At 43.2% G+C, this 144,179-nt stretch overlaps 4 protein-coding genes across 5 annotated transcripts; 2 read left to right on the forward strand and 2 right to left on the reverse strand.

Annotated features, from left to right (window-relative positions):
* The first annotated feature begins 8,396 nt into the window (after positions 1 to 8,396).
* Positions 8,397 to 32,579, forward strand: LOC121573035 (protein TBATA). Of its 2 annotated transcripts, none has more exons than XM_045206331.1 (10): positions 8,397 to 8,464; positions 8,795 to 8,853; positions 28,217 to 28,440; positions 28,711 to 28,932; positions 29,844 to 29,915; positions 30,346 to 30,437; positions 30,766 to 30,847; positions 31,317 to 31,473; positions 31,978 to 32,015; positions 32,133 to 32,579. In XM_045206331.1, the coding sequence occupies exons 2-10, from the start codon at positions 8,813 to 8,815 to the stop codon at positions 32,366 to 32,368; spliced, it is 1,164 nt and encodes a 387-aa protein (XP_045062266.1). In that variant the 5' UTR covers positions 8,397 to 8,464; positions 8,795 to 8,812; the 3' UTR covers positions 32,369 to 32,579. The 2 variants fall into 2 exon arrangements, with proteins under 2 accessions (XP_045062266.1, XP_045062267.1); XM_045206332.1 differs by having other exon boundaries at positions 30,787 to 30,847.
* A 1,689-nt stretch (positions 32,580 to 34,268) lies between these two features.
* Positions 34,269 to 72,887, forward strand: LOC121572297 (microsomal triglyceride transfer protein). The gene is made up of 17 exons (XM_045206373.1): positions 34,269 to 34,553; positions 36,136 to 36,326; positions 37,457 to 37,600; positions 39,995 to 40,102; positions 40,683 to 40,939; positions 41,143 to 41,293; positions 41,703 to 41,860; positions 42,256 to 42,424; positions 43,288 to 43,395; positions 43,945 to 44,157; positions 53,753 to 53,964; positions 61,490 to 61,587; positions 61,784 to 61,905; positions 66,556 to 66,783; positions 67,180 to 67,304; positions 71,925 to 72,095; positions 72,242 to 72,887. Exons 1-17 carry the CDS (start codon positions 34,493 to 34,495, stop codon positions 72,387 to 72,389), a joined length of 2,664 nt encoding a protein of 887 aa, XP_045062308.1. The 5' UTR covers positions 34,269 to 34,492; the 3' UTR covers positions 72,390 to 72,887.
* Positions 72,888 to 81,331: 8,444 nt separating this feature from the next.
* LOC121572298 (uncharacterized protein C4orf54 homolog) lies at positions 81,332 to 112,878 on the reverse strand. Its single transcript, XM_041884327.2, has 2 exons — positions 110,641 to 112,878; positions 81,332 to 82,722 (listed from the first exon to the last, which is right to left on the reverse strand). Exon 1 carries the CDS (start codon positions 112,194 to 112,196, stop codon positions 110,661 to 110,663), a length of 1,536 nt encoding a protein of 511 aa, XP_041740261.2. The 5' UTR covers positions 112,197 to 112,878; the 3' UTR covers positions 81,332 to 82,722; positions 110,641 to 110,660.
* On the reverse strand, positions 112,837 to 115,621 carry LOC123481649 (uncharacterized protein C4orf54-like). Its single transcript, XM_045206374.1, has one exon. The coding sequence runs from the start codon at positions 115,264 to 115,266 to the stop codon at positions 112,837 to 112,839; it is 2,430 nt and encodes an 809-aa protein (XP_045062309.1). The 5' UTR covers positions 115,267 to 115,621.
* Positions 115,622 to 144,179: the final 28,558 nt, after the last annotated feature.

A 144,179-nucleotide genomic window follows, 5' to 3' on the forward strand; every position in this document is an offset into this window, starting at 1 on the left:
TTGCGCAAACAGTTGTTGCCTTCTCACCAAGCTGCTTGCTTATTGTCCTGTAGCCCATCCCAGCCTTGTGCAGGTCTACACTTTTATCCCTGATGTCCTTACACAGCTCTCTGGTCTTGGCCATTGTGGAGAGGTTGGAGTCTGTTTGATTGAGTGTGTGGACAGGTGTCTTTTATACAGGTAACGGGTTCAAACAGGTGCAGTTAATACAGGTAATGAGTGAAGAACAGGAGGGTTTCTTAAAGAAAAACTAACAGGTCTGTGAGAGCCGGAATTCTTACTGGTTGGTAGGTGATCAAATACTTGTGTCATGCAATAAAATGCAAATTAATTACTTAAAAATCATACAATGTGATTTTCTGGATTTTTGTTTTAGATTCCGTCTCTCACAGTTGAAGTGTACCTATGATAAAAATTACAGACCTCTACATGCTTTGTAAGTAGGAAAACCTGCCAAACCAGCAGTGTATCAAATACTTGTTCTCCCCACTGTATATCATGCTGTTTTGCTATACTATAATGGTCTACTAAGCATCTGAGGCACCACCAGCAGGGTAATTTCAAACTATACCTGCACTTCGAAGAGAAGATAATATAATAATAAATAATATGCCATTTAGCAGACGCTTTTATCCAAAGCGACTTACAGTCATGTGTGCATACATTTTTACATTTTTAAGATCTTGGGCCTGCTTCTCTCGGCTGGCGAAGCAAAGTTTTTTGTCCTTAAAGACTGCAATCCAGTTCTCAGTGAGTTTCCCCGAGCAGTCCAGGTTTAAAATGGAGAAGTTCGGAGCAATCTATTGTGACTTTTCCATTGCAGTTAATCATTAGTCTGGCTAACATCTAACTCTCAAAGTCCCCCTGACCCCAGTCTGGAATGGTTCTTTGATGTTGTTGACACAATGCGTCGATAATAGTGCCCACAAAGCTCATCACTAAGCTAAGGACCCTGGGACTAAACACCTCCCTCTGCAACTGGATCCTGGACTTCCTGACGGGCCGCCCTCAGGTGGTAAGGGTAGGCAACAACACATCTGCCACACTGACCCTCAACACTGGGGCCCCTCAGGGGTGCATGCTTAGTCCCCTACTTTACTCCCTGTTCACCCACGACTGCGTGGCCAAGCACAACTCCAACACTATCATTACATTTGCTGACAACACAACAGTGGTAGGCCTGATCACAGACAACGATGAGATAGCCTATAGGGAGGAGGTCAGAGACCTGGCAGTGTGGTGCCAGGACAACAACCTCTCCCTCAATATGAGCAAGACAAAGGAGCTGATCGTGGACTACAGGAAAAGGATGGCCGAACAGGCCCCTATTAACATCGATGGGGCGGGACGAGAGTTTCAAGTTCCTTGGTGTCCACATCATCAACAAACTATCATGGTCCAAACACACCAAGACAGTCGTGAAGTGGGCACGACAACACCGTTTCCCCCTCAGGAGACTGAAAAGATTTGGCATGGGTCCTCAGATTCTCAAAAGGTTCTACAGCTGCACCATCGAGAGCATCCTGACCGGTTGCATCACCACCTGGTATGGCAACTGCTCGTCATCCGACCATAAGGCGCTACAGAGGGTAGTGCATACGGCCCAATACATCACTGGGGCCAAGCTTCCTGCCATCCAGGACCTGGGTCAATGGCGGTGTCAGAGGAAGGCCCAAAAAATGGTCAAAGATTCCAGTCACCGAAGTCATAGAATGTTCTCTCTGCTACCGCACGGCAAGCGGTACAGGAGTGTCAAGTCTAGGTCCAAAAGGCTCCTGAACAGCTTCTACCCCCAGGCCATAAGACTGCTAAACAACTAATAAAATGGCCACCCGGACTATTTACATTGACCCCCCCTCAACTAACCTGTACCCCCGCACATTGACCCAGTACCGGTACCCCATAGCCTCATTATTGTTATTTTATTGTGATACTTTTTATTTACTTTTTTACTTTTTTTATTGAGTAAATATTTTCTTAACTCTATTTCATGAACTGCATTGTTGGTTAAGGGCTTGTAAGTAAGCATTTCACGGTAAGGTCTACACCTATTGTATTCAGCGCATGTGACAAATAATATTTGATTGGATTTTAATGAAGGGGGCTTTTACTGGTTGGCTGTCCTCTGTGTCTTTCTCACTCAAAACTCAAATGTTCAAATCCAATCAATGAGAGGTCCAAGGAAAAAGATCAACATTTGAAAATGGCTAGCTAGCTACAGTGAGGGAAAAAAGTATTTGATCCCCTGCTGATTTTGTACGTTTGCCCACTGACAAAGACATGATCAGTCTATAATTTTAATGGTAGGTTTATTTGAACAGTGAGAGACAGAATAACAACAACAAAAAATCCAGAAAAACGCATGTCAAAAATGTTATAAATTGATTTGCATTTTAATGAGGGAAATAAGTATTTGACCCCTCTGCAAAACATGACTTAGTACTTGGTGGTAAAACCCTTGTTGGCAATCACAGAGGTCAGACGTTTCTTGTAGTTGGCCACCGGATTTGTACACATCTCAGGAGGGATTTTGTCCCACTCCTCTTTGCAGATCTTCTCCAAGTCATTAAGGTTTCGAGGCTGATGTTTGGCAACTCGAACCTTCAGCTCCCTCCACATATTCTCTATGGGATTAAGGTCTGGAGACTGGCTAGGCCACTCCAGGACCTTAATGTGCTTCTTCTTGAGCCAGTCCTTTGTTGCCTTGACCGTGTGTTTTGGGTCATTGTCATGCTGGAATACCCATCCACAACCCATTTTCAATGCCCTGGCTGAGGGAAGGAGGTTCTTACCCATAATTTGACGGTACATGGCCCCGTCCATCGTCCCTTTGATGCGGTGCAGTTGTCCTCTCCCCTTAGCAGAAAAACACCCCCAAAGCATAATGTTTCCACCTCCATGTTTGACGGTGGGGATGGTGTTCTTGGGGTCATAGGCAGCATTCCTCCTCCTCCAAACACGGCGAGTTGAGTTGATGCCAAAGAGCTCCATTTTGGTCTCATCTGACCACAACACTTTCAACCAGTTCTCCTCTGAATCATTCAGATGTTCATTGGCAAACTTCAGATGGGCCTGTATATGTGCTTTCTTGAGCAGGGGAACCTTGCGGGCGCTGCAGGATTTCAGTCCTTCACGGCGTAGTGTGTTACCAATTGTTTTCTTGGTGACTATGGTCCCAGCTGCCTTGACATCATTGACAAGATCGTCCCGTGTAGTTCTGGGATGATTCCTCACCGTTCTCATGATCATTGCAACTCCACGAGGTGAGATCTTGCATGGAGCCCCAGGCCGAGGGAGATTGACAGTTATTTTGTGTGTATTCCATTTGCGAATAATCGCACCAACTGTTGTCACCTTCTCACCAAGCTGCTTGGCGATGGTCTTGTAGCCCATTCCAGCCTTGTGTAGGTCTACAATCTTGTCCCTGACATCCTTGGAGAGCTCTTTGGTCTTGGCCATGGTGGAGAGTTTGTAATCTGATTGATTGATTGCTTTTGTGGACAGGTGTCTTTTATACAGGTAACAAACTGATATTAGGAGCACTCCCTTTAAGAGTGTGCTCCTAATCTCAGCTCGTTACCTGTATAAAAGACACCTGGGAGCCAGAAATCTTTCTGATTGAGAGGGGGTCAAATACGTATTTCCCTCATTAAAATGCAAATCAATTTATAACATATTTGACATGCGTTTTTTTTGATTTTTGTTTTGTTATTCTGTCTCTCACTGTTCAAATAAACCTACCATTAAAATTATAGACTGATCATTTCTTTGTCAGTGGGCAAACGTACAAAATCAGCAGGGGATCAAATACTTTTTTCCCTCACTGTAACATTCAAGCCAATGTTAGCTAGCTACCTAATTATGATAGGACAACCTATTTAACCTGAATGACCATCAAATTCGTAAATCATAACGTTTGTTACTTACTGTTTTCACGGTTTTCAGTCTGCCAAAACACCCTTGGTCTGTCGAAATAACGTTAGCTGTTTTCCAGTCAGTCACTCAGTTGTACTTGAACTAGAAGAATTGCAGTTGCCACATCTCGACACTTGCTTACATTCTGGTGGACTTCACGCATGGGTGAAGGGAGAATTGACCCACTGGCTGGGTCAAATATCCATAACCCAATCTTAATAACCCAGCACCAACAACCCAACCTTGCTATTTTTACAGAAAACAGCCAAACTATTGACCCAATGCCTGCAACCCAGCAATTGGTTCATCCAAACAACCCAGCATTTTTTTTTTTTTAGCTTACATCTCAAAGCCATGCATGCAAGAAGCCTTGACCTGTCTGGTGCACACTTATTTCTCTGTCCTCAGTTTGAATGAAGGCCTCAATCTGTATGTTAACAAAAATATGATAGCTAACGTTAGCTAGCTAAGTGCTAGCCAGTCAGTCAGTGGCGCTGACAGATTGAAACTAGTATCAACAAAATGTGTTTCACTCTATCCCATAAAACATGACATTGCTAACTAGGCATTATTTAGGTAATAAAATGTCAAAGTTTATTAGGAAGTTTAATTAATAAGTTAGAAACTCACCATACAACTTTGGTAGATAGCTAGCTAGATAGCTTGGTTTACATTTTCCAACCGATTTTTCCGATCCCCCTGATTGGTCATCAACGGTTACTGTTCACGTGAAACGGCTTCTGGTAAACTGTTTGCCACTAGTGGCAATCAATGTTGTTGCTACAGGTTTGCCAGATTCAAATAGAATCTTGAGAGAATTGTCTGCCAGAATAAAAACTCTGGCGAACTCTTTGCCATTAGTGGCAATAAATATTATTGTTGCCAAAGGTTTGCCGCAGATTCACCACTAGTGGCAAACATTTGCAAACTTCTGTCAGCATTTTGTGGCACACAATTTAGCTTGCAGCAAATTTGCCACAAACTTGAGGAAAGTTTGTCGCATCAAACTCATTTTTGTAAGGGAACTGAGTGAGCTCGAAAAAAGTGCTGCACCCAAAAAAGGGTCAAGGTAAGCCAGTATGGATTTGGCTTCACTCATATCACATCACATCGGGATAAATACATCATTGACAGAAACAACTTCAATTGTTGCATCTCACTGAGTTGTCCTCCAATGCCTAGCTAGCCATCTAAAATTGTCCCTTTCCTAAATTAGCCATGGATGGAGATGGGGATTTTGACTTTTGGTTTGACTTAATTATCCGTACTGGCCAATGGTTATACCGGCGATTCTGATCCAACCATAAATTCATACATTGTGCCGATGGAAGTTCAACATGTAGCTAGATTTAGAAGGCTAATGTTAACTAGCTAATGTTGCCCATGAAAGGAAGTTAGACTAGCGAACAAGCATTTTAGCTAGGTAGCCTAGGACAACAAAAAATAAGATAGTGTACTGTATGACAGTAATAGACCATTTAGTCAACATGAAAGAGAGGAGGATGGCATTGGCGTTTCTCTACAAGTAGGGTGAGTCAACATGTTTTTTCTACTTGCACGAACACACACACACACACACACACACACACACACACACACACACACACACACACACACACACACACACACACACACACACACACACACACACACACACACACACACACACAAATCAGAACCATGGACAGCTACATCATATTTAGCTTACATTGATTGGACTAAATCGTTTTTTGGTATCTTTTAGTTGTCACTGTAATAGACTAAGCATAGGTAATTTGATGATGTTAAAATGTTGAAGTTGAAATGGTGCTGGAATAGTGGAGGCAGCTCCTGTTTTCTTTGCGACTTGCAGTAACTCTCCATGGTTCTAAATTACTTTTGATACTTAAGTATATTTAAACCAATACTTTTAGACTTTTACTCAAGTAGCATATTACTGGGTGACTTTTACTTGAGTCATTTTTTATTAAGGTATCTTTACTTTTATTCAAGTAGGACAATTGGGTACTTTTTCCACAACTGGGGACACCACACAGGAAGGTATGACCACTCTAACATGTTTGCCAAGGTAGCTCCATTACCACATGACCAAATGCCTATAGGCACAGTATCTGTATAGGCTGGGAATGACAATGAAAGATGAAAGGTGCACATTGTTATATTATCAGAACACTGCTTCTATAGTATTACGTAAAGGGTTGTTTATTCTACATTGACCTGTTAATACATTTGAAAGTTATCAAAACACATTCTTCTCATATTACACTGTAGGCTACTGAACTATTCAAAGCTTTCTCCAGCATCTCACCATACATCTGCCTGTAGTAATTAAACTCAACCTGTAGGAGGTTTGTTTATTGTGATTGAGTGGGGGGAAAGAGCTGCTGGCAAGGTTCTGACAGATGGGTGTGTCTTTGGTGGCAAGGACACACCCAAGAAACACCCACATCAAACCACACCCACAAGCCAACTCATGTTTGGCTTCTGTCATGGCCACCAGCATTTCTTGAGGAGCCAAAAAAAGGAGGCCAAATCAGCAGGTGCAGTTCCCCTTTAAACAGTCCATTAGGGAGCCACACTGATGAGGACCGTGTGCTTACATTCACATAGACCCCTTATCCAGAGCAACTTACAGTAGTGAGTGCATATATAGTATTTGTTCATACTGGTCCCCTGTGGGAATCAAACTCACAGCCTTGGCATTGCAAGTGCCATGCTCTACCAACTGAGCCACACGGGACATTTGGTGTGTACTGCAGGAAACTGGAAGAACTGATGAAGACTGGTGATTGGTTGAAATGTCAGGAGTGGGTGGGGACTTTTCTACAATGATAATAACTTCATCAATTTGTAGTAGACAAATATAAGTTGTTTTGTTTCCATCACATATTGAACTCTAGCTGTAACGAGTTAGGCGCAACTGGCCAAAAGGTGTTCAACTGTCTCTGGTCTCACCCTATATAACAGTATCTACAGTACCTTTCTATCTGTAATATTGGGAATACAGTATGTTACATTTTGCATTATGACCTTGAACTTCCTTGTCAGTTGGAATAAGACCACAGTGAGTTATGAATGACGGTAGGTATTTAAAGAGCCACTGAACAAGCTGATTCTCACGTGTGTTTTTCTGTTGCTCATTAGAAAAACTAGTTTTCAGTCTTGGAGGTGTGTTTCCTGACCAATTCCGTTAATGATGTTTGTCCCCCATGAGACAATTCCTCAAAATCCCCAGAATAAATCTATGATAACTCAAGAAATCTGTATTTAATTTTGACATTTTTGCCGAGGATGTTTTAGTTGTGATATTTTACATCTAAGTAAGGTGTTTGGTGCGGTATTTCTCAAGTAAAGAAATGCATGACATGTTGTTGTTGTCTTATGTAATAAATATATGTGTATCGGAACTGCTGGACAGGTCAGATGGCAAATGGACATTGTCAAATCAAAACCCAACCTTCATTTATTTACCCGTTGTGACACACGGATTTTCCAAACTCTGTTTTAGACTAGACTGACTTCATGACCAAAATTCTCCTTATTACACTTCGTAGTCAATTTTGACGCTAGAATAACTGTTTCTGACTGATATCGATGTCAAATAGGCAGTTTTCAAAGGGATGTATTGCTTTTGAAAGGCAGTCGCTCTTTATTAAAGGCAGCGCTGGTGCTTTTTGAAATAGGGGTGAACTGACTCTAGGCCCTTGGATAGGTTTAGTATTCTTGTTCTGGTTTGCATGTGTAATGATCTGACAGTGATGCTAAAGTGACGCTTTGCAATAGTATTCAATTCAATCTAACCTGCACTGCAGTATTTAAGCAGTATAATTTTTTTTCTTCTTCAGAAGTCAAATAAAATTACATTTCAAGTGTCCATTAAGCCACACTACTGCTTTTTATCAAAACAATGTAATTTCTGAACAAGAGAGCTGTAGGCTTGAGGGTCTGTTTTCAAATGCTACCTGGCCTTGGTAGGGATGTGGGTAGGGTTGTGATTAAACCTCCAAGTCATCGAATTTGCTAGGTAATTTGCAAGCTAAAGTTTGTGACAGTCTCTGCAGTCCTAAATATTATATTTAGAGAATCTCTCATGCTATACAATAATTCAATTCTACTAAAGGCTATGGCAATGTTTTTTTATAGATGCAGTCCACCCACTTTAAAAGTGCACATTTACTTCCATAACATTTTTTTGTACTAGCATGTAAGATCAACATATACACAATAATACATTAATAAATTATCAAATAAATTAAATATCCTGTCTTGTAAAGTTAGCTAACGTTAGCTAACGTTATAGCAATGTTTTAGAGATGGGCTGACGTTAAAAATGGAATAGCATGCACACAGTAAGAGCTGGGTAAAAGAGGACTCTGATACAGCAGATATGTTCAACATCATCAAGCCTTTATTAACGTCAAGCCTTTATTTCGCGCGCGTCACGTTTCCATGGCATCAATTCCAATGGAGCCAATGTATTCCAAGGATTTATGGAGCACTCCACATCTGAAGAGCGGCAGTAGATGGCTAATTCCTTGACTTTGAAAAGGTAGGGAACATTTCACTGATTAATTACGTAATTTGCCTATTGCATAACTATAAAACAATGGAGATACTGATTAATTAGGTTATCATGGGTTATATTTTGTGATCGAGTTGCATTGGGTCTGTAGGTTGTCAATGTGTGCTGGCTTTACTTACACATTACACATTGTCAGCTAGGCCACATTAATAAGGCACAACGGCAGGTGCAAGTGAGCATGCTTGTTGCATGTAGTGGCCTTTTCTTTGGTTGTGATTGTCATCTTAAAGGCTATAGGCTCAATGTGCTAATTTCTGTTGAAACTCATATAGACAATATTTTTATATTTCCCACTAGATCTTTTGATTCTTCAAAATGTCAGAGAGGCCAATTTTTGATCCTTTCGGGGAAAATAAGTGAGTCTTCTGTATATCTGTCATTCATGTAGCCTACTGGATTTTTTCTGACCTACTTTTAAAATGCCCTTTTGCCTCCCAACATTTTGTTACTTTTAGCTTTTTAAGGCTCATTGTTGTTATGAATATTCAAAACGTGATCTCAAGGCCATGTTACAGTAACATAATCATTTTCCTGTCGCACTCAAGATCAAATTCAAATATGTAGATGGTATAGGCCTATAGCATACTAAGTACATTTACATTTACGTCAAGTAGATGTATAAGCAATAACACAACCTCTTCACTTGTTGCTTTACTGCCAATTTAATCAAAACCCATCAGTCAATCCCATCAGTTAACAGTAGCTTATGTCGTATATGATGAATGTTGGTCGTCCTTGCTGATGAACAAAAGGGAGTCTGCTCATACTGAACATTGATCATAAGGTTTATTCAGATCACAAGCTTCAGCATGAGTAACAGGTGACATGACACCCGGAGAGCAGTGTCCTCCAATTCCAATGTCTGCTCTGTCCTATCTTCTTCGTGTACCCCTATTTATAACCAATGCAACAAGATGGCTCCCTCTGCTGGCCAGTTTACAATACACTTCCTGTCTATTATATGTTACATTATACTAACATAACCAACATTCCATTTCGTCATGAAAAACATTTAACAAAGACATAATCTTCAGATACGATATTCCCCCCTTTCGAGACGAAATAAACGTCTCGAAAACAAACAGAATAAGATTATGACTATTAACCATTTATCTCATTGAATATTCTTAACCTTAAACCCAAAAACATTCTCCTCTAGAGTGTAAATACCTTTCTATGAAATACCTGTTTATGGAGTGTAAATACATTACTATGACATATGAACAACTGTTTATGAAGTATGAACACATTACTATGAATTATGAATAAATCTCTATGGAGTGTGAGAGCGAAAAACTGTCCAGCAGCCATCCATCCATATCAATCAAGACAGTAAAATTATCTCACGGTCCCTCTGCCCCAGGCAACCACCGTCGGTACTCCAGATAACCTCATAACTCATGTAAATGCATTTGAAACTATGATGTAATTAAATACACATGTAAACAAAATCCTATCCATAAATATCCATTGTACGGCTGGTCCACCCATCGAATCGTACAATGAATCTCTCCCTTCCTAGACCTTCTGTCCCTACCCCCATCGAAATAAACAAAAGCCTCTAAGATCCTCATCTGCATTCAATAACATCAAACATCATTCTACTAAAATCAATACCTAAGAATATGACACAATTATGTATTACACATCAAATATGTCTATATTTCATTGCAGACACTGGAATGTAGTCCACTACACTTCCTCTTCCTGTAGTGTCCTCTTCCAATGGACTTGTTGATGATGGAATCAGCCACACCATCCTTGTTTCATCTCCTCCAGTCATATTGTCCCTTCATATTGTCTTTGTTTGAGTATTCCAATCTCCACATGTTCTCCCACATGCTTCTGGAATGACAAGAAAATAACCGACCAAACAGTATCCTTTGCAAAACAACCACTTTCAAATTAAACCTCCATTTCACCTAAGAATTTAAAAAATGATACATAAATGATGCATGAATCACATTATCCATTCCCCCCTTTGATTCATAAATCATACTAAAAATTATACTAATATTGAAAAAACAATTTGAAAAAATCATCAAATAATCCAAAATGATATTTATCCCTCAGTTCCACTTGTCCATCTTTATCCAGATCAGGAACAGTCCACACCGGCATCTGAGTGTTGTCTCCAGGCACCACTTCTCCAACCTATCTCAATCTCATAACTTTCTCAAAAGTCAGTACAAACATCACACAGTGTTATCAAAGCTTAAACTAGAATCTGACCCATCACTGCCCCTACTGGCCTAATTGATCTTGCAACCAAATCCTTTCAAATGCATCCCTTATAATGCATCTATAACCCCAGTGATATTATCTGAACTATCTGGACTCACAGTAATACACTAATATTTATCAATATTATCTTCCCAAATGTTACACCATACCATGAATGAAGTCCCCCCTTCTCCCTTAAACTTATTCTTCAATGATAGGCTTGAAGACTATGACATGTCGCCATGTGTCTGCTAAATGACTAAAATGTAAATGTAATGTCACCCTTTTAACCCTAGATTTAGCTGTGTCCAATGCTATCCCTCTTATAATGGTAAAACCTCATATGGAAGCTTAAACGTTGACCTGTAACAACATCCTATCCCCCATAGGGTAAGAATATACTCTATCATAATTTCCCCTTATCCTCTAAAATTCCCATAGTCACCTTGTCAGTCAAAAGCTAATCTTTTAACCATCAAAGTCCTGCTCTTCTTACTACCTGATATATAAAAAGTAACCTATTATTTGTCATTACTACCCTTAAGGTCATGCTTATCCAAATTTATCATACAACATCACCCTGATCTTCCCATAAACATACCCCTTACCTCATATGTTTTATTAGAGCAAAAACAACTTTTATCCCTCAATATTTCACCTGAATACTTCAGAGTTTGCAATTACCTGATTTTACTTTCCCTCTAACCAATGCTCATAGGGTAATCCCTTCACCCAAGAACACTTAAACCCTACTGTTTTGACAACAACATTATTTTATCTGTCAATGACTGTTGCCAATTCCACAGTCATGACAAAGCTCAAAACTGACCCACACCTGACAGAGGCTGCGCAACCGTCTAACAGGTCCGGGATGGAATTCTCAACAGACATGGACCCTCAAGATTCCTCACTGATTCTTACAGAATGAGTTAATCTATCTCTAATTTCCACAACAGAGGAACGAGCAGCACTGATCAGATGCCCCCCCCCTCTGTCATCAAAATCAAAAGACCCCATACTGCAGCTTCCATGATGAATCTCTATTCTCCATTTCAGATTAATCTATATTGTTTCTATCTGCTCTATTTTAATCCTATTCGTAATAACCTAAACCCCTGAGTCTCTCTTGCTGCCTCCTTTAATTTCAGAAAAGTTGTTGTCATCCTTCCTACATTTGCTATTACCATCGTATCATTAATCCCTTCCAAAGTTACCCTTAAAGTAGTTGATTTAGTTGATGAATTAAAACCCTTAATTCCTTCTAATGGAAAAGCTACCCATATCCTATGTGTATTATTCACTGTTGGAGTGACTACTGTAATAAACTTATCCTTAACTCCCTCTGTGGCTGTGGAAACTTCTACAGACTTCAAATCTTCCATTATAAGCGTTACTTTATGAATTACATAGCCCTTTAACCCATAATTCCTAACCGGAACAAATTCTAATGCTTCCCCTAAATAAGTACACATATATTCTCCCTGACCTTTCTCTGTAACATTACGCAACATCAGTGAACAGTCACTCCTAACCCTCTTCTAAACTATACCTCCTTTTACTCCTGGTCCTGATAACAATACTTATTCTCCATAATTATCTCTCCATATGGGAGAAACGTCCCCATCCTAAACCCTAATAAGTATTTTTCCCCCTAAAATTGGTGCTGTATTGGTTCCCTTATAATCAAATGCAATATGTTTATGACTTTAATACCTATCAATGTTGAAAGAGTTAAATTGCTTCTCCCTGTTGTTCTAATAGACTGAAGTGTTAATGTCCTTATTTACTCCTAGTTTTCCCATAAGACTTTGAACTCCTTCCTTGTACTTCCATCCATCCCCACTAGTGTCACTTTTTCCCCCTTTCAGTTCTACCTCTAAACTTTAAACCTCCTGATTATAACAAAATACACCTATAATGACCTTGATCTCCCTACTGGAAACTGTAAATATAGATACTCAATCACCCTCAAATCATTCAGCAACACATACTTTCTCAATGCATCTGCTCCTAACCGATTTAAACTCCTACCATATCTTCCCACTAAACTTTAAAATGTCCTTCCTCACTGTTCTCTCTCTGTCTTACTACTAACTTTGAAACTTAGCTTACTGTCTCAGAGTCCCTTCAACCTAGCCTACCCCTAACTTATTTTAATCTAATCTTTTCTCTCATAACATTTAAAACCTTTTCCCCTGATCTATTGACAAAATCTCTTACCACCAAATTTTTGGAATATGTGATTGGGAAAGTTCCCCACCTGCTTCTGACTCATTACACACAGACTTGGCAAAACCGACTAAACACCTTTTAGCCTAACCTCAAATCTCTTAGTGTAATAATGTAACCCAGAATAAACAGTCACCCCTATTAAGTTTTTTCCCAGACAGATTGTCTAACAGGCAATCTAATACATTATCATCCTTCCTATGATATTTATCTTTTAAGCAAATGATTCCCCAAAAAACCCTACTTCTTAAAATATGCTACCAGACAGTCAGTCGTCTAGTGTACATCTTTATTGTACGCTTCAATTCTCTTCCCAACACTACAATAACAGTATCTTCTAATATTAGTACTTTAAGAGTAAGTACTACCTCAAATCCCTATCCTAATTAGTTATCAATTAATGAGATGTTTAACCTCTTTAGGCTGAACACAGATAAGTTTTCCCCTATTCACTATCACTTCTAATTGTTGGTTGTTTCAACTGTTAACTATTTCCTCTTCTTCTCTAATTGATGCTCTCAGCAGTGCACCCCTTCCGGATATTCTCGGCACTCTAGAATATTTAGTGTTCACCTGAAGCACAGGTGATCTTCACTTGCTCCTTAATCTTCCTCTGTTTCTTCTTCTCCAATTCTGTGTCTGTCCAGAAACTGACAGTCGATATGGAACATCTGGTCCCCCCTTGGTTGGTACAATTGCCTTTGATATTGTTCAGTTAAAGCTGTAACAGTGATTGTTGATTTGATTCACTCTGATTCTTCATAACCAACACTTATTTTCTTCTTCTCCACCACCAGTTATAAGTTGTATTTGATAGAGTTTTCTTCGTCCTGTTCCTTCTCGTCATTGACATATCAGTATTCTTCAAACGGTTATCTTCTAAGTTCTGTTCTTGAAATATCATCTTCTTACCAGTGGCCTTTCCTTTAGCCTCACTGTATTATTATTTTCCTTCAATTCTTGAGGTCTTCATCCAGTCGTGTTACTTCTTCCATTTCTCCATTTCTTCTTTCCTCTCTTGTCACTTCCTTCTGATCACAGAGTCACCTCCACCCATGACCTCTCATCATCATCATCCTCTTCTCCTTAAGTTCCCAGACATCTCGGTTTTCTTCCGTCTTCTGGATTCATCTTCATCGTTGTTTCTGCTCGTATTCGTCTTCATCTCTGATGCCACAATCACCATGCTAGATAATCACTGAAAGCTTCCTTCTCGTAAGGTGGGTGTCTTTCTGCTGAATCCATATGTGAGAAAGGTGTACTAACTTCTGCCATTAGTCTCTCCTAACACTACTCTAACCCTACTTTGATTAAAAAAATGACTATTTTAATCAATTTTCCCCTATATCAAGCCCTTTATATTCCTTTATTGTGAACTATCTTATTTTAGACTATTTAAGTTATATAGGCTTCCCCCTGTAATTCTTACTATAACCCTAACAACTCCAAATAAATCCTGAATAATTAAACCCAATTTTTATTCCTATATCCTATGTCACCACCTTATCCATTAGTGTTGAGTATATTACCACAGCCCATCAACTGCCAGTAAATACAAGTTAGTCATCTTCAGACTAAAATACCCCTAAACAAAGCCTTTAACCCCTTGCTCTATAACCCCTAATTATCATAAATTTAAAGAATAATGTCAGTACCTGATTTCCAATCGAACTGCAATCCAGCCCAGTGATGCCCATAGCCTCCAAAATGTAACTTTTATTGAAATAGAATTTGCCAAGCCCCTTGTAAAATCGTCATAACATCACATATCCTGTTAGGGAAAGATTCTGTAACCCTAATCAGTACCAAAACCTTTTTTGACTTGATCCTCTGCCACGTGACATGATCACTTCCTGTATCTCCTCGCTCCCCTCGCTTAGCGTTCCTCTCATATGACAGAAGAACAAAGACACAACATAACATTTTAGTCGTTAATGCAGTCACTGAGTATTTCCAACCATTCAATATTCGTTTGTTCTACATGATTCACTGTAAGACTTTAACTCAGGACTAATTATAGATCGCCCAAAAACCTTTTGCTTTCAATCCGTCATTTAATTATTTAATTCAATCTATTATAATCCGTTATCCTATATTTAATTTATAAATTCAATAGGCTACAAAACAAGTTTCATCTTTAACCAATATTCGTGTTAAACTAGAATCATCGTGTTAAAATGTATCCTCTGTCTGTCTTCCCCTCCCTGCAGTTTAACCAATGTGTTGTTTTGCAGAATCCCACGCATGCGCAAATATCATTTTAAAATTAAACGCATCCCCATACATTTACTAAATAGATCGCTCCAAACCATTTCATTTAATTTTAATCGTCTTATTTTAATTAATTATACTCCGTCAACATATATTTGATCTATAAATGTACTACATCTCGCCAAATAGTTTCCCGTTCAAATAACAGTTACTTTAACGATTTTAAAAGATTCATGTCCAACTTTCCTCCTCGATAGCTATTACACCCCTGCAAAGAAACCCCAAAGACCTCTGACCTTAAGCCACCATTTTGTTTTGGAGGCTCAGCGCCACCTCATGTCGTAGTTTTTAGCCCCGTAAAATCACACGCACATGCGCACAACCCCTTAAGCCCATGCTGACCACACAATAGACCGATAGCATTACGCTACAGCGTCACTATTTTATACGTTATACTCCCACAATTACACATAACAGAGCTCACATTTGCGTAGAACTTTCAGTTCCATCACATACAAACAAGTTTAAGAGGCTTTAATCCATCGCAGTGGACCTCTAAGGTTCAGATTATCCTGTAGCACGCAACACAATTAGCCTTTAGCATTAGCCTTTCGCTAACTGCGGCCTACAACATGTAACAAAACCCAGCATTGCGTTCCTTTAATTGAGTACTGTTTCGTTTGCCCTAAATTTATTCTGCCGTGGATATGGCTATTTCAGTGAGCGATCCCCCCCAATGCAACTATCCCGTCGAACAGAAGTTGAGTAAGCCATCCCCAAGAAATGTCCCACCAACCCCCAGTCCCAGACTGAACCTGAACACTCCTAACGCATGTCCAGGATTTTGGCCCACCCTGTTGGTCGCCCCGTTCGTAACGAGGGCTTATCTAAACCTGCAATGCTCTAAAAATGTATACATATCTTGGCCCCGACTGTTCTTGACTTACTATTCAAGCAACACATCTCTATAAACAATTTTTAAAATTTGTATTATGATTAGCCAGACCCCAGTCATCAGCAAAAACACCACCTAAGGCACAGTCATAAGGGTACATTCCTCCAGTGTACACAAGCAGGAACAAAACCAACAACTTAGCTGTGTTTGGTCGGATCATGACTCCCAACCAAAGTTAGCTTGAGTTAGCTCGGCGACTCCAAATGCAGCAAAGAAGGATTGCATCATCCCTCCTGGCAAGCTCGCCATTATGTCGTATATGATGAATGTTGGTCGTCCTTGCTGATGAACAAAAGGGAGTCTGCTCATACTGAACATTGATCATAAGGTTTATTCAGATCACAAGCTTCAGCATGAGTAACAGGTGACATGACACCCGGAGAGCAGTGTCCTCCAATTCCAATGTCTGCTCTGTCCTATCTTCTTCGTGTACCCCTATTTATAACCAATGCAACAAGATGGCTCCCTCTGCTGGCCAGTTTACAATACACTTCCTGTCTATTATATGTTACATTATACTAACATAACCAACATTCCATTTCGTCATGAAAAACATTTAACAAAGACATAATCTTCAGATACGATACCTATATAACATATTTTGTTTTTAAATATCACGAGCAGCAAAACAGTCACCAGACATTCCCGTTCAGCTTCTGTGAAAAGTTTGGACTCATTAGCCCTATGTGCGATGCCCAATGAATGAAAGATGACAGTGACTGTAGGAAGTCTGTTTAGGAACACCAAGTTATAGACTTCTTATTGTGTTTCCTTTATCATAAAATAAATAAATAAATTGCATCTTTCACTTTCATCTGTTGGACCTAACTGTCAAATCGCGGGAATTCCGATGACTGTCCTTGGTGCTGAATCCACTTGTAGCCTAGGCTATTTTCTTATTCGTTTGTTTACCTTTTACATGGCAAAGTCACTAACAGGCAATATCAGGCGATGGTGGTAGGCTAATCTTATGATAACGTTTGTCCATGGCTCGAATATGCAGTGCATTTTGAAATGCGAATGCAGTGTGTGTCGACGAATATTTCCATGTTGAAGCCAATAAAAACTAGATGTTTGTTATAACTAGGCCTATTGTAGGGTTAGTGTATATTTAACTATATTCAATGGATAAGACAAACATCCATGTCTCCTTCTAAAGAGCCCTTAGGCCTACCTGTGCACACATTGCCTCATGCTCATGGAACAATATCATGCTTCTGACCAGATCCTATTTAGAAATATTGTTATTAGTTTAAAAAACTGTTTTTCGTTTAATTTGATTAAAAACCAAACATATTAGAAAGATTCATGATCCATGGGTTTATGGCAGTGGCCTGTATTCATGGATGCCCCAAAAAATTGACCAAGAAAAAAATAAATAAAAAATAATGTATCTTTTGTCTCTCTTTGTTTTATGATTTTCCTTCAATTCACAAGAGGCTGAATGCACTGTATCTCACCAGAGAAAGCATCCGCGTGAGTGAAACAGTGCCCCTCTGTCTCTGTATGTGTAGGCCATCTATCTGATTCTGTCTGTTCCAAAAGAGTATGACATTGTTGCCGCCCGTAGCATTGAATACAAGGGAAGCCAGCGAGCATTTGGCCTCCCTTGATTAAAAAAATGATAAAATAATAGTCAGTCAGCGTTAAGCTAAACTGAGTGAGATCAACTGTGAATGGTCTCTCCTTTCAAATCGCATTTAGAGCATACTTCATTGACAGAAACAACTTGAATGTTTGCATCTCGTTGTGTTGTTGTCCTCCGGTGGCTAGCTAGCTAAAATAGGCCCTTTCCTAAATTAGCCATGGATGGAGATGGGGATTTGGACTTGTGGTTTTACTTAATTCTCCGTACCGGCCAATGATTATAAAGGTGATCCAACCATTAAAGGGGAATGGAAACACTAGGATTTAGAACGCCAGCTAACTGTAACTGTAAATCCTCATATTGGCATTGTTGTGTCACTGGCAGGAGAGAACATTTTGGAACTCCCAAAAATGGCTGAATTTACCAAGAGTAGCTCTGAGTCTGAGAATTAGTTTATAACAGAGGATGAAATAATGTTAGTTAGGGAGCCAATAAACCTACTGAAGTCATTAATGTTTGAGCCGATCGTTGCCCAAGATCAAAGAGTTTTCGTAGCAGTAACAACACAGATATGTCGCCTGAAACACCTTAGCTACAGGGTCGGCGTAGCAGTGACACAGTCTAGTGTGAGTGCGGATGCTGCCAGATAATGGCTAGAGAGTATGAGTGTGTGTGTGTGTTGTAGAGAGATGGTGGCGATACAGCACAAAATCCCAGCGGATGGTGGCTGTATTACATTCAGTCAGAGGTTCCTGTCAGTCTGTCTGGATGGTGATGTATTGGACGTGTCACTAATCCTTATGAAGGACTTCCTGGCAGAAGAGGTTACTCGACCAGTCAGCAGCCGGTATGCCAGTTAAATAATTGCTGACATTTTGCTTGATTATAAATTGTTTAAAGCTAACATCAGTAGTGGGTAGGTGCTCAATATATATAATAAATAACCTATAACGATGTTTAGCACAAGCGCTGTTTGGCACGACGGTAACGCATTCACCTGTAGATTTGACGACCAGCATTCGAATTGCAGACAACATCATGATTCATGAAATCTCATTCTAACCAATAAATGGGCATGCTCATTATAAATACATTGTGATTTAGTTTCAGTATCAGACTTTTCTTATTTACATTTTAGTCATTTAGCAGACGCTTTTATCCAGACCGACTTACAGTTAGTGAATGCATACATGTTTTTTTTGTTTAGTTTTTTGTCATACTGGCCCCCTGTGGGAAACGAACCCACATCCCTGCCGGCCAAACCCTCCCCTACCTTGGACGACACTGGACCAATTGTGCGCCGCCCATGGGTCTCCCGGTCACAGCCGGCTGCGACAGAGCCTGGACTCGAACCAGGATCTCTAGTGGCACAGCTAGCACTGCGATGCAGTGCCTTAGACCACCGCGCCACTCGGCCACTTATGATTTTGTTTGCAGAGCATACAGGCTTGCAGTTTATCGCCAGTTCACCCTATGGGCACAAGGGAGAATTGGATGAGGTGTATGCTGTGTCATCCCTGCGTGTCTCATCTATTCCATAAGGTGCGCATACCCAGAAGCAAGTGGCATTTATGTAGGGTTTGAGTTTGAATAAAACCAGTTAATTTAGTAAATCTAGCCTGCTGTAATTTTTTTCAAACATAGGCCTAATGCCTGCGCCTTATGTAAAAATAGTATTAGTTAGCTTGTCCACTATAACAACAGGTTCAAGCGTAACCAGATAAACTTGCTTTGAAGATAAAACTACTTTCAACGGGCACTAACCCCGTGTCCCTGTTGCTAGAGTAGTGACTTCAACTAGCTTTGGCTGCCATCTATTGGAAATGAATGGTAACTACACTGGGCAGCTAGTTGGCAGAGTCAAAGTAGACTTTAATAATATATGCCATTTAGCAGACGCCTTTATCCAAAGCGACCTGGCTACATGGTAGTGGAAACAGATCATAGAAACAGAGGCATAATGGGACCCATCTCGTCCAAAAAGTTGACTCAAGTTTGCCAAAAAGCACCTGGATGATCATCAAGACTCTTGGAAGAACATTCTATGGACAGATGATTCAAAAGTATAACTTTTTGGACGACATGGTTCCAGTAATGCCTGGTGAAACCAAACTCCGCATTCCACAGTAAGAACATCATACCAAAGGTCAAGCATGGAGGTGGTGGTGTGATGGTTTGGGGATGCTTTGCTGCCTCAGGACCTGGACGACTTGCCTTAATAGAAGGTACCATGAATTCTGCTCTGTATCAGAGAATTCTACAGGAGAATGTCAGACCATCCGTCTGTGAGCTGAAGCTGAAGCGCAGCTGGGTCATGCAGCAAGACAATTATCCAAAACACACAATCAAGTCTATATGAAAATTGCTAAAAAGCAACACATTTGAAGTTTTGGAATGGCCTAGTCAAAGTCCAGACCTAATCCCAATTGAGATGTTGTGGCAGGACTTGAAACGAGCAGTTCATGCTTGAAAACCCACACGTCACTGAGTTAAAGCAGTTCTGCATGGAAGAGTGGGCCAAAATTCCTCCACAGTGACGTGAGAGACTGATCAACAACTACAGGAAGCATTTGGTTGGAGTCATTGCAGCTAAAGGTGGCACAACCAGTTATTGAGTGTAAGGGGGCAATTACTTTTTCACACAGGGGAATTGGGTGTTGCATAACTTTGTTTATGAAATAAATATGTAATTGTTGTGTTATTTGTTCACTTATGTTCCCTTTATCTAATATTAGGTTTTGGTTGAAGATCTGATAACATTCAGTATCACAAATATGCAAAAATAGAGAATATTAGAAAGGGGGCAAATACTTTTTCATAGCACTGTATAACCTTGTTTTACTCCAACATTTGTAAACAAAGCAAATGTAAACAAACACAATACAGCCTCAAAACATGGTTAAAACTATAATTGTGATATCATGGATGGTCAGTCCTTGCATCTATAGCTCTATGAGTTTGAGAGTGGTTACATTTCTCCAGCCCCATCCCTCAGCTTTTTACCGAAAGAGGAGCAGGGAGGACACTTTGTTATTGTTTCTATTGCTGATTGGCACTTTAAGAAGTTAAGTTGCAGATTAAATACACACCAAAATATGTTACAGATACTATAAAAATGTCACATCACTCAGACAGTTAGCATGCAGCACAGCAATCAATCAATCAATCAATCAAATGTATTTTACAAAGCCCATTGTCACACCCTGATCTGTTTCACCTGTCTTTGTGATTGTCTCTACCCCCTCCAGGTGTTGCCCATCTTCCCCATTATCCCCAGTGTATTTATACCTGTGTTCTCTTTTTGTCTGTTGACAGTTCGTTTTGTTTCGTCAGGCCTGAGACTGCCTGCCGTTCTGTACCTTTTGGACTCTGATCTGGATTACTGACCTCTGCCTGCCCTTGACCTTTCGTTTGCCTGCCCCCTGTTTTTGTAATACATTTTTGTTAGCTTTTTGTGAAAGCGGAGAAATGCGAATTTCTTTGCTCCAACATCCCCTTCCTGGGCTACATCATCGCTGCAGGGAGTGTACAGATGGATCCTGGGGAGCAGTGGTGGATTGCCTAGGTCCAGAGTCAGCTGCAACGTTTCCTGGCGTCTCCGCGTTTGTCGCTGCCTGCACGATCTGTGCGCAGAACAAGACTCCTCGGCAAGCTCTGGCTGGTCTCCTCCAACCTCTGCCTGTTCCTCACCGTCTCACATATCCCTGGACTTTGTCACGGGTCTTCCCCTGTCTGATGGTAACACCGCCATCCTGACAGTTGTGGACCGGTTTTCCAAAGCCGCCCACTTCATTCCTCTCCCTAAGCTACCCTCTGCCAAAGAGATGGCCCAGCTCATGGTGCAGCACTTCTTCCGGATCCATGGACTCCCAGTGGACATGGTCTACGACCGGGGTCCTCAGTTCTCGTCCCAGTTCTGGAAGGCGTTCTGCACACTCATTGGGTCGTTGGCCAGCTTGTCCAGTTTCCACACTCAGTCCAATGGCCATTCGGAGCGAGCCAACCAAGACCTGGAAACAACTCTGCGCTGCCTGGTCTCCGCCAACCCCACCACCTGGAGCCAGCAACTAGTGTGGGTCGAATACGCCCGCAACAGCCTTCCCTGTTCTGCCACGGGTCTTTCACCCTTTGAGTGTTCCCGGTGTTATCAGCCCCCGCTCTTCTCGGAGCAAGAGGAAGATGTCGGCATACCCTCGGCCCAGATGTTTGTCCGCCGCTGTCATCGTACCTACAGTCACACCCTGATCTGTTTCACCTGTCTTTGTGATTGTCTCCACCCTCCTCCAGGTGTTGCCCATCTTCCCCATTATCCCCAGTGTATTTATACCTGTGTTCTCTGTGTTTTCTTGTTGACAGTTTCGTCAAGCCTACCAGCGTTTTCCCCTTGCTCCTGGCTATCTCAAGTTCCTGTTTTCTAGTTTCCCCGGTTTTGACCATTCTGCCTGCCCTGACCCTGAGACTGCAGCCATTCTGTACCTTTTGGACTCTGATATGGATTACTGACCTCTGCCTGCCCTTGACCTGTCGTTTGCCTGCCCCCTGTTTTTGTTATAAACTTTTGTTACTTCGACACTGTCTGCATCTGGGTCTTCTCCTGAAACGTGATACCTTTTTACATCAAAATAATAACCACAGTGGTTGTAGAGGGTGCAACAGTTCAACACCTCATGAGCAAATGTCAGTTGGCTTTTCATAGCTGGTAGCGGATCCGGGAGGGAGCGAGTCAAAACAGCAGGTCCGGGACAAGGTAGCACGTCTGTTGAAATGGGTAAAAAAATCAGTGGAAAAACAATTCCACTCTGATTCCCTTTATGGATGTGTGTATCTTTGAATTCACTGTTGAATGGCCTGCTCCTTCTCCATTTTCGGAACACCAGCCCACTCCCCCAAAGTGACCGCCACTCTCTCTCTTTGGGCACTCAGGAGTGTCCGCTGGGATGGTCCTAGAGCCAGATATAAATTACTCAAATCCTAGTTCTGATTTTACTATAAAATATATGACAGTAACGCTGGCTTCCCGATGGCCACCAGCTGTTTCCTCAAACCATTGTCAATGTGTCACGGGTCATACTCATGGCAGATATTTTTTTATTTTATTTAACCTTTATTTAACTAGGCAAGTAATAATGGTTTTATTATTATTATCCTAAAGGTACCTACGTCCTCTTCATAAATCCACCAAATACACACTTACAACCCTTAGGCTAGCTACAAATATAGGTTAGGCTATAGCTTACCTCAATGTGTTGCAGGCATCTCTCTAATCCCTCAGTCTCCAACCAGTAACTGTTCTTCACTTCGGTCGCATGCACAGTCTCCTGGGTGAGGATCAGGTGGGAAGCAGTCCAGGATGGTGTAAGTGCCAAACCAGGCACAATGGCCTGGCTCAAGATACGATCAGTGGACTGTCACCAATTGTATCCAGAATGGCCTCTGTGTGCTGGGTCCACATGTTGTTAACCTCTGGCACAATGTAGATGCGCTGTTGGTTTGCGAACTGTCGCAGTGACATAGATACCAGGCTGAGGAGGTGACATGTTTCCACAAATATGGAGTGGGAGCCGCCAGTAAGGAAGACCAGTGATGGCACCAACAGATTCCCTGCAAACAACTTTCCCACTCTGGTCTGGGACTCCCACTTCCTCCTGTGGCCCACATCACACTGTTTCCATGGTGATGGCAAAACTATTTATTTTCAGGGATGAACTGATGACACCTGCTCGACATCGTGGCTCATTGCAGACATTGAACAACTCCTTCAGCTTGCTATCAAGGACTATGTATTTCGGATCTTGCACACACGCTTCGATAGTATCTCTTGGCTCGCACTGTAATGATTGTGGCTCCCGAGTGGCGCAGCGGTCTAAGGCACTGCATCTCAGTGCTTGAGGCGTCACTGCAGACTCCCTGGTTCGATTCCAGGCTGTATCGCAACGGCCGTGATTGGGAGTCCCATAGGGCGGAGCACAATTGGCCCAGCTTCGTCCGGGTTTGGCCGGTGTAGGCTGTCATTGTAAATAAGAATTTGTTCTTAACTGACTTGCCTAGTTAAATAAAGGTAAAATAAATTGTGATTCTGAGCTCTCAGGTTCATACAGCGAGTCCTGATCTTTGCGGATAGGGGCAGGACTCGGTTGTATAGTGATGGTCGTGAGCGCAATATAGCTGGGCCTCGAGCTCTTTAGTGATGGTCCCGGTGGATATCTTCTCCACCGCAGCACAGGAACCCAGGGGTCAGTTTGGCATGCTGTATTAACTGTTCTTTCCTGTTGGTAGAAAACAGTTAAGGCATCTATTAGGCTATAGTTATATTCAAGAATCACTGTATATTGTCCATTTTATATCCAAAATGGCCTCAGGGATGACAGATTGTGTCTTGAAATAAACAATAGCCTTAGAAGTAAGATTGTTCGTAAATTCAGAGCATTTCACTCTTGGAGCATTCAGAGCGCACACTGGACGCTTTGGCCAAGGGTTGACAAGCACCTAAGCTAAGTGGCTAAAGTTGGCTTGCTTGCTAGCTACCAGACACAAATGAGAGAACACCTAACTCTGTCCATTTTACTCGCCCTAGCAGAGCTGGTTAGGCTGTTTTCATGTTATCTAGAGTGTTAGTGACTGTAACTGTGCTGCTGGCAACAATTATTTAAATTTATTTTGCAGACGGTTACTGACACCGGTCATATTCAACAGGTGTTGCACATTTGGAAATGAATCACTTATTCTGCGCTCTGGCACACTCAGACAGAGTGCTCTGAAATCAGAGTAGATAGCCAGAGTGAATTTATGTTCCGGCCCCACAACCATCCGCTCCAGAAAAAATCGGCACGCGGCTGAATCTAGTTGATGATCCCTGCTGTAGGTCATGTAACTGTTTGTTACATGAAATATGCTTTGTGGACTTCACCAGACAGAGGTTGTTCTCCGGTTTTGTGATGAAACAAAGGTGTGGTTGAATTTATTCTGCCACTGCGTCTTCTTATTGTCTCAGCCTTTAGGCCTATATATCATGGTCGTAAGGCACATGAACTAACAGGTTACAGAGCAAACAACGCAATTATCACATACCTGAAGGTTGTAATATGGCTTTTGTTTCTGGCTTCCTGTCACGCCCTGACCTATAGAACTCTAGTTTGTTGAGTCAGGGTGTGGAAATCTATGTTAGATATTCTATGTTTATGTTCTAGTTTTCTATTTCTATGTCTGGCCGGGTATGATTCCCAATCAGAGGCAGCTGTCGCTCGTTGTCTCTGATTGGGGATCATACTTAGGTAGCCCATTGCCTACTGTGTATTGTGGGATCTTGTTCCGTTTAGGCGTGTATAGCCTGAGGACTTCACGTTACGTTGTTTCTTGTTTTGTTGTATGTTTATTGAGTAAATAAACATGTACGCTTTTCACGCTGCACCTTGGTCCGACCCGTCTCTAAACGATCGTGACAGAAGATCCCACCAAACGAGGACCAAGCAGCGTGGCCAGGAACAGACATCCTGGACATGGGAGGAGATCCTGGATGGTAAGGGATATTGGACATGGGAGGAGATCCAGGCTGGGATGGATCACCGTCCTTGGGAACATACAGAGGAAGCCCGGGTAGGAGAGGAGCAACGAGGAGGAGGCCCGAGAGGCAGCCCCAATATTTTTTTTTAGGGGGGCTAAAGGGGTGGTCAGGGATCGAGAGAGAAGAGCCCCGACTACTGCACCCGGTGAGGTTCCAGTTGGAGTCCCTACGACCATGGGAACAGGAATGGGAACAGTGTTACACTGAGGAGTCGGAGGATGACGACGACGATGAGTTTCTGTTCCCTAACCGGAGGAGTCCTCACTGGAGGAGGATTGGGCGTGGAGAGAGAAGGACTGGAACAGTCGTGGATCTCCAACGGCAGTTATCAGCCAGGTACGCCCCGTTGCCTGCTTCTCGCACCAAGCCAGTGGTGCGTGTTCCCAGTCCGGCATGGCCCGTGCCTGCTCCTCGCACCAAGCCAGTGGTGCGTGTTCCCAGTCCAGCATGGCCTGTGCCTGCTCCTCGCACCAAGACAGTGGTGCGTGTTCCCAGTCCGGCTCGGCCCGTGCCTGCTCCTCGCACCAAGCCAGTGGTGCGTGTTCCCAGTCCGGCACGGCCCGTTCCAGGACAGAAACACACACCTAAAATGGAGTCAGCAGGTACAGTCGGTCCGTCCGGATCGTTGGAGGAACGTATCCAAAGGCAGGCGAGCAGGATCAAGGCTCTCGGCAGCGCAATGGAGCGCGTGGTGAGTACATTGGAGCGATGGGAGAGAGGTGTGCGTTTCTACACCTCCTCCAACCACACAACTCACCCGACCTCCAGCGACGGTCCCCTGCAGGGAGCACTTTAGCGTGTCGGTGCCCAGTCTGGGGCCGGCAACCCAGCCCAACTACAGGGTTGGAAACCACCTCTGCGTCGGTGCCCAGGATGGGCACAACATGCAACCCCGTTTTGGAGCAGGAGCTCCTAAACGTGTCGGTGCCCAGTCTGGGGCCGGCAACCAGTCCTACTACAGGGCTGGAATTTTCCTCTGCGTCGGTGCCCAGGCTGGGCACAGCGTTTAGTCCTGCTCCAGAGATGGAGATGGATATGGGTCCGGAAGTTTGCTCTACTCCAGAGCCAGAGCAGTCCGCTCCACCGGTGTCCAGTTCAGCTCCGGTCAGTGGCTCCACTCCGGAGCTAGAGCAGTCCGCTCCACCGGGGTCCAGTTCAGCTCCGGTCAGCTGCTCCACTCCGGAGCCAGAGTAATCCGCTCCACCGGTGCCTGATCCAGCCCCGGTCGGTTGCTCCACTCCAGAGCCAGAGCAGCCCGCTCCACCGGTGCCCAGTCCAGCTCCGGTCAGCTGCTCCATTCCGGAGCCAGAGCAGTCCGCTCCACCGGTTTCCAGTCCAGCTCCGGTCAGCGGTTCCACTCCGGAGCCAGAGCAGTCCGCTCCACCGGGGTCCAGTTCAGCTCCGGTCAGCGGCTCCACTTCAGACCCAGAAGTCAGCCCCTCTCCAGGGTCGGGGCCTCCCACACCAGGGTCCAGACAGGGCTTGGTGCATCGCGGGAGGATTGCCGATCCAGGCCCAGACGTCAGCCCCTCTCCAGGTTCGGGGTCTCCCACACCAGGGTCCAGACAGGGCTTGGTGCATCGTGGGAGGAAGGAGAGGGGAAGCATCGCGCCGAGGTCCAGACCAGACCAGGGGCGCAACGGGGAGGCAGAGAGGGAGAGGTCGTCACGCCCGGAGCCGGATCCGCCTCCGAGGCTGAAAGCCCACCCGGACCCTCCCCTGTCATGTCAGGTTTGTGTGGCCGGAGTCCGCACCTTTGGGGGGGGGGGTACTGTCACGCCCTGACCTATAGATCTCTAGTTTGTTGAGTCAGGGTGTGGAAATCTATGTTAGATATTCTATGTTTATGTTCTAGTTTTCTATTTCTATGTCTGGCCGGGTATGATTCCCAATCAGAGGCAGCTGTCGCTCGTTGTCTCTGATTGGGGATCAGACTTAGGTAGCCCATTGCCTACTGTGTATTGTGGGATCTTGTTCCGTTTAGGCGTGTATAGCCTTAGGACTTCACGTTACGTTGTTTCTTGTTTTGTTGTATGTTTATTGAGTAAATAAACATGTACGCTTTTCACGCTGCACCTTGGTCCGACCCGTCTCTCAACGATCGTGACACTTCCCCAGTGATTTTACCCATGCACTGCTACTGTTTTATGGCGAGAACGTATCATTTTGTCTGCTACTTCTGGAGAAGTTTATAAAACATTACATTTGCGATTGCGAGCAGTATAACGGTGAGTGGACATTGCCCCTTTCTCTTTATCTGTATTATATGCCCACGAGGAACAGTTATGGTGCCTATAACTGTATTTAGACATAGCCTATTTAAAACAAGTTGTTATTTCGTTTTTATAAGAATTTGATTAGAATTATACACTGTCTTTTTAGGCCTTATCAATAGCCTAGTGAATTTAATCTTGCTTATTGACTGCAAGTCCAGACTGCAATTTACAGTAGGCCTAGCCCTTATATCAGTGCGACGCTGTAGCCTATGTTTAACAATATTTTTCCATATTGAAGAAATCCAATTTGAACAATGTGGACTGCAAACATGTAAAACAATATTTTGCAAATATGGGGCAGGCTATTTAACGAATTAGGCTATAACGGATTAACATTAGAGTTGGTGAAAACGCAATAGGATAAATGACCTTAAATACACTATTTGAAGCAACCACATATTTAGCCATGGAGCACGTTGGCCAGTGAGGGGCCAAGCCTTGACACACCCACAACTTGTTTATTCATAAAAACTGGTTGTGAAAATAGCCAAAATATTTCAGACTCAGCCCTGAATCTATAACACTACTGCCAGCGCTAAGATTCACCTTTGCATTACGTTTGTTAAAATAGAGCCCTCTGCAACTAGGCCTAATACTGCTACCATTAAAACTACAACCACTTCTACTGCTAGCCTACTGTACCTCCAGACCTTCACTGTGAGACCTTTCTACCCAGGCCAGAGCCCAGTGTGTCCAGGCATCCCCATGCCTCGCCCTTCTCTCTGGGCAATCGTGAGCTCACCACTGTGTCCCTGAAAGTGGCAGAGGATAGCCCGCTATGCCACAAGCCCAGAGTGACCCTCTCCACCCAGCGCAGCAGTGCCCGCTTCGGAGCACCCAGCCACAGCCCCTTCTTCTGTAGGAACAACCCCCACCCACAGAGGGTCAGGCACGTCAAGGGTAAGTTTGATGCACCCAGAGACACAAAGAGGCATGCATATTCGCACTCATGCAAACATACACATACATACATACATACACACACACACACACACACACACACACACACACAGTGTCTATTCATTTACTAATAGTTGAGTCACATTCCCACCTAGCAGACGAAGAATAGCATTGGTACAGTGCCTCAAGATTATTTAATTTACAGGTAATTAAACAATGCCTCCATCCTTCAGATAATACATTTTTAATCCATATCTGTTGTTTCCACAGGTATCAATGACAAACAAATCTGTGTTGTCAATGATGTCACCTTTGGCCAGATGCCCCAGTACTGCTTGGGCAGGGTCCTGACCCCTGAGAAGAATCTGGTGTTGCAGTCAAACATGCCAACGGCGGCCATCGGCACCAACAGCACTTACCTCCCTATTGACGTCCTCACGGGCCTCCAGTTCTTCCCCCTGAAGCAGATGGATTCCCCCTCTCTGAGGTTACGTACGTTCAGACAGTCTGTCAGTCTGGCCCCAGATCTGTTTGTGTCATGTCAATGGCCATAGGAGTTGGCAAGACTCCTTCAATACAGCAAGCCTCTGTCAATTTGACCCTTTCTCTCTTTTTTATGGTGATGTCATTTATGTACATACCAGCCCTATTGATCCTGTGATATGGTGTTGTGAGGAAGTAGTTCTCTTGTAAAATGGATGTGCTTTGGTTCATTCCCAGCTGCATCCAGCTGTATTCCCGTGGAGTAGCCTACTGTACATTGTTTTGTGTTTACAACTGAGGTACTTATGTACTGCTAAACAAAGTTACGATGACGTTCTGATTGAACTGTTAACGTTTTTGTGTGTTCAATTTCATTATATTGATGTTGCATTTTTGGAAATAATTCCTATAGCTGCATGTTATGCCTGTGTATTGTAGTGTTGCTGAAAGTAAAAACAGGCATGTAGAGTGAGAATGAAACTGTAGACCCTAGAGCATTCTGCTACAGGTAACCAGATATCAGTGTGATGGTTAAGCACTGTTACATGTTACAACTGCTGCCCAAAGCAGCTCATTCAATACAAACTATGGGATAAATTGGTAGGGACGATGAATGGGGAAACAACAATTATTTAAAACCACATTCATGGTGGTGACCTAAAGACACTCAGAATCTATGTATGTATATGTGTGTGTGTGTTGTTAGGCTATCGACATTGTGGTAAGTTCCATAATGAAAATAATGGTACAGAAAAAATACAAAATAAGCACAGTACAGTGTAAACATCGAAATCACATGTATGCAGTTGTCACACTACAACAAATATGTTTGTCAGATCTTGAATAAGGCATATGTAGGCCTTATTGCAGGCTTAGTGTTAGCAGAGAATGAATTTGCTGCTGTTTTGTTCTCTTCCAAGTGACCAAGGCCTGGCGTGAGGAGTTGCGAGAGTTGACAGAGAGGGCAGGGCTTTTGGGACCAGGTGGAAGAGGTGAGATGGAATATCATTTTCATAAGATTAAATTGTATTATTATATACTGTCCACCCAAGTCTTGGTAAATTCCACTTCAACTCCACCACAAGAAAGGCTGAATCCTAACTGGAGAGCTCTTAACTCCAGATTTGGACATCAATGAGAGAAAGTTGGAGTGGGATTGAATTGAAATTGTATTGACCTCCAACCCCAAGTGCTGCATAATGCTACAAAATATAACATTTAGTTTAATAATGTGCTCCTAACGCTTAAGAGGAAACCATATCAGTCAAAACCATTTGTAAGTGCTGTTATAGATACACATTCTGTGTCTGGTGAAAAAAATTGTTGTTTGGTTTGAGGGTTAGGTTTAGGTAAGAGTTAGGGTTAAGATTAGAGTTAGGATTAGGGTTGTTGGTTGTTACCCCATTGCCCTCTGACCTCCAGGCAGTGGTGTCCCCTTATTCCCCCAGTCCAGCTGTGTGTCAGCCCTCGGGGGGTCTACAGACAGAGAGGGGAACCTAACACTACAGCTGATGGTGAGCAATAGTGTTCTTCATGTTTGAAAACAATTCCAAGGCACTTCCCACTGGGCACAGACGTCAATTTAACGTCTATTTCATGTTGGTTCCACGTCATTTCATTGAAATGATGTGGAAACAAGGTTGATTCAACCAGTGTGCGCCCAGTGGATTTTAAATATAACTACAGATCAGTTGAACTTGTCCCCAAAATGCCCGAAAGCTGCAAGGAATGTTAAAAACAATTGCAAAATGTTTCAGTTATAGGTTGCCTTCATGATGGCCTTCGAGTTACAGCTTGTAACATCACGTTATGACATAGTTTGAACACTCTTATATATCGTAGGTGATTGATATGCTGTGTCAGATACTGCAGACTGAGTCTATAGGGGATGTCCAGCAATGGATTCTGACAGCTGGTCAAAGAGGTAAGTGCACTGAACTGCACATATACACCAATCCATTTAGCATGCAGTCACTGTTATTTAGAGCCCTTTTCTAGTTGTTGAAATCCAGCTGCAGAGCATAGTGAGGGAAAGACAAGATTAGATAGATAAGATAGTTATTTATTCATACCCCAAAGGAAATGTGATAGCACCAGCCAAATTAACAGTAACAAAAGGATACATTATCAAGAAACATTCTATCACAACACTAAAGTGAGACTCCGCAATTAGCGTTGCCACAGGCAGAATGAACCAAGAATATTGCAGATGAGCGAGATGCAAGACACCCTCACACAAAGCATATGATGCACTCACACAAAGTATCTGTCTTTAAAAGTCCCCAAAATAGTGTTAATCAGGACCATAATCCCAAGTCCTGACTAAAATCCATCAGGATGTATACATTGATCTGTCATGGCGTTAACCTATGGTGGTATTTACTTTTGTGCAGAAAAGGACCAGGTTCTAAGTCTGCTGTGTTCCGCCCTGGCCAAGGACCCTGTCTCAGCCTATGAGGCTCCGGGAGGAGAGCAGCTGACAGTGAAGGAGGTTCAAAACCTCTGTCCTGCCTCCAGAATGGCTTCGATCAGTGAGGAGGATACCACCAGGTTAGTGTTTCCAACCAGAGAATAACATCATTGTAAGACACCTATAACAAATGTTGTCTGCTGGGATGATCGATTGTTGAAACATTGGTTGTTTTTTAATTGTTGGGTCAATGGAAGATGGCAAAAGCTTTTAGTGGATCACAGCAAAAAAATTATGTTTTGGAACCATTGCACATTGCAAGTTGGCTGCACACTTCACAGCATACAGCCCCAGGACCAAATGCAGCCTAAAAAGTAATTGATGATGTGGGGGGGGGTTCTTAAGGAATTCTATTTGAAATTGGATGAATGATGATGCAATGCCATGTAGTATGAAATCACCATGCTCCTTGAATCATTTCAATATCTGGCTGCCACTTCCCCCCTGGACAAATACTATAAGTTGTGCAGCCCTGCACTAGGTACTGTATATCAATACTGCTACACGCTGGCCAATACATTTGCCTATTCAAAAAGGACAGCCTGTAATGTATTTACAAAATATATTATCTTTACTCTTTACAGAGATCATTCCCTAGAAATGATGTCAAACTGTGACTCTGGTGAGTCTCCAAGGTTAAGAGCTGACAAATAGTATAATTAATTTACCTAGTAATTGATGTATTGATTGATTCACTCCATGTCTGGAGGTCTGTCTATCTATAATACACCATTCCCAGGTAAACTGGAGGATGCAGACACAGAGAGGGCAGAGTCCAAGACCTCCACGGAGAGGCACAGCGCCAGACCCCTGAGTACCCAGAGGACCCTAGGTAGCCCCACCGTGTGTCACCTCAACCAGAAAGTGGTCCTACGCTACACCAAGCGGGCCCTGACGCCTCACACGCCACCAGAAGTGTTCCAGGCCGAATGGCCCAACTATACCCAGCAGACACCTGACCCACTCGTGATTTAAAACACAACTCTGGCAATACACCTGGGGTTCGTTCAGGAAGTTGCAACGTCACTGAACGTTCAGATAGAAATGTATGATGTAGAACAGAGACCATTGTCTGTCATGTTGAATAGGTTATTGTATCAGCTCTAGTGATTCTATTTCTATCTGCAACACTGAACATTGTGCCCTAATGAATGAACCCCTCCTGTGCATCTCAATACACCTCTTATCCAGCAATTGGTAGTCATTTTGGTTGTCATTTTGTTCTGATTTAGTTTGAATTAGATTTTGAATTAGTCTGCATCTGAGAATCAATGAATGTTTGATTGAGTTGGAAAGGGAGTTAAAATGGGACTTGAAATTGTGATAAACAATGAAAAATATTTGGATTTGATTGATGTCTCTGGATAAGAGCTGCTAAATGACTAAAATGTAAATGTAATGTCTTCCAATTTAACTCCCTATTGGGTTACACTTTACATTACAGTGCCCTTATTACTGTGTCACTTTTTAGGTAATTAAAATCTAACAAGTATAGTGAATTACTCATTATTACACTCTACTTTAGGTTAGGGGTAAGGGGTAGGGTTAAGGATAGGGTTAGGGTTATTGCTACAGTTGTATTAGTTACAACAATACTTTTTACACTGTAATTGCATAAGTAGTTACACAGTAATAAGTGCAATGTAATGTAAGTGTTACCACATACTGCACCACTACCAGTAATTCAAGACTGACAATTGTTCACAAAAATAGAATAACATCTGAAAGACTATGAAGACAATATGATCTGTAGTCAATATATCTGTTTATTTATCTAACTTTTTCCCCAAATGCATGAAAAGATAAAGTGAATCAATTAATGCCCATTAATGACTACAATAGATTGATTGGAAATCATTCAAAGTGACATTCATCCAGACATTGGATGAAGTAGGGCTGCATGCATAATCTCATTTCATCATTGTGGCGTTGTCCCTGATGACAGAGTTGATCTAATCAGAGAAGGATCACCTTGAAAGGAGGCCTCCATCTTCCTTTCCATAGTGTGAGATCATTTGTAGATGGTTAATCAGTAGAAGCATATGAGCTTTAAAATATATATATACAAATAGGATTCTCCAATAAAGACAATGAGAAAAAACGACTTCACTGTCAAGGAAATTACTTCACTGCTTGATAAATTCTAGAACTGTTATTTCCCTTTCCCTCGCAATGTAATCAAAGATATGAGTCATCCATAATGTAAACCCAGATCAATTTGTCCATGATGGGGATGGGGTCACAGGTCAAGGATCAGTCATCGTCCCCTCCCACATATCCCCACATCCATCCTTACCATTAGAGTGGGAAACGCAAAACTGACCTCAAATCGGTGCTTACAACTTCCTCCACACCGCCACACAAACACGGTAGAGAGCCAAGTACCTACCATTGGCTCATGTGCTGTCTGTAATAGTGTGACGTGTATAGTCCATTTCCTCCAACGGTGTGTGCAACTATGTCAATCTGTTTATTACCGACATGCAAAATTAGGTGAAAGGTTCAATCTCAAGATGACGCTGTCTCACTACCGAGGGGTAAATGTCACCATTGTTTTAACCCTTTTAGACGTACGTTGTAAATGTAGAGTATATCATTGTATTGAACTTGTTGCTGAAAGTTGGTCAGAATTTGGCTGTATCGAAATAGTTGTGAAACTACTGTTTTAGCCTATATGTAATTGTCTCACTGATTTTATCATGATAGGCTACTACTTGAGGACGAAACCTCGATGTCAATTCGCATTTGTGCATGCGCTGTTGATAAGGCTATCATCCTCTTCTCATCCGATTGATCATCATGGTAATTAGGTATGTCGTAACATAAATGAACTGCTCCCGTATAAAGTAGCATCCCCGGCGACAGTGGGCATTGCACCTATCGATAGTCGAAGGCATTGTCAAATCTCAGCTCTACAAGTTAATGATTTGCTGTTCACCTCGTACTTAGTACTTGAGCGTGGAGTTTGGATTCTGCCCTCCACACCGATTAACATAATTTGAGTAGCTTCGGGTAGCTGAGCCTTTCATTCTGGCCTGTGAGCGAGTATTCAGTCAACTTTTACCTGCTGTCACCTTCTTGCTCCTAATAGAGTACAAAATGTTAACTCTCTTTGTGCTTTTGCTCTGCATAACATCTTCATTTTCTGCTTCTACTAGAGGTGAGTTATAGTTTTTTTTAATGTACCGATATTTGTGATTAATATGTTATTGTATATTGTGTTGGTATGTGATTTGCTTAGAGAGTATGTTAGAAGTTGGGCTCTAGGCCTACAGTCACTGACCTTGGAACTTCTGTCATAAAACCTTTGAATGGTCTTGCAACAGCCAAGAAACCAACAAATCACTTTCACTGGAAATTGATAATTTCACAACACATGTTAGTTCCTAAATTCAATAGTCAAATATATTTTCCTGGTGATGTCATTTGTATACACAACCAATAGTAATTAGTCCCCTTAACATTTTAGGTAACCTACAGGGTAGATATTGTGGATATTACTGTAGTTGGTGGTAAAGTTGTTTTTTAGGTGCCATATCTATTAATCATAGGCGATATGAATGAAATTATTTCATGTTCAACTTGGTCAGTAGAAACTGAGGCAGTTGACAAAGTGGTTGAATACAGCTGTCTGTGGCAGATTTTGTATGTTTGATTCAGCACTTGGTAATGTAACCCGAAAGTGACACGTCAGTTTTGACTCATGTCCTAATGTCACTTCTTTTGGAATGCTACACTGTATTAGAGCAATAGACCCACAATGTTTACTGTCTCCAGTGTTGATTGTGTCCATCATAAACGTAGACCATAGTAGGTTTAGCTTACAAGGGTTCTCGTAATAATGACACATTATTACAAGCTGCAATTGCACCATCTTGAAGGGCTCACCTTCTGAATCCAGAATGCCTGACAGTATGAATGTATAAATATTACTGTCTGTTTTTAATCATCTGCTACAGAGGATAAGATGTTTGGAAGTATTTTGGCCAAAGCTACACATGGTTTTACACATGTTATAGTCTCGTCCACCTGCCTGATCTCTCTCTGTCGAACAGGTAGCAATTAGCCAGGGCACCAGGTAACGTGTTTAATGGTTAAACGATTAATTGTTGCCTAGCCAAGACATTACACATATAACAGGGTAATAAATTGCTCCAATCTGAACTCAAGAGCATTCTTTTTATGATTGACATACAAAAGGGGAAGTACTTGACTGCCACAAAGGAGATGATTTGAGGAAAATACCTTAATTCAATCGCTGCTTAATGGTATTCAATATACCAACTATTTTGTTTAGGAGATGTTTTGACAGACATCTCACTCAGAAGTGAGGGCCATTTAGTGTTAATCAGCTTGTTGACATTGTGCAGTTACTGAAACCCTTTGCGGTCCTCAGTGAGTTTTAAGGGTCTCAGTAGCCATGTTCAAACTGCACTTAGCCCAGGGCAAACAGAAAAGTGACACATTAATATTATACTCCAGAAAAGTGACAGTTGGTTTCAATTAGCCAGGGTTAACAAATGCTTGTGTAAAGGACGTTAAGCTGGCCCTGGGCTAATTTTAACCCAGGGTTAAGGATAGCCCTGGGCTAAGTGAATGCAGTTTGAAAAGGCCTAGTGGGGCTCAGAAAGAAAACAGATTGAGAACCCCTGCTCTGAGTCACTCATATCACTGAGTATTCATCTCACTGTAAATTTTGATCTCACGCTGCAATTCCTGCATGCCCCCTCTTGTTGTTTCAGGTGCTGGTGCTGCTGGACCCAGGCTGAACAATGATCGGTTGTACAAATTCAGCTACACCACTGAGGTGCTGGTGGACAGGGCAAAGGGGTCAAAAGATGGCAATGCCGGCTATAGGATATCCAGTGACGTGGATGTCAACTTAGTGTGGAGAGACCCCAGCAGCAAGGACGACCAGCTCATACAACTTGTGGTAAATAATCCCATAGCACCACCCCTCGCACCACCTCCTCACCCCGAACCTGACTGCTGATAGCTACATTATTGAGGGAAAATGTACTTACTATGACTGTGATATGTGGTTGTCCCACCTAGCTATCTTAAGATTAATGCACTAACTGTAAGTCGCTCTTGATAAGTGTCTGCTAAATGACTAAAATGTAAATGACTGTTGGATGGATGTGCCTATAATCCACCCCTAAAACCCCAGCCCCTGCACCAAATGGGTTTGTATGGATCTGAGAGGATTGTCAATAACACTACCTCGCCTTATGATAGCATAGTTGGAATTTTCACCATATCGTGTTGACCTATCCAGTCTTTTCAGCTCTACACAAATACAGAGGGGGCAGGGAGTAGGGGGTAGGGATTGATTTAGGATTCATTCAGGGTCAGACTGAGAGCCTGTTTTTGTCAAACCTGGTTACATGTTTCCCTGGGATATTGAATTTAAAAAACCCACCTGTTGTTTTGGGAGGTTGCAAGTTGGAGTTTATACATGCAAAACATTGTTTACAATGTGAAAGAAAAGGAAACTCAACCACATATTGATATGATCCTGGGAAAGTGATCCTGGGAAAGAGGTTCTTAATGTCCCCTGTAATTGGCTCGAATAGAAAAAAAAGCGTTGTCTGATTGTATAAAAATAGTACTTAAGTTCTCAGACAGGCCCCTTAGGGAGTCTGTTTTTTTTTCAATTGTATTTATAAAGGCCTGGGTTCAAATCGTATTTGAATTCTTTTAAATACTTAAGTTGTGCTAAATTGTGCTTGCCTGGCCCAAAAGCAGTCCCAAAAGCAGTCATCTCAAAAGTGCCAACACGCCTGCCTGGCATTCCAGACAGGCTAAACCAAACACTGACAGTTTTTGAAAGATTTTAAATACTATTTCAACCTAAGTCTATACCTTCCATTCTGATTGTATTCTATGGAGAATATTGATATTGAGCTGCTTGAAATGTCCTAAGCTTTTTAGTCACTAACTTTTCCTCTGCCTTTTGAGGAACATGCATCCATGTTATAAATTCTTTCATTTTTTCTTAATGTGACTATGTCCTCCTCCTCCTCCAGATCATCTAACAAGCTCTTCCATTCCCATCCACAGATCTCAAACGTGAAGATAGCAAATGTGGCCCCACGCTCAGCCAAGAAGAACATATTCCAGGGCGCCACAACGCAAAGCCTTCTCGGAGAGAAGAAGCTGGCAGCACTGGAAAGGCCGTTCATGGTGCACCTGAAAAACGGAAAGGTAAGAGCTGTGGATGTTGCTTTGTTTACATTTTTACATTTTAGTCATTTAGCAGATGCTCTTATCCAGAGCAACTTACAGTTAGTGAGTGCATACATTATTTTTTATATTTTTCATACTGGCCCCCCGTGGGAATCGAACCCACAACCCTGGCGTTGCAAACGCCATGCTCTACCAACTGAGTTACATCCCTGCCGGCCATTCCCTCCCCTACCCTGGACGACGCTGGGCCAATTGTGCGCCGCCCAATTCGAACCAGGATCTCTAGTGGCACAGCTAGCACTGCGATGCAGTGCCTTAGACCACTGTGCCACTCGGGAGATTGTTTATATGGAAACAAACAGTTATAAGACATTATAAAGGGGCTCATTAATGCTCATAACTGGTCTTACAAAGAATTAGAACTGCATTATACCTGCAGGCGTTAAGTAAAGTGTTACAGTACATTTTTATTGATGCGTAATGCGAAATTATTGATTGAACTTAAGGCAGTTACTAGGAACATGAATGTCCTTTGGGTATACTGTAGTGGAGATTATCTGCCATAGGTATATGTAGTAAAATGTATAGGTAGTAGGATGTTTAATTGTTACCAGAAGTATACTTGATATACTACAAATAGCTATTTTTCTATCATTGTAGTACTTTTGCTGTTATATCTTCATAGGTCAATAGTCATAAAAGTATTGTTTAATTTTACATTTATTTCTATATCAACCATCACTTTTACTATAATCAGTCAAGCTAAAAAATACTAAATCTAGTATGGGAGCCATTTCCGGAGCATCATTGATGACATCCGTATTGCCGGGGACTATTAATGGAGCAGTAATTGGCAATGTGTTAGTGTGGTGACGCTGGAAGGGGAAATAGCAGACAGATGGTGTGTACGTGCAAAGTCAATCCTTCAGATTGCCAGCCGGCCGGTTATCAGATCCCACGGGAGACTAGTGTGGGGGCATTGGCTTGGCAAAGTAGCACCATTTCTTGATGACAAAGACAGGGTGAGATGAATACCGGTTGATCAGTGGATATCCTGTCTTGTACTGTGGTTGAATGCATTGTGATCAGCTAAATCTGTTATGAAAATAGTAAGAATTTAGCACTGGACTGTACATATTGAAACTAAATGTATCTCATAGTATTACAAACTATAATAAGTGATTACATACACTCACCGGCCAGTTTATTAGGTACACCCATCTAGTAACGGGTTAGACCCCCTTTGCGTTCCTTAGGGATGTTCCACAGGGATGTTGGTCCATGCTGACTCGATGGCATCACGAAGTTGATGCAGATTGGACGCCTGTTATCTTATCCTTGGACCTCTCTCATCAACAAGCTGTTTTCGCCCAAAGTACTGCCGTTGACTGGATGTTTTTGTTTGTCGAACCATTCTCGGTAAACCCTAGTCACAGTCATGCGTGAAAAACCCAGGATGGCGGCCAGAGATACTTGATCCAACCCTAGTCACAGTCATGCGTGAAAAACCCAGGATGGCGGCCAGAGATACTTGATCCAGCACGCCTGGCAACGACGATCATACCATGCTCAAAGTCGCTTAGGTCACATGCATTGATGCCTGTCTGCCTGCTTTATATTACAAGCCACGGCCACGTGATTCACTGTCTGTAGGAGCGATCCATTTTCGTGATCAGGGTGGTGTACCTAATAAAAGATAATGAAAGAGTGACAAGATTTTGAAACTTTTGTGATAATGGTGACCTTAGGGTGACAATGTGTTTGTTTGTTTTTACTACAATGTGATTTATTGTTGGCAACCTTCGTACTTCTGTATTGTATTTTGGACTTTTTTTGGTGCAGTCTCTGCTTTGTTAGACATGGTTTTTCAAATAAAGCTTTCTATTTCTCTGAGTTGATAAAGGCTGAATATGGACAAATAAGGTTAAAGAAAGTTATAGTCTTCAACAAATATAGTAAATAAAGCCTAATCAATCTAGTAATTTAATCTAAACCTCAAAGTGTGATTTACAGTATGATGCCCTGAGTTGAGTGGAATACGCTGTGAAAGTGAATAAGACATGTGTTTGATAGTGTCTGACTGCGGAATGTGTCTTGGGTTGCGTTCCTTGCCAAGAAAATGACACTCTTATTGGCCCCTGCTCCAAGCCATGGGCATACCTTGCCAAGAGAAAAGGAACTCCCTCGCAAGGAACACCCTCAAGACGCAGTCCACAGTCAGACCCTTTTCCATTTTTTGACATCTCCATCATTATCTGAGACACTTAGATCATGTTAATCTGAGAAAACTACAGCTAATTTCACTGTTCTGTCGCTTGACTCTAGTGCATTGTTACTATGCACGCTTTTAGCAAATAAGAAGTCGCTTTTGTATCATATTGACATGTTTGTTGTTCCATGGCTCTGTTTCAGGTGAGCAGCTTTTACAGCTATAAGGCGGAGCCTGCTTCCATTAAGAACTTGAAGAGGGGTGTGGCCAGCCTGCTACAGGTGCAATCCAGATCTGGGAAGGTCATAGAGGTAAATGAGAACCAATACATATAGAGGAAATGTTTTCATTTTTACTCTGCAGTCCTATTTTAGCAGGCACTTACTAAGAGATGATGTGATAACTTTTGACAAACTCAATTGGTAACCACCGCCGTGTACCAAATTGATTATTATTATTTTTTATTTTTTTAGTCATTTAGCAGACGCTCTTATCCAGAGCGACTTACAGGAGCAATTAGGGTTAAGTGCCTTCCTTAAGGGCACATCGACAGATTTTTCACCTAGTCAGCTTGGGGATTAGAACCAGCGACCTTTCGGTTACTGGCACAACGCTCTTACCCACTAAGCTACCTTTGTTTCAATGATTCCTAGAGAAACCAAAAAGTAATTATAAGGGGATAATCATGTAATGACCATTTTATCATGTCATAAAAATAAAAAATAAAATAAATAATGCACTGTAAAATAAATGTTTGACCAAAAACACAGTCATAAGTTTGCAATGAATTCTCTATGTAAATTATTCGACTAATTGCTTCAAAACATTTTTCAATGGTTTGCTGTATGAGTACTTTTTGTTGGCTGACTGATCTGTCTGGTCTGGGAACAGAATGATGTGTCCGGGAGGTGTACGGTAGAGTACAAGGCTGCCCAGGGCCAGGTGACAAGGACCAAGGCTTTGGAGACCTGCAAGACCGCAGAGACCGGCTTCACCACCTACATTCAGGTCCTGGGCGTGAGTGGGGAGTCCAGCTCTGTCACTGTTTTCACCCTGGAGGATGGCTTCATTAAGTCAGCCATAGCCAAGGAGACTCACATCTTAGCAGTCAATGCACGCCGCACCACCGCAGCTAAAATAGTGTCCAGGTAAAGAATTCTGCTGTAAACTTTGAGGCAATAGATTTTTTTTCTTCTTCTTTTCTTTACTTAATTAATCCATCACATGCATTCTTTCAGTGTGAAAGTAGTTGTTTTTTCACTTATTGATTGAATAGGCTTTCTGAAAACATCAATTGCAAGGAACAGAAACTGATTGATTTGATGGATTTGTTCGTTTATATTGTCCTCAGGCAAAGCTTGACACTGGTAACAATTGAGACTGGGCCGTTTGAAGCTGCTGGGAAGAATGTCGCCAGTGTTGTCAAATCACTGGATGAGAAATTGTTTGCTGTTGGTGTGGCAGCTGAGAAGGTCAAATCCCAATGCAAGGGCTGTCAATCGGTAAGTGGTTGTGAGAAGCAATAAAGTAAAGAAAGTGCTTCCTGTTGTTTTCAACCTTGGAACACTGACTTTTTCCTCTGAAAGGTTCCAATATAACATATCTTCAATTCAGCTTTTGTATTGACTGCCAAACCAAATGCTTCAAAAATTACTCTTTACTAAAGAATAAGTAAAAAGGGCAGAGGAAAACTGTACTGTGCTGGCCTGGTTGATTGCTGGAATGGTGCTAGAATTAAATGATCAGTGCCAGCACAGTACGGGGTGTTACAATAGTGTGAAAAGCCCTTATGTGTAGTCTGAATTTACCAACACTATACCACACTATCGATACATGTCCTTGCTGACCAAACATATAATTAAGAAATTACTATTTTTCCTTTATTTTCCTCTTCTTTGCCCATCCCGCTAGCTGTTTGAGCACTGGCAGGCAGTCCAGAAGCAGTTTGAACCAGATAGCTTGTCAAAGGCCATCGCTCCCCGAAGCTTCCTGGCTCTCATCCAGAGCATAAGGAAAGCCTCCAAGGACGAGATCCTCCAAGTGCTGAAGAGCTCCAGCAAGACTGCCCTGTAAGGCCTAGCACTTACTCACTTCTCTGTCTCTCTCTCCCTCCTTTTCTTTCTCTTTCTTTCTGTCTGCCTCTTTCTCTCCTCTTTTTTTCTATTTTTGTCTTTCCCTCTTCACTCAGTCTTTCTTCTCTCTATTTTCACTTCTCTTCTATCGCTCTTCTCTTCTCAAACTCTCATTTTCTCCTCTTTTTCTGTATGTGTCTCTCTTTTTCTCTCTCAGGCTGTGATGCTTTCTTATGAGATATAGAGACTCCTCACCCCATTTCCTTGCTGTCTGTGTCACGCCCCATGTTTATTTTACCAGAGCCACATAGTGCACTATATAGGGAATATGGCACCATTTTGGATATGACTTCTGACTCACCACCTCTCTCCAACTCTCTCGGGGTCTGCAGACCTCAGGTGGTGGACGCCGTGACCTCGTCCCAGACGCCCGCATCCCTGGACGCCATGCTGCAGTTCCTCAACTTTGCCGACCCCAAAGGCCTGGTTTTGCAGGAGAGGTTCCTGTACGCCTGCGGCTTCGCCTCGCACCCCAACGAGAGAATGCTCCAGGCTTTGGTGGTGAGTGGCCAATGGCTGCCTCTTGCTCAAACTCTACAATCTTAGGGTGCCTTCAAACCAAAATGATTTAAATGCATGTCGAACACAGCAGGATGGGGAGAAATTATTCGGTAAAAAGACAGTTCTACGTTTTCAATTGGTTAGACAGATACGTCATTGTGACTTCTGACCGACAGCGCAACACAACACTAGACCCTCCCCAACGCACTGCTCCAAGTGAAAATCATTGAGTTATTGCGTTTTTTACGTATCAGTTTTTTTCTGGTTTGAAAGCACCCTTATGCTCATCATCAGGGCAATATTCAGTAAGCACATTAGCAGAACGTTTTACAACCTTACATTTACATTTTAGTCATTTAGCAGACACTCTTATCTAGTGACCTACAGTTAGTGCAATCATCTTAAGATAGCTAGGTGGGACAACCACATATTATATCACAGGCAGTAGAGTCAGAGCTAGAAGGGGGTGGTGGGGTGGGGGGGGTCAACTGCAAGTGTTGGTAAATTAATTAATTAAATATATATATATATATATATATAACTTTTATTTTATTTTATTTTTCTCAACCTTGCCATTTGAATATGATCACGACCCAGCTCTCTCAATGCACCCTTCATGACATTGTTGATTGTAGCATTTCTGTGGCTCAATCTGACTATGTCCTGTGGTGCGATAAAGAAAATAACACACATACACACACACAGATTTTGTGGGGCAGTGGTTTCTCTTTCTCTTAGATTTTGCACCTACTCTTCCTCTCAAACGACTTTGAGAGGAAGTTGCAATTATATTTAAAATAGTTTTTTTGTGTACTGTATGATGATAAAACATATGACAATAATGACATGCATTGTTTTTTCAGGACATTTCAAAGGGCAAGATTGGCAGTAACGACATCAAAGAATCGGTGGTGATCATCATGGGTGCCCTTGTGCACAAGCTCTGTCAGAAAGGAGGTTGTGAGCTACCAGTGAGTAAAGTTATCGAATATGTTTGAGCCTATGACTGTAATGACGGAATCGTACAAAACTAATTCTTAAAGGGATTAACACATTTTTGAAAACGTCATATTCATCATCTTCAGCACCACCCCAACATCAACATATGTGAAAATGGCGTGTTTCTACGTTTTATAGTTCAAAAGATGGAGGAAGATAAGTGTTTCCGATGACATCATCTGGTGTGCATCATGTGGTTTTAACCAACTATGAGTAGGCATTGTCTCGATGAATATGAAGTAGAAATTTGTTTAAATGTCCCTTTTAAGCAATTTAATCATCTTCAACCAAGAAAATACTGATTGGACTTTTTTAACTGAGCCAGAAATACCTTATTTTTATTGTAATGTCAGACTGGAATTGTGAAGTGAGACGTAGCTGTGTCTGATGGTTTAAAAATATACAGAAATGATCCCTCTATGATTCTCATGTGAAATGCACCAAAGAAAGTCATAATATCTTAAAAGGAACTATACAATGGCTGATTCATTGTGTGTGTTTTTGTCCCATGTCCAACCCAGACTGTGGTTGAGGTGAAGAAGATGATTCTGGAAGGTCCCGACAGTACACAGGCAGAGTCAGACGTTCAGATGTACCTGCTAGCGCTGAAGAACTCCCTGTTGCCCGAGGCCATTCCCCTGTTTTCCAAATACGCTGAGTCGGAGGTCGGGGCCTACTGCACCATCTCCCTCACAGCCCTGCAGAGATACGACGTCGCTCTCATCACAGACGAGGTAAGGCCATTTGACGTCTAAATTCACAGGGGAATTGCCTGATAACCATTCATGAGGGAAGCTGGATTGCCATTCCCAGAGCCATATATTTAGATATATTTATCTTATTTCGATATACACTGAGATTACCAAAAGTATGTGGACACCTGCTGTAAAGTAACAAAATGTGGAAAAGTCAAGGGGTCTGAATACTCTCCGAATGCACTGTATATACTGTTGTATATACCAAACATGGTAGAGTGGCCAGATGGAAGCCACTCCTCAGTAAAAGGCACATGACAGCCCGCTTGGAGTTTGCCAAAAGGCACCTAAAGCACTCTCAGACCATGAGAAACAAGATTCTCTGGTCTGATGAAACCAAGATTGAACTCTTTGGCCTGAATGCCAAGCCTCACGTCTGAAGGAAACCTGGCACAATCTCTACGGTGAAGCATGGTGGTGGCAGCATCATGCTGTGGGGATGTTTTTCAGCGGCAGTGACTGGGAGACTAGTCAGGATTGAGGGAAAGACAATCGGAGCAAAGTACAGAGAATTACTTGATGAAAACCTGCTCCAGAGCTCTCAGGACCTCAGCCAAGACATTGCAGGAGTGGCTTCGGGACAAGTGTCTGAATGTCCTTGAGTGGCCCAACCAGTGCCTGGACTTGAACCCGATAGAACATCTCTGGAGAGACCTGAAAATAGCTGTGCAGCAACGCTCCCCATCCAACCTGACAGAGCTTGAGATGATCTGCAGAGAAGAATGGGAGAAACTCCACAAATACAGGTGCGCCAAGCTTGTAGCGTCATACCCAAGAAGACTAGAGACTGTAATTGCTGCCAAAGGTGCTTCAACAAAGTAATGAGTAAAGGGTCTGAATACTTATGTAAATGTGATATTGAGGGGGAAAAAATAATGTAATACATTTTAGAATAAGGCTGTAACCTAACAAAATGTGGAAAAGTCAAGGGGTCTGAATACTTTCCGAATGCTCTCTCGCTCTCATTTATTTATTTATATAATATATATATATACACTACCGTTCAAAGGTTTGGGGTCACTTAGACATGTCCATTTAAAATAACATCAAATTGATCAGAAATACAGTGTAGACATTGTTAATGTTGTAAATGGCTATTGTAGCTGGAAACTGCTGTTTTTTTATGGAATATCTACATAGGCGTACAGAGGCCCATTATCAGCAACCATCAGTCCTGTGTTCCAATGGCACGTTGTGTTTGCTAATCCAAGTTTATCATTTTAAAAGGCTAATTGATCATTAGAAAACCCTTTTGCAATTATGTTAGCAAAGCTGAAAACTGTTGTGCTGTTTAAAGAAGCAATAAAACTGGCCTTCTTGAGACTAGTTGAGTATCTGGAGCATCAGCAATTGTGGGTTCGATTACAGGCTCAAAATGGCCAGAAACAAAGACAATTCTTCTGAAACTCGTCAGTCTATTCTTGTTCTGAGAAATTAAGGCTATACCATGCGAGAAATTGGCAAGAAACTGAAGATCTCGTACAACGCTGTGTACTACTCCCTTCACAGAACAGCGCAAACTGGCTCTAACCAGAATAGAAAGAGGAGTGCGAGGCCCCAGTGCACAACTGAGCAAGAGGACAAATACATTAGTGTCTAGTTTGAGGAACAGACACCTCACTGGTCCTCAACTGGCAGCTTCATTAAATAGTACCCGCAAAACCCCAGTCTCAACGTCAACAGTGAAGAGGCGACTCCGGGATGCTGACCTTCTAGGCAGAGTTGCAAAGAAAAAGCCATATCTCAGACTGGCCAATGAAAATAAAATATTAAGATGGGCAAAAGAACACAGACACTGGACAGAGGAAGATTGGAAAAAAGTGTTATGGACAGACGAATCGAAGTTTGAGGTGTTCGGATCACAAAGAAGAACATTTTTGATACGCAGACCAAATGAAAAGATGCTGGAGGAGTGCTTGATGCCATCTATCAAGCATGGTGGAGGCAATGTGATGGTCTGGGTGTGCTTTGGTGGTGGTAAAGTGGGAGATTTGTACAGGGTAAAAGGGATCTTGAAGAAGGAAGGCTATCACTCCATTTTGCAACGCCATGCCATACCCTGTGGACGGCGCTTGATCGTAGCCAATTTCCTCCTACAACAGGACAATGACCCAAAGCATAGCTCCAAACTATGCAATAACTATTTAGAGAAGAAGCAGTCAGCTGGTATTCTGTATATAATGGAGTGGCCAGCACAGTCACCGGATCTCAAACCTATTGAGCTGTTGTGGGAGCAGCTTGACCGTATGGTACGTAAAAGTGCCCATCAAGCCAATCCAATTTGTGGGAGGTGCTTCAGGAAGCATGGGGTGAAATCTCTTCAGATGACCTCAACAAATTGACAACTAGAATGCCAAAGGTCTGCAAGGCTGTAATTGCTGCAAATAGAGGATTATTTGACGAAAGCTAATTTTGAAGGACACTCATTATTTCTAACCTTGTCAATGACTACATTTCCTATTCATTTTGCTATATTTCCTATTCAAACTCATTTCATGTATGTTTTCATGGAAACCAAGGAAATATCTAAGTGACCCCAAACTTTTGAACTGTAGTGTGTGTGTATGTATGTATGTGTGATATATATATATATACATACTACCAGTCAAAAGTTTGGACGCACCTACTCATTCAAGGTTGCTTATTGATTTTTTACTATTTTATACATTGTAGAATAATAGTAAAGACATCAAAACTGTGAAATAACACATATGGAATCAAAAAAGTGTTAAACAAATCAAAATATATTTTATATTTGAGATTCTTCAAATAGCCACCCTTTGCCTTGATGACAGCTTTGCACACTCTTGGCATTCTCACCAGCTTCATGAGGTAGTCACCTGGAATACATTTCAATTAACAGGTGTGCCTTCTTCAAAGTTAATTTGTGGAATTTCTTTCCTTCTTAAGGCGTTTGAACCAATCAATTGTGTTGTGACAAGGTAGGGGGTGGATGTACAGAAGACAGCCCTATTTGGTAAAAGACCAAGTCCATATTATTTCAAGAACAGCTCAAATAAGCAAAGAGAAATGACAGTCCATCATTACTTTTAAGACATGAAGGTCAGTCAATACGGAAACTTTCAAGAACTTTGAAAGTTTCTTCAAGTGCAGTCGCAAAAACCATCAAGTGCTATGATGAAACTGGCTCTCATGAGGACCAGCACAGGAAAGGAAGACCCAGAGTTAACACTGATACAGAGGATAGGTTCATTAGAGTTACCAGCCTCAGAAATTGAAGCCCAAATAAATGTTCAAGTCACAGACACATCTCAACATCAACAGGCCTTCGTGGTCGAATTGCTGCAAAGAAACCACTACTAAAGGACACCAATAATAAGAAGAGACCTGCTTGGGCCAAGAAACACGAGCAATGGACATTAGACCGGTGGAAATTTGTTGTTTGGTCTGGAATCCAAATTTGATATTTTAGGTTCCAACCACTGTGTCTTTGTGAGACACGGTGTGGGTGAACGGATGATCTCCGTATGTTTAAATAATATAATAATATGCCATTTAGCAGACGCTTTTATCCAAAGCGACTTACAGTCATGTGTGCATACATTTTTACGTATGGGTGGTCCCGGGGATCGAACCCACTACCCTGGCGTTACAAGCGCCATGCTCTACCAATTGAGCTACAGAGGTAATTCCCACCGTAAAGCATGGAGGAGGAGGTGTTATGGTGTGGGGGTGCTTTTCTGGTGACACTGTCTGTGATTTATTTAGAATTCAAGGCACACTTAACCAGCATGGCTACCACAGCATTCTGCAGCGATACGCCATCCCATCTGGTTTGGTCTTAGTGGGACTATCATTTGTTTTTCAACAGGACAATGACCCAACACACCTCCAGGCTGTGTAAGGGCTATTTTACCAAGAAGGAGAGTGATGGAGTGCTGCATCAGATGACCTGGCCTCCACCATCCCCTGACCTCAACCCAATTGAGATGGTTTGGGATGAGTCGGACAGCAGAGGAGGAAAAGCAGTCAACAAGTGCTCAGCATATGTGGGAACTCCTTTCAAGAGTGTTGGAAAAGCATTCTAGGTGAAGCTGGTTGAGAGAATGCCAATGCTTTGCACACAGCTGTCATCAAGGCAAAGGGTGGCTATTTGAAGAATCTCAAATATATCATATACAGTGAGGGAAAAATATATTTGATCCCCTGCTGATTTTGTACGTTTGCCCACTGACAAAGAAATGATTAGTCTATAATTTTAATGGTAGGTTTATTTGAACAGTGAGAGACAGAATAACAACAAAAAAATCCAGAAAAACGCATGTCAAAAATGTTATAAATTGATTTGCATTTTAATGAGGGAAATAAGTATTTGACCCCCTCTCAATCAGAATGATTTCTGGCTCTCAGGTGTCTTTTTATACAGGTAACGAGCTGAGATTAGGAGCACACTCTTAAAGGGAGTGCTCCTAATCTCAGCTTGTTACCTGTATAAAAGACACCTGTCCACAGAAGCAATCAATCAATCAGATTCCAAACTCTCCACCATGGCCAAGACCAAAGAGCTCTCCAAGGATGTCAGGGACAAGATTGTAGACCTACACAAGGCTGAAATGGGCTACAAGACCATCGCCAAGCAGCTTGGTGAGAAGGTGACAACAGTTGGTGCGATTATTTGCAAATGGAAGAAACACAAAATAACTGTCAATCTCCCTCGGCCTGGGGCTCCATGCAAGATCTCACCTCGTGGAGTTGCAATGATCATGAGAACGGTGAGGAATCAGCCCAGAACTACACGGGAGGATCTTGTCAATGATCTCAAGGCAGCTGGGACCATAATCACCAAGAAAACAATTGGTAACACACTATGCCGTGAAGGACTGAAATCTTGCAGCGCCCACAAGGTCCCCCTGCTCAAGAAAGCACATATACAGGGCCGTCTGAAGTTTGCCAATGAACATCTGAATGAATCAGAGGAGAACTGGGTGAAAGTGTTGTGGTCAGATGAGACCAAAATCGAGCTCTTTGGCATCAACTCAATTCGCTGTGTTTGGAGGAGGAGGAATGCTGCCTATGACCCCCAAGAACACCATCCCTATCATCAAACATGGAGGTGGAAACATTATGCTTTGGGGGTGTTTTTCTGCTAAGGGGACAGGACAACTTCACCGCATCAAAGGGACGATGGACGGGGCCATGTACCGTCAAATCTTGGGTGAGAACCTCCTTCCCTCAGCCAGGGCATTGAAAATGGGTCGTGGATGGGTATTCCAGCATGACAATGACCCAAAACACACGGCCAAGGCAACGAAGGAGTGGCTCAAGAAGAAGCACATTAAGGTCCTGGAGTGGCCTAGCCAGTCTCCAGACCTTAATCCCATAGAAAATCTGTGGAGGGAGCTGAAGGTTTGAGTTGCCAAACGTCAGCCTCGAAACCTTAATGACTTGGAGAAGATCTGCAAAGAGGAGTGGGACAAAATCCCTCCTGAGATGTGTGCAAACCTGGTGGCCAACTACAAGAAACGTCTGACCTCTGTGATTGCCAACAAGGGTTTTGCCACCAAGTACTAAGTCATGTTTTGCAGAGGGGTCGAATACTTATTTCCCTCATAAAAATGCAAATCAATTAATAAAATTTTTGACATACGTTTTTCTGGATTTTTTTGTTGTTATTCTGTCTCTCACTGTTCAAATAAACCTACCATTAAAATTATAGACTGATCATGTCTTTGTCAGTGGGCAAACCTACAAAATCAGCAGGGGATCAAATACTTTTTTCCCTCACTGTGTGTGTAAATATATATATACAGTGGGGAGAACAAGTATTTGATACACTGCCGATTTTGCAGGTTTTCCTACTTACAAAGCATGTAGAGGTCTGTAATTTTTATCATAGGTACACTTCAACTGTGAGAGACGGAATCTAAAATCCAGAAAATCACATTGTATGATTTTTAAGTAATTAATTTGCATTTTATTGCATGACATAAGTATTTGATCACCTACCAACCAGTAAGAATTCCGGCTCTCACAGACCTGTTAGTTTTTCTTTAAGAAGTCCTCCTGTTCTCCACTCATTACCTGTATTAACTGCACCTGTTTGAACTCGTTACCTGTATAAAAGACACCTGTCCACACACTCAATCAAACAGACTCCAACCTCTCCACAATGGCCAAGACCAGAGAGCTGTGTAAGGACATCAGGGATAAAATTGTAGACCTGTACAAGGCTGGGATGGGCTACAGGACAATAGGCAAGCAGCTTGGTGAGAAGGCAACAACTGTTGGCGCAATTATTAGAAAATGGAAGAAGTTCAAGATGACGGTCAATCACCCTCGGTCTGGGGCTCCATGCAAGATCTCACCTCGTGGGGCATCAATGATCATCAGGAAGGTGAGGGATCAGCCCAGAACTACACGGCAGGACCTGGTCAATCACCTGAAGAGAGCTGGGACCACAGTCTCAAAGAAAACCATTAGTAACACACTACGCCGTCATGGATTAAAATCCTGCAGCGCACGCAAGGTCCCCCTGCTCAAGCCAGCGCATGTCCATGCCCGTCTGAAGTTTGCCAATGACCATCTGGATGATCCAGAGGAGGAATGGGAGAAGGTCATGTGGTCTGATGAGACAAAAATAGAGCTTTTTGGTCTAAACTTAACTCGCCGTGTTTGGAGGAAGAAGAAGGACGAGTACAACCCCAAGAACACCATCCCAACCGTGAAGCATAGAGGTGGAAACATCAGTCTTTGGGGATTCTTTTCTGCAAAGGAGACAGGACGACTGCACCGTATTGAGGGGAGGATGGATGGGGCCATGTATCGCGAGATCTTGCCCAACAACCTCCTTCCCTCAGTAAGAGCATTGAAGATGGGTCGTGGCTGGGTCTTCCAGCATGACAACGACCCGAAACACACAGCCAGGGCAACTAAGGAGTGGCTCCGTAAGAAGCATCTCAAGGTCCTGGAGTGGCCTAGCCAGTCTCCAGACCTGAACCCAATAGAAAATCTTTGGAGGGAGCTGAAAGTCTGTATTGCCCAGCGACAGCCCCGAAACCTGAAGGATCTGGAGAAGTTCTGTATGGAGGAGTGGGCCAAAATCCCTGCTGCGGTGTGTGCAAACCTGGTCAAGACCTACAGGAAACGTATGATCTCTGTAATTGCAAACAATGGTTTCTGTACCAAATATTAAGTTCTGCTTTTCTGATGTATCAAATACTTATGTCATGCAATAAAATGCAAATTAATTACTTAAAAATCATACAATGTGATTTTCTGGATTTTTGTTTTAGATTCCGTCTCTCACAGTTGAAGTGTACCTATGATAAAAATTACAGACCTCTACATGCTTTGTAAGTAGGAAAACCTGCAAAATCGGCAGTGTATCAAATACTTGTTCTCCCCACTGTATATATATATATATATATATATATATATATATATATATATATATATACACAGTGGGGGAAAAAAGTATTTAGTCAGCCACCAATTGTGCAAGTTCTCCCACTTAAAAAGATGAGAGAGGCCTGTAATTTTCATCATAGGTACACAGGTAAAAATCCAGAAAATCACATTGTAGGATTTTTAATGAATTTATTTGCAAATTATGGTGGAAAATTAGTATTTGGTCAATAACAAAAGTTTCTCAATACTTTGTTATATACCCTTTGTTGGCAATGACACAGGTCAAACGTTTTCTGTAAGTCTTCACAAGGTTTTCACACACCGTTGCTGGTATTTTGGCCCATTCCTCCATGCAGATCTCCAGTGATGTTTTGGGGCTGTCGCTGGGCAACACGGACTTTCAACTCCCTCCAAAGATTTTCTATGGGGTTGAGATCTGGAGACTGGCTAGGCCACTCCAGGACCTTGAAATGCTTCTTACGAAGCCACTCCTTCGTTGCCCGGGCGGTGTGTTTGGGATCATTGTCATGCTGAAAGACCCAGCCACATTTCATCTTCAATGCCCTTGCTGATGGAAGGAGGTTTTCACTCAAAATCTCACGATACATGGCCCCATTCATTCTTTCCTTTACACGGATCAGTCGTCCTGGTCCCTTTGCAGAAAAAACAGCCCCAAAGCATGATGTTTCCACCCCCATGCTTCACAGTAGGTATGGTGTTCTTTGGATGCAACTCAGCATTCTTTGTCCTCCAAACACGACGAGTTGAGTTTTTACCAAAAAGTTATATTTTGGTTTCATCTGACCATATGACATTCTCCCAATCCTCTTCTGGATCATCCAAATGCACTCTAGCAAACTTCAGACGGGCCTGGACATGTACTGGCTTAAGCAGGGGGACACGTCTGGCACTGCAGGATTTGAGTCCCTGGCGGCGTAGTGTGTTACTGATGGTAGGCTTTGTTACTTTGGTCCCAGCTCTCTGCAGGTCATTCACTAGGTCCCCCGTGTGGTTCTGGGATTTTTGCTCACCGTTCTTGTGATCATTTTGACCCCACGGGGTGAGATCTTGCGTGGAGCCCCAGATCGAGGGAGATTATCAGTGGTCTTGTATGTCTTCCATTTCCTAATAATTGCTCCCACAGTTGATTTCTTCAAACCAAGCTGCTTACCTATTGCAGATTCAGTCTTCCCAGCCTGGTGCAGGTCTACAATTTTGTTTCTGGTGTCCTTTGACAGCTCTTTGGTCTTGGCCATAGTGGAGTTTGGAGTGTTTGAGGTTGTGGACACTGGACAGGTGTCTTTTATACTGATAACAAGTTCAAACAGGTGCCATTAATAGAGGTAACGAGTGGAGGACAGAGGAGCCTCTTAAAGAAGAAGTTACAGGTCTGTGAGAGCCAGAAATCTTGCTTGTTTGTAGGTGACCAAATACTTATTTTCCACCATAATTTGCAAATAAATTCATCAAAAATCCTACAATGTGATTTTATGGAGAAAAAAAATCTCAATTTGTCTGTCATAGTTGACATGTACCTATGATGAAAATTACAGGCCTCTCTCATCTTTTTAAGCGGGAGAATTTGCACAATTGGTGGCTGACTAAATACTTTTTCCCCCCACTGTATATATGTATATATACAGGTGTGTGCCTTTCCAAATCATGTCCAATCAATTGAATTTACCACAGGTGGACTCCAATCAAGTTGTAGAAACATCTCAAGGATGATCAATGGAAAAAGGATGCACCTGAGCTCAATTTCGAGTCTCATAGCAAAGGATCTGAATACTTATATAAATAAAGTATTTCAGTTTTGTATTTTTAATGAATTTGCAAAAATGTCTAAAAACCTTGTCATTTCACTTTGTCATTATGGTGTATTGTGTGTAGATTGCTGAGTTTGTTTATTTTTATTTAATCAATTTAATATAATAAGGCTGTAATGTAATAAAATGTGGAAAAAGTCAAGGGGTCTGAATACTTTCCGAAGGCACTGTATATAATAGTATTTTCAGATTTGATTGAACAGATAGATGATAGCAGTGTGGAACTATAGTGAGAAGTCGTTTAAAAGGGCAGTAGGTCGGGTTCAAACTCATGCCGACATCGTAGACATGTGTGCCCGGAGGTTGCGGCATTAGCGCTAGACCAGCCTGGCCACCAAAACTGATATTTTAAACTGTTGTCGTGCCTCACTCCATTTCAGGTGAAGCAGACAGTGAACCGAGTTTACCACCAGAACCGCCGGGTCTACGAGAAGAATGTGAGGGCAGCAGCCGCGGACGTGGTCCTCAGCAGCAACCCCTCATACATGGAGGTGAAGAACGTGCTCCTGTCCATCGGAAACCTGCCCAAAGAGTTGAACAAGTACATGCTTTCCAAGGTCAAGGACATCCTCCACTTTGAAATGCCTGCCAGGTGGGTGATGGGATTTACATTTGATTTTATGATTTTGGGGTATTTTCATTTTATTCAGACAGAAATAGCACTAAATGAGTGGGGAGACTAGTGGTGGGGCTGGGATTCGTACCCACACTGGGGTGATGTATATGTGGTGCAGGCAGTGGCGTTACTTGCTAGACCAGCAGGCACTCATTAGATTTTATTTATTTGACAATTAAAAACCTAAGTTGAAGGCAGGCATTACTTACAGTGAGCTCCAAAAGTATTGGGACAGTGACACATTTTGTTGTTGTTTTGGCTCTGTACTCCAGCACTTGGGATTTGAAATGATACAATGATTATGAGGTTAAAGTGCAGACTGTCAGCTTTAATTTGAGGGTATTTCCATCCATATCGGGTGAACCGTTTAGAAATTACAGCAATTTTTGTAGTCCTCCCATTTTAGGGGACCTGAGTGTACAAAACATAAAGAATAGCCCCCCCAACCCTCCTCATAATAGCCTCAATTAATTGGGGCATTGTCTCTACAAGGTGTCGAAAGCGTTCCACAGGGATGCTGGCCCATGTTGGACTCCAATGCTTCCCACAGTTGTCAAGTTGGCTGAATGTCCTTTGGGTGGTGGACCATTCTTGATACACACGGGAAACGGTTGCGCGTGAAAAACCGAGCAGCGTTGCAGTTCTTGACACAAACCGGTGGCACCTACTACCAGTCCGGTCTCAAGACCACATATTGAGTGTCTTGGTGTCGGATACATTTGTACTTGGTCTTGACTCTGTCTCGGACAGTGAGGACTCGTAATTTCTTAGTCAGTGCATAAAACCGCTTCGCCAGGCCAACTATATGCACTCCTTTCTTGAAACATTAATATCTTAACAGCCTTTATATCTATTATAGACATGTTTGCGCAGTGGCGAACCTATAGGCCTTTAGTGTGTGACAGGTTCGTGATTGTGAAAGGACAGCAACCGTAATACCAGCGCACTCATGTAGGAGAGTGCACTTTTTGTGAAACACAAAAACACGAGCCACGGCCTGTTCACCCCGCTATCATCCAGAAGGCAAGGTCAGTACAGGTTCATCAAAGCTGGAACTGAGAGACTGAAAAACTGCTTCTATCTCAAGGCCATCAGACTGTTAAATAGCCATCACTAGCCGGCTACCACATGGTTACTCAACCCTGCACCTTAGAGGCTGCTGCCCTATATACAGTGAGGGAAAAGAGTATTTGATCCCCTGCTGATTTGGTACGTTTGCCCACTGACAAAGACATGATCAGTCTATAATTTTAATTGTAGGTTTATTTGAACAGTGAGAGACAGAATAATAACAAAAAAATCCAGAAAAACTCATGTCAAAAATGTTATAAATTGATTTGCATTTTAATGAGGGAAATAAGTATTTGACCCCTCTGCAAAACATGACTTAGTACTTGGTGGTAAAACCCTTGTTGGCAATCACAGAGGTCAGCTGTTTCTTGTAGTTGGCCACCAGGTTTGCACACATCTCAGGAGGGATTTTGTCCCACTCCTCTTTGCAGATCTTCTCCAAGTCATTAAGGTTTCGAGGCTGACGTTTGGCAACTCGAACCTTCAGCTCCCTCCACAGATTTTCTATGGGATTAAGGTCTGGAGACTGGCTAGGCCACTCCAGGACCTTAATGTGCCTCTTATTGAGCCACTCCTTTGTTGCCTTGGCCGTGTGCTTTGGGTCATTGTCATGCTGGAATACCCAACCACGACCCATTTTCAATGCCCTGGCTGAGGGAAGGAGGTACTCACCCAAGATTTGACGGTACATGGCCCCGTCCATCGTCCCTTTGATGCGGTGAAGTTGTCCTGTCCCCTTAGCAGAAAAACACTCCCAAAGCATAATGTTTCCACCTCCATGTTTGACGGTGGGGATGATGTTCTTGGGGTCATAGGCAGCATTCCTTCTCCTCCAAACACGGCGAGTTGAGTTGATGCCAAAGAGCTCGATTTTGGTCTCATCTGACCACAACACTTTCACCCAGTTCTCCTCTGAATCATTCAGATGTTCATTGGCAAACTTCAGACGGCCCTGTATATGTGCTTTCTTGAGCAGGGGGACCTTGCGGGCGCTGCAGGAGTTCAGTCCTTCACGGCGTAGTGTGTTACCAATTGTTTTCTTGGTGATTATGGTCCCAGCTGCCTTGAGATCATTGACAAGATCCTCCCGTGTAGTTCTGGGCTGATTCCTCACCGTTCTCATGATCATTGCAACTCCACAAGGTGAGATCTTGCATGGAGCCCCAGGCCGAGGGAGATTGACAGTTCTTTTGTGTTTCTTCCATTTGCGAATAATCGCACCAACTGTTGTCACCTTCTCACCAAGCTGCTTTGGCGATGGTCTTGTAGCCCATTCCAGCCTTGTGTAGGTCTACAATCTTGTCCCTGACATCCTTGGAGAGCTCTTTGGTTTAGCGGAATATCATCTGCAGGCAGCAAGAGTGTGCAGTTTTCAACTGGTTTTGGCATGGAGCAGCTCACAGAAGAATTACATCAGTAGCCGGTAGGCTAGGAAATATGTTTTAATTTATGATATCTACCAGTGAATGCTAACTAAGGCAACAATGGGTATGCAAACCAGGTATTAACTTTAGTCTGAAGTGTTGGTTAGTAGGCTATTTGTGATGCGCAATTGTCATCATGTGCTGTTTGCATCAGTGGCGTAGACATGGATGGGCATTGGTGGACAGAGGCCCACCCACTGGGGAGCCAGGCCCTGACAGGCCCACCCAATTAGATTGATGTGGTTTAAGCATTGTTGTGGACTTAGACCATCACATTTTTGTATTTCTTCTATTTTTAAAAAGTAAGACTTTGAGAGTGAAAATCTGAAAAATCTATAGGAAAACTCATTAAAGAAAACAGGAAAACATAGGATTTTTCACACATGGTGTGAAACTTTTCCAGGCTCCACTACACCACTGCATAGGGCCAATGGAAAGACAGCAGTCCATAAACATGGACATAATAAGCCAGTAAGAATGCAAAAACACAACCATTAAGCATTTCCCAATCGAAATTTACAACTATGACTTCCCATTGCAAAAAACATTTCATGTCTAGCACACAAAGTAACCGGTGAACTAAAGTTTTTAAAGTGGAACTGAACTACTTTGCAGATATGAAACAAACAGACAATCATATCAGTCAAAAATATCAAATTCCCAGTCTATGCTACAAAACCAACTTTATAAAAGGTTTTTAAAAAAGGTTATATTTGACTTAATGTTCCATGACGTACACTAAGGCATTGTTGGCAGAATAGATGGATGCAGTTCAATGCAAGATTAATATAATTCACCAATATTTTTCTTGGTAGTCCAAAAAATATTGCTATCAGGTTGTAAATTACAGCGGGCCTGGTACATTGTTTGCTGCCTCCATTCAGGATGCACTGTTTCAGTTTCAATGACTCATTATTCTGGACAAAAACAGACAAATGTAACTAAGGCTGGGAATGTCAATACAATTAAACTAGCAAGGGTAATGATCACAAGTCAGTCATAACGTGGCTAATACGCTAGCGTATCTACTTATGTAGCAAGCTAAAAACACGGAGCCTAATGTTAGCTAGCTGCTAGGAGGATGTCATGTCATGCCATTAGAGGAGTGGGTTAGTGACTGACCTTTCCCCGTCATATCGTTTTTCGGTGGCTATACACAGCTAGAGATGCAGGTGTCATTTTATTAGCTAGCAAGAACTTATGCTAACTGGATAACAGTCTCTTGCGTTCACAAATTCACTCTGGCTATCTACTCCAATTTCAGAGCACCCTCCGTTGAGTGTGCTAGAGTTCAGAACAACTGATTAATTTACGAACGCTCAACACCCTCTGAATATGACCGGTGTCAGTAAATGTAGGCAAAAAAAGTAATATTTAGCCAAGAACACTCTAACATTTAAACAACCTAACCAGCTTTGCTACGGCGAGTAAAATGGTCAGAGTGAGGTGTTCTCTCATTTGTGTCTGGAAGTAGCTAGCTAGCAAGCTAGCCAACTTTAGCCAGTTAGCTTGGTGCTTGGTTGGGACTTTATTTATTTATTTTTATTTCACCTTTATTTAACCAGGTAAGCCAGTTGAGAACAAGTTCTCATTTACAACTGTGACCTGGCCAAGATAAAGCAAAGCAGTGCGATTAAAAACAACAACACAGAGTTACATATGGGGTAAACAAAACATAAAGTCAAAAATACAACAGAAAATATATATACAGTGTGTGCAAATGTAGCAAGTTATGGAGGTAAGGCAATAAATAGACCATAGTGCAAAATAATTACAATTTAGTATTAACACTGGAATGATAGATGTGCAAGAGATGATGTGCAAATAGAGATACTGGGGTGCAAATGAGCAAGATAAATAACAATATGGGGATGAGGTAGTTGGGTGGGCTAATTTCCGAGGGGCTGTGTACAGGTGCAGTGATCGGTAAGGTGATCTGACAACTGATGCTTAAAGTTAGTGAGGGAGATAAGAGTCTCCAGCTTCAGAGATTTTTGCAGTTCGTTCCAGTCATTGGCAGCAGAGAACTGGAAGGAATGGCGGCCAAAGGAGGTGTTGGCTTTGGGGACAAGCATGCATTGGCAGGCAAGCTGCAGAAGGACGAGGCTACAATTCCCCATCGTTTATCAGTGCAATTTTGATGACCAACTAGCTGAAAAAGTTTGAAAGGGTTTATCTAATGTTCCTTCGTTAGATTTTAGCTCATCTTGCTCTGGCTAGCATTAGTTGTTGATCTTGTTGTTGTTGATGTGCATAACTGAGGGAGAGAGAGCCTACCTTTTCATGGTTGTTTGATCAATATGACTAAAGTTCCCAAATGTAAGAGGACTCCCGTGGTGTTTACATATTTGCAGAAATCTATTCAGGTGTATTTTGTGGCTTTTGGCGAATGCGTTCTAATGATCTAAAGTTGCGCTGTTGCAACTGCCTGTAAACACACAATCCAGTTCAAAGTGAATGATGGCAGGCCCGTGTGGCAAATGGCTTGTTTGTATAAAGGTCTACTGTAGCTCTGATTTGGCTACTGGTTTGTGTAGCCTCTGGTCTGTTTTATTTACTGCAGTGTCTATGGGTGGCAGGTAGCTTAGTGGGTAAGAGCGTTGTGCCAGTAACCGAAAGGTCGCTGGTTCTAATCCCCGAGCCGACTAGGTGAAAAATCTGTCGATGTGCCCTTAAGCAAGGCACTTAACCCTAATTGCTCCTGTAAGTCGCTCTGGATAAGAGCGTCTGCTAAATGACTAAAATGTAAATGTAAAATATTAATTGTCCAAACGCACAGCCACTTTCCCATTATATTCTGCTATAGAATTTCCACAAATTCCTTAGTATACGTAATTCCCAAACATTCTAAGAATTTATGAAAATGTGAAAATGCCCATATCTAAGTGGTTGCTTGTCAGAAAATGTATTTACAATAGTTTAATTCTTCCTGGGGTTGTATATGAACAGATTTTAATAAGATTTCATGTTGGTAAAATGCTGTCTGTTCCACTTTAAATGCAACAATGTTTCACACACATACATTATTTTCAAAGAGATGGCTAACAACAGCAAGTGCGCTGCAATAAAATACACAGTTCCACTCACCATATGATGATAATTTGAAACTTAACTTCTTGTTGAAAGTTATTCTTGAAAAGGGAGAAGCTAACAAATTAGCAACAACATCCTCTTTGATAACACCTGCTGCATCCGCTGCAAACTAGCTGACAACAAAAGCTAGCTAGCTAGACCGTGGGAAAACTACTGCTCACTATTGCGCAGTGACCTGTTGAAGTTTCCATACGTTTTTGTAAAAAAGGTCCCATCCATTAAGTCAAAATGTGATTGGTTAATTCCACTGTCAATCGAAATGTTTGCCCTAATACAGTTGAATGGCAGTTGCCTTTATCTAGCTTCTGATGGCCTAGCCAATGGCTTACTTAGCTAGCTAGATTTATCTCCCCAGAGACCAGCAAAGAAAAATCCTGATTGGATATTTTTTTCTCTTCAGCGTTGACCCTTTCCTTTCCAACAAAAACTGAACAAATTAAATCAGAACATCATTGAAAATAATAATATAATTATCGTTATTATATTATTATCATTATTTTATAAATCCTTAGCCCTTCTCTGAAGGCATAGAAGGCCCATTGTTCCCCACTGTGTTTGGGTTAGTAATAATTTGTAGGGTGGCTCTATTTTCTATTTGTTACTTTTATTTCGTATTATTATTTTTATTATTTTTATTTTTTGGTATTCTTTCTTAAAACTGCATTGTTGGTTAAGGGCTTGTAAGTAAGCATTTCACTGTTGTATTCGCCGCATGTGACAAATAAAATTTTATTTGATAAAGAATCCATATGTTGTTCTGAAATATGAACACAGAAAAACTGGACATTTTGAACTCTTATTATGGTGGTGATTTGACAAAATTACAATCATGGTCTTGTCTCGGACTCCTTATCCCCCTCCCGGTCTTGGTGTTGTCTCAGTGTCGCCCCCCCTCCGGTCTTGGTCTTGACTCTGATTCAATTTGCTCCGGTCTTGGTCTTGAATCGGTCTCGCTTTAGGTGGTCTCGAACACAACACTGCCTACTACCATACCCCGTTCAAAGGCACTTAAATATTTTGTGTGGCCCATTCACCCTCTGAATGGCACACATACACAATCCATGTCTCAATTGTCTCGAGGCTTAAGAATTATTATTTAACCTGTCTCCTCCCCTTCATCTACACTGATTGAAGTGGATTTACCAAGTGACATCAATAAAGGATCATAGCTTTAACCTGGATTCACCTGGTCAGTCTATGTCATGATAAGAGCAGGTGTTCATAATGTTTTGTACACTCAGTGTATGTTTATTGAAGTAGTCAAAAGTTTAGTATTTGGTCCCATATTCCTAGCATGAATGGTCCACCACCCATGGACATCCAGGCAACTTTACACAACTGTGGGAGGCATTGGAGTCTACATGGGCCAGTATTTGGTCCCATATTCCTAGCACACAATGATTACATCAAGGTTGTGACTCTACAAACTTGTTGGATGCATTTGCTGTTTGTTTTGGTTGTTTCATATTATTTTGTGCCCAATAGAAATGAATGGTAAATAATGTGTTTTGTCTTTTTTAAGTCACTTTTAAATAAGAATAGAATATGTTTCTAAACACTTCTACATTAATGTAGATTCTAGCATGATTACGGATAATCCGGAATGAATCGTGAATAATGATGAGTGAGTGAGAAAGTTATGGACGCACAAATATATCCCCAAGACATAACCTCTCACCATTACAATAACAGGGGAGGTTAGCATTTTTTGGGGGTATGATATTTATGCTTCTGTAACTTTCTCACTCATCATTATTCTCAATTTATTCAGGATTATCCGTAATCATGGTAGCATCCACATTAATGTAGAAGTGTTTAGAAACATATTCTATTCTTATTTACAATAAAAGTGATTCCAAAATGACAAAATACATTATTTACCATTTATTTATATTGGATGCTACAATTTACAGCAAAATTCTACGGCAAGCCATGAAGGACATGATCTCCCATAACTATGACCGCTTCTCCAAGGTTGGGTCATCCTCTGCTTTCTCTGGCTTCATGGCACGTAAGTGACCCCCCCTTACTCCTGTTCAATATAAATGAAAAACAACTTTCCACATTAAGGACTTTTTGAGTACATGTTAAAGGAAAATCGATACAGCTATGTGCTATAATCATAGATGGATCAAGTTAATTGTTTTGTTGATTAGCCAATTTATGTACTGTATAATTATGTTTATAACTAAATCAACTTCCTGCAGGTACCGCTGATGCCACTACCACCTACAGTCTGGACATTCTGTACTCTGGCTCGGGGGTCCTCAGGAGGAGCAACATGAACATCTACGGAGCCAGTAACGGCGCCCTGCTACATGGCCTCCAGGTAATGAGAATGAATTGGTGAATTGATAATGAAGAAATTGTATCATTATATTTACAGTGCCTTCAGAAAGTATTCCAGGGTTTGCACAAGGTGCTTGAGGTGCTTAAAGTACTTGAATTTGGCACTCTGAAATTCAAGTACTGGAATACCTTAAATCAGACATTTTCTCAAGTTGGTAGTTGAAAAGTACCTGAATTAAAATGAGAGGACAACAGAAAATGATCAAATATGTTAATATGAAAAATATTAGAAAAATGTGATCTAATTTCCAGGCAGACTACCAAGTTTTATTTCCTCACGTGTTTCGCGCTCTGGTTACCAGGCGAGCTCGCTCATTCCACTGGCGCCAGGCAGGTACAGAACTGACTGATTAGGCGCCTCCAAATGTCAATTCGATAGCTAAAATGGTTGCGTCTGGCAAATGTAGATTTAATCCTTCCTGGCAGGATATTGATATTTATACATCGGGTTTGCCAGACGCAACCAGACGCAACCAGGGATATAGTGGAGGATAAACGCCATTTACGCACCTTTTTTATTTGCGAAATAGCGTTTACTCACCTTTTTTTATTTTGTTAATCTAATCACGCCTACCTCTGCGAACGAGTGGAATCATGAGTAATTCATGTAGGCTCGTTATGTTCGCCTGCTCCCGCCGGAATTGGATGGTTAGCAGCGCATTAATTCACTACTCTGTCCAACGGGAAACTCCGCCCACGACATAGGCAGAGAGGTGAAACTAACTAGCTCAGCGGAGACCTACATTAGCAAGTGGCAGAGAGACGCCGCTGACAGTGGGATTTTTTTTAACATCCCTCGACTCCTGCCGTTTCAACAGACATCCCCCAAACAAAAAACCCCTGACTCTCGGAGAATGAGTTTACAACGTCTAAATAGTAACAGATATTTCAGTCAGATGTCTAGCTAGCTAGCTAGGTATCTCAAGGGCTGGCTATTAGCCAGGTAGCTAGCTATAACTATTCTGAACCAAAATATAAACGCAACATGCAACAATTTCAACGATTTTACTGAGTTACAGTTCATATAAGGAAATCAGTCAATTGAAATACATTCGTTAGGCCCTAATCTATGGATTTCACATGACTGCGCAGGTGCGCAGCCATGGGTGGGCCTTGGAGGGCATAGGCCCACCCACTGGGGAGCCAGGCCCAGCCAATCAGAATATGTTTTTACCCACAAAAGGGCTTTATTACAGACAGAAATACTCCTCAATTTCATCAGCTGTCCGGGTGGCTGGTCTTAGACGATCCAGCAGGTGAAGATGCCGGATGTGGAGGTCCTGGGCTAGTGTGGTTACACGTGGTATTACCCTGGTATTCACAAAGTGGGATTAAAATTGATTTAATTGTCATTTTTTGTCAACCATCTACACAAAATACTCTGTCAAAGTGGAAGAAAATAAAACACTATCTTCATTAGATAAGTATTCAAACCCCTGAGTCAATACATATTAGAATCACCTTTGGCAGCGATTACATCTGTGAGTCTTTCTGGATAAGTCTCTAAGATCTTTCCACACCTGGATTGTGCAACATTTTCCCATTTATTATTTTCAAAATTCTTCAAGCTCTTTCATATTGGTTGTTGATCAGTGCTAGCAACCATTTTCAGGTCTTGCCATATATTTTGAGGCAGATTTAAGTCAAAACGTAACTCGGCCACTCAGGAATATTCACTGTCTTTTTGGTAAGCAACTCCAGTGTAGATTTGGCATTTTGGGTTATTGTCCTGCTGAAAGGTGCTTTCATCTTCCAGTGTCTGGTGGAAAGCAGACTGAACCAGGTTTTCCTCTAGAATTTTGCCTGTGCTTAGCTCTATTCCGTTTATATTTTATTCTGAAAAAGTCCTTAACGATTACAAGCATACCCATAACATGATGCAGCCACCACTATGCTTGAAAATATGGAGAGTGGTACTCGGTAATGTGTTGTATTGGATTTGCCCCAAACATAACACTTAGTATTCAGGACAAAAAGTGAATTGCTTTGCCACATTTTCTGCAGTATTACTTTAGTGCCTTGTTGCAAACAGTATGCATTGTTTTGGAATATTTTTATTCTGTACAGGCTTCCTTCTTGTCAGTTAGGTTAGTATTGTGGAGTAACTACAATGTTGGTGAGCCATCCTCAGTTTCCTCCTATCACAGCCATTTAAACTCTAACTGTTTTAAAGTCACTATTGGCCTCATGGTGAAATCCCTGAGTGGTTTCCTTCCTCTCCGTCAACAGAGTTAGGAAGGACACCTGTATCTTTGTAGTGACTGTGTGTATTGATACACTATCGAAAGTGTAATTCATAACTTCACCATTCTCAAAGGGATATTTAATTTTTTTTATTTTTACCCATCTACCAAAAGGTGCCCTTCTCTGTGAGGCATTGGAAAACCTCCAAACCTCCCTGGTCTTTGTGGTTGAATCTGTGTTTGAAATTCACTGCTCAACTGAGAGACCTTACAGATAATTGTATGTATGGGGTACAGAGATGAGGTAGTCATTCATAAATCATGTTAAACACTATTATTGCACTCAGAGTGAGTCCATATAACTTATTATGACTTGTTAAGCAATTCTACTCCTGAACTTATTTAGGCTTGCCATAACAAAGGGGTTGAATACTTATTGACTCAAGACATTTCAGCTTTTCATTTGTAATTAATTTGTAAAAATGTTGAGAAACATAATTCCACTTTGACATTATGGGGTATTGTCTGTAGGCCAGTGATACATTTAATCCATTTTAAATTCAGGATGTAACACAACAAAATGTGGAAAAAGTCAAGGGGTGTGAATACTGTCTGAAGGCACTATATCACTATCATTGTCATTGTGTTATTATATTCCATGTCATTTATCAGACACTTTTATCCAAAGCGATTATCTGTTATAGGTTTTTACCTCTAGATAATTTTAATATTAAACAGTGGGTATCATAAGTATTCACCCCCCTTGGATTTTTTCACATTTTGTTGTGTTACAATGTGGGATTGAAATATATGTAATTGTGTTGTTGTTTTTTGTCATTGACCTAAGCAAAGAAAATGTGTATATATATATTTTTTTAATAAAATTACATTTATAAAAATTAAATAACTAACATATAGTCATTGCATAAGTATTCACCCCCTTTGTTTAGGCAAGCCTAAATTAGCTCAGGAGTAACATTTGGCTTAACAAATCACATAAATTGTTACATGGAATCACTCGTGTGAAATAATAGGGTTTTACATTATTTCTACAGCATCTGTAAGGTCCTTCAGTCAAGTATTGAATTTCAAGCACAGATTCAACCACAAAGACCAAGGAGCTTTTCGATAGCATCATAAACAAGGACAGTGATTGGTAGATGGGTAACAATAACAAATCAGAAATTGAATATCTCAAGTTAATAATTACGCTAACCACCCAGAAATATCAAAGATACAGTCGTCCTTCTGAACTGAGCTGCAGGATAGGACGGAAACTGCTCAGGGGTGTCACCATGAGGCCATTGGCGATTTTAAAACAGCTACAGAGTTCAATGACTGTGATGGGAGAAAATTGAGGATGGATCAATAACATTGAAGTGACTCCACAATAATGACCTAAATGAAAGAGTGAAAAGAAGATAAAAAATATACATAATACAAATATTCCAAAACATGCATCCTGTATGCAACAAGGCACTAAAGTAATACTGAAAAAAAACACTGCAAAGGAATACACTTTTTGGTCTAAATGCAAAGCCTTAATGTTTGGGGAAAATCCAACACAATACATCACTGAGTAACTGCCTCCTTATTTTCAAGCATGGTGGTGGCTGCATCATGGTATGGGTATGCTTGACATAGGCAAAGACAGGGGAGTTTTTCAGGATAAAAAGAAAAGAGATGGAGCTAAAGACAGGCAAAATCCTGGAGGAAAACCTGCTTCAGTCTGCTTTACACCAGATACTGCAGGACAATAACCTACAACACAAGGCCAAATCTACATTGGAGTTGCTTACCAAGAAGACAGTGAATGTTCCTGAGTGGCCAAGTTACAGTTTTGACTTGAATCTGCTTGAACATCTATGGCAAGACTTGAAAATTGCTGTCTAGCCATGATCCCCAACATCTTGACAGAGCTTGAAGAATTCTTTAAAGAATAATAGGCAAATATTGCACAATCTAGGTGTGCAATGGTCTTAGACTCACCGCTGTAATCGCTGCCAAAGCAGTGATTCTAACATGTATTGACTTGGGGGTGAATACTTTACAGATTTATTTTTAAAATAATCTGTAAAAAATGTTAGAATTTTTCTTCCACTTTGACATTAGAGTATTTTCTGTAGATCATTGACAAAAAATGACTCTTCAATCCTTTGTAACACAATACAATTTTAAGAAATCCAAGGGGGGTGAATACTTATGATACCCACTGTATATGTAGTCATGTAGAAGAGCAGATTCTAAGATCTCGCACGCTCTTGGGCTAGTTGCCCTAGGTACAGCTTATTTTATTGGGGAAAATGCAAAACTGACCCAAGATCAGTGTTTAGGGGCAACTTCACCTTACACTGACTTGCTGCACTCAACAAAGGAAGGTGGACCAACCAACAGTGCCAACTTGTTGACAGTAATATCTGATTGCCATATTTTCTCTCGCTGTCCAGGTGGCGATTGAGGCCCAAGGCATGGAGTCCCTGATCGCGGCCAAGCCGGACGAAGGCGAGGAGGACCTGGAGTCCTTTGCTGGGATGTCGGCCCTGCTCTTCGACGTCCAGCTGCGGCCTGTGACCTTCTTCAAGGGCTACAGTGACCTCATGTCCAAGATGTTCTCCATGTCCGGCGAGCCCATGAACGTGGTGAAGGGCCTGATTTTGCTCACTGACCACTCCCAGGTTGGCACTCTTAAATCAATGAATCAACCAATGAGTCAGTCAGTCAATCCATCAAACAATCAGTCAATCGAACAATCAAACTTTATTTAAAGTGTTGTTTAAAAAAAATCACAACACACAAATGAACTTTGAGTTCGTTCAACTTGGTCTTCTGTATTATATAAAGTCACTGGTACCTCAGACATTTTTTTACTAATATCTTCATATAGACTCATATAAACTATTTTAGGTGTTAGTATCCACCTAGGCAACATTTTAGCTGTCAATGCCTTCTTCAGCCACTTGGTTTCAAACCTCTCTGACACTAGCACTCACTGGCCCAGACGGGCAAGCAGCTATTGTGTTTTCTTTCCTCACTCCTGTTTTCTCATTCTCTCTTCTCCTACATCCTTTCAGGTCATCCAGCTTCAGTCAGGGTTGAAGGCCAATGCCGAGTTCCAGGGTGGTTTGGCCATCGACATCTCAGGAGGCATGGAGGTCAGCCTGTGGTACAGGGAGTCCAAGACCAGCGTCAACAACAGGTAGGGAACCTGGGTTCAATAGTGATGGGCAGAATGCAAACAAAACACTTTTTCAGTTTGAGCATTCTTCTCATATGTTGCCAACTGAATGTACTTAGTCATGCTTATTGTTGGATAGTTTTGAATAATCATTGCACAATAATGACAAAAGGTAGACAAGCTTTGGCGGGCTCAGATTAGAGAAAAAGGTAAAGATTCAATCCAATGCGTGTTATAGAATAGCAAACTATAACTGACTTTTAAGCCGAGATGTGCAGCATTTACAAACTCAATTGGTAATACATGATTGACCTGGATGGAGGATTGGTGTTAACTACACAATCTAAAAATGGCGACTGATTCATTTCATCCACTGATTCATAGAGCACGCTCGCGAATGGTGACATGACAATTCTTGTTTTATCAGATATATGTGGAGGTGACATCATTTCATTCAGCTCTAGATTAGAGTAGTTGACTGATTGATGCTTGCTGTCAATGCAAACACAATAACAATTTCAACCAGAGAGCATCATCGGTCCAGTAGATAAATACCCCGAGTGGCGCAGTGGTCTAAGGCACTGCATCGCAGTGCTAGCTGTGCCACTAGAGATCCTGGTTCGTATCCAGGCTCTGTCGTAGCCGGCCGCGACCGGGAGACATTTACATTTACATTTACGTCATTTAGCAGACGCTCTTATCGAGACCCATGGGGCGGTGCACAATTGGCCCAGCGTCGTCCAGGGTAGGGGAGGGAATGGCCGGCAGGGATGTAGCTCAGTTGGTAGAGCATGGCGTTTGCAACGCCAGGGTTGTGGGTTTGATTCCCACGGGGGGCCAGTATGAAAACTAAAAAAATTATGTATGCACTCAGTAACTGTAAGTCGCTCTGGATAAGAGCGTCTGCTAAATGACTAAAATGTAAAATGTAAATGTAAATAAATGTGACATCATCCAGTGATAAAATGGGGATGGAATTGTTGGAATCTAGATAGGTGCTTTACAGGAATCAGGGACCGTATTCATAAAGGGCCCGATTTAGTACATTTACACCTTTTCCTACACACACCTTTCCTACGCACTTCTCAGTAGTTGGTATTCAGACTTACCTTATGCAGGTGCGTAACGGGCTTTGCAGGCGTGGTTCCCTTTTGTGCACTGAATACATTTGAATTCAACCGCTGAAAACCCTCATGGAGTTTTCATTCAATAGGGTTTTCAGGACATTCATCTAATAGCCATCCCTTTTAAATTTGGAGTACCTTTTTAATTATAATTTTCTCGACAGACTCAGTAGAATGTATGGAGAGAGCGCTTCAGAATATTAGGGATCAATGAAAGAAAGCCATGTAAATATACAAATATTTGTCAGCACCAATTGGTATACAGTGGGGAAAAAAAGTATTTAGTCAGCCACCAATTGTGCAAGTTCTCCCACTTAAAACGATGAGAGAGGCCTGTAATTTTCATCAAAGGTACACGTCAACTATGACAGACAAATTGAGGGAAAAAAATCCAGAAAATCACATTGTAGGATTTTTAATGAATTTATTTGCAAATTATGGTGGAAAATAAGTATTTGGTCACCTACAAACAAGCAAGATTTCTGGCTCTCACAGACCTGTAACTTCTTCTTTAAGAGGCTCCTCTCTCCTCCACTCGTTACCTGTATTAATGGCACCTGTTTGAACTTGTTATCAGTATAAAAGACACCTGTCCACAACCTCAAAGACACCTGTCCAGGCCCGTCTGAAGTTTGCTAGAGTGCATTTGGATGATCCAGAAGAGGATTGGGAGAATGTCATATGGTCAGATGAAACCAAAATATAACTTTTTGGTAAAAACTCAACTCGTTGTGTTTGGAGGACAAAGAATGCTGAGTTGCATCCAAAGAACACCATACCTACTGTGAAGCATGGGGGTGGAAACATCATGCTTTGGGGCTGTTTTTCTGCAAAGGGACCAGGACGACTGATCCGTGTAAAGGAAAGAATGAATGGGGCCATGTATCGTGAGATTTTGAGTGAAAACCTCCTTCCATCAGCAAGGGCATTGAAGATGAAACGTGGCTGGGTCTTTCAGCATGACAATGATCCCAAACACACCGCCCGGGCAACGAAGGAGTGGCTTCGTAAGAAGCATGTCAAGGTCCTGGAGAGGCCTAGCCAGTCTCCAGATCTCAACCCCATAGAAAATCTTTGGAGGGAGTTGAAAGTCTGTGTTGCCCAGCGACAGCCCCAAAACATCACTGCTCTAGAGGAGATCTACATGGAGGAATGGGCCAAAATACCAGCAACAGTGTGTGAAAACCTTGTGAAGACTTACAGAAAACGTTTGACCTGTGTCATTGCCAACAAAGGCTTTATAACAAAGTATTGAGAAACTTTTGTTATTGACCAAATACTTATTTTCCACCATAATTTGCAAATAAATTCATAAAAAAATCCTACAATGTGATTTTCTGGAGAAAAAAATTCTCATTTTGTCTGTCATAGTTGACGTGTACCTATGATGTAAATTACAGGCCTCTCTCATCTTTTTAAGTGGGAGAACTTGCACAATTGGTGGCTGACTAAATACTTTTTTTCCCCCACTGTATTATATATCTTGTATATAATTTAGGGTTGGGAAAGTATTTATGAATAGTAAAAAAAACTTGTTTGGAGACCCTGTTTGGTGAATCAAAAATACGGTGGTTTGATTCATCCTGAAAGTTGCCATATTCAATTGTTCAATCCCTGAAATATTGGAAGGTGAGAAAAGTGTACAATAGGGGTTGAACAGTAGTCCTATAAATCTACCCTAATAATCCTCACTAATTATGGAACTGTGATGACAACGGTCCAGTCATCATGAACCGTGAGCCAGGCTCCAGGTTTAAACTGCTACGTATGGTCTGCGTTCCAAAATTATTCAAATAGGCTACATGTCCCAAATTATTGCACAACTTGTAATATGTTAGCCTAATATGATCAACTATTGCTAGCGATCCTCAGGAACAACCACACAAACGTGACAGAGGAAAGAAAGGTAAACTAACAATGTAATGGAATAATGCAAAATGTAAGAAAACTAACACTAAAGTCAGCGACCGTTATAAATGTATGTAGGTATAACTGATGGTGGCTACCAATTGTAAAAAAAATACAGTGAAAACTCATATATATGACATATAATTAAAATATTCTATAAATCGATTCGGTAGGTTTGGCGCTATACTGTCATTTGTCCATGGCTACAGAAGCCTATAGCTTGGGTCTCCAAATTTCATCCTAAATTATAAGGCCAGCATTTCATCAACTTCACTGTGGAAAAGGTGATATGATGATATGCTTCTGTTTGCTGCCATATGACTGGTTTTGCATTGGTCTCCAGCGTTCATAACGTAAAATAGATCTAAAACAATTGTCATTTTATATTTACAATCCCCTTATCCAAAAGGTTTACTCATTTACCTAGCTCTTGTCAGTAGCGCTTACCAATGTTTGTAAATTACAGTGCATGGAGAATGGTGTTATTTCTATCGGAAAAAAGAAAGTAGATGTTCCACATGGAACCGACAGATTCCTCGACCTTATTCATCGTTTCATCGCGCATAAAGGTTGTGGAATTATGAGGGAATTAAGTCAAGGTCAGAATACAGTCTATCTGTAGACACACCTCCGCCACACCTTCTTCATTTCTTTGATCTCCACCCCAAATGAATAACAGGTGAATAGCATGCTATTCTCATGCTTAAGTTCAAGGTCAGAATACACGTAGAGAGAAAAGTGCATAAAAGGGAATTACGTTCCATTTACGCACGCTTAACTCTGGTCGGAATTCCCCCGAAAGCGTCTCAGACTAGGATCAGGTCTCCCCTGTCCATGTTGTAATCTTATTTATTGTGATCAAAAAGGCAAAACTGATCCTAGATCAGCAATCTTACCATGAGGCATTTCATTCCAGTGCTTGAATCACCTATTTGAGCTTAATGGTCTTGTCTTGACAATGTCAAGTTGTTTTGTCTTGTCAAAATGATGTTACCCAAGAAGTGATTTGGTTGGTCTGATCTTAGTGCCATTGGGATTGTTCATCCAAATATGCTAGTTGAAGACATGAAATTTGCTCCATACATGACTTCCTAGAACTCTGATCCAGATACTGTAGATAGACTTCTGCTGCTTTCTTGGTCTTTGTTTCGCGATGACATTTTGGGTGACGTTCTATGTTGGCTCAAAGTCAACGAGGGGAATGGCAGAGGCAGGTGTATGGATCACTTGCAGTCGTACTGTACCTCCTCTCCTCTGATAATAGACCAGCAGGCTATCTATAAGAGCAGAACATACCCAAGTGACATCTTTGCCAAGGCATGCCTCCACAGACAGATAGACATACAGGTTTTTCAGATGGCTTGGCAGTGGTCATTTTGATTTGAGATTTCAAGCAGAGAACTATGACGATAGCGGTTTCATATTCAGACATTCTCAAATTTGTAAGAGATTTTTACCACCAGTCACCACCTGTTCATTTTATGTTGAGTTAAAAGGCATTTTACTGGTCAAAGATTTGCAAAATGCAACTGAATCTTAATTTGAGAAAATGAAAAATTATTCTTATCCACCCATTAGTTATTTTTCATCTGAAATTGTCTATTTGCAGGGGAGCCATGGTGGTGACTGGGAATGTGACCGTGGACATGGACTTTGTGCGCACTGGGATGGAGGTGAGCTTTGAGACAGAGGCGTCTCTAGACTTTATCACCACGGTCCAGTTCTCAGAGTACCCTTTCCTGGTGTGCATGCAGATGGACAAGACCACCTTCCCCTTCAGGTAGGCCAGGGCTAAGACCAATTACAGCCTAGTGAATTCTACATTGTATTTTCAGTGAATTATGAATGCGTTAATGGCTCATTATACTTCCACCTGTGCAGTCTCTGATTACATAGCTCATGAATTGCCATTGTCCTTTATTGCAGTGAGTCCCTAACAAAATATGAGAGCCTGCCATCGGGTAAGAGCTATGTGTCGCGCAGGGGCAACAAGCAGCTGTTGCCTGGCTCGGAGTTCCCTCTCCACCAGGAGAACTCCAACATGTGCAAGAGAGTGTTTGACTCAGACTGGTAGTCTTCTCCGGGTCAATCCATCTGTAAGAAGATGGAAGATCTTTTGCAGAGTGTAGAGAGTTATGGGCCAACAACCCTATTTCGTCATTTCGTCAGTGTAAACAGCGTGTTGTATGAGGCGGATAAATGGATGCTAGCTAGCTATGACCATCGTAAAATGGCAAAAGTGAACTGTCGTGTGCCTTTTTTGTTGATCTGATTGGAAAATGCGTACATTGTGTCATCAGAGTTCAGTTTACTGCAAAATCGCTAACTAGCGGCTAACTTGCTAGCTGTTTACTACTATTTATCTCCCTTTCGATCCCACAACACAATGCGTTATTTACAGTGTGACAATAGTGTAATAGGGTTATTCTTCGAATGAGTCCTACTTGACATTCTGGCTGGAGAGTTATTTATTGTTTTGTTTTTTTAAAGCTATCCAGGAACACCTACTGTATCACACCACAGGCAAAAAACATTCATGTTTACATTCTTAATTCAACGTTTTATTTCAAATCAGAAATTTCTCTGGTGCCTTTTCTATTAATTTGTTTGCATATCTATTTATATGGGTATATGAGTATCATATACATTATGTGGTATATACTCAATATAGCTAAGTGATACAAACACAATATTCACCTATGTAAATATGGTACATAGCATTGGGTGAGCTGTTGCTGTGGTTGAATGTACTGTCATTTACATAAATGCTCACATTACACAGTTTCTAGTTTGTTTGTTTAATTGAAGACATGGATGTGGTTTCCAAGGCTGCAAAGATTGAATGACAGTAAAGTCATTGCGTAACAATGTAAAATAATGTATACAGTACTTGATTCACTCTGTAGCAAGATTGAAGGAGCTTTGACATGAGACCAGATAACGCAGGGTTCATTTATTGAATTAATTTCTATGATTTTAACTTCTGGATGTTAAACATGTACAGTACCAGTCAAATGTTTTGACACACCTACTCATTCAAGGGTCTTTCTTTATTTTTACTATTTTCTACATTGTAGAATAGTAGTGAAGACACCAAAACTGTGAAATAACACAAATGGAATCATGTAGTAACCAAAAATGTTTTAAACAAATCAAAATATATTTTATATTTGAGTTTCTTCAAAGTAGCCACCCTTTGCCTTGATGACAGCTTTGCACACTCTTGGCATTCTCTCAACCAGTTTCATGAGGTAGTCCATCAAAATGTCAAGAACTTTGAACGTTTCTTCAAGTGCAGTCGCAAAAACCATCAAGTGCTGTGATGAAACTGGCTCTCATGAGGACCGCCACAGGAATGGAAGACCCAGAGTTACCTCTGCTGCAGAGGATATGTTCATTAGAGTTACCAGCCTCAGAAATTGCAGCCCAAATAAATGCTTCACAGAGTTCAAGTAACAGACACATCTGAACATCAACTGTTCAGAGGGGACTGTGTGAATCAGGCCTTCATGGTCGAATTGCTACAAAGAAACCACTACTAAAGGACACCAATAAGAAGAAGAGACCTGCTTGGGCCAAGAAACACGAGCAATGGACATTAGACCGGTGGAAATGTGTCCTTTGGTCTGGAGTCCAAATTGGAGATTTTTGGTTTGTGAAACACGGTGTGGGTGAACGGATGATCTCCGCATGTGTAGTTCACACCGTAAAGCATGGAGGAGGAGGTGTTATGGTGTGGGGTTGCTTTGCTGGTGACACTGTCTGTGATTTATTTAGAATTCAAGGCACACTTAACCAGCATGGCTACCACAGCATTCTGCAGCGATACGCCACCCCATCTGGTTTGGGCTTAGTGGGACTATAATTTGTTTTTCAACAGGACAATGACCCAACACACCTCCAGGCTCTATAAGGGCTATTTTACCAAGAAGGAGAGTGATGGAGTGCTGCATCAGATGACCTGGCCTCCACAATCCCCCGACCTCAACCCAATTGAGATGGTTTGGGATGAGTCGGACGGCAGAGTGAAGGAAAAGCAGCCAACAAGTGCTCAGCATATGTGGGAACTCCTTCAAGACTGTTGGAAAAGCATTCCAGGTGAAGCTGGTTGAGAGAATGCCAAGCGTGTGTAAAGGTGTCATCAAGGCAAAGGGTGGCTATTTGAAGAATCTCAAAAATAAAATATATTTAGATTTGTTTAACACTTTTTTGGTTATTACATGATTCCATATGTGTTATTTCATAGTTTTGATGTCTTCACTATTATTCTACAACGTAGAAAATAGTTTTAAAAAATGAAAAACCCTTGAATGAATAGGTGTGTCCAAACTTTTGACTGGTACTGTATATCAATTGGAAAATGTCTGATTAATTTATTTACACATTTGTAATTGGGCCCATTTAGATAATTAGAAATTTGACTTTAAATTATATAATTCTTACATTAAACCTTTTGATATATTTTTTTGTACTATAGTTTGAGATCCTTTTGTTAGGTTTGTACTTGATCAACAACAAAGAGTGCACTGGAACCACTATGCCCCATTGGCTTGTAAGTGTATAAGGATATTGTACATACAGTATGCAGTGCTTTTCTGGCATTACACTAGTGTGTATGTGTAAGATCATTTTCAATAAAGCTATGAAAACCAGAATGGAAATTGTTTGTCTTTTGACGTTTCCCACTAACATTACTGACCTGTACATGGCTGTTGAGCCTACTTGGTTAAGCTATCAGAATACTGGCTTACCTGACAGGTCTTTAGATAATAATATATTTTCTGTGTGGCTTGTTCAGTTTGACAATTTTAACGCATGTCAATCATAGTAGAATGTTATGGGATGAAGTACAGTACATATAAGGGATATTTAGAGATAATGCCTTCAGAAAGTATTCATACCCCTTGATTTATTCCACATTTTGTTGTGTTACAGCCAAATTAAAAATTGATTAAATATATATTTTTCTCACCCATCTACACACAATACCCCATAATGACAAAGTGAAAACATGTTTTAAAACATTTTTGCAAATGTATTGAAAATGAAATACAGAATTATCTAATTTACATAAGTATTTACACCCATAGGCTATGACACTCCAAATTGAAATCCGGTGCATCCAATTTCCTTTGATCATCCTTGAGATGTCACTACAACTTGATTGGAGCCCACCTTTGGCCAATTCAGTTGTTTGGACATGATTTAGAAAGAAACACAACTGTCTATATAAGGTCCCACAGTTGACAGTGCATGTCAGATCAGAAACTATGCGATGAACTCCAAGGAACTGTCCGTAGATCTGCAAGATGATAGAATTGTGATGAGGCATGTATCTGGGGAAGGGTATAAAACCATTTCTAGAGTTTCCAAAAGCACAGTGGTCTCCATCATTGGGAAATTGAAAAAATATGGAACTACCCAGACTCTGTCTTGAGCTGGCCGTCCGACCAAACTGAGCAACCGGGCAAGAAGGACCTTGGTCAGGGAGGTGACCAAGAACCCAATGACCATTCTGACAGAACTACAGAGTTCCTTGGTTGAGAAGGGAGAACCTGCCAGAAGGACATCAGTCTCTACAGCACTTCACCAATCTGGACTTTTTGGGAGATTGGCCAGACAGAAGCCACTCCTGTGAGAAAGGCACATGACTACACCCCTGGAGTTTGCAAAAAGTCATGTGAAAAACTCAGACCATAAGCAAAACATTTAGTGGTCTGATGAGACAAAAATTTTACTCTTTGGCCTGAATGCAAAGCGCTATGTCTGGAGAAAACCAGGCACTCATCACCCATCTAACACCATCCCTAACGTGAAGCATGGTGGTGGCAGCATCATGCTATGGAGATGCTTTTCAGCGGCAGAGACTGGTAAGGATAGAGGGAACATTTAATGGAGCCAAATAAAGGCAAATCCTTTATGAGAACCTGCTTCAGAGTGCAAACGAAGATTTACATTCCAACAGGACAATGACCCCAAGCATACAGCCAAAGCAACGCTGGAATGGCTTCAGAACAAGAATGTGAAAGTCCTTGAGTGGCCCAGCCAAAGCCCAGACTTGATTCCCATTGAAAATCTGTGGAAAGATTTGAAGATTGCTGTTCACCTCCACTCCCCATCTAACTTAACCGAGCTTGAGAAAATCTGCAAGGAAGAATAGGATAAAATCCCCAAATCCAGATGTGCAAAGCTGATACAGACATACCAAAGCTTTAATCGCGGCCAAAGGTGCTTCTACAAAGTATTGACTCAGGGGTGTGAATACTTATGTAAAAGAGATAATGGGGTATTGTGTGTAGATCCATTTTGAATTCAGGCTTTAACACAGCAAAATGTGGAATAAGTCAAGGGGTATGAATACTTTCTGAAGGCAATGTATGTTTACAGGATATGGTTACAAATAATTTCACAAGCCTATTAATGTTTCACTTTAGTAATGATTTATGGTATACAAAAAACAACATCAAATGCGGGAAACCAAGTCCTGTTATGTTTTTGACACTTTGTGTTGATGGCATGTAGCATAAGCAAAGTATGTCAACCACGGGAGAGCATTGATTCTCAATCCCAAATTGACTCCTAACCCCTTCACTGCAGGCGGTCCTATTGATCTGAGATATACAGTAAGCATCATGGAAATCGCTTCATCTCGCCTTATGATTGGCTGGGTGGAAATGTCGCCATATCGCCTCCACCTATCCAATCCTCTCAGATCTACTGAGTGGCTAGTGACTAGGGGCCAGGGGTCTATTTGGAATTCAGCATGACATGTGAGTGTGTGAAGGAGCACTGAGTGAGTAGTGCACCCATTTGCTGTTCCAGGTGAGGCAATAAATCGTGTCTGGCCTTGTGTCGCAGTTGTGACATCAGAGCCCCCCGGTTGGCATCCATGCACAACAACTGGGCCTTAATGGAGATTCTTTAGGAAGTGCAGAGAGCAGCTGGGAGCGAGGGGCTGTCTGCCAGTCTCACTGCCTCCATGGCAACGATGTAAACACACCAGCAAACTGTCAGGTTGAACTTAAGCCCGGGCCGGGTTGAGGTTTCAGGGACATCAGAAAGCTAACCTTGCACCCTTCGGCAGACACCAACACTTTTATGTATCTTTCCAAGTAAATCAATTTGCTTGTCTTGTGTTGTGTTGCTCGGGATCAATTTTTTCAGGAGCAGAAAGCTCATACTGCTCATTCAGGGGAGCCGAAAGTTGCTGGAAAGGGTTGGGGGGACATCATAACCAGCAACAGAAATTATACAAATTGAGCAGAATAATACTGGTTGGGACACCACTTTGTGTATTTAAAGATAGCTGTGATTCCCAATGATTTGATCACTGTCAATATATTATGGAAGTACCATAGCAAAGAAAATGGACACAAGCAAGACAACCGTGATGAGCAACATACACAACGGACAATGTTAATTAGCTTGCAATTTGATTTATTCCAAACACTTGTAGGCTTTTGGGCCTACAGTGTGTTCTTTTCACCTCAGTCTACTTGTCATATTTCATCACTGTCACCTTGCAAGTGCAAACATGGCACTGCTTCATCTAAAAAACTAACTCTGCATTGACCTCCCGGTCTCGTGCTCCTTCTTAGGCCGCCATATTAAGTCCGTAAAGCAAAATACTTACACACAACATATACATAATGTCGCTTTTTTATGACTGTCTTTCAGACACCAAGGCTAATGTAGCCACTCAATCATAATAGCGCCATTCTTTCTCAGGCGTTCGTTCACGTACATTTCTCCCATCTCAACATTACTTCCCCATCCGTCCTTCATTCTTTTCAACATCTTTCAAAAAGCAAGCATATACACAGAATGTTTCTTTCATTGGGCATCAGGGAACCTGAAAGCCAGTAGATTTATGGGATTGGGGAGGGATGTTGTGCTTAGGTGAAGTTGTAAACTGAGATTTCTTCTTTAATGACTCATAATTTATGGTACTGTGTGTCTTGGTAGTTCTTTACTAAATTATGTTATCACTTTGACTAAGCTTTATTAGTCCACATAATGATATCATAAACTTAACATATATCATTTCAAATCATGACTGTTCATGTTAGTGACAAATTATAACTCAATAAGTTACGAAATGCTAACATCAGCTAAGTTGAGCTACTGACAGTGTAAAGGTTTTTCAGAAATTGACATAGAATGAACAGACGTAAAGCTAATGACATATTAATGACAGTATTACACATCTTTCTGTTGTAGTCAGCTAGACTAGAACATCTAACATTACACAATTAAATACACATATTTACACACATGTACAGTGCCTTCATAAAGTATTTATAACCCTTGACTTATTCCACCCTTTGATGTGTTACAGCCGGAATTCAAAATTGATTAAATATTTTTTTCTCACCCATCTACACACGATACCACATAATGACAAAGTGAAAACATGTTTTTCAAATGTTTGCTCATTTATTGAAAATGAAATACAGAAATATCTCATTTACATGAGTATTCACACCCCTGAGTCAATACTTTGTAGAGGCACTTTTGGCAGCGATTACAGCTGTGAGTCTTTCTATTTCAGTCTCGAAGAGCTTTCCACACCTGGATTATGCAACATTTGCCCATTATTCTTTAAAAAAGTATTCAAGCTCTGTTAAATTGGTTGTTAATCATTGCTAGACAACCATTTTCAGGTCTTGCCATAGATTTTCAAGTAGATTTGTAAAAACTGTAACTCGGCCACTCAAGAACATTCACTGTCTTCTTGTTATGCAACTCCAGTGTAGATTTGGCTTTATGTTTAAGGTTATTGTCATACTGAAAGAAGAATTAATCTGCCAGTGTCTGGTGGAAAGCAGACTTAACCAGGTTTTCCTCTAGGATTTTTCCTGTGCTTAGCTTAGTTTTTGTCCTGAAAAACTCCCCAGTCCTTAACGTTTACAAGCATACCCATAACATGATGTAGCCACCACTATGCTTGAAAATATGGAAAGTGGTACTCAGTAATGTGTTGTATTGGATTTGCCCCAAACATAAAACGTTGTATTTAGGACCAAAAGTGAATTGCTTTGCAAAAAATTTTGCAGTATTACTTTAGTGCCTTGTTGGAATATTTTTATTCTGTACAGGCTTCCTTCTTTTCACTCTGTCAATTAGTTAATATTGTGGAGTAACTACAATGTTGTTTATACATCCTCAGTTTTCTCCTATCACAGCCATTAATCTCTGTAACCGTTTTAAACTCACCATTGGCCTCATGGTGAAATCCCTGAGCGGTTTTCTTCCTCTCTGGCAACAGAGGAAGGACGCCTGTATCTTTGTAGTGATTGGGTGTATTGATACACCATCCAAAGTGTAATTAATAACTTCACCATGCTCAAAGGGATATTCAATGTCTGCTTTATTTTTTACCCATCTACCAATAGGTGCCCTTCTTTGCGAGGCATTGGAAAAACTCTATGGTCTGTGTTTGAAATTCACTGCTCAACTGAGGGACCTCACAGATAATTGTATGTGTGGGGTACAGAGAGGAGGTAGTCGTTCAAAAATAATATTAAACACTATTATTGCACACAGAGTGAGCCCATGCAATAAAAAATTAAATAATAATTGTAAACATTTTTTAAAACATAATTCCACTTTGACATTATGGGGTATTGTGTGTGACACAAAACCTCTATTTAATCATTTTTAAATTCAGGCTGTAACACAACGAATATTTGGAAAATGTCAATACTTTCTGAAGGCACTGTAAGTAGTGTGAATGTACTGTTCAGAAAGATTTGCTACTTTGTGTCAGGCATTCAATTAGACTTCATTCTATTATTCAACAATTCATCAGGATAATGTGTAACAAATTTCCTTTTGAAGGACAAGAAACATCATCAACCAATTTTCAACTGTTATAGTATACACTGCTATTGGTTGGTGAATAAAATAATTTATCTGGCCTGCCAAGCGCACAAATGTGCCCGACAGCAAATACACACCCTTAAGAAGGAAATTCAGTTTACATACCACAGTATATGAACCATTTCATAAAAACCAACAACACAAGAAATGATATGTAAAATAAAAATAAAAATACATTGTCTTCTCTTGTTTGACATTTTGAAAGGTATCATGTTTGACGTTTGAATCCAAATGTTTGCATGATAAAGGTGAAATACCGTAAATCAATTTAATCCAACCTTTTGTAACAGGTGAACATTTTTCTAAATGTTATAGATCCATTGTCAAGTGGGTTGTACTGTGACTATACTTTATTCTACAGCGTAATCAACTCACAGGGTACTTTTTTATACAGTATGTTGTCACAGACAGAAAACTCAAATATATTTTTTAACACAATTCAGGTTAATAGACTGACCAGCAGCTCCAAATCCCTTTAATGTATGTTCAAATTTGTAAAACAAGAAAAACAGCAACCTACAGTATGCATATTCAAACATGGAACAAAAAAAAAGAAGAAAGCACCATTGCTCTAAGCGTGAATATCTATTGTTGCACTGTAAAATTGTTCAAAAGGAAAGAACGAGATTAGTGTCCTTTTTAGGTTTGGAGTCAATTTCATGTTATCTCATTCATCCCTGGGTGTGATCTGAAATTGTATTCATAAATGTAAAAGTCCACCCCACAATCTTTTTAAATAATGAGCAATTTTCAATGAATTAATTTAATTTCAAATCATAACCTGGAATGACTGAATTGAATTCAACCCAATGCTGGTCCTGATTGAATATGAGCATTATTGAATATAAGCATTTTTTACAATTGGCATTCAGAATTATTCAGAAAGTATTCAGAATGGGCATGAATTGGCAGTATCCAGTATGTCTTAAATAATTGGCATTTAAGAAAAGGATCAAAGGGAAAAAACATTCCTTTCCCATTCCTGTTTACAAGTAGGCAACCACCCAAAACATTGTGAAATCTTAAAGAAAAAATACTCCTGTCCCCTGTAGCTCAGTTGGTAGAGCATGGCGCTTGCAACGCCAGGGTTGTGGGTTCGTTTCCCACAGGGGGCCAGTATGAAAATGTATGCACTCACTAACTGTAAGTCGCTCTGGATAAGAACATCTGCTAAATTACTAAAATGTAAATGAATGAAATCTCGACCGATGCATTTCTAATTTATCTGAGCTCTTCTTTATTCTACTTCTATGCCCTCTTTAACGCTGAAGTAGCATGCCAGCCTGTTGTCTGTTCACATAATGCATAATACCTCACAATTACTAAACACATACAGTACATACACACACAGGCACCATATCCTTGTCCTCTTACACAAGTGTAAAAGTTAGCCAGAACCTATAGAGGAGGTTATCCCCTAAAACGTCTCCACTATATCTGGCTCCTCTAAGCCTAAAGCTACTTGGGAAACATTTGCCCCAAGTACACTATAGAGCCAACCTCTGACCCTGAACAACCACTAAATATGTGGCAGGTCCCAGGGCTCCAGCTTATCTCGGCAACACACTTAGTGTGTTTCTCTTAAGTCTATCATCATATTATTTGCCAACAAGGAGAGTGCCATACGAATGTCATATAAAAGCACATCAAATTATACAATACAATAACTGTGTGGCCATTAGCTGCAAAATGAGGAAACAAAGGGTGCAGCTAGTTCAGAGAGAGAAGGGGATATTTTTGCTGCTTCTACAGGTCACCTAAGAGCCAAGAGAAAAAAGGAAATGCCTCAGTTTAAAGAATAGAAAAATCTGTCTACTGATTAAATATTTTTGTTGGGATAGTCACACCCGTGCACGCACACACACGTGTGTGACTTTTATGGGCCTTCTATTCTGCTATTCTGGATTACAGGTTTACTGGACTCTAGAGTGAATTCTAACTTCCACTTAAGTCGAAATGTTTACTTATGCTCCCATTAATCATAGCAGCTTGTACATTGAATGCTACTGTATGATGAATGATACTGTATGCTGCAATATAATTTATTCCACAATAACTGTGAGAAACAAAACATAACTTTTTCTGAATTCTAAACAGTTGATTGCTTCGCAGGATGGGAAACGTGCTGAATTCGGACCCAATAAAGTGTCTAAAATATTGAATCTTAACAGGAAAACAGTCTACATTATTTCCTTTTGAATCACAATATTGCGGTGCCTGAATCCAATTGCTTTTGAACAAATGGGATGGTCTGAAATCTAAATACAGATCTGAAAGCAGTCTTACAAAGCAATTAGCTACCTTACAAACAAGCAGTAGGCATGAGGCATCGCTTTACAGATACAGACATGCTGCAAAGACCACCGGCAGGATAGAGTTGGATGGGGCGGTGATGGTGGCAGGTGGTTGGGCTTGGAAACATTGTGGGTTCAGGTGGAATTTGGTGGACTGGGTGCAAAGAAGGGTGTGAGAAGATTACCATGAAACATCTACGTATCACGGGACAGGCTCCTCAAGAAGCAATCCTGTGTAGAAAAACAACAAAGGATTGTGGTCAGGACACATGTAATAACACTTCATCAGGGTAAGGGTCAATTTGAAAAGGCTTGAATTTGTTTTTGTTTTCTCTTGGGGAACCTCACACCCAATATTTTGACCACATCCACTTTTGCAACAATGGTGCAGTGAATTAAACACTCACATTAACGATTATACATGTGTGATACTAATTACTCAACAAATTGTATTGAGAGGCCAATTCAGTGGCCTTGTGATAAGAGTGTCCTCCCTGACATTGGAAGGTTGGGGGTTCAATCCCCAGTGAGTCATAGCAAAGACTAAAAATGGGACCCGATGCCTCTCTGCTTGGCACTCAGCATTAAGGAGATGGATTTGGGGTAAGGCCCTGTGATATACTGGCGTCCTGTCCAGGTGTACTTACGTCAAGCTACCTCACGCTACAGAAACAGGAGATACAGTGGGGGAAAAAAGTATTTAGTCAGCCAGCCAATTGTGCAAGTTCTCCCACTTAAAAAGATGAGAGAGGCCTGTAATTTTCATAGGTACACATCAACTATGACAGACAAATTGAGAAAATAAATCCAGAAAATCACATTGTAGGATTTTAAATGAATTTATTTGCAAATTATGGTGGAAAATAAGTATTTGGTCACCTACAAACAAGCAATATTTCTGGCTCTCACAGACCTGTAACTTCTTCTTTAAGGGGCTCCTCTGTCCTCCACTCGTTACCTGTATTAATGGCACCTGTTTGAACTTGTTATCAGTATAAAAGACACCTGTCCACAACCTCAAACAGTCACACTCCAAACTCCACTATGGCCAAGACCAAAGAGCTGTCAAAGGACACCAGAAACAAAATTGTAGACCTGCACCAGGCTGGGAAGACTGAATCTGCAATAGGTAAGCAGCTTGGTTTGAAGAAATCAACTGAGGGAGCAATTATTAGGAAATGGAAGACATACAAGACCACTGATAATCTCCCTCGATCTGGGGCTCCACGCAAGATCTCACCCCGTGGGGTCAAAATGATCACAAGAACGGTGAGCAAAAATCCCAGAACCACACGGGGGGACCTAGTGAATGACCTGCAGAGAGCTGGGACCAACGTAACAAAGCCTACCATCAGTAACACACTACGCCGCCAGGGACTCAAATCCTGCAGTGCCAGACGTGTCCCCCTGCTTAAGCCAGTACATGTCCAGGCCCGTCTGAAGTTTGCTAGAGTGCATTTGGATGATCCAGAAGAGGATTGGGAGAATGTCATATGGTCAGATGAAACCAAAATATAACTTTTTGTTAAAAACTCAACTCGTCGTGTTTGGAGGACAAAGAATGCTGAGTTGCATCCAAAGAACACCATACCTACTGTGAAGCATAGGGGTGGAAACATCATGCTTTGGGGCTGTTTTTCTACAAAGGGACCAGGACGACTGATCCGTGTAAAGGAAAGAATGAATGGGGCCATGTATCGTGAGATTTTGAGTGAAAACCTTCTTCCATCAGCAAGGGCATTGAAGATTAAACGTGGCTGGGTCTTTCAGCATGACAATGATCCCAAACACACCGCCCGGGCAACGAAGGAGTGGCTTCGTAAGAAGCATTTCAAGGTCCTGGAGTGCCCTAGCCAGTCTCCAGATCTCAACCCCATAGAAAATATTTGGAGGGAGTTGAAAGTCTGTGTTGCCCAGCGACAGCCCCAAAACATCACTGCTCTAGAGGAGATCTGCATGGAGGAATGGGCCAAAATACCAGCAACAGTGTGTGAAAACCTTGTGAAGACTTACAGAAAACATTTGACCTGTGTCATTGCCAACAAAGGGTATATAACAAAGTATTGAGAAACTTTTGTTATTGACCAAATACTTATTTTCCACCATAATTTGCAAATAAATTCATAGAAAATCCTACAATGTGATTTTCTGGATTTTCTTTTCTCATTTTGTCTGTCATAGTTGACGTGTACCTATGATGAAAATTACAGGCCTCTCTCATCTTTTTAAGTGGGAGAACTTGCACAATTGGTGGCTGACTAAATACTTTTTTTCCCCACTGTAGGTTCCTGTCCTATGGGCTGTTCTGGCTTGGACAAGGTTACTTACTTAATTGTATTGACTCAAGTAATAGTATTTATGAAGATAAAACCAGATATGTTACACAAAGCATTGTGCATGCTGTAGCACAGTGGTTCCCAAACCGTGCCAATATATCCTCCAAACACTGGCTTTGAGGGCATTATCACTTTTATACAACGGTTTACCAACATATTCAAATAATGATTTACATATTTTCATTAAAAAAGTTATTTAGATTAATTTATTCATACTATTTCATCCTTCCACAGGATATAGTCCCAACACAAATCTAGGGTTGCTACCCAAGCGGGCTGGTCGTTCGTTCTATCAGTTCGGTTGCCAGAGACAAAACCCAGTCGTTAAGTATTTTTGTTCTGTATCTATAGAAGCGACCCAGTCATTCATTCTAAACGTTCTACTGCCATACTGGCTGGCAACGTTCTTATCCCTTGCTTGCTAGCTAGCTAACTTACAGTCACGTGTGCAACCAGAATAACAACAAAGTAGCTGCATTTGCATTTGTTTAAGCTTTTAAGCTTTATGCCTAGTGACATTTATTTGGATACATCCATAACAATGAGCTAATGATGCGCGATTTCACCTGGTTTAAAAAACATTGCTCTCTCATCAGGACACTGTTGTTCAGAGGAGCTAGCCAACAACACAGCTAGCACAATCACTTCAAATTGAAGCGGGAAAGACTGCAAACTAGCAGCACTTCATTTAGTTTGACCTGTTTTCTATTGATAGTTATTTGTATATATCCATACAGATGCTGATTCATGATTTCGAGATTCATGATGCCTGAGAAAAGCTGCCTACCTGTCTGTCTCATCACGACTCCGGACTCCTGACACATTCATTACTATGGGACAGCTGGAGATCAAATTTGAATTTTGAAACAATGTTGCAAATGTCGGAGAGACAGACAACAAGTTTTATACAAATCTCCGCTGTTGAAAACTAAATGTTAGTCTAAAAGAAATGTGAGATCATGTCTAGATGCTTTATTAATTGCATGGCTGGGCTGATGAGACAGTGGATTGCGCAGTCAGATGGAACAGATTAAATAGGTATTTTAACGTCATAGATTTAGCCGGTGGTAATTTGTGGAATAAACACTGGCTGAAATGCGGTTTTAACCTATCAGCATTCAGGATTAGACCCACCCGTTGTATATAAGTTATTTAGTAGTTGCCTTGTGATAGCAAGTTCAGCAACTTTTGTTGTTCATTATCAATAGCCATTCAACTTCATGACTATGCAATTACAAAGCAACTACTACATTCACTTATAATATAACATATTAACACAACATTATTACTTGAGTAATTACAGAGTTATTACATAGGTCTAACATTTCATATAAAGTGTTACCCTTTAATTCACAGCACCATCATTGTGAAAGTGGACATGGTCAAAATATTGGGTGTGAGGTTCAGTGTGGTGTTATTATAAAGGAATAAGAGCAACTTAATGTAAAGTGTGACCATTAAAAGATACAGTAGAACGTATTAAAAGTATATAACCCCTTTATGTAAGAGCTGGAGGTCAGCACTGCTCCACCTCCTCCTCCCCTTTTTGGAGAGAGCAGAGACCTATAAAAAGTTTAACCTGCTGCAGCCTTGCTCGCCCACCTATCCCACCCCCCCTCCAGCATCTGATCTCTCCCAGCAGCTGTCCTCCTGCATCAGCACAACAAATACTTTACATTGCCTGACCTTTTCTCTCTCTCTCTCCCCCAATGCTACCACTCAACCCCATCTGACTCCCCAGCCACTGACCCAACTGACATGTATCCCTCACGCAATTGTCTAAATACACAGACACGTGTGTGTGTGTGTGTGTGTGTGTGTGTGTGTGTGTGTGTGTGTGTGTGTGTGTGTGTGTGTGTGTGTGTGTGTGTTTGTGAAAGAGAAGATGAGGACAGAAGGGTTAGGGGAGGGTGGGTAGAGGTGAGGAAGTATGAATTGATTTTGAGTTTCAATATATCCACAGTTTCAATATATCCACAAACGTCAATACACATAGGACAGTGCCAATGGAAATCTCCCTTCACATTTTTTATCAATTTAGAATTGGGGAACCCTTGGCTTTATAGTGCTTTTCATTACAGACACCCGCAAATTTCTGCAAGCTGTTGGCTAGAGCGCATGTGCCAATACCAGAGTGGGCACATTCTATATACAGTATAACGCTTTTTCTTTGTGACAAAACCATCAGTAGAGTTGAAAATGCGATGGAAACCCATTTAACTTGAATGTTTTATTTGGTACATGGGAATCTAAGCTCTAAAGTTATTTTTATGTGCACTATGTCATCACAGTACAGACTTTTATCTGCAACAAGTCACTTTGATGGAAACACATCTCTGGTGGGAAAATGGGCATATTTTAGTTATGCAGATTTTGGAATATTCGCATGAAAATCTGTCGGCCAATTGGATGGAAACCTAGCTAGTGTGGCATTGTATAGCCTATATTAACATACAGTGGGGGAAAAAGTATTTAGTCAGCCACCAATTGTGCAAGTTCTCCCACTTAAAAAGATGAGAGAGGCCTGTAATTTTCATCATAGGTACACGTCAACTATGACAGACAAAATGAGAAAAGAAAATCCAGAAAATCACATTGTAGGATTTTTAATGAATTTATTTGCAAATTATGGTGGAAAATAAGTATTTGGTCAATAACAAAAGTTTCTCAATACTTTGTTATATACCCTTTGTTGGCAATGACACAGGTCAAACGTTTTCTGTAAGTCTTCACAAGGTTTTCACACACTGTTGCTGGTATTTTGGCCCATTCCTCCATGCAGATCTCCTCTAGAGCAGTGATGTTTTGGGGCTGTCGCTGGGCAACACGGACTTTCAACTCCCCTCCAAAGATTTTCTATGGGGTTGAGATCTGGAGACTGGCTAGGCCACTCCAGGACCTTGAAATGCTTCTTACGAAGCCACTCCTTCGTTGCCCGGGCGGTGTGTTTGGGATCATTGTCATGCTGAAAGACCCAGCCACGTTTAATCTTCAATGCCCTTGCTGATGGAAGGAGGTTTTCACTCAAAATCTCACGATACATGGCCCCATTCATTCTTTCCTTTACACGGATCAGTCGTCCTGGTCCCTTTGCAGAAAAACAGCCCCAAAGCATGATGTTTCCACCCCCTATGCTTCACAGTAGGTATGGTGTTCTTTGGATGCAACTCAGCATTCTTTGTCCTCCAAACACGACGAGTTGAGTTTTTAACAAAAAGTTATATTTTGGTTTCATCTGACCATATGACATTCTCCCAATCCTCTTCTGGATCATCCAAATGCACTCTAGCAAACTTCAGACGGGCCTGGACATGTACTGGCTTAAGCAGGGGGACACGTCTGGCACTGCAGGATTTGAGTCCCTGGCGGCGTAGTGTGTTACTGATGGTAGGCTTTGTTACTTTGGTCCCAGCTCTCTGCAGGTCATTCACTAGGTCCCCCCCGTGTGGTTCTGGGATTTTTGCTCACCGTTCTTGTGATCATTTTGACCCCACGGGGTGAGATCTTGCGTGGAGCCCCAGATCGAGGGAGATTATCAGTGGTCTTGTATGTCTTCCATTTCCTAATAATTGCTCCCACAGTTGATTTCTTCAAACCAAGCTGCTTACCTATTGCAGATTCAGTCTTCCCAGCCTGGTGCAGGTCTACAATTTTGTTTCTGGTGTCCTTTGACAGCTCTTTGGTCTTGGCCATAGTGGAGTTTGGAGTGTGACTGTTTGAGGTTGTGGACAGGTGTCTTTTATACTGATAACAAGTTCAAACAGGTGCCATTAATACAGGTAACGAGTGGAGGACAGAGGAGCCCCTTAAAGAAGAAGTTACAGGTCTGTGAGAGCCAGAAATATTGCTTGTTTGTAGGTGACCAAATACTTATTTTCCACCATAATTTGCAAATAAATTCATTTAAAATCCTACAATGTGATTTTCTGGATTTATTTTCTCAATTTGTCTGTCATAGTTGATGTGTACCTATGATGAAAATTACAGGCCTCTCTCATCTTTTTAAGTGGGAGAACTTGCACAATTGGCTGGCTGACTAAATACTTTTTTTTCCCACTGTAGGTTACATGTCATTACTAGCCTACTATTAACCTTATTACAACATACTGTACTTAAGGGTAACAATTTTTTATGAGTCCTTATAAATTGCTAGTTGTGCATTCTTTCATAAGGTTTTAGTGCAGTAATGTTTAACTACGAATACAAATCTCAGAAAATATCCAACGAAGGCCACTAATTGATGAAATTATGAACTATTGTAAGCGGCATATAAGTACTGAGTGAATTTTTTACACTTAAAGAGATAGGGCTTTCGCTGAAGCGTTACAGATTGTGCGATAGAAATTTGAGCCGACATATGCAGTGTTTACCGTGAATGCAGTCTCCCCTAACATTGCCTTTAAATTTCAATCACGCTGTAATGCTGAACTTCACCTATATGGATTGAATAGAGCCCTTAGTCTAATCCATGATAATAATAATAATTTATTAAATGTTTATAGTGGTTTTCATTACAGACAGAATCTCAAAGCACTTGTTAAGCAAAATAAACAACAAGTAATTTAAAAAGAAATATAGGCTACAACAGTAGCTAGATCAAGTCTGTTTGAGTGCTTCTTGAAGCCTCCAGCAGATGGGCAGCCTCGGTCATGAGAGGATCTGGAAGCTCATAGTCAGCGAAGGTGGGGACCGGAGGTGGTGGCAGGGCGTCTCAGCCTTTTACAGCTTTTCTCTACTGGGACTCTGTGATGAGCTCCCCACAGAGTACAGCCCACTCCTTACTTCAGAAGTATCCCCGTAAGCAATGAAAAAGCTGGCCCCCTGTCAACTCTGCATGCATAGCCTCCTCTTGGGTCACCGTCGTTGAAAAACAACCCAAAGGTGTCATTCTAATGAAAACACACACCTGCTAGCTAGCATTAGCTAGCTTGTTGACCTTGCTGATTTTCATCAAGTTACGGGCAGGATTCCAATTCATGATATCAAGACTTGATCTGCACACTTTTAGCTGTTGAAAAATAAAGTTTTGTAAAAAGTATTTACATAAAAACGATTAAATATTATTAAATATGTACAGAGTTTACATGCGCTCTCTGCCTAGGCTGCCACTAGGCGCCATGGCAACTATAGAACTCTGATGTTATACAGTTCATTTGGGCAAGGCATGTGGCTGGATTCTGTAAATGACATAAGACCACTTTCGATCTCGGACAAACATGGAGTGAACTGTGACTTTTATTAGTGGATTGTATCTGGACATACAGTGTGTTCCAAAATAATTGACACCCTTGATAAAGATGACTGTATAAAATAAATAATTAAAATCACATTTTATTTGTCACATGCGCCGAATATAACTGGTGTAGACTTTACCATTAAATGCTTGCTTACGAGCCCTTCCCAATGATGCAGAGTTTAAAAATAATAATACTAATTCAAATAAAATACTAACACGAGGAATACAATAAATTACTTAAGAATGGAGCTATATACAGGGAGTACCAGTAACAGATCAATGTGCAGAGGTACGAGGTATTTGAGGTAGATACAGTGGGGGAAAAAAGTATTTAGTCAGCCACCAATTGTGCAAGTTCTCCCACTTAAAAAAATGAGAGAGGCCTGTAATTTTCATCATAGGTACACGTCAACTATGACAGACAAATTGAGAAAAAGAAATCCAGAAAATCACATTGTAGGATTTTTTATGAATTTATTTGCAAATTATGGTGGAAAATAAGTATTTGGTCACCTACAAACAAGCAAGATTTCTGGCTCTCACAGACCTGTAACTTCTTCTTTAAGAGGCTCCTCTGTCCTCCACCCGTTACCTGTATTAATGGCACCTGTTTGATCTTGTTATCAGTATAAAAGACACCTGTACACAACCTCAAACAGTCACACTCCAAACTCCACTATGGCCAAGACCAAAGAGCTGTCAAAGGACACCAGAAACAAAATTGTAGACCTGCACCAGGCTGGGAAGACTGAATCTGCAATAGTTAAGCAGCTTGGTTTGAAGAAATCAACTGTGGGAGCAATTATTAGGAAATGGAAGACATACAAGACCACTGATAATCTCCCTCGATCTGGGGCTCCACGCAAGATCTCACCCCGTGGGGTCAAAATGATCACAAGAACGGTGAGCAAAAATCCCAGAACCACACAGGGGGACCTAGTGAATGACCTGCAGAGAGCTGGGACCAAAGTAACAAAGCCTACCATCAGTAACACACTACGCCGCCAGGGACTCAAATCCTGCAGTGCCAGACGTGTCCCCCTGCTTAAGCCAGTACATGTCCAGGCCCATCTGAAGTTTGCTAGAGTGCATTTGGATGATCCAGAAGAGGATTGGGAGAATGTCATATGGTCAGATGAAACCAAAATAGAACTTTTTGGTAAAAACTCAACTCGTCGTGTTTGGAGGACAAAGAATGCTGAGTTGCATCCAAAGAACACCATACCTACTGTGAAGAATGGGGGTGGAAACATCATGCTTTGGGGCAGTTTTTCTGCAAAGGGACCAGGACGACTGATCCGTGTAAAGGAAAGAATGAATGGGGCCATGTATCGTGAGATTTTGAGTGAAAACCTCCTTCCATCAGCAAGGGCATTGAAGATGAAACGTGGCTGGGTCTTTCAGCATGACAATGATCCAAAACACACCGCCCGGGCAATGAAGGAGTGTCTTCGTAAGAAGCATTTCAAGGTCCTGGAGTGGCCTAGCCAGTCTCCAGATCTCAACCCCATAGAAAATCTTTGGAGGGAGTTGAAAGTCTGTGTTGCCCAGCGACAGCCCCAAAACATCACTGCTCTAAAGGAGATCTGCATGGAGGAATGGGCCAAATACCAGCAACAGTGTGTGAAAACCTTGTGAAGACTTATAGAAAACGTTTGACCTGTGTCATTGCCAACAAAGGGTATATAACAAAGTATTGAGAAACATTTGTTATTGACCAAATACTTATTTTCTACCATAATTTGCAAATAAATTCATTAAAAATCCTACAATGTGATTTTCTGGATTTCTTTTCCTAATTTTGTCTGTCATAGTTGATGTGTACCTATGATGAAAATTACAGGCCTCTCTCATCTTTTTAAGTGGGAGAACTTGCACAATTGGTGGCTGACTAAATACTTTTTTTCCCCACTGTATGTACATGAAGGCAGGGTAAAGTGACTAGTCGTCAGGATAGATAATAATAAGAGTAAAATAAAGAACAGAGTAGCAGCAGCAAATGATGAGTGTAAAAGTGTGTGAGTGTGCGTGTGTGTGTAATGTGTATGTATGTGTGTTTTCTGTTGTGTCGGTATGCATGTGTGTGTTATGTGTGTGTGCGTAGTGTATGTGAATGTGTGTGGGTTTTGTGTGGGAGTGTCCATGTAGTGTGTGTGAGTGAGTGTATACAGTGTGTATTTATAGTCTAGTGAGTGTGCGTAGGGTCAGTGCAAGATAGAGTCAGTGGAGATAGTTTGGGTACCATTAATTGACTATTTAGCAATCTGGCTATTCAAATAATTACTATTAAATAAATACTATTCAGATAATTCAAATTCTGAGCTATATTGTATGCTTAAGAAAAGGGAAATTATATATATTATCCTCGCAAGGTGAGGTATTGAAAGGTATTGAAAACTGGGGTGTCAATCATTTTTACCCCTACCTTTTTGAGATAAAAAGTATTAATTGTTAAACAAAATCTCATTCTCTGAGCAATTGTATTAGTATAAAATAATATAATCTGACATTTTTGGGGAGTATACAGTATTTGAATTATTTCTTTTATACAGTCAATTTTGCTCATATTTATCAAGGGTGTCTATAATTTCAGACCCCACTGGACATACAATGTGCTATCCTGCATGATTACTTATCAGTTCAGTTTCTGTTGAAACCGTTGAAACTATAAGTAACTTAATTGAGTTACACAATAAAAATGTTTATACTTTAGGATGATTTGGACATGAAGCGCTAAAATGCTAATATGATATTATTCACTTGCATTGGATTTGGGCCACAAATGCTAAAAAGTTTGCATTTGAAACAGTGACCAGGAAAACAAAACCAAAGCATGGTGGTCATACTTTGTCTATAGACTGCTTACATGGTAAGGAAACCAATATGTCATTTTGTAATATGGATGAACCATCCCTTTAAGAATCTCTGTTATCACTCATTACCATCAACTAGACTAAACTTAGGCACTGTATCTAATGGTACAGATATTGGCCTGTATTCACAAAGTGTCTCAGAGTAGGAGTGTTAGGCCTACTGCTGCTAGGTAGCTCTCTCTCTGCTCTCCCCCTCCCCTCTGTCTGTCCTTGATTGCAGGAGTGAAGTCTGGTGTGCGGGAGTCAGGGTTCCAGCTGCAGCTCATTCACCATAATCACCTCAGCCTTTAAGACCCGGTCAAACTTTCCACTCATCGTCAGATCATAGTCAAGACAACCATATATTTGGAACCTGACTCCTGCCTCCGCTTCACTCCTGCCACCACCATCCTGCTCTCCACTATCGGGCCTCTCCTTTGGACTCACCACGGACACTAGGACATTACGGTACCACACCTGCCCTGACCTGGATCTGTACCCTCCCTGTAACCTGGACTTGCTCTTCCCCATTTATTGGAAACCTGGACTATTGAACATTATAATAAACCTGTTAAAACTTCTCTGGCTTGGTGTACTTGTCTGCATTTGGGTTCTATCCAGTTAAATCATAACAAGGAGTGGTGATCTAGGATCAGGTCCCCCCAGTCAATATAATCAAAAAAATCGAAAGTATAGGGTAAATTGAAAACAACATAGAAATACATTTTTTCTTTCTTTAGAATTCATTAAAACAAGGACCATTAAATAGGCCTACCAATTGTGTATAATTATTTAAAGTAAATACCAGAAAGTATTGTTACCACATCATTTTCTAGTAAACACCAGGTAACTAGTAGAAATACTACCGTAAAGTAAAGTGTAACTCAAAGCAAGTGACTGATTCCTTAGAAGCACTGATAAACTATAATACTGGATAACTCATTTGGGGCCCAATTCAGACTTAGGAAATGTATGCCTTCCCTACGCACACCTTTCCTAAACACACCTTTTCTACGCACTTCTCAGTAGTTGGTATTCAGACTTACCCTATGTAGGTGTGTAACGGTTCTCGTGGAGTTTTCATTCAATAGGGTTTTCTGTACATTTATCTAAAGCCATCCCTTTAAATTTGGTGTACCTTTAATTTGAATTTTATCCACAGACTATACTGCAATATATGGAGAAAACGGTTCAGAATATTAGGGATCAATGAAAGAAAGCCATGTAGGCCTAAATACACGCATATTCGTCTACTTTTCAGCACCAATTGATAGATTTTAAAATGCTCTGATCTTGCATATTATATATTTAGGGTTAGGAAAGTATTTATGAATAATAATAAAAAAAGGTTTGGAGAGCCTTTACACGCTATTGGTGAATCAAAATTACAGTGGTTTGATTCATCCTGAAAGTTGACATATTAAATTGTTCAATCCATGAAATATTGTAAGATGTACAATAGGGGATGAACAGTAGTCCTATAAATCTACCCTAATAATACCCACTAATCATGGAACTGTGATGACAACGGTCCAGTCGTCATGAACTGTGCGCCAGGCTACAGGTTTAAACTGCTAAATACAGTATGTAGGCTACACGTCCCAAATTACTACACAACTTGTAATACATTAGCCTAATATGAGCCACTATTGCTAGTGATCCTCAGGAACAACCACACGAATGTGACGGAGGAAATAAAGGTAAACTAAATATGTCATGGAATGATACAAAATGTAAGGAAATGAACACTAGAGTGACAGTTATAAATGTATGTGGGTATAACTGATGGTGGCTACCAAAAGTGGCTAATTGTTTAACATGATACATTCTTTTTTTTAAACAGTGAAAAGTCCAGGCATAACATTTTAATATACTAGAAATCATAAATCAACTCGGTAGGTTTGGCACTTTAATGTAATTTGCGCATGGCTACAGAAGCCTATAGCTTAGGTCTCCAAATGTCATCCTTGCAAGTAATAAGGCCAGCATTTCATAAACTTCACTGTTGATATGCTTCAGTTTTCTGCCATATGACTGGTTTCACATTTGTCTCCAGCGATCCTAAGGTAAAATAGATCTAAAACAATTGTCATTCATATTTACAATCCCTTTATCCATACGGTTTACTCATTTACCTAGCTCTTATCAATAGCTCTTATCAATTTGTAAATTACAGTGCATGGAGAAATGTGTTATTTCTATCGGAAAAAATAAAGTAGATGTTATTCCACTTGGAACCGACAGGTTGCTCAACCTTATTGCATGAGGGCACTGTTAAGAGCACAATTGTTCAGGTCACCTTTATGTGACAAGTGTCAAACCCTGAGAATAAACCTGTAAACACACACTCGACTCGTACTATGGAAATAGCCCGCCAGTGTGTAATGCAGAGAAAGGGAACTGTCTAGCCCTGACCACAAGTCCAGCCAGAGCCCACCCAGAGTCAAGTTACCCCAGTGGTGTGTAGTAAAACTAGGAGTGTCTATTAGCGCCATTTGTTACGGGCACAACTCAAACACGCTGGCCGACATGATGTAGTACATCAAATTGTCTGCACAAAACCACATGCCTCTAAACGTTGGGCTGGCCCACATCCAGACCCAAAGGCCTCAAATATTGACAACCTCCTACCAGCTATTAGATGTCATGTTGCAAAGGAATTATGGGGCCTATTTCAACTGTACATTTGTATGGAACGCTCCATTCCGACACCTACGTCAAAACTTTAATTATTTTCAGTCTCTTGCTAGAAATGCATTCATTTGAGAGTTCTGAACATGGCATGTGTGTAAATTGAATATGAATGAAAAAGCCCTTTTAATTGAGCTTTATATTATTGTACAGAGATTACCGGGTATTTACTATGAAATGAAATGGTTAGATGGTAATTATGGTACATTGCAATAACCTATGAATTACACGTCAGTTACTTAGCCTGTTAAACTCTGAGCTGTTTTTTTGGGCCTTGTACATTTTTTTGGTGAAAATAGAAAGTAACATATCATTTGAAAGCTACAGCCCTTGTCTTTTTGAGAATCGAACTAAAATCTTACTGCTGGCAATGTCATAACATCTCTCAACATAAAGGCCATAAATCATGAGCTATGGTCATATTCATAGTATGCAATGTAGGTCAAGTCACCAAAACTGCAAACATTTAATATGCATGGAAAGGGTACACCCTGATGGTCATTGTAAAGCAATGCATTTCCTTCTCCACCCACATGACCTTGAATGCATCCTCCACATGTGCCGTTGATCTACAGTTGAAATCTGAAGTTTACATACACCTTAGCCAAATACATTTAAACTCAGTTTTTCACAATTCCTGATATTTAATCCTAGAAAACATTCCCTGTCTTAGGTCAGTTTGGATCACCATTTTATTTTAAGAATGTGAAATGTCAGAATAATAGTAGAGCGAATGATTTATTTAAGCTTTTATTTCTTTCATCACATTCCCAGTGGGTCAGAAGTTTACATACACTCAATTAGTATTTGGTAGCATTGCCTTTAAATTGTTTAACTTGGGTCAAACATTTCGGGTAGCCTTCCACAAGATTCCCACAGTAAGTTGGGTGAATTTTGGCCCATTCCTCCTGACAGAGCTTGTGTAACTGAGTCAGGTTTGTAGGCCTCCTTGCTCGCACACGCCTTTTCAGTTCTGCCCACAAACTTGATATAGGATTGAGGTCAGGGCTTTGTGATGGCCACTCCAATACCTTGACTTTGTTGTCCTTAAGCCATTTTGCCACTTTGGAAGTATGCTTGGGGTCATTGTCCATTTGGAAGACCCATTTGCGACCAAGCTTTAACTTCCTGACTGATGTCTTGAGATGTTGCTTCAATATATCCACATACTTTTCCTTCCTCATGATGCCATCTATTTTGTGAAGTGCACCAGTCCCTCCTGCAGCAAAGCACCCCCACAGCATGATGCTGCCACCCCCGTGCTTCACGGTTGGGATGGTGTTCTTCGGCTTGCAATCGACCCCCTTTTTCCTCCAAAATAACGATGGTCATTATGGCCAAACAGTTATATTTTTGTTTCATCAGACCTGAGGCCATTTCTCCAAAAAGTACCATCTTTGTCCCCATGTGCAGTTGCAAACCGTAGTCTGGGTTTTTTATGGTGGTTTTGGAGCAGTGGCATCTTCCTTGCTGAGCGACCTTTCAGGTTATGTCGATATAGGACTCGTTTTACTGTGGATATAGATACTTTTGTACCTGTTTCCTCCATCATCTTCACAAGGTCCTTTGCTGTTGTTCTGGGATTTATTTGCACTTTTCGCACCAAAGTACGTTCATTTCTAGGAGACAGAACGCGTCTCCTTCCTGAGCGGTATGATGGCTGCGTGGTCCTATGGTGTTTATACTTGCGTACTATTGTTTGTACAGATGAACGTGGTACCTTCAGGCATTTGGAAATTGCTCCCAAGGATGAACCAGACTTGTGGAGGTCTACAATTTTTTTTCTGAGGTCTTGGCTGATTTCTTTTGATTTTCCCATGATGTCAAGCAAAGACGCACTGAGTTTGAAGGTAGGCCTTGAAATACATCCACAGGTACACCTCCAATTGACTCAAATGGTGTCAATTAGCCTATCAGAAGCTTCTAAAGAATTTTCCAAGCTATTTAAAGGCACAGTCAACTTAGTGTATGTAAACTTCTGACCTACTGGAATTGTGATACAGTGAATTATAAGTGAAATAATCTGTCTGGAAACAATTGTTGGAAAAATTACTTGTGCCATGCACAAAGTAGATGTCCTAACCAACTAGCCAAAACTATAGTTTGTTAACAAGAAATGTGTGGTGTGGTTGAAATACGAGTTTTAATGACACCAACCTAAGTGTATGTAAACTTCCGACTTGTTAACAATAGGGAAAGTGAATTGGAAAATAAAAAAATTCCTCACCTGTCGTGTCATATTTCAATAAACAAACTCGATAACTTGAAAGGCCTGATTGCTAGGGTCATTTTAAGATGTCAGGCTTTGTCACGACTTCCGCTGAGGCTGACTCCCCTCCTTTTTCGGGCAGGTTTCGGCGTTCGGCGTCACCGGCTTACTAGCTACAGCTGATCCATTTATCATCACTCCATTTGTCTTGTCTTCAATCACACACACCTGGTCCTTATTCCCTCATTAGTCATTGTATACGTGTTCCCTCTGCTTCCTTGTCTGTGTGGGCGATTGTTTATTGTGGAGGTTAGTGAAGCTCGGTGGAGTTAGTGTATTTTGTATCGACAGGAGTATTTCCTGTGTGCCTTGTAATTTCCAGTGCGCCTGTTTTGTGCCCTGGAGTGTGTTTGACGCATTTCTGCATAAACCTGTATTTTGCGGATTAAAGCCTGTCATTCTGTGATTTACCCTCCTGCACCTGACTCCTTCAACACCACCTCATCACATAATCACCCACCCGCTATGGAGTCAGCGGGAGACACGCATGCCTGGAGTCGTGGAACGGGTCCAGGAGCATTCAGCTATGCTAGCCAGCTTGGGTGAAGCGATGGATCGGGTTCTTCAGGTTGTCCAACGCCTGGAGAGGAGAGAGCCTGATCCGTCGAGACCAGCTGGCCAACCGGATCCCGCCACCTACACCCCAGCACCCGGAGGGATCCAGATATACCGACCACGGAAGTTCGACGGGACAGCGGTGCTGTGCCAAGGATTCCTTCTCCAACTGGAACTCTACTTCTCCAGCATCCGGCCGGTCCCATCGGAGCGGGAGAAGGTGTCCGCCTCGTCTCCTGCCTCTCGGGGAAAGCCCTGGAGTGGGCCAACGCGGTGTGGAATGAAGGAGGAGCCACGTTGGAGAACTACAGGGAGTTCGCTCGCCTCTTCCGGGCGGTCTTCGATCACCCGCCCCGAGGGTCGAGAGGCGGGCGAGCGGCTGGTCCACTTGAGGCAGGGGACGAGGACTGCGCAGGACTTCGCATTGGAGTTTCGAACTCTGGCACTGGTTCCGGATGGAACGAGCGGGCCCTGATCGACCATTTCTGGTGCCATCTGCGAGAGGACGTCCGACGGGAGCTAGCCTGCCGTGACACCATGTTGTCCTTCTCACAACTGGTGGACATGGCCATTCGTTTGGACAACCTGCTGGCAACCAGAGGACGTCCTGGAGGAGGTCTGCCCGTTTCCATCCCGGCCGACTTGGATCCAGAACCGATGGAGATGGGTGGAACCGCTAGCCGAGAGAGCGGAGGATGACAGCGCCAGTGCCACACTGGTGGCGCGAAGGGACATTTCACCACACGTTTTCGTCAACGCTCTTCTGGGTTTGGAGGCGGCAGGCAGGGCACTCTCGCATCACCCCAGGTATCGAACACCCACACTCGTTCAGAGCCCTCTGCTGCGCACTGTAAAATACACATCTCCTTTCCTGAGCACATGGTAGTTCCCCAGTGTAAGGTGCTAGTCGATTCAAGCGCAGCTGGGAACTTTATGGACAGGGCATTCGCACACCATATAGGCATTCCATTGATTCCCCTATCCATTCCACGCCCCATCAGAGCACTTGAGAGTCGACCATTAGGGTCCGGGTTGATTAAAGAAGTCACTGCACCAGTCACCATGATTACCCAGGAGACTCATTGTGAGCAGGTTACTTTTTCTGCTTTCCCTGTGGTATTAGGTATTCCTTGGCTAGCACTCCACAACCCCACCTTCTCATGGCCGCAGAGGGTTCTCACGGGGAGGTCGCGAGAGTGTCAGGGTAGGTGTCTAGGTGTTTCCGTTGGTGCAACCACGGTGGAAAGTCCAGACAGTACCTCCTACTTGCGCATTCCCCCTGAATACCTCGATCTGGCGCAAGCGTTCTCTAAAACGCAGGCGACTAAGTTACCACCTCATCGGGCGGGGGATTGTGCGATAAACCTCCGGGTAGACGCTGTACCTCCCAGGAGTCATATATACCCCCTGTCACAGGCTGAAACGGTGGCTTTGGAAACATATGTCACCGAGTCCCTGCGCCAGGGTTATATATGTCCCTCCACTTCACCCGCCTCCTTTGTGAAGAAGAAGGACGGAGGTCTGCGCCTGTGCATTGATTATCGACCACTGAACAGGGAGACGATAAGATTTAGTTATCCTCTCACCCTCATTCCTTCAGTGATTGAATCAATGTATGGGGCGCGCTTCTTCACCAAATTAGATCTCAGGAGTGCGTACAACCTGGTGCGTATCCGAGAGGGAGATGAGTGGAAGACAGCATTCAGCACAACTACGGGGCATTATGAATACCTGGTGATGCCCTATTGTTTGATGAATGCTCCCTCAGTTTTCCAGTCCTTTGTGAACGAGGTGTTTACATGTAGTGGTCTACATCGATGACATCCTGGTGTATTCCGCTACGCACGCCAAGCATGTGTCCCTGGTTTGCAAGGTGCTGGCCCGACTGTTGGAAAAGGACCTTTATGCTAAGGCAGAGAAGTGTATGTTTTTCCAGCAGTCCGTCTTTGGATACCGCATTTCCACCTCAGGTGTGGAGATGGAGGGAGATCGCATTTCAGCCGTGTGTAATTGGCCGACTCCAACCACGGTTAAGGAGGTGCAGCGCTTCCTTGGCTTTGCCAACTACTATCGGAGGTTTATCCGGGGCTTTGGCAAGGTCGCAGCTCCCATTACCTCCCTGTTGAAGGGTGGGCCGTCCCAGCTCCACTGGTCTGCTGAGGCTGACCTGGCCTTCAGCAAACTGCGGGGTCTGTTCACCTCAGCCCCAGTACTGGCCCACCCCGATTCATCACTACCGTTCGTAGTGGAGGTGGATGCTTCCGAGGTTGGGATAGGAGCTGTCCTGTCTCAAAGCTCGGGTACGCCACCCAAGCTCCGCCCCTGTGCGTTCTTCTTGAAGAAGCTCAGCCTGGCAGAGCAGAACTACGGCATTGGTGATCGGGAGCTGTTGGCTGTTTTCCGAGCCTTGACCATGTGGAGGCATTGGCTCGAAGGGGCGAAACACCCTTTCCTCGTCTGGACGGACCACCGTAACCTGGAGAACATCCAGGCAGCGAGGAGGCTGAATCCTCGCCAGGCCAGGTGGGCCCTATTCTTCACCCGGTTTGAGTTTACACTGTCATACATCCCGGGTATGAAGAACGTGAAGGCAGACGCACTGTCCCGGCTATATGACACAGGGGAGAGGCCCAGCGACAACACCCCCATACTGCCTGCCTCCTGCATTGTGGCGCTGATAGTATGATATAGAGCAGTCATTACGCATGGATCCCTCTCCACCTCAGTACATGCCTGCTCTTACCCGTGATCGTCTGATCTACTGGGCACACACGTCACCCTCCTCTGGTCACTCAGGTATCGACCGTACAGTGCGCTGCCTGACCGGAAAATACTGGTGGCCTACCTTGGCTAAGGACGTGAGGGTGTATGTCTCATCCTGCTCAGTGTGCGCCCAGAGTAAGGCACCTAGGCACCTCCCAGCTGGTAAGTTACAACCTTTACCAGTTCCACAACGACCATGGTCTCACTAAGTGTTGATTTTCTAACTGATCTTCCCCTCTCCCAAGGTAACACCACCATCCTGGTCGTTGTGGGCCGCTTTTCTAAAGCCTGCCGCCTCCTTCCTCTGCCCGGTCTCCCCACAGCTCTGCAAACTGCGGAGGTCCTGTTTACACACGTCTTCTGGCACTACGGGGTACCAGAGGATATAGTGTCTGATCGAGGTTCCCAGTTCATGTCCAAGGTCTGGAGGATGTTCATGGAACGTCTGGGGGTCTCGGTCAGCCTGACCTCTGGGTTTCACCCCGAGAGTAATGGGCAGGTGGAACGGGTAAATCAGGACGTGGGTAGGTTCCTGCGGTCCTACTGCCAGGACCAGCCGGGGGAGTGGTCGGTGTTCAGAATATGCCCAGAACTCTCTCCGCCACTCCTCCACTAACCTTACGCCTTTCTAGTGTGTTCTAGGTTACCAACCTTTTCTGGCACCGTGGCACCAGAGCCAGACCGAGGCTCCTGCGGTGGATGACTGGTTTCGGCGTGCGGAGGAAACGTGGGATGCTGCCCACGTTCACCTCCAACGTGCCGTGCATCGTCAGAAGGCCAACACTGACCGCCACCGCAGTGAGGCCCCCGTCTTTGTACCGGGGGATCGGGTCTGGCTCTCGACCCGGAATCTGCCCCTCCGCCTGCCCTGCCGGAAGCTGAGACCGTGGTTTGTGGGACCGTTCAAAGTCCTGAGGAGAGTCAACGAGGTCACTTATAGGTTATTACTTCCCACTGATTACCGTAATAAACCCTTGTTTCATGTGTCTCTCCTCAGGCCGGTGGTAGCTGGTCCGCTCAAGGAGTCTGAGGTGCGGAAGGTCCCTCCAACTCCTCTGGACATCGAGGGGGCCCCGGCGTACTCTGTCTGTTCCATCCTGGATTCGAGGCGTCAGGTGGGGGGCCTTCAGTACCTAGTGGAGTGGGAGAGGTATGGTCTGGAGGAACGGTGCTGGGTCCCGGTGAGGGATATCCTCGATCCCTCCATGTTAGGGGATTTCCACTGTCGCCATCCGGCTCGCCCTGCTCTGCGTCCTCCTGGCCGTCCCCGAGGCCGGGTTCGGCACGCTGCTGGAGCCGCGCATCGGGGGGAGTACTGTCACGACTTCTGCCGAGGCTGCCTCCCCTCCTTGTTCGGGCAGGTTTCGGCGTTCGGCGTCACCGGCTTACTAGCTACTGCCGATCCATTTATCATCACTCCATTTGTCTTGTCTTCAATCACACCTGGTCCTTATTCCCTCATTAGTCATTGAATAAGTGTTCCCTTTGCTTCCTTGTCTTTGTGGGTGATTGTTTATTGTGGAGGTTAGTGAAGCTCGGTGGAGCTCATGTATTTTGTATCGACGGGAGTATTTCCCGTGTGCCTTGTAATTTCCAGTGCGCCTGTTTTGTGCCCTGGAGTGTGTTTGACGCATTTCTGTGTAAACCTGTATTTTGATGATTAAAGCCTGTTATTCTGTGATTTACCCTACTGCGTGTCACGAGGGTCTATGTCGTCCAAGTATGACCAAGGCGCAGCGTGTCCAAGAAACATGACTTTATTAAATAAACGTTATCGGACTACAAACAAAAGACGACTCAATGAAGTCCACGGTACACTGACCAAAAGGAACAAAAACCCACAATACCCACAGGAAAACAATCAGAATAAATATGGCTCCCAATCAGAGATAACGAGCCGACAGCTGACACTCGTTACCTCCGATTGGGAGTCATTGACCAAACCTAGAAAAGAACCCCACAGAACTGCAAACAAGAAATACACCCAAAACCCAACATAACCAAACCAAACCCCAACAAAACAAATACACCCTGGCTCAAATATAAAAGTCCCGGAGCCAGAGTGTCACAGTACCCCCCCCTAAAGGTGCGAACTCCGGGCGCACCAGCATACACTCTATGGGAGGGTCTGGGTGGGCGTCTGTCCACGGTGGCGGCTCTGGCCCTGGTCGTGGTCCCCACCCCACCTTAGTCACTATCCGCTTCCGTAGCCTCCTCCATATGACCACCCCCAACTAAACCCCACTGGATTAAGGGGCGGCACCGGATTAACGGGCAGCACCGGACTAAGGGGCAGCACCGGACTAAGGGGCAGTACCGGACTAAGGGGCAGCACCAGGATAAGGGGCAGCACCGGGCTAAGGGACAGCACCGGACTCAATGGCGGATCCTGGCTGGCTGGCTCTGGCGGATCCTGGCTGGACGGCTCTGGCGGATCCTGGCTGGATGGCTCATGGCAGGCTGAAGGATCTGGCTGCTCATGGCTGGCTGACGGATCTGGCTGCTCATGGCTGGCTGACGGATCTGGCTGCTCATGGCTGGCCGACGGATCTGGCTGCTCATGGCTGGCCGACGGATCTGGCTGCTCGTGGCTGGCCGACGGATCTGGCTGCTCATGGCTGGCTGACGGATCTGGCTGCTCATGGCTGGCTGACGGATCTGGCTGCTCATGGCTGGCCGACGGATCTGGCTGCTCATGGCTGGCCGACGGATCTGGCTGCTCATGGCTGGCCGACGGGTCTGGCTGCTCATGGCTGGCTGAAGGATCTGGCTGCTCATGGCTGGCTGAAGGCTCTGGCTGATCCTGTCTGGCAGAAGGCTCTGGCTGATCCTGTCTGGCGGAAGGCTCTGGCTGATCCTGTCTGGCGAAAGGCTCTGGCTGATCCTGTCTGGCGGAAGGCTCTGGCTGATCCTGTCTGGCGGAAGGCTCTGGCTGATCCTGTCTGGCGGAAGGCTCTAGCGGCTCCTGTCTGGCGGAAGGCTCTGGCTGATCCTGTCTGGCGGAAGGCTCTGGCTGATCCTGTCTGGCGGAAGGCTCTAGCGGCTCCGGTCTGGCGGACGGCTCTGAAGGCTCATGGCAGACGGGCGGCTTATGCAGCGCTTGGCAGACGGACAGTTCAGACGGCGTTGGGCAGACAGGCAGTTCAGGCGCCGTTGGGCAGACGGGCAGTTCAAGCGCCGTTGGGCAGACGGGCAGTTCAGGCGCCGTTGGGCAGACGGGCAGTTCAGGCGCCGTTGGGCAGACGGGCAGTTCAGGCCCCGTTGGGCAGACGGCAGACTCTGGCCGTCGGAGGCGCACCGTAGGCCTGGTGCGTGGTGCCGGAACTGGAGGTACCGGGCTGAGGACACGCATCTCAGGGCTAGTGCGGGGAGAAGCAACAGGGCATGCTGGACCCTGGGAACGCACATAAGGCCTAGTGCGTGGTGCCGGAACTGGTGGTCCCGGGCTGAGGACACGCATCTCAGGGCTAGTGCGGGGAGCAGCAACAGGACGCACAGGACTCTGGGGACACACAGGAGGCTTGGTGCGTGGTGTAGGCACTGGTGGTACTGGACTGGAGCGGGGAGGTGGCGCCGGAAATACCGGACCGTGCAGGCGTACTGGCTCCCTTGAGCACTGAGCCTGCCCAACCTTACCTGGTTGTATACTCCCCGTCGCCCGACCAGTACGGGAAGGAGGAATAACCCGCACCGGGCTATGTAGGCGAACCGGGGACACCATGCGTAAGGCTGGTGCCATGTAAGCCGGCCCGAGGAGACGCACTGGTGGCCTGATGCGTTGGGCCGGCTTCATGACATCCGGCTCAATGCTCAATCTAGCCCGGCCGACACGTGGAGCTGGAATGTACCGAACCGGGCTATGCCTGCGTACAGGAGACACCATGCGCTCTACTGCGTAACACGGTGTCTGCCCGTACTCTCGCTCTCCACGGTCAGTCCAGGGAGTAGGCGCAGGTCTCCTACCTGACTTCGCCACACTCCCTTTTAGCCCCCCAAGAAATTTTTGGGTAGTACCCACGGGCTTCCAGCCTCGACTCCGTGCTGCCTCCTCATACCACCTCCTCTCGGCTTTAGCTGCCTCCAGCTCTTCACGAGGGCGGCGATATTCTCCCGGTTGTGCCCAAGGACCCTTTCCATCCAGTATCTCCTCCCATGTCCATGAATCCTTGATAGGCGTCCATAAATCCTGTTGCCGCTTGACACGCTGCTTGGTCCTTTTATGGTGGGTTTTTCTGTCACGAGGGTCTATGTCGTCCAAGTATGACCAAGGCGCAGCGTGTCCAAGAAACATGACTTTATTAAATAAACGTTATCGGACTACAAACAAAAGACGACTCAATGAAGTCCACGGTACACTGACCAAAAGGAACAAAAACCCACAATACCCACAGGAAAACAATCAGAATAAATATGGCTCCCAATCAGAGATAACGAGCCGACAGCTGACACTCGTTACCTCCGATTGGGAGTCATTGACCAAACCTAGAAAAGAACCCCACAGAACTGCAAACAAGAAATACACCCAAAACCCAACATAACCAAACCAAACCCCAACAAAACAAATACACCCTGGCTCAAATATAAAAGTCCCGGAGCCAGAGTGTCACACTGCGCCTGACTCCTTCAACAACACCTCATCACAGGCTTGAATTTGTGCATGTTTAGAGTGCCACCATTAGCTAAAAGATCATACAATATTTTTTATAAATAATAATTTTGGAACAGTAATTGGTGACATACAGTTGAATTCGGAAGTTTACATACACCTTAGCCAAATACATTTAAACTCAGTTTTTCACAATTCCTGACATTTAATCCTAGTAAAAATTCCCTGTTTTAGGTCAGTTAGGATCACCACTTTATTTTAAGAATGTGAAATATCAGAATAATAGAGATAATTTATTTCAGATTTTATTTCTTTCATCACATTCCCAGTGGGTCAGAAATTTACATACACTCAATTAGTATTTGGTAGCATTGCCTTTAAATTGTTTAACTTGGGTCAAACATTTTGGGTAGCCTTCCACAAGCTTCCCACAATAGATTGGGTGAATTTTGGCCCATTCCTCCTGACAGAGCTGGTGTAACTGAGTCAGGTTTGTAGGCTTCCTTGCTCGCACACGCTTTTTCAGTTCTGCCAAAAATAGTATATAGAATTGAGGTAAGGGTTTTGTGATGGCCACTCCAATACCTTGACTTTGTTGTCCTTAAGCCATTTTGCCACAACTTTGGAAGTATGCTTGGGGTCATTGTCCATTTGGAAGCTTCCTGACTGATGTCTTGAGATGTTGCTTCAATATATCCACATAATTTTCCTTCCTCATGATGCCATCTATTTTGTGAAGTGCACCAGTCCCTCCTGCAGCAAAGCACCCCCACAGCATGATGCTGCCACCCCTGTGCTTCACGATTGGGATGGTGTTCTTTAGCTTGCAAGTACCCCCTTTTTCCTCCAAACATAACGATGGTCATAATGGCCAAAAAGTTATATTTTTGTTTCATCAGACCAGAGGACATTTCTCCAAAAAGTACGATCTTTGTCCCCATGTGCAGTTGCGTAGTCTTGCTTTTTTATTGCGGTTTTGGAGCAGTGGCTTCTTCCTTGCTGAGCGGCCTTTCAGGTTATATCGATATAGGACTAATTTTACTGTGGATATAGATACTTTTGTACCTGTTTCCTCCAGCATCTTCATAAGGTCCTTTGCTGTTGTACTGGGATTGATTTGCACTTTTCGCACAAAAGTACGTTCATCTCTAGGAGACAGAACGCGTCTCCTTCCTGTGCGGTATGATGGTTGCGTGGTCCTCATGGTGTTAATACTTGTGTACTATTGTTTGTACAGATGAACGTGGTACCTTCAGGCGTTTGGAAATTGCTCCCAAGGATGAACCAGACTTGTGGAGGTCTACAATTTTCTTTCTGAGGTCTTGGCTGATTTCTTTTTTTTCCCATGATGTCAAGCAACGAGGCACTGAGTTTGAAGGTAGGCCTTGAAATTCATCCACAGCTACACCTCCAATTGACTCAAATGATGTCAAGTAGCCTATCAGAAGCTTCTAAAGCCATGACATCATTTTCTGGAATTTTCCAAGCTGTTTAAAGGCACAGTCAACTTAGTGTATGTAAACTTCTGACCCACTGGAATTGTGATACAGTGAATTATAAGTGAAATAATCTGTCTGTTAACAATTGTTGGAAAAATTACTTATGTCATGCACAAAGTAGATGTCCTAACCGACTTGCCAAAACTATAGTTGGTTAACAAGAAATTTGTGGAGTGGTTGAAAAACAAGTTTTAATGATCCAACCTAAGTGTATGTAAACTTCCAACTTCAACTGTATTTCATTTCAAACCCAGACTTTTAAATATCTTATTCCCCAACATGGGGACAATTGTAGTAGTCACATTGACACTTTTATCAGAATCCCTCAGTTCGTACCTTTCTAACATTACTAAGCATGTGTTTGTAGGACTTTGTGAGGGTAGTATACAATATATTACACATTTGGAAGAACTTAAGATCCCGTTCAATCTCTTTAACCCACTTGGTGGGAATTGTAAATTGGCTCATATTAAATGCTTATGAATTTTCTTCATTTCATGACACTAATCTCAAACCAAATCTGAAACATTATTTCTCAGGTGGTGGATAAAAAATGACAAATCTCATAGGGCCTGATTCTGACCCGAGTTAAGCGCGCATAAATGTAATGTAATTCCCTTTTTATGCACTTTCCTCTCTATGCATATTCTGACCTTGAACTTAAGCATGAGAATAGCATGCTATTCACATGCTATTTGTTCGGGTGGAGATCTAAGAAATGAAGGTGTGGCAGAGGTGTGTCTACAGATACATCGTATTTTGACCTTGACTTAATTCCCTCATAATTCCACCACCTTTACGGACACGGAAACCATGAACAAGGTTGAGCGAACCTGATGGTTCCAAGTGGAAAAAGCATATACTTTTTCCAACAGAAATAACAGCATTCTCCATGCACTGTAATTTAGAACTTGATATTATTATTTTATTTTTTATTTTTTCACCTTTATTTAACCAGGTAAGCCAGTTGAGAACAAGTTCTCATTTACAACTGCGACCTGGATAGAGCTAGGTAAATTAGTAATCTGTTTGAATAAGGGAATTGTAAATATAAATTACACTTGTTTTAGATCTATTTTACCTTATAATCGCTGGAGACAAACGTGAAACCAGTCATATGGCAGCAAACTGAAGCATATCAACATATCAACTTTCTCACAGTAAAGTTTATGAAATGCTGTACCATTATGCAGAATTGAAATTGTACAGCCTTGCAGGGATGGGCACTCTTGAATGTCTGAATTATAGGCTACCCTGACTTTCTCTGTTTCCTATTTCTATCATGTAAAATATTTAGCTACTGTCAGTATCGACCGTCAGTAGGCCTAATAACCACACATATTCAACTGCCAATTTACTGTTAGTTCCCTTCAGTTGGTATAGCCTACGTTATCATTCCATTTAATTACATTGTTTCATTTATCTTCATTTGCTTCCTCTGTAAACGCCATCACAGTGGGGTGGTTGTTGCTGAAGATCATTAGTCACAGTTGATAATGTACAAAAAAAGATATGTAGGCTAATTAAAATTTTATGGAGCGGAACGCAGACCAAGCCTTAACAGTTTGAACCCGACGCATGGCTCAATACTTGGCTGTGTCATTACACAGTTCCATGGTTAGTGCAGGCAATAGACGAGGGTATAGCCTTCTATTGTACACTATTCTCCCTATTATAATTATATGTACACTAATATTCCAACATTATCATGGGTTGAAGAACTGAATGTGGCAATTTTCTGAATTAAAGCTGCAATATGTAACTTTTTGGGCGACCTGACCAAATTCACATAAAAATGTATGTTATAGATCTGTCATTCTCATTGAAAGCAAGTCTATGAAGCGTTATATATGTTCTATGTGTGCTATTTCTATGCTTCCCGTTCATAAGTTTCGTTTTTGCGTCTTTTACTTTCGGTTTTGTGCACCAGTTTCAAACAGATGAAAATACAATATTTTTGGTTATGGAAAATATATTTCACAGCGGTTTGGATGGTACAATGATTCTCTACACTATACTTACTTGTTTTGTCACATAAACTGAAATTAGGCAAACTATTTGAATTTTAGCAACCAGGAAATGCAACCTGGTCTCAGATCATTTCGTATTATTCTGTACGTAAATCTGTGAAATTCCATTCCGTATGATATGTTACGAATTACAATTCATATTATATGTTACAAATTTGCTAAACGTAGGATAGGGTTAAGGTTAAGGTTAGGGGAAGAGTTAGCTAAAAGGGTTAAGGTTAGGAGTTAGGTGAAGGGTTAGCTAAAAGGGTTAAGGTTGGGTTAGGGGAAGGGTTAACTAACATGCTAAGTAGTTGCAAAGTAGCTAAAAAGTAGTAAGTAGTTGAAAAAATGCTAATTCTCTCAAATGCTAAAGTTGTCCTTTCGGTTGCTAGACATTCTCGTTATATGCCCACCCATTCACCCCGACCAACAACCCTACTTTATTTCTTGCCTAAACTAACCATCTATCTTACTGTATGTAACCATACCAAACGTAACATAGCATACTAAATGGAATGTCGCGGATTTACATACAGAATAATACAAAATGCACTGAGACCAGGTTGGGAAATGGTGGAGTATCTTTAATCAAACCATCATTTTCTTTATTTCGTGAGTAAAGGATCTCCAAACCTGTTTTTTATGATTCATAAATACTTTCCTAAATCTAAATAATCTAAAGATAATAGTATTTTTTTATCTACCAATTGGTGCTGAAACGGAGATGATATGCATATAGCCTATTTAGATGGCTTTCTTTCATTGATCCCTAATATTCTGAACCCGTCCTCTCTATATATTCTATTGAGTGTTACAAAATTCTAACTAAAAGGAACACCGCATTTAAAGGGATGACTTAAGATAAATGACCTGAAAACCCTATTGAATGAAAACTCCACGAGAAAATCTGTTGGCCAGCAAGTCGGAGGGTTTTCAGCGGTTGAATTATTTATTCAGCGCTCGCAAGTGAACCACGTCTGCAAAGCCCGTTAAGATAAGGTAAGTCTGAATACCAACTACTGAGAAATGTGTAGGAAAGGCGTGCGCAAGAAAGGTGTAAAGTCGGAATCGGGGCCATACAGAGAAAATACTCACCTGCTGTTTATGCTGTCAAATAGTTGATTTTAAAGGGGCTGTAGATTGTAAACAAAGACACTATGTAAACAATTTAATGGCAGGTTTGGTGGTATTCCAATACAGAGTGGGGTCTTTGCATGTTGTCAATATAATATATCTATACAAGTCATTTAAGGTTGTATTCCAGCCACAGACTGTACAGCTTAGAAGTGGTACAAGCATGAGTGAGAAGGAAACACTCTTGGTGACTCACTGTGTATATTCCCTTAGTGGTTACCGATGCTCCACCACGAAGCTCATGGTCGTCCCGTCAAAGGAGGGCGGCGCGATGATTCTCGGGCGTTGCTGCGACGTGATGCTGATGACCGTTGGTTTCCCTTCTGACGCCGCCGCACTCCCCCGGGTAGTGACGTGGTGGCCCAAGGTGACGGGCACTGACGCTGGCACTGACCCTCCCGTAGCACTGTAGTAGGGGCTCTCTGCCCCCGTCATGTTGCCCCCCTGCCCCCCCCCACGCACCAGGGTGTATTTCCCTTGAGGGGTCTCCCCGCTCTCATCCTCCAATTGGGACACCACGTGAGATGCGACCTGGGGTGCCATCACCGTCTGGGCAGCAAGCGTGGGTGAGAGGAACCCCGGGTAGATCATGTAGGTGGGCGCGTACACCCCTCCCGGGTTTAGCGCCAGGGGGGACTCGGACATGGGGGTCACTGGCTGCGGCTGGGGCATAGGCATGGGCACGTCCACATACTGGCCAGTCTCAGGGTCGAAGAGGCGCCGGGAGACTGGCTCAATCGGCATGTCCACCAGGTAGTATTGTCCGGTGGTGGGATCAAAGAGCATCTTCCTCTGGGTAGGCTGGAAGAGGTCTCCCCCCGAAGGGGTGGTGGGCAAGGGGGCGATGGAGGGGGAGAAGCAGAAGACCTGCGGCTGGGGGGCTCCTTGCTTGACCACTGGTAGGGAGTGGTGGTAGATTGTGGCGGTGGTGGGGTTATCCGGGGGCTGCGTCTCCATGACAACCGGGGACCGTTTGAGGGACTGTCTAGAATTATGCTCGGGTCTCTTGGTGTCGGTGATGCCAGGTTGACTGGCGGTAGGGCTGCTTGGGAATACCTGCTCTTGAATGGGCAGTTTCATTTGACCGACACACCCGCATTCTACAGGTATTGTTAAGTAGTTTTCAGGGTTGCCAGATTTGATGGGCTGTGGTGGAGTCTCTGTGGTGGGGCTGCTTTTGAACCTTCCCCTGTCCACCAGGGCTCGTTTTGGGGGGTATATTTTCAATGACAGTGGAGCTTTCGGGGTCTTAGAGCTAATGCTTTTCACCATGGAGGTTGCATGTGATGGAGAACAGGCTTGTGGCCCATTCCTACTAGCAGAGCTGCTGCTACTGACAGCTGTCTTAATGCTGTTCCCCAAATTGAACAAGCTTTTGTTACTAAACGTTTTACTTTGTTGTGACTGGGTTTTAAAGGTGTCCTCTGTGAATGGGACATCGATTATTCTTAGACAACTTTTCTCTTCTTGAATGTTGCATGTTTCTGGCAACCTGTCTGTGTTTGTCTCTGTACTAAGCCTCTCTCTGCCCCCTGCTGCACCTAGCTCCTCGGGGCCACTATGCTCCTCTCTAGCAATGAGTGACAGAACATGACTGTCTGTAATAGGCCGGGGAGCCTGGCTCTTGCGCTTCCATTCATTTCTGTCAAAAACATAAAGCTGTTCCATTGTTTTAATGGCCGCCTTTAGTTTCTCTAACGCCGCCTGTTTTGGTATTTTGGACTCCGGTTTGCGTTCACCTGCCTCGACCATTTTTTCCTGCTTCTGTTTATCGTCGGACTGATCTGTGTTGGGCTGTTTAGCGAAGCCAATTGGAGGTCTGCCCGTCGCCCTGTGCAGCGATGTTGGTTCATTTTTGGCACATTCTGGAGATGGTTTGGGGGATGACCTATCATTCTCAAATTGTCTCCGCTTTGGAGCCTCGGTTACAAGCACACGTTGTTTAGTACTGCTATTTGTATTTACAGACTGACATTTTATTACAATTGAAGAGGGTGGCGAATTTTTATCGGGTTCTTTCTTAGAAGCTTTATTATATTCGCGTAATGCGGCAGCAGCAGGTGCGACTGCGCCTTTACTCTCGCTGTTATCCACTGAGACTAAACGATATGAACTCTTGACCAATTTACGCACGTCTCTAACCTGATGAATTGGCGTCTGAAACTTGCACTTATTGTCCCTTATATCCCTAACCGTAAAGTGTGGCACTCTGTCTGACGCTGCCAGCACCTGACATTTGGACTCACCTGCTGACTTTATTGGATAACCTATATTAGGGGTTAACAAATTGTCAATCTTTTGCGGATTTTGTTTGTTTTCTTTTACGCTCCTCAGGCATATTTTTATCTCGGGTGCCTTCGATACTTTCACGATTCCTGCATTGTTGTCAGGTCTAAACTTTCTCTCCCCGTCCCCCCCGTTGCTCTTTTTGCGCCCTGACTAAAGTACTGTCTGACACCTGTTCTCTCAATTCCTTATCTTTAGGGAGAAGCTGGGAACTTGGAACAAACAAGTGTGACAATTTAGTCAGCTTGCTACTTAAAGCTCTGCTGTCTAACTCCCTTTCCCCCGTATTATCTGTTGTCGAGGGTGTCCCATCTAAAACGGTACGAATTTCATGTTCCTTTTGGGGCTCTGGCTCACCATCCCTCCATGATTTGAATGCGCTGTTTTGGCTATGGCTCAGGGATCCTCTTGCATCCTTTTGAGAATCTAATCGTGCCTCATTTATGGGCTGAAAGCTTTCTAAGGCCTCAGTACGCTCTTCTTTGGGGTCACAAGAACTAGGTCTACTGTCCACAGCCCCTTGTTCATCAGCAGAATTGCTTGTGTATGCCGAACCCGATTCTGAGGATTGCCTATGCAGGCCTCTCTCTGTATCCCTCTCTCTTATCCCATCTTGATCCTTGCATTGAAAGCATGGGGAGTGCGTGGGATGCGTGTCCTGTATCTCCCCCCTCTCCATCTTGCGCTCCTGTTCAAATTGCATTTTTTTGGATATTACATTTTTTAAGAGACTTGATGCGAAACTTGCCTTCTTATGTGTGCCTTCCATGCTATCACCCGCGTCACTGTGTTGGTAGCTTACTTCATATCCCGGCTTGGCTGGCAAGGTGCCGGTAACTTCATCCATGGAACGAGCTCCTGACGCATTTTCGGAATATTTGGGAGGCTTCCCGCGTTCAGGTGACCCCGCTTCAACATTACAGTGAAAATTCAATGTCTTTGTCAAAGTGATAACCTCACTGCCTGGTTCAAATGGGCCTGTAAGCTCTACGTTTTGGGCAGAGGAAGATGCATGTTGTGGACTAGATATTTTTGTATTCAAAGAAAACATCTTGGTTTGGGGCCCTTTCTTATTGCTTATGGCCATACCATTTATACTCTTATAGTCTGCGTTCTTGCTCATTTCAAAAGTTGCAGTTGCACTCTTATGGGCGATTAGATTTTGCTCTCTGCCCTGTGACATATTACCATATTTAAGGTCAACGAAAGCTGACCACTTGTTTAAGCCAAGCCCATATTCTGACAATGAAGACTCACTTGAAGTGCTCAAATTTATAGCATCGAAATAGGGACATGCTAAACTCCTAAAGGATTTGGCGGTTAAATTACGCACCTCTTTATCAGCGTCATCCAGTTCACTTATCGAACTTGACGCACCGCTGGAATATTCGTTAACATCTTTCCCTCTTAATTTAGTTGCAAAGTGTTGACGTCCCGGGGCTGGGATAAAATATTGGGATCTATCGCACAAGGCTTCTGCTCTGGCGTCAGTGCTTGTAAAAAATGAGTGACTCCTGTCTCCCACATGCTTGGTATGATAACAAATGTTTTCATTCCCAAGGATATTGTTAGAGTCGTTTATCGCTCTGGATGAGGTCTTGATTGACAGGTGAATTTGCCCCGCCGAATTCCCACTACCGTTTTGGTTTTTACAAATACTTTCATCTGAGCTGGGGCATTTGTCAGTGTCACACAATTCACTCTCAGTGCTGACAACTGCACAACCAGCAACACGTTGGTGCGCATTATTACATTGCGCCTTGTTGCTTTTCACTTTCGCCTGGCTCCTCCTATCCACTAGGTCTATCAAAGTTCCCTCCGTTGTTTCATCGCTTTCAAAAGAGGCATAATCCACAAATGAATAAACCAGATTATCTTCCTCAATATCCCAACAGGTTCCCCGTCCAAAATCATAATCGACATCATGGTCAAGCTCTGTGAGTTGGATTTCGTGCGTTGTAATGTAGTGCGATTCGTCTATCACGGTATCAGGCGCACAATGGTCTGACAATACTACGCTCTCACCGTCGTCCGATTCGGTCTTACTGTTCAAATACATGTCCGTGTATTGTAACTCCTCACACTCGCTGGGCACATTATAATCACCAGGCACAATTTCGCTCTGGAGTTCTGTCGTATTGGCATTTTCCAAGTCCACATTACTGTTAAATTCTGTCAAATACGTGTCCATGGGGGGATCTTCCGAGACAGGCCTATCTGCCCAGTTGTCCTTCGATTTTTCCTTATAGATGTGATCCACATTGTCATCAATCTCGCGAAACCCGGGGCTCCTCTCTCTGGATGTATCACTGTTGCATTTGAATACCGCCAGCTGGTTACCGTCACCGGTAAAAGTCACTTTAACAGTTTTTGTGCCCTCTGATTTCATATCAAGTAAGTCATCCAAATCAACGTAATTGGATTCGTCACTTTTTGTCTCAGGGTTGCACTTGTCCTTGTCTTTATTTCCAGGGAGCAGCTTTCTATTAGGTCCTGTGTCCTCTCGGTAAGTGAGAGTTTTTTCAACTGCTTCCATTTGTTCCGTTTCTAAGCGCCAGAAATGCTCTTTGTTAGCGATGTTATCCTGACACAGGACGGAAAACTCTGCGCGAGGGAGAGACTGGAGTGAGGGAGGGAGGGAGAGTGAGAGGGGGGTCAGTCTAGTCGCCCCTCGGAATATCCAGTGCACTCTCTGGTGTATATTCCACCGTCCGTTCTCAGCGCATGGAGCTATTGCTCTTCACCGCTTCTCTCGACGACAGTTGTCTGTATAACGCCCGAGTAACATTTCGGATGACATGTCAGCTACATTGGCAGATACTGGGGTCAAACCTTCGCCACAGCGTGCGAATTTAGGCCTACATGCTACTCTCCTTGATAACATAGCGGTGCACAATCAATCGCGCGGTTGAGTGAGAGAGAGAGCGAGAGAGAGAGAGACGAATGTCCATGTGGATTTAACGACCCTTATGGAATGCGCCTGAACATGATCTCCCCTGTGTCAAATGACAATAAATTACGCACAGTGACTGAATACCCAAAGTGTTACTGTATTTTCTAGTAAATATTTGGTGCGCCCATGCAGTCTATTAGATACTAAAACGTAAACATCAAAGCTCTATAGTGTTGCCTTAAACACTTGCATATGACGGAATGGAAGATGCGCTATTTTTATCAGCAGTGCATGGGGCTAAACCTCAGTGCCGCACAGCACAGACTCGCTGACTGCATAGTACTCATTATGAAAAATATTAGGTCCTAATTTGACTCCTAATTAAATTGTATTTAAAAAATATATATTTTCGAAATATGTTTAAGGTGCTCAACGCTAGCTGCCTCGTATTTTCAAGAGAATTGTCGCGTCAGCTACTGTATGCCCAAAGTGCAGTTAAGGACATGGAATGTGCGTCACCTTTCCTAGAAGAACAGCTAATTTCCTAGAAAACTGTGAAAACATCGATCCAGATCTTTTTTCTTTCTTTCTTTCTTTCTTTCTTTCTTTCTTTCTTTCTTTCTTTCTTTCTTTCTTTCTTTCTTTCTAAATAAATAAATACATTTCGGAAGGAAAGATTTTCTAAAGAAAGGGAAGATGTGCATTTCTTAATTCATGGGCAAGGTAGCTGATTTAAATCAGAAATGCAGAGCTTCAATGTCTCTAACAAATTAACAAAATTGCTAGGCTACTTTGATATTAGAACCCTTAACAGCTATATGCTACATGATAAATACCACTCCCGAATATGTCAATATCTTTCTGCTCTTATTCGCTGTATTTTCTGACATTATGATTGATTGGAAAGGAGCATGAAAGAGATCAGTTGGCCCCAAACCAAACCGGCCTTATGTGGTAGCTGCAAATACATTGGACAGCTGAATGTTATCAATGCTCCACCCACGATTTTCAACAGCTGCAAACTCTTAATAGAGAGAACCAGGGAGGTTGTCCAATAGGTTCCATCGTGGAACTCACAGCAAGGACTGAGACTCACCCAAATCCAAAGTTTTTCTCATCTTCAAATCAAATCAAATGTATTGGTCACATACACATGGTTAGCAGATGTTATTGCGAGTGTAGCGAAATGCGTGTGCTTCTAGTTCCGACAGTGCAGCAATATCTAGCAAGTAATATCTAACAGTTCCACAACAAAAACGTAATACACACAAATCCAAGTAAAGGAATGGAATAAGAATATATAGAATATATAAATATATGGATGAGCAATGTCATTATCAAAGTCCATACAGTATGTATGGACTTTGTGATCGACCTGACTGTATATTAACTTGATGAAAAAATGTCATAATTTGTTCAGCAGTGGTATTCAAATGTCTTCACCCGAAATGCCAAAAACATTATTTGGGGACAGTGGACATCAAACACAAATTTCTGCAGAATAACCATTATATGCTCTCAAACACGCCACAGTCTGCATGTGGGAGGAGCTCCAGCTAATAGCTGCTGTCACTCATAGGGCATATTTAAACTCTTGACATCCGCCCCCTTTCCCTCTAGCTTTGATAACATGAGGGAGAGGTGTAGGGGTTTGACTGCATTTGTCTCTATGGTGTCTTTGTGTCAGTTATGAGTGGGTTCTTTAACTCTCTCTGACACCCACAGGTTTAAATGACCTCCACAAAGCTGATAAATTTAGGCAGCTTTTTAAAATGGGGATGTCCCTCACGCAAGCATGTTGGTATCAGTTACTTACAGTGGGCACATTAAAACAGCAGGTGTTAAATCATGACCACCATTAATCAAAGCCCTGAACGTTCTATGTGGAGATCTTTTAAACCCTCTCTCACCCTCACTCTCACACAACAAACACACACAGACAAATACAGCAAAACATGGGCAAATGTCCACAGGAAGTATATATATATATATATTTAGAATAACATAAATAAGGTTATAATGTAGGTAATGTTCATAATGATATACTCTATGTAGTCCCATTCAAAAGATCAATGGATTTCTGAATGAATGTACACACTCATCTAATGAGATTTTCATCAAAGCATGGGAAGGAATCATTATATCAGAGGTAACAAAATATGTGATCCAATTTTATTCTCTCACACCAAAAATGACTTGAAACGGCTCCATTTACTATACTAAAATGTCACAAATGGAGATCTATATTTCAAATACTTGAAGTGGAAAGACTTGTGTGTGTGCTGGCTAGCTACGCAGTCTGTCATCAGACTATATATTTACAAAATCAAAATAGCTCATAACACAGTTCATTAGTTTCTGTCATACAGTGTTGGAGCATATGGAAACTATTTCCTCCAGAGTTTGTGGAAGGGGCACTCTCGTGCAGATGTACAATGGATGCTTTTGGGAACTGAGCAACAACACTGTATATCTAACCAAAATGTTGGGCCTTATCATTGTTGATTTTGGTTTTTAAAAAATATTTAACCTTTATTTTAGCAGGGAGTCCCATTGAGACCAAGGCCTCTTTTCCAAGGGAGCCCTGCATGAACACAATTTATAACATTTACAAAATTCAAACATACAACGTAATAAAAACATACAATATTAAAGCAATTTAAGAAGCAATCACATTCCTCAACAATGAGGTTCTCCATTAACAACTTGAACTGCCCTAGAGGTAACAGAGAATCAAGGTGCAGAGAGATCTACAAATCGTTACATACATGGGGCGCCAAAAAACTGAATGCAGATTTACCTAATTCCGTAGTGATCAACTGGACCTCTAGAGTTAGCCATCGCTGTGATCGGGTCTGGTAACTCATACGTCTGTAATTTAACAATGAAGTCATAAGTAAGGTATGACGGAAGTTTGCACAAGAGGGCTTTAGAAACAAAAAGAGAGCAGTGCATTGATCTACAGGACATAAGAGAGGGCCAGCTTACTTTCTGATACAGAATGCAGTCATGTGTACTTAACCTATCGCCCGTAATACAGCAAAGTGCGCTATGATAAACTGCGTCCAATGGCTTCAATACAGTGGCATCTGCATTCATATAGATGATAGATATCGCCATAGTCTAAAGCTGGAATGAATGTCAACTGAATGATGTGTTTTCTGCTATTTAACGAAAGGCATGCCCTATTCTTATAAAGGAAGCCCATTTTCATTTTTAACTTCTTAACTCATCAATATGCTTTTTGAAAGATAGCCAGATATTTAGATACCCAGATATGGGCACCATCCAATGTAACATCTTTATTTTCTGAAAACATAATGAATATGAATGTCACGGTTTCGGCCGAGGCTGCCTCTCTCCCTTGTTCGGGCAGGCTTCGGCGTTCGTCGTCTCCGGAATTCTAGCTGCCACCGATAGATGTTTCATGTTCGTTTGCTTTTGTCTGTTTGTTTCCACACCTGTTTCTGTTTTACGTAATTAGTGTCCTATAAGTTTCTCGTTGTGTTTGTCTAGTGTTGTGTATGATTGTTTCCGTCAGTGTTGTGTTTTGCTCGGTTGAGCCTATTTTCTCCACTGTGCTGGAGCTTATTTGCACTTGTGTGTGCACCGGTTCATTTTGTCGCACCTGTTAGTGCGCGTTTACCTTTCACCATCGTGCGGGGTTTTGCTGTCGGGCTTAGTTGTCCTGTTGCCTGTGTTGGGCCAGTATTACAGCTTTTGGAACATTCAGTCTGCTTCCTGCGTTTGATTCCTACACTACACCTACAACACGCCCTGACAGAATCATACACCATCAATGGAATCAGCAGGAGCCGAAGCAGCCCAGACGAGACTGGAAGCCCAGGTTCGGGACCAGCAAGAGCAGCTCCTGCAGATGGGGAACGCCCTGCAGGAGGTGATTACCACACTCCGAGGCTGGGGTTCGCCTCCACCGCCGCCCGCCCTGCCAGCACCATCGGCCAGCCCGCCCATTCCAGCGCCGGAACCTCGAGGAGTCCGACTATCTCTCCCGAGGGCCTACGACGGGACCGCGGCTGGGTGTCAGGGATTCCTGCTCCAGGTAGAGCTATACCTGGCCACCGTGCACCCGGCACCTTCAGGGCACGAGAGCGTGTCCGCCCTGATCTCCTGCCTGGCCGGAAAAGCGTTGGAGTGGGCCAACGCGGAGTGGAGGAAGATCGACGCCACGACGATTACGTACACCGAAGTTCTCCCGCCGCTTCAGGGCGGTGTTTGACCATCCCCCGGAGGGGAAAGCGGCGGGGGAGCGTCTGGTCTTCCTCCGGCAGGGGAGGAGAAGTGCCCAGGAATTCGCGCTCGAATTCCGTACTCTAGCGGCAGATGCAGGGTGGAATGATCGGGCCCTCATCGATCTATACCGATGCAGCCTACGAGAGGACGTCCGTCGGGAGCTGGCTTGTAGGGACACCAGCCTCACTTTCGACCAGCTGGTGGATATGTCCATCAGGCTGGATACCCTGCTGGCTACCCGCGGACGTCCTGCGGAGGGTCCGTCCATTCCACCCTCCAGCGCCTCCGAGCCTTGTCCAATGGAGCTCGGGGAAGCTGGCGCTAGAGAGAGGAGGAGTCGGCAGGCTAGGGGGTCCATCCACTGCACCAACTGTGGTCGGGGAGGACACACCGCGGCTAGGTGCTGGGGATGGCCTCCTAGGGGAGATGACGACAGGTCCCGCACTGGGGATTCCCTCCAGGTGAGTAGGCGCCCCACTCACCCAGAGCTCTCTGTTGCCCATTTTTGTAGGCCTGTACGTTTTCCACAGGTAGCACCTCATTCCCAGCATAAGGCGCTGGTAGATTCAGGCGCGGCTGGGAATTTTATTGATAAAAAGTTTTGTTTAGCGTTAGGGATTCCCCTCATTCCTGTTGATGTTCCTTTTCCCGTTCACGCCCTAGATAGTCGTCCGTTGGGTACGGGCTTAATCAGGGAGGTCACGGCGCCACTTAGGATGTGTGCGCAGGGGGGATCATCAGGAGATGATTCAGCTGTTCCTGATTGACTCTCCTGCGTATCCGGTGGTGCTGGGCATGCCCTGGTTGAGTACCCATAACCCAGTGATTTCGTGGCAGGAGAGGGCTCTGATGGAGTGGTCTGCTCAGTGTGTGGGTAGATGTTTGGGCGTTTCCGTAGGGGCTACCTCGGTGGAGAGTCCAAACCAGGTGCCCGCATTGCACGTTCCACCTGAGTATGGGGATTTGGCTATTGCGTTTAGTAAGGCGAGGGCGACGCGGTTGCCACCCCCATAGGCAGGGGGATTGTGCGATAAACCTCCAGGCAGGAGCTGCGCTCCCACGGAGCCATGTGTATCCTCTGTCTCAGGAGGAGAAGAAAGCTATGGAGATTTACATAGACGAATCGCTGAGACAAGGATACATACGGCCGTCCACTTCCCCGCGTCCTCAAGTTTCTTTTTCGTGAAGAAAAAGGATGGTGGTTTGCGCCCATGCATCGATTACCGTGGTCTCAATCAGATTACGGTGAAGTATAGTTATCCACTCCCGCTGATTGCGACCATGACTGAGTCGTTGCATGGGGCGCGTTTCTTCACGAAACTAGATCTCAGGAGCGCGTACAACTTGGTGCGCATCAGGGAGGGGTGATGAATGGAAAACAGCCTTTAGTACCACCTCGGGCCATTACGAGTATCTGGTCATGCCATACGGGTTGATGAACGCTCCATCAGTTTTCCAATCATTTGTGGATGAGATCTTCAGGGACATGCAGGGGCAGGGGGTGGTGGTGTACATTGATGACATTCTCGTGTACTCACCTACCCGTGTCGAGCATGTGGCCCTGGTACGCAAGGTGTTGCGGAGGCTGGTGGAGCACGACCTGTATGTGAAGGCAGAGAAGTGTCTGTTTTTCCAGGAGTCGGTCTCCTTTTTGGGTTATCAGTTGTCTGCGTCAGGGGTGAGGATGGAGGTAGACCGGGTGTCGGCCGTGCGTAATTGGCAAACACCAACCACTGTGAAGGAGGTGCAGCAGTTTTTGGGGTTTGCAAATTACTACAGGAGGTTTATCCGGGGTTTTGGACAGGTGGCAGCTCCCATCACGTCTCTGTTGAAGGGGGTCCGGTGCGTCTGCAGTGGTCGGCCGAGGCGGACAGGGCGTTTGGGAGGCTGAAGGACCTGTTTACCTCGGCCCCGGTGCTGGCGCATCCGGATCCCTCTTTGCCGTTCCAAGTAGAGGTGGACGCGTCGGAGGCCGGTTTAGGAGCCGTGCTTTCACAACGATCTGGCGCGCCACCTAAACTCCGCCCCTGTGCTTTTTATTCTAAGAAGCTCAGTCCGGCGGAGCGGAACTATGACGTAGGGGACAGGGAGCTGTTAGCCGTGGTACAGGCTCTAAAGGTGTGGAGGCACTGGCTTGAGGGGGCTCAACACCCTTTCCTCATTTTGACGGACCACCGTAACCTGGAGTACATCCGGGCGGCGAGGAGGCTGAACCCTCGCCAGGCAAGATGGAGTATGTTCTTGACCAGGTTTACGTTTAAGATCACGTACATCCCTGGGTCACAGAATGGCAAGGCAGATGCGCTGTCTCGGCGGTATGACGCGGAGGAGAGGTCCGTGGAGCCCACTCCCATACTGCCTGAGTCGTGTCTGGTGGCACCGGTAGTGTGGGAGGTCGATGCTGAACTCGAGCGGGCGTTACGCACCGACCCTAGTCCACCACAGTGCCCGGAGGGTCGGAAGTACGTTCCGCTCGAGGTTCAGGATCGATTGATCTATTGGGCTCACACGTCACCCTCCTCTGGACATCTGGGTATCGGCCGGACAGTGCACTGTCTTAGTGCCAAGTACTGGTGGCCCACGTTGGCTAGGGATGTGAGGGTTTATGTTTCCTCCTGCTCGGTGTGCGCCCAGTGTAAGGCGCCTAGACATCTACCTAGGGGTAAGTTGCTACCCCTGCCCGTTCCACAACGGCCATGGTCCCACCTCTCAGTGGACTTTATAACAGACCTTCCCCTCTCCCAAGGGAATACTACCATCCTGGTCGTTGTGGACCGGTTCTCTAAGGCCTGTCGTTTGCTCCCCATGCCGGGTCTTCCCTACGGCCCTGCAAACTGCCGAGGCACTGTTTACCCATGTGTTCCGGCACTACGGGTACCCGAGGACATTGTGGCTGATCGGGGTCCCCAATTCACCTCCAGAGTCTGGAGAGCGTTTATGGAGCGGTTGGGGGTCTCGGTGAGCCTCACCTCGGGTTACCACCCGGAGAGCAATGGGCAGGTGGAACGCGTAAACCAGGATGTGGGTAGGTTTCTCAGAACATACTGCCAGGACCGGCCGGAGGAGTGGTCAAGGTACGTTCCTGGGCCGAGATGGCCCAGAATTCCCTACGCCATTCCTCCACTAACCTAACTCCATTTCAATGTGTGTTAGGTTACCAGCCGGTTCTGGCACCCTGGCAGCAGAGCCAGATCGAGGCTCCTGCGGTGGATGAGTGGGCGCGGCGCTCGGAGGAGACTTGGAACGCTGCACACGTCCACCTGCAGCGGGCCCTCCGACGTCAGAAGGCGAGCGCTGATCTCCACCGCAGTGAGGCACCGGTGTACGCACCTGGTGATCGAGTCTGGCTCTCTACCAGAAACCTGCCCCTCCGCCTGCCCTGTCGGAAACTGGGTCGGCGGTTTGTAGGGCCATTTAAAGTCCTGAGAAGGTTGAACGAGGTATGTTATAGATTACAGCTACCTGTGGAGTATAAGTGTATTAACCCCTCGTTCCATGTGTCCCTTCTCAGGCCGGTGGTAGCGGGCCCACTCCAAGAAGATGAGATCTTGGAGACTCCTCCGCCCCGTTGGACATCGAGGGGGCACCGGCGTACTCCGTGAGATCCATCTTGGATTCGAGACGTCGGATGGGGGGTCTCCAGTATCTAGTGGAGTGGGAGGGGTACGGTCCGGAGGAGCGGTGCTGGGTGCCGAGGAGAGACGTGTTGGACCCGTCGCTCCTGACGGAGTTCCATCGGAGGCATCCGACGCGCCCTGCGCCGCGTCCCCCTGGTCGTCCCCGAGGCCGGAGTCGGCGCACGTCTGGAGCCCGCGCGTCAAGGGGGGGGGTACTGTCACGGTTTCGGCCGAGGCTGCCTCTCTCCCTTGTTTGGGCAGGCTTCGGCGTTCGTCGTCTCCGGAATTCTAGCTGCCACCGATAGATGTTTCATGTTCGTTTGCTTTTGTCTGTTTGTTTCCACACCTGTTTCTGTTTTACGTAATTAGTGTCCTATAAGTTTCTCGTTGTGTTTGTCTAGTGTTGTGTATGATTGTTTCCGTCAGTGTTGTGTTTTGCTCGGTTGAGCCTATTTTCTCCACTGTGCTGGAGCTTATTTGCACTTGTGTGTGCACCGGTTCATTTTGTCGCACCTGTTAGTGCGCGTTTACCTTTCGCCATCGTGCGGGGTTTTGCTGTCGGGCTTAGTTGTCCTGTTGCCTGTGTTGGGCCAGTATTACAGCTTTTGGAACATTCAGTCTGCTTCCTGCGTTTGATTCCTACACTACACCTACAACACGCCCTGACAATGAATAATTACACAAACACATTACAATCCATCACAAAGTCAGAACCTTAAATTAAATCATCAGACACATTTTTAAGCTTTTTGGAAAATAACATATACTACATTTTACCTGCATTAAGTACCAATTTCAGTTCAACAAAGGCTTTCTGCACAGCAAAAAAAGGCAGATTGTAGTTCTGAAAGAGCCCTGTCAACAGAAGGGGCAACAGAATACACAACAGTATCGTCTGCATTCAAGTGGAGGTTACAATTTCTTGCAGACAAACCAATATTGTTTATATAGATAGTAAATAGTACAGGGCCCAAAATATAAAGGAAACCGGACTTAACTCAAACAGAAGAAACATATTGTGTCCTGTCTGTCAGGTAGTTTTCAAACCAATTGCAGCCTGCCTGACCCAGGCCAATTTCAGACAGTCTACGAATTAATAATGAATGGTCAACAGTGTCGAAAGCCTTTGACAGTTCTATGAGAAGGGCAGGACAATGCTGCCTTTTGTCCAGGAAATATACAGTGTCATTTATCACCAAAGAAGCAGCAGATATAGTGTTATGACCTGGCCTGAAACCAGACTGAAGCTAGAAAGGATCTAAGCTGAGTGTTGATTAAATATTTTTGTTTTAATCGCTAGGCAAGACAGTTTAGAGATCGGCCGATAATTATTCACCTTTGTAGAGAGGGAGCCATGGGTAGCCTTCCAGACCCTAGGGATAGCACCTGAGATAGTTGTCAGTTAAAAAATATGTGTCAATGATTCCACAATTAGGGGAGCAGAAAGCTGTAGCAAGAAAGGATCAAGCAAATCAGACCCAGTGGATTTTTTAAACATCAATGTTAAGCAGGGTGTCTAGCACATCACAAGTAGAGAGTTGTTGAAATGAAAACAAAGATTCACTAGAAGTGGCCCATACACCAAAGAGAAGTCCCCATCTGTTTTATGGCCCTGCTGTAAGTTGCCTATATGCAGCCAAAACAGAAAGATAAATGCGGTCAGAGACCTACTAGAGCAGCACCGTCCCCTCAAGATTCTGAGCCTGCCTGGCAGGGTTGGTCCTACAAAGCCAGAGCCCCCTTATGGTAGAGCATAGGAAATTCTCAAAGCTGCTACCTTGACGACCTTGTACATAGCCGGTGGGGATTCCGGTGGGGTACCCCCACCCAGGTAGTGGTAGTGCTGGCAACACTGGCTGCAGTAACCCATGGGGAGGGGGTCACACTCGGACAATCAGAGAGGGGTTATATTATTGTGGCCCTGGTGGCACAAAATAATCAAAGGTCTGACTGCACAGAGATGCTTGGGAACGGGGGACCAGAGTGTGTGTGTTTCAGGGGAAGGGGATGGATCTGATCTCCATCAACAAGGCAATTGGCAATTTTTGCTCAATCTTGCATGCTTTCTCAAACAGCTGTAACTGTATATGCATTCGTAAATCAGGTCCTTTCTTGTATTGGGCTCTGGGATGTAACAACCATTGAGCATCTGAGCTTATGGTTGATTGTGGCTGAAAGGGGTTGAGTGTGTAAGAGTGTGTAAGAGAGTGTGTGTGTGTGTGTGTGTGATCTGTTTCTGTTTTGTGGGTGGCACTGTGTGCTGTTTTCAAAGGATGGGTCCTGGCCTCTCGGGGGGCCTAGGGACCCGGGGGGACGGGGGTGGTCTGCTGATCACTGGGATGACAACCCAACTTGGGACGGGGAGGAGCTTTAGCAGGGGGAATAGTGGAGAACAATTGGAGGGTTACTTAGTAGCAATGCAAATATCATGGTCCAGCTACAGTATATGGACACTCAATCACTATGGTACTTTTTAATGGTAAATTTACAAACATATATTATGATAAATAGATTTGAAACTTGTATCTCATTATGGTAAATGGTGAAATAAGTATAGCCAGTTATAATTGTAATGGCTTAGCAGATAATAAGAAAAGAAGAACAATATTTACCTGGCTCAAAGAGAAGGAATACAATATCTATTGTTTACAGGAAACTCATTCAACAATTCTAGATGAAGTTGTGTGGAAAAAGCATTGTGGGGGCGAAATGTACTTCTCACACGGGCAAAGAAACTCAAAAGGGGTGATGATATTAATAGTAATTTTGATCCGAATGTGCAAATTGTCCAAACAGATCTGCAAGGTAGATGGATGATTTTAAAAATGTTATTGGACCATAAACAGATATCGCTCATTAACCTTTATGAACCAAATAATGATGATCCACGCTTCTTTGAAAATATATATAGTAAATGATCAACCCTGCAAGCAATACAAGACTCTATTATTATGGTGGGAGATTATAATACTGTTTTAAATAGCTCAATGGACCGTAAAGGAAATCACACTACAAATGATCACCCTGATGCTCTTAAGGAAATCATGAATGTCATGGATACATTAGAACTAGTGGATATATGGAGACTTAAATATCCTGACCTAGTGAGATATACATGGCGGAGACTCAATCAAGCTAGTCGTCTTGACTTCTTTCTTATGTTATTCTCGTTGGCACCAAAAGTTTAAAAAGTGTTGATGGGGACAGAATGCGTTCGGACCATCATATAATTGGCATATACAGTACATTACTCTTACTGAATTTCCACGTGGGCGAGGATATTGGAAATGTAATCAAAGCCTATTGGATGATAACTTGTTTTTAACTAGGACAAAGGAATTTATAACTGCATTTTTCCGACATAACATAGGTACAGCAAATCCCCTTATTGTATGGGACACTTTTAAATGTGCCTTTAGAGGCCATGCAATTCAGTACTCATCTCGAAAACAAAAGGAATTTAGGTCAGAAGAGTCCATACTAACAAAGGAAATAGAAGGTCTAACAGAACAGATAGATAGCAATAAAAACTGCAATATAGAGGCTCAGAATAAATGAGAGAAAAAACTAAAAGAAATGGAGGAACTTATTCAAGAAAGATCAAGTGTAATATATTATAAAAAATAAAGCAAACTGGATGGAATATGGGGAAAAATGCACCAAATCCTTTTTTAATCTTCAACATAGAAATGCTACCAAAAATAATTTACTGAAACTAGTTACAAATTACGCAGTCACCCATGATTCACCAAATTATATTTTGAAGGAGGAAGCAAACTACTTTAAGCATATGTTTTCATTTCAGTCGCCTCCATCTCCTCTAACTGAAGCTAATTGTAGAGATGTTTTTCTATTGATAATGTAACATTAACAACCATACAGAAAGACTCATGAGAAGGTGAAATTACAGAGGAGGAACTTCTGGATGCATTTAAAGACTTTAAATCCGGGAAAACTCCAGGGTTTGATGGCATACCAGTTGAGATATACCAAACCTTTTTTGATATACTCAGAGGACCGTTATTAGCATGTTTTAACCACTCCTGTGTAAATGGTAGATTATCAGACACTCAAGAAGAAGGTCTGATTTCATAATTACTGAAACAGGATACAAGTGGGAAATATAAAGATCCAGTCCATTAAAAAAAGTGGAGGCCCCTTACACTTCAGTGTTGTGATGCAAAAATTCTAGCAAAATGTATAGCGCATAGAATTAAAAAGGTATTGTCAGACATTATTCATTCTAATCAGACAGGTTTTTTACATGGACGATACATTGGAGATAATACAAGGCAAGTACTGGAAACAATAGAACACAATGAAAAATCTGGGAAACCAGGCCTGCTATTCAAAGCGGACTTTGAAAAGGCTTTTGATAAAGTACAGTGGGGAAAAAAAGTATTTAGTCAGCCACCAGTTGTGCAAGTTCTCCCACTTAAAAAGATGAGAGAGGCCTGTAATTTTCATCATAGGTACACGTCAACTATGACAGACAAATTGAGAAATTAAAATCCAGAAAATCACATTGTAGGATTTTTAATGAATTTATTTGCAAATTATGGTGGAAAATAAGTATTTGGTCACCTACAAACAAGCAAGATTTCTGGCTCTCACAGACCTGTAACTTCTTCTTTAAGAGGCTCCTCTGTCCTCCACTCGTTACCTGTATTAATGGCACCTGTTTGAACTTGTTATCAGTATAAAAGACACCTGTCCACAACCTCAAACAGTCACACTCCAAACTCCACTATGGCCAAGACCAAAGAGCTGTCAAAGGACACCAGAAACAAAATTGTAGACCTGCACCAGGCTGGGAAGACTGAATCTGCAATAGGTAAGCAGCTTGGTTTGAAGAAATCAACTGTGGGAGCAATTATTAGGAAATGGAAGACATACAAGACCACTGATAATCTCCCTCGATCTGGGGCTCCACGCAAGATCTCACCCCGTGGGGTCAAAATGATCACAAGAACGGTGAGCAAAAATCCCAGAACCACACGGGGGGACCTAGTGAACAAAGCCTACCATCAGTAACACACTACGCCGCCAGGGACTCAAATCCTGCAGTGCCAGACGTGTCCCCCTGCTTAAGCCAGTACATGTCCAGGCCCGTCTGAAGTTTGCTAGAGTGCATTTGGATGATCCAGAGGAGGATTGGGAGAATGTCATATGGTCAGATGAAACTAAAATATAACTTTTTGGTAAAAACTCAACTCGTCGTGTTTGGAGGACAAAGAATGCTGAGTTGCATCCAAAGAACACCATACCTACTGTGAAGCATGGGGGTAGAAACATCATGCTTTGGGGCTGTTTTTCTGCAAAGGGATCAGGACGACTGATCCGTGTAAAGGAAATAATGAATGGGACCATGTATCGTGAGATTTTGAGTGAAAACCTCCTTCCATCAGCAAGGGCATTGAAGATGAAACGTGGCTGGGTCTTTCAGCATGACAATGATCCCAAACACACCGCCCGGGCAACGAAGGAGTGGCTTCGTAAGAAGCATTTCAAGGTCCTGGAGTGGCCTAGCCAGTCTCCAGATCTCAACCCCATAGAAAATCTTTGGAGGGAGTTGAAAGTCTGTGTTGCCCAGCGACAGCCCCAAAACATCACTGCTCTAGAGGAGATCTGCATGGAGGAATGGGCCAAAATACCAGCAACAGTGTGTGAAAACCTTGTGAAGACTTACAGAAAACGTTTGACCTGTGTCACTGCCAACAAAGGGTATATAACAAAGTATTGAGAAACTTTTGTTATTGACCAAATGCTTATTTTCCACCATAATTTGCAAATAAATTTATAAAAAATCCTACAATGTGATTTTCTGATTTTTTTTCAAAATTCTCATTTTGTCTGTCATAGTTGACGTGTACCTCTGATGAAAATTACAGGCCTCTCTCATCTTTTTAAGTGGGAGAACTTGCACAATTGGTGGCTGACTAAATACTTTTTTTCCCCACTGTATGTAAATGCCTGGAGCATTACATTTTTGGAGAATCTTTCATAAAATGGGTTAAAATCATGTATAGTAACCCTAGGTGTAAAATAGTAAATAATGGCTATTTCTCCGAAAGTTTTAAACTGTCAAAAACAAGGTTGAGTAAAACAAGGTTGTCCACTATCTGCGTATCTATTTAATATGGCCATCGAAATGTTAGCTATTAAAATCAGATCCAACAATAATATTAATGGATTAGAAATCCAGGGCTTCAAAACAAAGGTGTCATTGTACATTGATTCATGTTATCTTTTAAACATGAATCCCTCCACAGCCTCAAAGAAGATCTAGATACATATTAGGATTGAGGTCAGGGCTTTGTGATGGCCACTCCAATACCTTGACTTTGTTGTCCTTAAGCCATTTTGCCACAACTTTGGAAGTATGCTTGGGGTCATTGTCCATTTGGAAGACCCATTTGCGACCAAGCTTTAACTTCCTGACTGATGTCTTGGATGTTTCTTCAATATATCCACATACATTTCCTTCCTCATGATGCCATCTATTTTGTGAAGTGCACCAGTCCCTCGTCAGCAAAGCACCCCACAGCATGATGCTGCCACCCCCGTGCTTCACGGTTGGGATGGTGTTCTTCGGCTTGCAGCGACCCCCTTTTTCCTCCAAACATAATGATGGTCATTATGGCAAAACAGTTATATTTTTGTTTCATCAGACCAGAGGACATTTCTCCAAAAAGTACGATCTTTGTCCACATGTGCAGTTGCAAACCGTAGTCTGGCTTTTTTATGGCAGTTTTGGAGCTGTGGCTTCTTCCTTGCTGAGCGGCCTTTCAGGTTATGTCGATATAGGACTCGTTTTACTGTGGATATAAATAATTTTGTACCTGTTTCCTCCAGCATCTTCACAAGGTCCTTTGCTGTTGTTCTGGAATTGATTTGCACTTTTTGCACCAAAGTACGTTAATCTCTATGAGACAGAACGCGTCTCCTTCCTGAGCGGTTTGACGGCTGCGTGGTCCCTTGGTGTTTATACTTGTGTACTATCGTTTGTACAGCTGAACGTGGTACCTTCAGGCATTTGGAAATTGCTCCCAAGGATGAACCAGTCTACAATTTTCTTTCTGAGGTCTTGGCTGATTTATTTTGATTTTCCCATGATGTCAAGCAAAGAGGCACTGAGTTTGAAGGTAGGCCTTGAAATACATCCACAGGTACACCTCCAATTGACTCAAATGATGTAAATTAGCCTATCAGAAGCTTCTAAAGCCATGACATCATTTTCTGGAATTTTCCAAGCTGTTTAAAGGCACACTCAATTTAACTTAATCTGACCCACTGGAATTGTGATACGGTGAATTATAAGTGAAATAATCTGTCTGTAAACAATTGTTGGAAAAATTACTTGTGTCATGCACAAAGTAGATGTCCTAACCGACTTGCCAAAACTATAGTTTGTTAACAAGAAATTTGTGGAGTGGTTGAAAAACGAGTTTTAATGACTCCAACCTAAGTGTATGTAAACTTCCAACTTCAACTGTTTTATGAATAAAAGCTTATGGAGATTTTTATTTTTGTATTTATCTTCATAATTATACAAGGATCTGGTTAATCTGTTGTATCTCTAATACATGCAATTGGACAGTGATCACTGAAATCATTAGCAAAGACACCACTTGACAGAATTAGCTCAATCAGTGAGGAGTTTGCTGGATTTTCTTTTCCATTAATCTGTGTGGGTTTTGTAATCAGTTGAGTCAGGTTAAAGTCAAGACAAATATTCTTAAAATGGTCTGGTAAGCCAACACTGTAAAAATGTAATTCTAGTTGTTTCATCTATGTCACGACTTCCGCCGAAGTTGGTGCCTCTCCTTGTTCGGGTGGCGTTTGGCGGTCGTCGTCACTGGCTTTCTAGCTGCCACGATCTACATTTCTTTTTCCATTTGTTTTGTCTTGATTGTACACACCTGGTTCCCATTACATTATATTATTTCCCTATTTAACCCTCTGGTTCCCACACTGTTTTGTGTGTTTGTTTGTTCTTAGTTTTTTGTCTAAGACTTATGTGAGCTGGTGTGTTTTCCCTGCGTGGAAATTAGTGTTGTTTGTTTTTCGAGTAAAGTACGTTGTTTACTCATTTCTGTGTCCTGCGCCGGACTTCGTCCTAACGCTGCACATTGACACTTGACAGAAACACGCACTACATATGGAGTCAGCAGGTGCATCCAGTCCTCCGGTACCAGTGGAGGAGCGCGTCCAGCAGCATGCGACGATGCTCCAGAATCTTTGCACAGCCATGGATCGCGTGTTGCAGACCATGGAGCGATGGGAGAGAGGGGGTTTTCCCACAACCCCATCAACTTCAGATCAACCCACACCGATGTCCACCCCTCCTTCACCTGGACCCAGTGGGATTCGGCTCTCGCTCCCGAGGGCATATGATGGGACGGCTGCCGGGTGCCAGGGGTTCCTGCTCCAGGTGGAGCTCTACCTGGCGACCATCCACCCGGCTCCCTCGGGATACGAGAGCGTGTCCGCCCTCATCTCCTGTCTGTCGGGGAGAGCGCTTGAGTGGGCCAACGCCGAATGGGGGGTGGAATAGACGCAGCGTTGGTTCGCTATGAGGATTTCACCCGCCGCTTCCGGGCGGTCTTCGATCATCCACCTGAGGGGAGAGCGGCGGGGGAATGCTTGTTCCACCTCAGACAGGGGAAGAGGAGCGCACAGGACTTCGCACTGGACTTCAGGACCTTGGCTGCCAGCGCGAGATGGAATGAGAGGGCCCTGATCGACCATTACCAGTGTAGTCAACGTGAGGACGTCCGTCCATTCCATCCCCCAGCACCTCCGACCCTACCCCTATGTAGCTCGGAGGTGCTGCTCGAAGGGTGACCGGAGGGGGGGCCGTTTCCTGCACCAACTGTGGCCGCAGAGGGCACACTGCTGGTCGGTGCTGGGGAGGTTCCCAGCATAAGGCCCTAGTAGATTCAGGCGCAGCTGGGAACGTTATTGACCGTTCATTTGCACGTAGATTAGGGATCCCTATTGTTCCTGTTGATGTGCCCTTCCCTGTACATGCCTTAGATAGTCGTCCTTTAGGGTCGGGCCTGATTAGGGAGGTCACAGCTCCACTATGTATGAAAATGCAGGAGGGTCATGAGGAGAGAATTAGTCTCTTCCTGATCGATTCTCCTGCGTTTCCTGTGGTGTTGGGGCTTCCCTGGTTGGCCCTGAGCACTGACGTGACCATCCCTTGAGAGCTATTTCGTGGCAACAGAGGGCTCTCAAGGGATAGTCACGTCAGTGCTCAGGTAGGTGTGTAGGTGTTTCCATAGGTGCAACTATGGTGGAGAGTCCAAACCAGGTCTCCACTATGCACATTCCCCCCGAATATGCCGATTTGGCTCTCGCCTACTGTAAAAAGAAGGCGACTCAACTACCACCCCATCGACAGGGGGATTGTGCGATAAATCTCCAGGTAGGCACAGCACTTCCCAGGAGTCAAGTGTATCCTCTGTCTCAGGAGGAGACGGCGGCTATGGAAACACATGTCTCCGAATCTCTGGGACAGGGATACATTCGGCCTTCCACTTCACCTGCCTCCTCGAGTTTCTTTTTTGTGAAGAAGAAGGATGGAGGTTTACGCCTGTGCATTGACTATCGAGGTCTATATCAGATCACTGTGAAGTACAGTTACCCACTGCCTCTCATAGCCAGTGTGACAGAGTCATTGCATGGGGCGCACTTCTTCCCCAAATTGGATCTCAGGAGCGCTTACAACCTGGTGCGTATCCGGGAGGGGGATGAGTGGAAGATGGCCTTTAGTACCACCTTTGGGCACTATGAGTACCTCGTCATGCAGCACGGGTTGATGAATGCTCCATCAGTCTTCCAATCCTTCGTAGACAAGATTTTCAGGGACCTGCACAATATAGATTACATTCTAATTTACTCTGCTACATGCGCCGAGCATGTGTCCCTGATGCGCAAGGTGCTTGGTCGACTGTTGGAGCATGACCTGTAAGTCAAGGCTGAGAAATGTCTGTTCTTCCAACAGTCCATCTCCTTCCTAGGGTACCGCCTGTCCGCATCAGGGGTGGAGATGGAGAATAACCGCATTTCAGCCGTGCGTAATTGGCCGACTCCAACCACGGTAAAGGAGGTGCAGCGGTTCTTAGGGTTTGCCAACTACTACTGGAGGTTTATCCGGGGCTTTGGTCAGGTAGCGGCTCACATTACCTCCTTTCTGAAGGGGGGACCAGTGCGACTGCAGTGGTCAGCTGGGGCGGACAGGGTTTTTGGTCACCTGAAGGCTCTGTTTACCTCGGCTCCCGTGCTGGCTCACCCTGATCCCTCCTTGGAATTCATAGTAGAGGTGGACGCGTCCGAGGCTGGGATAGGAGCTGTGCTGTCTCAGCGCTCGGGTACGCCACCAAAGCTCCACCCCTGTGCTTTCTTTTCGAAAAAGCTAAGCCCGGAGGAGAGAAACTATGATGTGGGGGACCGGGAGCTGTTAGCTGTTGTCAAGGCTCTGAAGATGTGGAGGCATTGGCTTGAGGGCGCTAAACACCCTTTCCTCATTTGGACTGACCGCCGCAATCTGGAGTACATCCGGGCAGCGAGGAGACTGAACCCTCGCCAGGCAAGGTGGGCCATATTTTTCACCTGTTTTGTTTTCACCCTATCCTACAGACCAGGTTCCCAGAACGCTAAGAGAGAGAAAGACAAGTGTTTAACTGCTTTTAAGAAATTAATTTATTTAAAAATGAAGTAAATGCAAGAGAGAGCGAGAGCGAGAGAGAGCTAGCTAACGTTATATTTCATATTTATTTTACTTTCACTTTCACTTACTTTGCTAGCAAATGCACCCAGCTCAAATAGAGAGGGATGCTACGGATATCCAACACTGGAACTCTTCCAAGTCAAGGTAAGATTTTGGTTTTGCTAATTCATTGCCACCGGTGCCCGCCGGTGTAACTGCTAAACTGCTTGCTAACTGTACACTGTACTCCATGATTGTAGCTAATATGGGGACAATGATGTAGGCTGTGTGCAGCGGTTAGCAGTTATGATATGAAGATTTGGCTTGGAAAGTTTTTTTCACCTGGTCACAGACAGCTGATGTGTTGTGCACTGAAGTCGACAAGCGAAGGGAAAAGGTGAGAGGAGAGCACGTAGATGCAAGAAGGAATTATCCAACGATCAAAGAGATCATGCTGTTTGTATATGGCTGCTATGAAAGTGAACTGTGTTTGCGTGTGATCAGGGGTGTATTCATTCTGTGTCTTAAACGGAAGCAAACGGAACAAAACGAGGATAAACATACCTGAATTTGTCCAATAGAAACTCTTGTTTGCAACTGTTGGACTAATGATTACACCCTAGATCAGCTAGATGCAGGCAAGATTGTGCAAGGTGGTATTGATTGTGTCAATGTCTGTCACCTTGATCACTCAAATTTCCCTCGACCTGTGCACCTACGCTGTAAACTTTTATTCATAGGCTGGGTTGTAGCAAATTCATGATGGGTATAGGGAAAATTTGAGTATCATGTAGTAGCTTAAACCTATCGATGTTACATTGAGCTGGGTGAATGGAATATGAATGACAGTCATTCAATATGCTGTAATAGAAATGAGGACATGCTCATCAAAAAAATGTTTTGTCCTCCCTCATCTTAAACGGTACTGACCACCACTGATTACTGTATAAATGAACATGCACGTGTAATGATGTATGTCAACGTGTGTCAAATATGTAAGTTGAAAACATTTTATGTCAAAAGCCCTATCTGTGTGTGTCACGCCCTGGCCTTGAGAGGCCGGTTGTCTTTAGTTGGTTTGGTCAGGGCGTGAGTTCTATGTGTATATCTATGTTTAGATCTAGGTTTATATTTCTATGTTTGGCCGGGTGTGATTCCCAATCAGAGGCAGCTGTCGCTCGTTGTCTCTGATTGGGGTTCATACTTAGGTAGCCTGGTTGCCTACCTTAGTGTGGGATCTTGTTTGTGTTTCTGTTTGGCTAGTTTCGTTATAGCCCATAGAACTTCACGGTTCGTTGTTTGTTATTTTGTCAAGTGTTTATTCGTTAATAAAACATGTACGCATACCACGCTGCACCTTAGTCTGACCCGTCTTTCAACGATCGCGACAGTGTGTAACTAGTTCCACAGACTTTTTTAGTAATAATTTCTAGTTGAATGAACATATGAGATAAGTTACAAAAAAACACATTATTTTAAGTTGACTGTATTTTTGCCTACATTTTTTGAAGTTGGAGCTAAGTTTGGGCCAACTAAAAATTTTACGTTCAGGAATCAGGAATTCCCCAGGGCAGCTGTCTAGGCCCCTTACTTTTTTAAATCTTTACTTATGACATGCTCTGGCTTTGAGTAAAGCCAGTGTGTCTATGTATGTGGATGACTAGCACTGCAGCGACTGAAATGACTGCAACACTTAACAAAGAGCTGCAGTTAGTTTCAGAATGGGTGGCAAGCAATAAGTTAGTCCTAAATATTTCTAAAACTAAAAGCGTTGTATTTGGGACAAATCATTCACTAAACTCTAAACCTCAACTAAATCTTGTAATAAATAATGTGGAAATTGAGCAAGTTGAGGTGACTAAACTGCTTGGAGTAACCCTGAATTGTAAACTGTCATGGTCAAATAATATTGATACAACAGTAGCTAAGATGGGGAGAAGTCTGTCCATAATAAAGCGCTACTCTACCTTCTTAACAGCACCATCAACAAGGCAGGTCCTACAGGCTCTAGTTTTGTCGCACCTGGACTCCTGTTCAGTCGTCACAAAGACAGATTTAGGAAAATTGCAATTGGCTCAGAACAGGGCAGCACGGCTGGCCCTTGGATGTACACAGAGAGCAAACATTAATAATATACATGTCAATCTCTTCGGGCTCAAAGTGGAGGAGAGATTGACTTCATCACTACTTGTATTTGTGAGACGTATTGACATGTTGAAAGCACCGAGCTGTCTGTTTAATCGACTAGCGCACAGCTCAGACACCCATGCATACCCCACAAGACATGCCACCAGAGGTCTCTTCACAGTCCCCAAGTCCAGAACAGACTATGGGAGGCGCACAGTACTACAAAGAGCCATGACTTCATGGAACTCTATTCCACATCAGGTAACTGATGCAAGCAGTAGAATCAGATTTTAAAAACATAAAAATACACCTTATGGAACAGCGGGGACTGTGAAGCAACACAAACATAGGCACAGACACATGCATACACACATATGATAACATACGAACTATACACACACATACACATAGATTTTGTGTTGTAGATATGTGGTAGTGGAGTAGGGGCCTGAGGGTACACACTAAGTGTGTTGTGAAATCTGTTATGAATGTATTGTAATGTTTTTAAAATTGTATAACTGCCTTAATTTTGCCAGACCCCAGGAAGAGGGGATCCATAATAAATACACTTATTCTCAACCACAATGCCACGTACCGTATCCTTTTATAACTAGGGTACGTACCAAATGGCACCCTATTCCTATACAGTGAGGGAAAAAAGTATTTGATCCCCTGCTGATTTTGTACGTTTGCCCACTGACAAAGACATGATCAGTCTATAATTTTAATGGTAGGTTTATTTGAACAGTGAGAGACAGAATAACAACAAAAAATCCAGAAAAATGCATGTCAAAAATGTTATAAATTGATTTGCATTTTAATGAGGGAAATAAGTATTTGACCCCTCTGCAAACATGACTTAGTACTTGGTGGCAAAACCCTTGTTGGCAATCACAGAAGTCAGACGTTTCTTGTAGTTGGCCACCAGGTTTGCACACATCTCAGGAGGGATTTTGTCCCACTCCTCTTACGATTTCGAGGCTGACGTTTGGCAACTCGAACCTTCAGCTCCCTCCACAGACTTTCTATGGGATTAAGGTCTGGAGACTGGCTAGGCCACTCCAGGACCTTAATGTGCTTCTTCTTGAGCCACTCCTTTGTTGCCATGGCCGTGTGTTTTCGGTCATTGTCATGCTGGAATATCCATCCATGACCCATTTTCAATGCCCTGGCTGAGGGAAGGGGGTTCTCACCCAAGATTTGACGGTACAAGCCCCGTCCATCGTCCCTTTGATTTTGGTCTCATCTGACCACAACACTTTCACCCAGTTCTCCTCTGAATCATTCAGATGTTCATTGGCAAACTTCAGACGGGCCTGTATATGTGCTTTCTTGAGCAGGGGGACCTTGCGGGCGCTGCAGGATTTCAGTCCTTCACGGCGTAGTGTGTTACCAATTGTTTTCTTGGTGACTATGGTCCCAGCTGCCTTGAGATCATTGACAAGATCCTCCCGTGTAGTTCTGGGCTGATTCCTCACCATTCTCATGATCATTGCAACACCACGAGGTGAGATCTTGCATGGAGCCCCAGGCCGAGGGAGACTGACAGTACTTTTGTGTTTCTTCCATTTGCGAATAATCGCACCAACTGTTGTCACCTTCTCACCAAGCTGCTTGGCGATGGTCTTGTAGCCCATTCCAGCCTTGTGTAGGTCTACAATCTTGTCCCTGACATCCTTGGAGAGCTCTTTGGTCTTGGCCATGGTGGAAAGTTTGGATTCTGATTGATTGATTGCTTCTGTGGACAGGTGTCTTTTATACAGGTAACAAGCTGAGATTAGGAGCACTCCCTTTAAGAGTGTGCTCCTAATCTCAGCTCATTACCTGTATAAAAGACACCTGGGAGCCAGACATCTTTCTGATTGAGAGGGGGTCAAATACTTATTTCCCTCATTAAAATGCAAATCAATTTAGAACATTTTTTAAATGCGTTTTTCTGGATTTTTTTGTTGTTATTCTGTCTCTCACTGTTCAAATAAAGACTGATCATTTCTTTGTCAGTGGGCAAACATTTAAAATCAGCAGGAGATCAAATACTTTTTTCCCTCACTGTATATATACACTACATGATATATATATATATATATATATATATATATATATATATATATTGTGACGTCACGAGAGGCTACACAGCTTTCAGCGGGGTTGCTCAAGTAGTGCAAGGAGACAAGGTTCAAACAAACCAAGGATTTTATTATAGGTCTTGGGAAATTAACGAAAATATAACAAAAGTCTGTTCTCTTGTGGCTCTTTAAGGGTTAACAGTTCAGGGATGTCTCTTCCACATCCAAAATCATAATTCTCACTCGCTCAGATAACTTTTCCCCAGCCTTACTGTAGTCCACGTTGCAGCTAGTGGCCAACCCAGCAAAAAGTCCTTCCAAATGTCTCTCACGTATTTCCACAGGTGCATATATCCACAGGTGAGTATTTCCCAAAGGTAAGTGTCTCCAAATCCTTATATTCCTCCTGGAAGTGGATGTGCAGCACTCTTGTCCTCCAGAGAGCCCAGGTTGGAGACTGTGTTTCTTCACCCCCCACACACTCCCTCAGTGTGTCCCTTCCCTTCCCAAACCTTCAGCTCATCAGCTCCTGATTTGTTTCAGCTGCGTGGGAAGATTGGCCATAGAGGGGTGGAGTTCCCGACCATACCAGCAGATGGAGCCATAGCTGTCTGGGTTTGCAGCCACCTCAGGGGGATGTAACGTCCCTCCAGGACACAGCCTCTCGTGACATCACACATCCCCCTCCTCGGGACCGACGTCCTCGTCGGGGTAAAGGCAGCGAAGAAGGCATCACGCCGGGAGAGGGCGTCCGCATTGCCGTGGTGCTTGCCAGACTGCTCTCTCTTCACCTCCTCCAACTCTAGGACCAGGGACTCAGCCTCCTGTTGTCTCTCCTTGAGTTTCTTACTGAACGCATCAGCCTTGGTTTTAGCAGAGTTTAGCTTCTGTTGAGCAGCTTTCAGTTCCTTCTCTCTCTCTGCCTCCGCATTCTTCATCTTGTTCTCCAACACCTTGTACTTCTCCTCTGCCTTCTTCTGGACCTCCTTACTACTGCGCAGGGTCTCCTCACACTCCTCGATGGTCCTGCGCAGCCTCTCCAGCTCCTCCTGTTGCTTAGGGAAGGAGCTCTGTTGGAGTTTAGCCTGGAGGATATCTAACTCTTCTGTCTTCATGTCTAACTGTTGCTTTAACAAACGATACCTCTCAGCGGTCCCCTTCAGACCAGACAGTTCTTTGTCCAGATTCTGTAGCTCCGTCTCTGTGTCGGTCTGGGCACCTGCCATCCCTATCAGAGCCCGGGCGGGAGTGAGTAACTCGGAGGATTGCACCGGAGCCTTCCCAGGATGAGTCTTGCCTCTCCGTTTCCGAGGTACTCGGGTTATCCTCTCCTGAGACTCTCTCCAGAGTGGGTAAAAGGCTGGGCAGTCTCGTCCAATTAGGACAGGGACGGGGAGGGAATCAACCACCCCCGCCGTCGTGTGTATGGTTCCCCGTGTGCTGGTCATTGTAAGTTCAGTAATGGGGTATTCTCTGGTGTCCCCATGGACACAGGAAACTGGGAGGACTTTCCCCGGGGTCAGACACGTTGGGCCCACCAAATCCTTACGCACCAGGGTGGCCCGGCTACCAGAATCCAGTAAGGCCTCCACATCATGGTGATTCACAGTTACCGGGCAGGTGGGGGGTCGATCTGGGCCGCCATCTACGACTCCCAAGAGCGAGGCAACACGGTGTGTGGGTGCTGAGCTGGAGGACTCCGCAGTGGGCATAGGTTCATCGGCTGGTTTCCCACACTGCCAGGAGATATGTCCCATCTCCCCACACCGGTAACACTGTCGAGTTTCCCCCTCCTGGTGTACTCTTCTTGGACCCGCCTGGTTTCTGGCTCCCCCTGGAGCCGGGATAAGTCCTGACGTGGCTGGGTTCGAGACCTTGGGGGTCCTTTGGACGGGTTCTTCCCATTTGTGGTGGGGCCGCACTCCTGGGGTCTTTTCGGGAAGCATTCAGCATCTCCGCTGTGGCCTGGTACTTTTCCACAGCTTCCACGGTCAGATCAGCCGTGGTCAAGGCCTGTTGACTGATGAACCGTTTTGCCTCATAAGGCAGGGCGCGTAGGTAACGATCCACCACAACGGCCTCCACCACCGCCGCTGCTGTATTCCTCTGCGGATCCAGCCATTTCCTTGCGATTCGGACAAGTTCATGCATCTGCGCCCGAGGAGGTTGGTCTGGTTGGAAGGTCCAGCTGTGAAAGCGCTGGGCCATACCAAACTTTGTGAGTCCATATCTGCTGAGGATCTCAGACTTCAGGGCATCATAGTCAGTAACCTGGTCAGGGCCCAGGTCCCGGACAGCATTCAGCGATTCCCCGGTTAGGAAGGGGGCTAACAGACCAACCCACTGTTGCTTGGGCCAGGCTTCCCTAGTGGCCGTGGCCTCAAATGCATGCAGGTATGCCTCAATGTCATCGGTAGCTCCCATCTTAGATATAAAGTCACTTGCCTTTATTGGGCGGGTATTTTGGACAACCCTCTGTCTCTGCAACTGCAATTCCTCTGCCTTCAGAAGGTTGGCTTTCTTTTGCTCCTCCAAGAGAGCCACGTTTGCTTGCATCTGGGCTTGCTGGCCAGCAACAAGGGCTTTCAATATGTCCTCCATTTCAGTCGGGCGGGGAGCCTACGGCCAACTTGGAAAACTGGGTGATCAAACCTTCGGTATCCTCCTCTGACATGCACTATTAACGCTTGAGCGTGCCCGTATTCTCCACCATCTGTGACGTCACGAGAGGCTACACAGCTTTCAGCGGGGTTGCTCAAGTAGTGCAAGGAGACAAGGTTCAAACAAACCAAGGATTTTATTATAGGTCTTGGGAAATTAACGAAAATATAACAAAAGTCTGTTCTCTTGTGGCTCTTTAAGGGTTAACAGTTCAGGGATGTCTCTTCCACATCCAAAATCATAATTCTCACTCGCTCAGATAACTTTTCCCCAGCCTTACTGTAGTCCACGTTGCAGCTAGTGGCCAACCCAGCAAAAAGTCCTTCCAAATGTCTCTCACGTATTTCCACAGGTGCATATATCCACAGGTGAGTATTTCCCAAAGGTAAGTGTCTCCAAATCCTTATATTCCTCCTGGAAGTGGACGTGCAGCACTCTTGTCCTCCAGAGAGCCCAGGTTGGAGACTGTGTTTCTTCACCCCCCACACACTCCCTCAGTGTGTCCCTTCCCTTCCCAAACCTTCAGCTCATCAGCTCCTGATTTGTTTCAGCTGCGTGGGAAGATTGGCCATAGAGGGGTGGAGTTCCCGACCATACCAGCAGATGGAGCCATAGCTGTCTGGGTTTGCAGCCACCTCAGGGGATGTAACGTCCCTCCAGGACACAGCCTCTCGTGACATCACAATATATATATATATATATATATATATATATATATATATATATATATACACTACAGGACCACAAGTATGTGGACACCTGTTCATCGAACATCTCATTCCAAAATCATGGGCATTAATATGGAGTTCATCCCCCCTTTGCTGCTATAACAGCCTCCAATCTTCTGGGAAGGCTTTCCACTAGATGTTGGAACCCTGCTGCAGGGACTTGCTTCCATTCAGTCACAAGAGCATTAGTGAGGTCGGGCACTGATGTTGGGCAATTAGGCCTGGCTCGCAGTCAGTGTTCCAATTCATCCCAAAGGTGTTCAATGGGGTTGAGGTCAGGGCTCTGTGTCGGCCAGTCAAGTTCTTCCACACCGATCTCGACAAACCATATCTGTATGAACCTCACTTTGTGTACAGGGGCATTGTCAAGCTGAAAGAGGAAAGGGCCTTCCCCAAACTGTTACCACAAAGCACAGAATTTTCTAGAATGTCATTGTATGCTGTAGCATTAAGATTTCCCTTCACTGGATCTAAGGGGCCTAGCCAGAACCATGAAAAACAGCCCCAGACAATTATTCCTCCTCCACGAAACTTTACAGTTGGCTCTATGCATTCGGGCAGGTAGCATTCTCCTGGCATCCTCCAAACCCAGATTTGTCCGTCGGACTGCCAGATGGTGAAGTGTGATTCATCACTCCAGAGAACGCATTTCCACTGCTCCAGAGTCCAATGGCGGTGAGCTTTACACCACTCCAGCCGACGCTTGGCATTGCGCATAGTGATCTTAGGCTTGTGTGCGGCTGCTCTGCCATGGAAACCCATGTCATGAAGCTCCTGACGAACTGTTCTTGTGCTGACGTTGCTTCCAACGGCAGTTTGGAACTCGGTAGTGAGTGTTGCAACTGAGGACAGACAATTTTTACGCGCTAAGCATTTCAGCACTCGGCGGTCCCATTCTTTGAGCTTGTGTGGCCTAACACTTCGCAACTGAACCGTTGTTGCTCCTAGATGTTTCCACTTACAAAAACAGCACTTACAGTTGACCGGGGCAGCGCTAGCAGGGCAGAATTTGACGAATTGACTTGTTGGAAAGGTGGCAACCTATGACGGTGCCATGTTGAAAGTCACTGAGCTCTTCAGTAAGGCCATTCTACTGCCAATGTTTGAATATGGAGATTGCATGGCTGTGTGCTCGATTTTATACACCTGTCAGCAATGGGTTTGGCTGAAATCCACTAATTTGAAGGGGTGTCCACATATTTTTGTGTATTTTCATATTTACAATATTTACAATACTTTGGAAAGTATTCAGATCCCTTGACTTTTTCCACATTTTGTTGCGTTACAGCCTTATTCTAAAGTGGATTAAATTGTTTTTTTCCCTCATGAATCGACACACAATACCCCATAATGACAAAGCAAAAACAGGTTTTTAGAAATGTTTGCTAAATTATTAAATTAGTACTTTGTTGAAGCACCTTTGGCAGCAATTACAGCATCAAGTCTTCTTGGGTATGACGCTACAAGCTTGGCTCACCTGTATTTGGAGAGTTTCTCCCATTCTTCTCTGCAGGTTGTCAGGTTGGATGGGGAGCGTTGCTGCACAGCTATTTCCTGGTCTCTCCATAGATGTTAGATCGGGTTCAAGCCCGGGCTCTGGCTGGGCCCCTCAAGGACATTCAGAGACTTGTCCCGAAGCCACTCCTGCGTTGTCTTGGCTGAGTGCTTAGGGTCGTTGTCCTGTTGGAAGGTGAACCTTCACCCCAGTCTGAGGTCCTGAGCTCTCTGGAGCAGGTTTTCATCAAGGATCTCTCTGTACTTTGCTCTGTTAATCTTTTCCTCGATCCTGACTAGTTTCCCAGTCCCTGCCACTTAAAAACATCTCCACAGCATGATGCTGCCACCACCATGCTTCACCGTAGGGATGGTGCCAGGTTTCCTACAGACATGACACTTGGCATTCTGGACAAAGAGTTCAATCTTGGTTTCATCAGACCAGAGAATCTTGTTTCTCATGGTTTGAGAGTCTTTAGGTGCCATTTGGCAAACTCCAAGCGTGCTGTCATGTGACTTTTACTGAGGAGTGGCTTCCGTCTGGCCCCTCTACCATAAAGGCCTAATTGGTGGAGGGCTGCAGAGATGGTTGTCCTTCTGGAAACTTCTCCCTTCTCCACAGAAGAACTCTAGAGCTCTGTCAGAGTGACAATTGGGTTCTTAGTCACCTTCCTGACCAAGGCCCTTCTCCCCCGATTGCTCAGTTTGGCAGGGCGGCCAGCTCTAGGAAGAGTCTTGGTGGTTCCTAACTTCTTCCATTTAAGAATGATGGAGGCCACTGTGTTCTTGGGGACCTTCAATGCTACAGATATTTTTTGGTACCCTTCCCCAGATCTGTGACTCGACACAATGCTGTTTCGTAGCTCTACGGACAATTCCTGCGACCACATGT

Source organism: Coregonus clupeaformis, chromosome 22, assembly GCF_020615455.1.
Source record: "Coregonus clupeaformis isolate EN_2021a chromosome 22, ASM2061545v1, whole genome shotgun sequence".
Lineage (NCBI taxonomy): Eukaryota > Metazoa > Chordata > Actinopteri > Salmoniformes > Salmonidae > Coregonus > Coregonus clupeaformis.

Excerpts from the sequence above, each read along its gene's own strand:
- LOC121573035 (XM_045206331.1), top strand. The coding sequence starts at position 8,813 with ATGTCAGAGAGGCCAATTTTTGATCCTTTCGGGGAAAATAA. Across the intron at positions 30,848-31,316 it reads TCTGACAGCTGGTCAAAGAG|AAAAGGACCAGGTTCTAAGT; the intron begins GTAAGTGCACTG and ends ACTTTTGTGCAG. Across the intron at positions 31,474-31,977 it reads AGTGAGGAGGATACCACCAG|AGATCATTCCCTAGAAATGA; the intron begins GTTAGTGTTTCC and ends TACTCTTTACAG.
- LOC121572297 (XM_045206373.1), top strand. The coding sequence starts at position 34,493 with ATGTTAACTCTCTTTGTGCTTTTGCTCTGCATAACATCTTCATTTTCT. Across the intron at positions 34,554-36,135 it reads ATTTTCTGCTTCTACTAGAG|GTGCTGGTGCTGCTGGACCC; the intron begins GTGAGTTATAGT and ends TTGTTGTTTCAG. Across the intron at positions 36,327-37,456 it reads ACCAGCTCATACAACTTGTG|ATCTCAAACGTGAAGATAGC; the intron begins GTAAATAATCCC and ends TCCCATCCACAG.
- LOC121572298 (XM_041884327.2), bottom strand. The coding sequence starts at position 112,196 with ATGGTCGAGGCAGGTGAACGCAAACCGGAGTCCAAAATACCAAAACAG.
- LOC123481649 (XM_045206374.1), bottom strand. The coding sequence starts at position 115,266 with ATGGAAGCAGTTGAAAAAACTCTCACTTACCGAGAGGACACAGGACCT.